The sequence below is a fragment of the Oncorhynchus tshawytscha genome, linkage group LG01 (genome assembly GCF_018296145.1).
Source record: "Oncorhynchus tshawytscha isolate Ot180627B linkage group LG01, Otsh_v2.0, whole genome shotgun sequence".
Classification (NCBI taxonomy): Eukaryota; Metazoa; Chordata; class Actinopteri; order Salmoniformes; family Salmonidae; genus Oncorhynchus; species Oncorhynchus tshawytscha.
In genome coordinates this window covers 1,058,259-1,202,437 of record NC_056429.1, presented here as the reverse complement: position 1 = coordinate 1,202,437, position 144,179 = coordinate 1,058,259, and the positions used below count along the sequence as shown (strand labels likewise).

Below are 144,179 nucleotides of genomic sequence, written 5' to 3'. Positions count from 1 at the left end.
TACTGTGTTTAACACCAGTCAGTAAGGGTGGTGTGATACTGTGTCTAACACCAGTCAGTAAGGGTGGAGTGGTACTGTGTTTAACACCAGTCAGTAAGGGTGGTGTGGTACTGTGATTAACACCAGTCAGTAAGGGCGGTGTGGTACTGCGTCTAACACCAGTCAGTAAGGGTGGTGTGGTACTGTGTCTAACACCAGTCAGTAAGGGTGGTGTGGTACTGTGTCTAACACCAGTCAGTAAAGGTGGTGTGGTACTGTGTCTAACACCAGTCAGTAAGGGTGGTGTGGTACTGTGTCTAACACCAGTCAGTAAGGGTGGTGTGGTACTGTGTCTAACACCAGTCAGTAAGGGTGGTGTGGTACTGTGTCTAACACCAGTCAGTAAGGGTGGTGTGGTACTGTGTCTAACACCAGTCAGTAAGGGTGGTGTGGTACTGTGTTTAACACCAGTCAGTAAGGGTGGTGTGGTACTGTGTTTAACACCAGTCAGTAAGGGTGGTGTGGTACTGTGTCTAACACCAGTCAGTAAGGGTGGTGTGGTACTGTGTTTAACACCAGTCAGTAAGGGTGGTGTGGTACTGTGTTTAACACCAGTCAGTAAGGGTGGTGTGGTACTGTGTTTAACACCAGTCAGTAAGGGCGGTGTGGTACTGTGTTTAACACCAGTCAGTAAGGGCGGTGTGGTACTGTGTTTAACACCAGTCAGTAAGGGCGGTGTGGTACTGTGTCTAACACCAGTCAGTAAAGGTGGTGTGGTACTGTGTCTAACACCAGTCAGTAAGGGTGGTGTGGACTGCGTCTAACACCAGTCAGTAAGGGTGGTGTGGTACTGTGTCTAACACCAGTCAGTAAGGGTGGTGTGGTACTGTGTCTAACACCAGTCAGTAAAGGTGGTGTGGTACTGTGTCTAACACCAGTCAGTAAGGGTGGTGTGGTACTGTGTTTAACACCAGTCAGTAAGGGCGGTGTGGTACTGTGTTTAACACCAGTCAGTAAGGGCGGTGTGGTACTGTGTTTAACACCAGTCAGTAAGGGTGGTGTGGTACTGTGTTTAACACCAGTCAGTAAGGGCGGTGTGGTACTGTGTTTAACACCAGTCAGTAAGGGTGGTGTGGTACTGTGTTTAACACCAGTCAGTAAGGGTGGTGTGGTACTGTGTTTAACACCAGTCAGTAAGGGTGGTGTGGTACTGTGTTTAACACCAGTCAGTAAGGGCGGTGTGGTACTGTGTTTAACACCAGTCAGTAAGGGTGGTGTGGTACTGTGTTTAACACCAGTCAGTAAGGGTGGTGTGGTACTGTGTTTAACACCAGTCAGTAAGGGTGGTGTGGTACTGTGTTTAACACCAGTCAGTAAGGGCGGTGTGGTACTGTGTTTAACACCAGTCAGTAAGGGTGGTGTGGTACTGTGTTTAACACCAGTCAGTAAGGGCGGTGTGGTACTGTGTTTAACACCAGTCAGTAAGGGTGGTGTGGTACTGTGTTTAACACCAGTCAGTAAGGGTGGTGTGGTACTGTGTCTAACACCAGTCAGTAAGGGTGGTGTGGTACTGTGATTAACACCAGTCAGTAAGGGTGGTGTGGTACTGTGTTTAACACCAGTCAGTAAGGGTGGTGTGGTACTGTGTTTAACACCAGTCAGTAAGGGTGGTGTGGTACTGTGTTTAACACCAGTCAGTAAGGGCGGTGTGGTACTGCGTCTAACACCAGTCAGTAAGGGCGGTGTGGTACTGTGTTTAACACCAGTCAGTAAGGGTGGTGTGGTACTGCGTCTAACACCAGTCAGTAAAGGTGGTGTGGTACTGTGTCTGACACCAGTCAGTAAGGGTGGTGTGGTACTGTGTCTAACACCAGTCAGTAAGGGTGGTGTGATACTGTGTCTAACACCAGTCAGTAAAGGTGGTGTGGTACTGTGTCTAACACCAGTCAGTAAGGGTGGTGTGGTACTGTGTCTAACACCAGTCAGTAAGGGTGGTGTGGTACTGTGATTAACACCAGTCAGTAAGGGCGGTGTGGTACTGTGTTTAACACCAGTCAGTAAGGGTGGTGTGGTACTGTGATTAACACCAGTCAGTAAAGGTGGTGTGGTACTGTGTTTAACACCAGTCAGTAAGGGTGGTGTGGATGTGTGGTCTGTTTTACACCAGTCCAAAGGCCTAATGCTTGAAGTGATTCCTATGATTCAAATTATTTGGGGGATATTAGTTCATTCGGCTGACTTAGTACCCTAGTTATGATTGGTTAAGTCTAATATTACAAATATAGTGATCACACCCTTAATATCCATTTTCTCCTAAAATGACATACCCAAATCTAACTGCCTGTAGCTCAGGACCTGAAATAACAACCCAAATCTAACTGCCTGTAGCTCAGGACCTGAAATAACAACCCAAATCTAACTGCCTGTAGCTCAGGACCTGAAATAACAACCCAAATCTAACTGCCTGTAGCTCAGGACCTGAAATAACAACCCAAATCTAACTGCCTGTAGCTCAGGACCTGAAATAACAACCCAAATCTAACTGCCTGTAGCTCAGGACCTGAAATAACAACCCAAATCTAACTGCCTGTAGCTCAGGACCCAAATCTAACTGCCTGTAGCTCAGGACCTGAAATAACAACCCAAATCTAACTGCCTGTAGCTCAGGACCCAAATCTAACTGCCTGTAGCTCAGGACCTGAAATAACAACCCAAATCTAACTGCCTGTAGCTCAGGACCTGAAATAACAACCCAAATCTAACTGCCTGTAGCTCAGGACCTGAAATAACAACCCAAATCTAACTGCCTGTAGCTCAGGACCTGAAATAACAACCCAAATCTAACTGCCTGTAGCTCAGGACCTGAAATAACAACCCAAATCTAACTGCCTGTAGCTCAGGACCTGAAATAACAACCCAAATCTAACTGCCTGTAGCTCAGGACCTGAAATAACAACCCAAATCTAACTGCCTGTAGCTCAGGACCTGAAATAACAACCCAAATCTAACTGCCTGTAGCTCAGGACCTGAAATAACAACCCAAATCTAACTGCCTGTAGCTCAGGACCTGAAATAACAACCCAAATCTAACTGCCTGTAGCTCAGGACCTGAAATAACAACCCAAATCTAACTGCCTGTAGCTCAGGACCCAAATCTAACTGCCTGTAGCTCAGGACCTGAAATAACAACCCAAATCTAACTGCCTGTAGCTCAGGACCTGAAATAACAACCCAAATCTAACTGCCTGTAGCTCAGGACCTGAAATAACAACCCAAATCTAACTGCCTGTAGCTCAGGACCTGAAATAACAACCCAAATCTAACTGCCTAACTGCCCTCCGCAAGGCTATCAAACAAGCTAAGCGCCAGTACAGAGACAAAGTAGAATCTCAATTCAACGGCTCAGACACAAGAGGTATGTGGCAGGGTCTACAGTCAATCACGGACTACAGGAAGAAACCCAGCCCAGTCACGGACCAGGATGTCTTGCTCCCAGGCAGACTAAATAACTTTTTTGCCCGCTTTGAGGACAATACAGTGCCACTGACACGGCCTGCAACGGAAACATGCGGTCTCTCCTTCACTGCAGCCGAAGTGAGTAAGACATTTAAACGTGTTAACCCTCGCAAGGCTGCAGGCCCAGACGGCATCCCCAGCCGCGCCCTCAGAGCATGCGCAGACCAGCTGGCCGGTGTGTTTACGGACATATTCAATCAATCCCTATACCAGTCTGCTGTTCCCACATGCTTCAAGAGGGCCACCATTGTTCCTGTTCCCAAGAAAGCTAAGGTAACTGAGCTAAACGACTACCGCCCCGTAGCACTCACATCCGTCATCATGAAGTGCTTTGAGAGACTAGTCAAGGACCATATCACCTCCACCCTACCTGACACCCTTGACCCACTCCAATTTGCTTACCGCCCAAATAGGTCCACAGACGATGCAATCTCAACCACACTGCACACTGCCCTAACCCATCTGGACAAGAGGAATACCTATGTGAGAATGCTGTTCATCGACTACAGCTCGGCATTCAACACCATAGTACCCTCCAGACTCGTCATCAAGCTCGAGACCCTGGGTCTCGACCCCGCCCTGTGCAACTGGGTACTGGACTTCCTGACGGGCCGCCCCCAGGTGGTGAGGGTAGGCAACAACATCTCCTCCCCGCTGATCCTCAACACTGGGGCCCCACAAGGGTGCGTTCTGAGCCCTCTCCTGTACTCCCTGTTCACCCACGACTGCGTGGCCATGCACGCCTCCAACTCAATCATCAAGTTTGCGGACGACACAACAGTGGTAGGCTTGATTACCAACAACGACGAGACGGCCTACAGGGAGGAGGTGAGGGCCCTCGGAGTGTGGTGTCAGGAAAATAACCTCACACTCAACGTCAACAAAACTAAGGAGATGATTGTGGACTTCAGGAAACAGCAGAGGGAACACCCCCATCCACATCGATGGAACAGTAGTGGAGAGGGTAGCAAGTTTTAAGTTCCTCGGCATACACATCACAGACAAACTGAATTGGTCCACTCACACAGACAGCATCGTGAGGAAGGCGCAGCAGCGCCTCTTCAACCTCAGGAGGCTGAAGAAATTTGGCTTGTCACCAAAAGCACTCACAAACTTCTACAGATGCACAATCGAGAGCATCCTGGCGGGCTGTATCACCGCCTGGTATGGCAACTGCACCGCCCTCAACCGTAAGGCTCTCCAGAGGGTAGTGAGGTCTGCACAACGCATCACCGGGGGCAAACTACCTGCCCTCCAGGACACCTACACCACCCGATGCTACAGGAAGGCCATAAAGATCATCAAGGACATCAACCACCCGAGCCACTGCCTGTTCACCCCGCTGCCATCCAGAAGGCGAGGTCAGTACAGGTGCATCAAAGCTGGGACCGAGAGACTGAAAAACAGCTTCTATCTCAAGGCCATCAGACTGTTAAACAGCCACCACTAACATTGAGTGGCTACTGCCAACACACTGTCAATGACACTGACTCTACTCCAGCCACTTTAATCATGGGAATTGATGGGAAATGATGTAAATATATCACTAGCCACTTTAAACAATGCTACCTTATATAATGTTACTTACCCTACATTGTTCATCTCATATGCATACGTTGATACTGTACTCTATATCATCGACTGCATCCTTATGTAATACATGTATCACTAGCCACTTTAACTATGCCACTTGGTTTACATACTTATCTCATATGTATATACTGTACTCGATATCATCTACTGTATCTTGCCTATGCTGCTCTGTACCATCACTCATTCATATATCCTTATGTACATATTCTTTATCCCCTTACACTGTGTATGACAGTAGTTTTTTTTGGAATTGTTAGTTAGATTACTTGCTCGTTATTACTGCATTGTCGGAACTAGAAGCACAAGCATTTCGCTACACTCGCATTAACATCTGCTAACCATGTGTATGTGACAAATAAAATTTGATTTGATTTGATTTGATTTGCCTGTAGCTCAGGACCCAAATCTAACTGCCTGTAGCTCAGGACCCAAATCTAACTGCCTGTAGCTCAGGACCCAAAAATCTAACTGCCTGTAGCTCAGGACCTGAAATAACAACCCAAATCTAACTGCCTGTAGCTCAGGACCCAAATCTAACTGCCTGTAGCTCAGGACCTGAAATAACAACCCAAATCTAACTGCCTGTAGCTCAGGACCCAAAAATCTAACTGCCTGTAGCTCAGGACCTGAAATAACAACCCAAATCTAACTGCCTGTAGCTCAGGACCTGAAATAACAACCCAAATCTAACTGCCTGTAGCTCAGGACCTGAAATAACAACCCAAATCTAACTGCCTGTAGCTCAGGACCTGAAATAACAACCAAATCTAACTGCCTGTAGCTCAGGACCTGAAATAACAACCCAAATCTAACTGCCTGTAGCTCAGGACCTGAAATAACAACCCAAATCTAACTGCCTGTAGCTCAGGACCTGAAATAACAACCCAAATCTAACTGCCTGTAGCTCAGGACCTGAAATAACATGTAGCTCCCAAATCTAACTGCCTGTAGCTCAGGACCTGAAATAACTGCCTGTAGCTCAGGACCCAAATCTAACTGCCTGTAGCTCAGGACCCAAATCTAACTGCCTGTAGCTCAGGACCTGAAATAACAACCCAAATCTAACTGCCTGTAGCTCAGGACCTGAAATAACAACCCAAATCTAACTGCCTGTAGCTCAGGACCTGAAATAACAACCCAAATCTAACTGCCTGTAGCTCAGGACCCAAATCTAACTGCCTGTAGCTCAGGACCTGAAATAAGGATATGGATATTCTTGATACCATTTGAAAGGAAACACTTTGAAGTTTGTGGAAATATGAAATTAATGTAGGAGAATAACACATTAGATCTGGTAAAAGATAATACAAAGATCAAAACGTCTCTTTTTTTTCATCCTCTTTGAAATGCAAGAGAAAGGCCGTAGTGATTTAGATGTTGGCCACTAGATGGCAGCAGTGTGTGCAAAGTTTCAGATTGATCCAGTGAAGCATGACAATGCTGGGCAATATTTTGTATCAAGTTTGCTTGCCAAATGTGCTGAATTGGTCAATTGATACATTTTCAAGTACATAACTATAGAGAACATACAAAATGATATGGTAATACAAAATGTAAGTTTACACAGTCCCAGGAATGTCATACATTATGGATCATTAGCTTATACACTAACCTTCCCAGAACTAGATGGCCGGGAGGGGTGGGTGTGGAGCCAGACACAGCAGGGGTTCAAACTGTAGAACACAGTTTCTACATTTGAATATAAAAATAGATTTTATCAAACAAAACTATGCTACATTTTGTCTCCGAGACCCTCAGGATGACAAATCAGAGCCAGATTACTGAATGTAAGTACATTATTGACCTTCAGAGGTGAATGTATTAAACCAGTTGCCGTGACACATTGTTTGTTGTTGTGCACTCTCCTCAAACAACTGCATGGTATTCTTTCACTGTAATAGCTACTGTAAATTGGACAGTGCAGTTAGATGAACAAGAACTGAAGCTTTCTGCACATACAAGACTTCACAATAGCGCAGCCAACTGTCCCAGTATAGGGACACCCGTAGAGTCACAGCTAGAAACGGGGATGTCCTTTCGAGCATTTCTGGAAAGGTACATTTGTACAGTTTGAATTCATAGCTGACTTTGAAAATGTTGGATGGAAAACACCTTGAAGTTTGTAGAAATGTTCAAATTATGTATGAGACTGTAACACAGTTGATATGGTAGGAGAAAATTCCAAAGAAAAACCAGCCAGAATTGATTTTTTTTCTGAGCCCATGCTCTTACAATGGAAAGCTATGGGTCATATGCAATTCCTGCGGCTTCCACTAGGTGGCAACAGGTTTCAGGCTGGTTTATTCCCAAACAAGGAAGAATTGTGAGTTTTAGTGAGTCAGAGTTGTAAATCAGTCTGTGCGTGCAACGAAGAAAACACGCACCTGCTAATTTTACTTTCCGATTGAACATTAAATATTATAGTTTAATTACATTTTAAAGTACCTCAGGATTAAATAGAAATGTATATGGAGTTATATGGAGTTTATATATAGAGAATATATAAGGAGTTATATATGGAGTTTATATATGGAGTTTATATATGGAGAATATATAAGGAGTTATATATGGAGTTTATATATGGAGTATATATATGGAGTTTATATATGGAGTTTATATATGGAGTATATATATGGAGTTTATATATGGAGTTTATATATGGAGTTTATATATGGAGTTTATATATGGAGTTTATATATGGAGTTTATATATGGAGTTTATATATGGAGTTTATATATGGAGTTTATATATGGAGTTTATATATGGAGTTTATATATGGAGTATACATACGGAGTATATATATTGGGAATATATATGGAGTTTATATATGGAGTATACGAAGTATATATATGGAGTTTTTATATGGAGTTTATATATGGAGTTTATATTTGGGGTTTATATTTGAGGTTTATATATGGGGTTTATACATGGATTTTATATTTGGGGTTTATATTTGGGGTTTATATATGGGGTTTATATTTGGGGTTTATATATGGGGTTTATACATGGGGTTAATATTTGGGGTTTATATATGGAGTTTATATATGGAGTATATGGAGTTTATATATGGAGTTTATATATGGAGTATATGGAGTTTATATATGGAGTTTATATATGGAGTATATGGAGTTTGTATATGGAGTTTATATATGGAGTATATGGAGTTTATATATGGAGTATATGGAGTTTATATATGGAGTTTATATATGGAGTATATGGAGTATACATACGGAGTATATATATTGGGAATATATATGGAGTTTATATATGGAGTATACGAAGTATATATATGGAGTTTTTATATGGAGTTTATATATGGAGTTTATATTTGGGGTTTATATTTGAGGTTTATATATGGGGTTTATACATGGATTTTATATTTGGGGTTTATATCTGGGGTTTATATATGGGGTTTATACATGGGGTTAATATTTGGGGTTTATATTTGGGGTTTATATATGGAGTGTATATACGGAGTATATGGAGTTTATACATGGAGTTTATATATGGAGTATATGGAGTTTATATATGGAGTTTATATATGGAGTTTATATACGGAGTATATGGAGTTTATATATGGAGTTCATATAGTATATACAGTATATCACAAAAGTGAGTACACCCCTCACATTTTTGTAAATATTTGAGTATATCTTTTCATGTGACAACACTAAAGAAATGACACTTTACTACAATGTAAAGTAGTGAGTGTGCAGCTTGTATAACAGTGTAAATTTGCTGTCCCCTCAAAATAACTCAACACACAGCCATTAATGTCTAAACCGCTGGCAACAAAAGTGAGTACACCCCTAAGGGAGAATGTCCAAATTGGGCCTAAAGTGTCAATATTTTGTGTGGCCACCATCATTTTCCAGCACTGCCTTTACCCTCTTGGGCATGGAGTTCACCAGAGCTTCAACAATTCTTCCATGTATAAATATTTGTAAAATATAAGATTCAACCACATGAAAACTGAACAAGTTCCACAGGCATATGACTAACAGCAATGGAATGAGGTGTCCCTGAACAAGGGGGGAGTTCAAAATCAAATGTAACAGTCAATGCAGCTGGTGGCCACAGAAGATATTAAGTACTGCAGTGCATCTCCTCCTCATGGACTGCACCAGATTTGCCAGTTCTTGCTGTGAGCTGTTACCCCACTCTTCCACCAAGGCACCTGCAAGTTCCTGGACATTTCTGGGGGGAATGGCACTAGCTCTCACCCTCCGATCCAACCGGTCCCAGATGTGCTCAATGGGATTGAGATCCGGGCTCTTCGCTGGCCATGGCAGAACACTGACATTCCTGTCTTGCAGGAAATCACACACAGAACGAGCAGTATGGCTGGTGGCATTTTCATGCTGGAGGGTCATGTCAGGATGAGCCTGAGGGAAGGGTACCACATGAGGGAGGAGGATGTCTTCCCTGTAACGCACAGAGTTGAGATTGCCTGCAATGACAACAAGCTCAGTCCGATGATGCTGATTCACACCACCCCAGACCATGACGGACCCTCCACCTCCAAATCGATCCTGCTCCAGAGTACAGGCCTCGTGTAACGCTTATTCCTTCGATGATAAACGCGAATCCGACCATCGACCCCTGGTGAGACAAAACCGTGACTCGTTAGTGAAGAGCACTTTTTGCCAGTCCTGTCTGGCCCAGCGACAGTGGGTTTGTGCCCATAGGCGACGTTGTTGCCGGTGATGTCAGGTGAGGACCTGCCTTACAACAGGTCTACAACCCCCCCGTCCAGCCTCTCTCAGCCTATTGCGGACAGTCTGAGCAGTGATGGAGGGAATGTGCGTTCCTGGTGTAACTCGGGCAGTTGTTGCTGCCATCCTGTACCTGTCCTGCCGTTGCGATGTACCGATCCTGTGCAGGTGTTGTTACATGTGGTCTGCCACTGCGAGGACAATCAGCTGTCCATCCTGTCTCCCTGTAGCGCTGTCTTACGCTTCGAACACACCGACTGCGTCATGCATCCCTGCTGCGTAACATTATACACAGCTGGGCAGCTATACTGATGCAGGTACCTTTTACACAGCTGGTATACTGATGCAGGTACCTTTTACACAGCTGGTATACTGATGCAGGTATCTTTTACACAGCAGCTATACTGATGCAGGTACCTTTTACACAGCTGGTATACTGATGCAGGTACCTTTTACACAGCTAGGCAGCTATACTGATGCAGGTACCTTTTACACAGCTGCTATACTGATGCAGGTACTTTTTACACAGCTAGGCAGCTATACTGATGCAGGTACCTTTTACACAGCTAGGCTGCTATACTGATGCAGGTACCTTATACACAGCTGGGCTGCTATACTGATGCAGGTACCTTTTACTGAGCTAAACGACTACCGCCCCGTAGCACTCACTTCCGTCATTATGAAGTGCTTTGAGAGACTAGTCAAGGACCATATCACCTCCACCCTACCTGACACCCTAGACCCACTCCAATTTGTTTACCGCCCAAATAGGTCCACAGACGATGCAATCTCAACCACACTGCACACTGCCCTAACCCATCTGGACAAGAGGAATACCTATGTGAGAATGCTGTTCATCGACTACAGCTCGGCATTTAACACCATAGTGCCCTCCAAGCTCGTCATCAAGCTCGAGACCCTGGGTCTCGACCCCGCCCTGTGCAACCGGGTACTGGACTTCCTGACGGGCCGCCCCCAAGTGGTGAGGGTAGGCAACAACATCTCCACCCCGCTGATCCTCAACACTGGGGCCCCACAAGGGTGCGTTCTGAGCCCTCTCCTGTACTCCCTGTTCACCCACGACTGCGTGGCCACGCACGCCTCCAACTCAATCGTCAAGTTTGCGGACGACACAACAGTGGTAGGCTTGATTACCAACAACGACGAGACGGCCTACAGGGAGGAGGTGAGGGCCCTCGGAGTGTGGTATCAGGAAAATAACCTCACACTCAACGTCAACAAAACTAAGGAGATGATTGTGGACTTCAGGAAACAGCAGAGGGAACACCCCCTATCCACATCGATGGAACAGTAGTGGAGAGGGTAGCAAGTTTTAAGTTCCTCGGCATACACATCAAAGACAAACTGAATTGGTCCACTCACACAGACAGCATCGTGAAGAAGGCGCAGCAGCGCCTCTTCAACCTCAGGAGGCTGAAGAAATTCGGCTTGTCACCAAAAGCACTCACAAACTTCTACAGATGCACAATCGAGAGCATCCTGGCGGGCTGTATCACCGCCTGGTACGGCAACTGCTCCGCCCACAACCGTAAGGCTCTCCAGAGGGTAGTGAGGTCTGCACAACACATCACTGGGGGCAAACTACCCGCCCTCCAGGACACCTACACCACCCGATGTTACAGGAAGGCCATAAAGATCATCAAGGACAACAACCACCCGAGCCACTGCCTGTTCACCCCGCTGTCATCCAGAAGGCGAGGTCAGTACAGGTGCATCAAAGCTGGGACCGAGAGACTGAAAAACAGCTTCTATCTCAAGGCCATCAGACTGTTAAACAGCCACCACTAACATTGAGTGGCTGCTGCCAACACACTGACTCAACTCCAGACACTTTAATAATGGGAATTGATGGGAAATTATGTAAATATATCACTAGCCACTTTAAACAATGCTACCTAATATAATGTTACATACCCTACATTATTCATCTCATATGTATACGTATATACAGTACTCTATATCATCTACTGCATCCTCAAGTAATACATGTATCACTAGCCACTTTAACTATGCCACTTGGTTTACATACTCATCTCATATGTATATACTGTACTCAATACCATCTACTGTAACTTGCCTATGCCGCTCTGTACCATCACTCATTCATATATCTTTATGTACATATTCTTTATCCCCTTACACTTGTGTATATAAGACAGTAGTTTTGGAATTGTTAGCTAGATTACTTGTTGGTTATTACTGCATTGTCGGAACTAGAAGCACAAGCATTTCGCTACACTCGCATTAACATCTGCTAACCATGTGTATGTGACAAATAAAATTTGATTTGATTTGATTTTACACAGCTGGGCTGCTATACTGATGCAGGTACCTTTTACACAGCTGGGCTGCTATACTGATGCAGGTACCTTTTACACAGCTAGGCTGCTATACTGATGCAGGTATCTTTTACACAGCAGCTATACTGATGCAGGTACCTTTTACACAGCTGGTATACTGATGCAGGTACCTTTTACACAGCTGGTATACTGATGCAGGTACCTTTTACACAGCTGGGCTGCTGTACTGATGCAGGTACCTTTTACACAGCTGGTATACTGATGCAGGTATCTTTTACACAGCAGCTATACTGATGCAGGTACCTTTTACACAGCAGCTATACTGATGCAGGTACCTTTTACACAGCTGGGCTATACTGATGCAGGTACCTTTTACACAGCTGCTATACTGATGCAGGTACCTTATACACAGCTGGGCTGCTATACTGATGCAGGTACCTTTTACACAGCTGGTATACTGATGCAGGTACCTTTTACACAGCTAGGCAGCTATACTGATGCAGGTACCTTTTACACTGCTGGGCTGCTATACTGATGCAGGTATCTTTTACACAGCAGCTATACTGATGCAGGTACCTTTTACACAGCTGCTATACTGATGCAGGTACCTTTTACACAGCTGCTATACTGATGCAGGTACCTTTTACACAGCTGCTATACTGATGCAGGTACCTTTTACACAGCTGCTATACTGATGCAGGTACCTTTTACACAGCTAGGCAGCTATGCTGATGCAGGTACCTTTTACAGATGGTCACATGCGGTTGAACACACACCTCAAGACCGTGTCTTTTTGACACAACTGCTGACAGCTACAGGGACATAAACACAAAAAAATGCTGCTTGGAGACAAGGGTCCACAATAGTAGGATTGCCAGGTCAGTTTGGCAGTGAGCTTGTGCTAGATGTGGCTAGTTAGCGTTAGCTAGCTAGCTAACCTAGCCAATGAGGTGTGTGTGTGTGAAATAAATAGTAATATAAATGATGCTAGTTACTACCCCTGATAACTTTACCAAATAATCATGTGTGAAAGAGTGTGAGTGTGTATACTAGATAATTAGTAATAGAAATGATAGATACTACTGTACCCCTGATAATTTGGTCAGACCATGTGTGTGTCTGTGTGTACAGTAGGTAACATGTCCATTATAGCTATCTAATAACTATAGTTATGCTAGGTAATGGTTTGGCTTATCATGTTCATGTCTATGTAGAAGAAGACTGTAGGAGGAAGTGGAGAGGACTCAGGGACAGGTATCAGAGAGAGAAGGGCAGAGAAAGAGAAGAAGAGGTCTGGGTCAGCAGCTTCAGGTCAACAGCTTCAGTCCAGAAGCCTTGGAGCTTCTACCACATTCTTTCTGTTCTGGATCCATTGTTGCCTAGGGCAACGAGTGGCAATTTTACAGCCAGACCCTCTACTAGGTCATCCACAAATGTTGTTGCCACCGGTGCATCAAGACCCTCAACGTCACCTACAAGTGCGACCATCGCCTCCACCGGCGCAGAGAGACCCTCTACAATCTACTACATCAGTCATAGGTATGACCTCCACCGGTGCAGAGAGACCCTCTACAACGTCTACATCATCCATAGGTATGACCTCCACCGGTGCAGAGAGACCCTCTACAACGTCTACATCATCCATAGGTATGACCTCCACCGGTGCAGAGAGACCCTCTACAACGTCTACATCATCCATAGGTATGACCTCCACCGGTGCAGAGAGACCCTCTACAACGTCTACATCATCCATAGGTATGACCTCCACCGGTGCAGAGACCCTCTACAACGTCTACATCATCCATAGGTATGACCTCCACCGGAGCAGATATACCCTCTACAACGTCTACATCATCCATAGGTATGACCTCCACCGGTGCAGAGAGACCCTCTACAACGTCTACATCATCCATAGGTATGACCTCCACCAGAGCAGATATACCCTCTACAACGTCTACATCATCCATAGGTATGACCTCCACCGGTGCAGAGAGACCCTCTACAACGTCTACATCATCCATAGGTATGACCTCCACCGGTGCAGAGAGACCCTCTACAACGTCTACATCATCCATAGGTATGACCTCCACCGGTGCAGAGAGACCCTCTACAACGTCTACATCATCCATAGGTATGACCTCCACCGGAGCATCTTTTGTTCTGAAATACAAATTCCATGAGTAAACAGCAAGTATTACCAACTTTACCACACTGTTCCTATATTTATGCCACTAACTACACTATACAAGCAGTATTTAGTTAACATAAATCTCACCTTTTATGGTGTCATATTATGTTAAGCTTGTATGTGTTGTATTTCTCTTCCCTTCCAGCGATGGCATTTAGCCGACCAGCTCACAGGAAGGACAGGAAGAGGAGAGGAGGTGTCGGGGCCGACCAGCTCACAGGAAGGACAGGAAGAGGAGAGGAGGTGTCGGGGCCGACCAGCTCACAGGAAGGAAGAGGAGAGGAGGTGTCGGGGCCGACCAGCTCACAGGAAGGACAGGAAGAGGAGAGGAGGTGTCAGGGCCGACCAGCTCACAGGAAGGACAGGAAGAGGAGAGGAGGTGTCAGGGCCGACCAGCTCACAGGAAGGACAGGAAGAGGAGAGGAGGTGTCGGGGCCGACCAGCTCACAGGAAGGAAGAGGAGAGGAGGTGTCGGGGCCGACCAGCTCACAGGAAGGACAGGAAGAGGAGAGGAGGTGTCGGGGCCGACCAGCTCACAGGAAGGACAGGAAGAGGAGAGGAGGTGTCAGGGCCGACCAGCTCACAGGAAGGACAGGAAGAGGAGAGGAGGTGTCGGGGCCGACCAGCTCACAGGAAGGACAGGAAGAGGAGAGGAGGTGTCGGGGCCGACCAGCTCACAGGAAGGACAGGAAGAGGAGAGGAGGTGTGGGGCCGACCAGCTCACAGGAAGGACAGGAAGAGGAGAGGAGGTGTCGGGGCCGACCAGCTCACAGGAAGGAAGAGGAGAGGAGGTGTCGGGGCCGACCAGCTCACAGGAAGGACAGGAAGAGGAGAGGAGGTGTCAGGGCCGACCAGCTCACAGGAAGGACAGGAAGAGGAGAGGAGGTGTCAGGGCCGACCAGCTCACAGGAAGGACAGGAAGAGGAGAGGAGGTGTCGGGGCCGACCAGCTCACAGGAAGGAAGAGGAGAGGAGGTGTCGGGGCCGACCAGCTCACAGGAAGGACAGGAAGAGGAGAGGAGGTGTCGGGGCCGACCAGCTCACAGGAAGGACAGGAAGAGGAGAGGAGGTGTCGGGGCCGACCAGCTCACAGGAAGGACAGGAAGAGGAGAGGAGGTGTCGGGGCCGACCAGCTCACAGGAAGGACAGGAAGAGGAGAGGAGGTGTCGGGGCCGACCAGCTCACAGGAAGGACAGGAAGAGGAGAGGAGGTGTCAGGGCCGACCAGCTCACAGGAAGGACAGGAAGAGGAGAGGAGGTGTCGGGGCCGACCAGCTCACAGGAAGGACAGGAAGAGGAGAGGAGGTGTCGGGGCCGACCAGCTCACAGGAAGGAAGAGGAGAGGAGGTGTCGGGGCCGACCAGCTCACAGGAAGGACAGGAAGAGGAGAGGAGTTGTCGGGGCCGACCAGCTCACAGGAAGGAAGAGGAGAGGAGGTGTCGGGGCCGACCAGCTCACAGGAAGGACAGGAAGAGGAGAGGAGGTGTCGGGGCCGACCAGCTCACAGGAAGGAAGAGGAGAGGAGGTGTCAGGGCCGACCAGCTCACAGGAAGGACAGGAAGAGGAGAGGAGGTGTCGGGGCCGACCAGCTCACAGGAAGGACAGGAAGAGGAGAGGAGGTGTCGGGGCCGACCAGCTCACAGGAAGGACAGGAAGAGGAGAGGAGGTGTCGGGGCCGACCAGCTCACAGGAAGGAAGAGGAGAGGAGGTGTCGGGGCCGACCAGCTCACAGGAAGGACAGGAAGAGGAGAGGAGGTGTCAGGGCCGACCAGCTCACAGGAAGGACAGGAAGAGGAGAGGAGGTGTCAGGGCCGACCAGCTCACAGGAAGGAAGAGGAGAGGAGGTGTCGGGGCCGACCAGCTCACAGGAAGGAAGAGGAGAGGAGGTGTCGGGGCCGACCAGCTCACAGGAAGGACAGGAAGAGGAGAGGAGGTGTCGGGGCCGACCAGCTCACAGGAAGGACAGGAAGAGGAGAGGAGGTGTCAGGGCCGACCAGCTCACAGGAAGGACAGGAAGAGGAGAGGAGGTGTCGGGGCCGACCAGCTCACAGGAAGGACAGGAAGAGGAGAGGAGGTGTCGGGGCCGACCAGCTCACAGGAAGGACAGGAAGAGGAGAGGAGGTGTCGGGGCCGACCAGCTCACAGGAAGGACAGGAAGAGGAGAGGAGGTGTCGGGGCCGACCAGCTCACAGGAAGGAAGAGGAGAGGAGGTGTCGGGGCCGACCAGCTCACAGGAAGGACAGGAAGAGGAGAGGAGGTGTCAGGGCCGACCAGCTCACAGGAAGGACAGGAAGAGGAGAGGAGGTGTCAGGGCCGACCAGCTCACAGGAAGGACAGGAAGAGGAGAGGAGGTGTCGGGGCCGACCAGCTCACAGGAAGGAAGAGGAGAGGAGGTGTCGGGGCCGACCAGCTCACAGGAAGGACAGGAAGAGGAGAGGAGGTGTCGGGGCCGACCAGCTCACAGGAAGGACAGGAAGAGGAGAGGAGGTGTCGGGGCCGACCAGCTCACAGGAAGGACAGGAAGAGGAGAGGAGGTGTCGGGGCCGACCAGCTCACAGGAAGGACAGGAAGAGGAGAGGAGGTGTCGGGGCCGACCAGCTCACAGGAAGGACAGGAAGAGGAGAGGAGGTGTCAGGGCCGACCAGCTCACAGGAAGGACAGGAAGAGGAGAGGAGGTGTCGGGCCGACCAGCTCACAGGAAGGACAGGAAGAGGAGAGGAGGTGTCGGGGCCGACCAGCTCACAGGAAGGAAGAGGAGAGGAGGTGTCGGGGCCGACCAGCTCACAGGAAGGACAGGAAGAGGAGAGGAGTTGTCGGGGCCGACCAGCTCACAGGAAGGAAGAGGAGAGGAGGTGTCGGGGCCGACCAGCTCACAGGAAGGACAGGAAGAGGAGAGGAGGTGTCGGGGCCGACCAGCTCACAGGAAGGAAGAGGAGAGGAGGTGTCAGGGCCGACCAGCTCACAGGAAGGACAGGAAGAGGAGAGGAGGTGTCGGGGCCGACCAGCTCACAGGAAGGACAGGAAGAGGAGAGGAGGTGTCAGGGCCGACCAGCTCACAGGAAGGACAGGAAGAGGAGAGGAGGTGTCGGGGCCGACCAGCTCACAGGAAGGAAGAGGAGAGGAGGTGTCGGGGCCGACCAGCTCACAGGAAGAGGAGAGGAGGTGTCGGGGCCGACCAGCTCACAGGAAGAGGAGAGGTGTCGGGGCCGACCAGCTCACAGGAAGAGGAGAGGAGGTGTCGGGGCCGACCAGCTCACAGGAAGGAAGAGGAGAGGAGTTGTCGGGGCCGACCAGCTCACAGGAAGGACAGGAAGAGGAGAGGAGGTGTCGGGGCCGACCAGCTCACAGGAAGGAAGAGGAGAGGAGGTGTCGGGGCCGACCAGCTCACAGGAAGGACAGGAAGAGGAGAGGAGGTGTCGGGGCCGACCAGCTCACAGGAAGGACAGGAAGAGGAGAGGAGGTGTCAGGGCCGACCAGCTCACAGGAAGGAAGAGGAGAGGAGGTGTCGGGGCCGACCAGCTCACAGGAAGGAAGAGGAGAGGAGGTGTCGGGGCCGACCAGCTCACAGGAAGGACAGGAAGAGGAGAGGAGTTGTCGGGGCCGACCAGCTCACAGGAAGGACAGGAAGAGGAGAGGAGGTGTCGGGGCCGACCAGCTCACAGGAAGAGGAGAGGAGTTGTCGGGGCCGACCAGCTCACAGGAAGGACAGGAAGAGGAGAGGAGGTGTCGGGGCCGACCAGCTCACAGGAAGGACGGGAAGAGGAGAGGAGGTGTCGGGGCCGACCAGCTCACAGGAAGGACAGGAAGAGGAGAGGAGGTGTCGGGGCCGACCAGCTCACAGGAAGGACAGGAAGAGGAGAGGAGGTGTCGGGGCCGACCAGCTCACAGGAAGGACAGGAAGAGGAGAGGAGGTGTCGGGGCCGACCAGCTCACAGGAAGGAAGAGGAGAGGAGGTGTCGGGGCCGACCAGCTCACAGGAAGGACAGGAAGAGGAGAGGAGTTGTCGGGGCCGACCAGCTCACAGGAAGGAAGAGGAGAGGAGGTGTCGGGGCCGACCAGCTCACAGGAAGGACAGGAAGAGGAGAGGAGGTGTCGGGGCCGACCAGCTCACAGGAAGGAAGAGGAGAGGAGGTGTCAGGGCCGACCAGCTCACAGGAAGGACAGGAAGAGGAGAGGAGGTGTCGGGGCCGACCAGCTCACAGGAAGGACAGGAAGAGGAGAGGAGGTGTCAGGGCCGACCAGCTCACAGGAAGGACAGGAAGAGGAGAGGAGGTGTCGGGGCCGACCAGCTCACAGGAAGGAAGAGGAGAGGAGGTGTCGGGGCCGACCAGCTCACAGGAAGAGGAGAGGAGGTGTCGGGGCCGACCAGCTCACAGGAAGAGGAGAGGAGGTGTCGGGGCCGACCAGCTCACAGGAAGAGGAGAGGAGGTGTCGGGGCCGACCAGCTCACAGGAAGGAAGAGGAGAGGAGTTGTCGGGGCCGACCAGCTCACAGGAAGGACAGGAAGAGGAGAGGAGGTGTCGGGGCCGACCAGCTCACAGGAAGGAAGAGGAGAGGAGGTGTCGGGGCCGACCAGCTCACAGGAAGGACAGGAAGAGGAGAGGAGGTGTCGGGGCCGACCAGCTCACAGGAAGGACAGGAAGAGGAGAGGAGGTGTCAGGGCCGACCAGCTCACAGGAAGGAAGAGGAGAGGAGGTGTCGGGGCCGACCAGCTCACAGGAAGGAAGAGGAGAGGAGGTGTCGGGGCCGACCAGCTCACAGGAAGGACAGGAAGAGGAGAGGAGTTGTCGGGGCCGACCAGCTCACAGGAAGGACAGGAAGAGGAGAGGAGGTGTCGGGGCCGACCAGCTCACAGGAAGAGGAGAGGAGTTGTCGGGGCCGACCAGCTCACAGGAAGGACAGGAAGAGGAGAGGAGGTGTCGGGGCCGACCAGCTCACAGGAAGGACAGGAAGAGGAGAGGAGGTGTCGGGGCCGACCAGCTCACAGGAAGGACAGGAAGAGGAGAGGAGGTGTCGGGGCCGACCAGCTCACAGGAAGGACAGGAAGAGGAGAGGAGGTGTCGGGGCCGACCAGCTCACAGGAAGGACAGGAAGAGGAGAGGAGGTGTCGGGGCCGACCAGCTCACAGGAAGGACAGGAAGAGGAGAGGAGGTGTCGGGGCCGACCAGCTCACAGGAAGGACAGGAAGAGGAGAGGAGGTGTCAGGGCCGACCAGCTCACAGGAAGGACAGGAAGAGGAGAGGAGGTGTCGGGGCGTTGTTTTGACCTCCCTCAGTGTACCTTTCTTTTCACACATGTCAGTTCCCGTATAAATTCAGTCAATTCAGAAAGTCATTTGTCCATAAAGTCTTAGGATAGCATTCATTATTAGTGTTACATAGATTTCTGAATTGACATAATGGAAACTCACACACCGGAGAATTCACAGACACTCTTGTTGGTCTCTTACGAGACTAAAGGTGAATATATTTATTTTATTTAAAAAACCACTTGAAAACCAGGGTGTTGAAACTCTTTGTGAAGTTCTGTTCCATCGACTGGACCAGGACGTTCAGGGGCCGTTTATTTGTTTAGCTGTGTTATGGCTACATATTATGTTCTTTTTTTAGACAGATTGTAACAGCTTTCTTCCTGGGAAGGAGAGGCGGACCAAAACGCAGAGTGGTTAGAGTTCATGTTATTTCAGTAAGGTAACTCACCATGAACAGAATACAGAACAATAAATGTGAAACCCCAAAACAGTCCTATCTGGTGCATAGACACAGGAAACAGGAAGAAGACAGGAAACAATCACCCACAAACCCTAACACAAAACCAGCTCCCTAAATATGGTTCCCAATCAGAGACAACGACTAACACCTGCCTCTGATTGAGAACCATATCAGGCCATACATAGAAACGGACAAACTAGACACACAACATAGAATGCCAACCCAGCTCACGTCCTGACCAACACTAAACAAGGAAAACACAACAGAACTATGGTCAGAACGTGACACAGACAGACAGACAGACCTCCTCCACTCCTCTCTGTCCCTCAGATCTCCAGTGCCCTGCTCTCTCTCTCTCTCTTTATGGCCATGTCTGAAGTTCCCCTACTACGTCTAGGCTTTATGAGTAGTCCCTTATCAGTCTGCAGTTGTGCCAAAGATACATGCTCTTGTTGTTCTCTTACAGGCTACACATTCTTCTTCTTTTCTTTTTTTACACGCACAATAATATTTTAACAACTTTACAACACACATACCTCTCATGTTCTTTCCTGTACTTGAATACTTATTCAATTATAATGTTTTCATAGTCAAGTTGTTTATTAATATCTCATTTAGACTTAATCTGCTTATTTCTTCCCTACACCTTTTGCTGATCTAAAACGAGATGAAATTAAAACACACATTCTCTTCCTAATTCGTGTTTTCTCTCCACCTGTATTTTGTCAGGCCAGTGAACCAGGTGGTAAACTGTACTATCTGTATGGACCCTGGGTTACCTAGGTTACCCTTTCCCTTTGTTATCATACTAACTGTCCTATAACCTTAATTAGTGCTCCCGCTCACCTGGTGTACCATGCCAGGTGTGTATAATACTGGCGTTAATGGGAGAGGGAAAGGGTTAAGGTGTGGTCTTTACTCCCAAATATCACTTAAATATAGCTTCCAAATGAATAGAGACGATGATACATGAAGTAATCTGGGGGGAAAAATTCAATTTTATGGACAACGGTGGATGGTTCTTAAAATAACCTTTTGTGTTATGGGGGCTCTTAAAAGAGCTGTTTCACTCCACGGCATACTGCCATGGGACTCCACCTGCTGGCGATGAGAAGTAGGTGGTCAGCTTCTCCATCACCTGGAGTGCCTGTCTAGGGGCGTTGTTGGCACCTGCCCTGGTGACATCAGGAAGGTGACCATTTGGCGTGCCCTTTGCCATCCGGGGCGGCTCCTGGAATGACCTGCGCAGGTAGTTGTGGAGAACGCATGTGGCCTTCACGCAGGCATCGACATTTGAGGGGCTGAGACCAAGCACTTTCCGATACATTCTCCACCGGGCTGCCAGAATCCCAAAGGCGCATTCAACAACTAACCCTGGACAGTAGTTTGTTATAGATCCATACAACAACTAACCCTGGACAGTAGTTTGTTATAGATCCATTCAACAACTAACCCTGGACAGTAGTTTGTTATAGATCCACTCAACAACTAACCCTGGACAGTAGTTTGTTATAGATCCACTCAACAACTAACCCTGGACAGTGGTTTGATATAGATCCACTCAACAACTAACCCTGGACAGTGGTTTGATATAGATCCACTCAACAACTGACCCTGGACAGTGGTTTGATAGAGATCCAGGCTTTGGCAGCTGGCGTCCAGCGTAGGGCCTCAAACTGCTTTTGGAGGGAAATTATATTATAGGCTCTCACAATTAATTTGTGGATGTAATCGAATAAATAATATTCTTGGCAAATAAATGACAAAAAAAATGTATTGAAATTGTGCAGTTATATATATACAGTGCCTTGCGAAAGTATTCGGCCCCCTTGAACTTTGCGACCTTTTGCCACATTTCAGGCTTCAAACATAAAGATATAGAACTGTATTTTTTTGTGAAGAATCAACAACAAGTGGGACACAATCATGAAGTGGAACGACATTTATTGGAGATTTCAAACTTTTTTAACAAATCAAAAACTGAAAAATTGGGCGTGCAAAATTATTCAGCCCCCTTAAGTTAATACTTTGTAGCGCCACCCTTTGCTGCGATTACAGCTGTATGTCGCTTGGGGTATGTCTCTATCAGTTTTGCACATCGAGAGACTGAAATTTTTTCCCATTCCTCCTTACAAAACAGCTCGAGCTCAGTGAGGTTGGATGGAGAGCATTTGTGAACAGCAGTTTTCAGTTCTTTCCACAGATTCTCGATTGGATTCATGTCTGGACTTTAACTTGGCCATTCTAACACCTGGATATGTTTATTTTTGAACCATTCCATTGTAGATTTTGCTTTATGTTTTGGATCATTGTCTTGTTGGAAGACAAATCTCCGTCCCAGTCTCAGGTCTTTTGCAGACTCCATCAGGTTTTCTTCCAGAATGGTCCTGTATTTGGCTCCATCCATCTTCCCATCAATTTTAACCATCTTCCCTGTCCCTGCTGAAGAAAAGCAGGCCCAAACCATGATGCTGCCACCACTATGTTTGACAGTGGGGATGGTGTGTTCAGGGTGATGACCTGTGTTGCTTTTACGCCATACAATAACATTTTGCATTGTTGCCAAAAAGTTCAATTTTGGTTTCATCTGACCAGAGCACCTTCTTCCACATGTTTGGTGTGTCTCCCAGGTGGCTTGTGGCAAACTTTAAACGACACATTTTATGGATATATTTAAGAAATGGCTTTCTTCTTGCCACTCTTCCATAAAGGCCAGATTTGTGCAATATACAACTGATTGTTGTCCTATGGACAGAGTCTCCCACCTCAGCTGTAGATCTCTGCAGTTCATCCAGAGTGATCATGGACCTCTTGGCTGCATCTCTGATCAGTCTTCTCCTTGTATGAGCTGAAAGTTTAGAGGGACGGCCAGGTCTTGGTAGATTTGCAGTGGTCTGATACTCCTTCCATTTCAATATTATTGCTTGCACAGTGCTCCTTGGGATGTTTAAAGCTTGGGAAATCTTTTTGTATCCAAATCCGGCTTTAAACTTCTTCGCAACAGTATCTCGGACCTGCCTGGTGTGTTCCTTGTTCTTCATGATGCTCTCTGCGCTTTTAATGGACCTCTGAGACTATCACAGTGCAGGTGCATTTATACGGAGACTTGATTACACACAGGTGGATTGTATTTATCATCATTAGTCATTTAGGTCAACATTGGATCATTCAGAGATCCTCACTGAACTTCTGGAGAGAGTTTGCTGCACTGAAAGTAAAGGGGCTGAATAATTTTGCACGCCCAATTTTTCAGTTTTTGATTTGTTAAAAAGTTTGAAATATCCAATAAATGTCGTTCCACTTCATGATTGTGTCCCACTTGTTGTTGATTCTTCACAAAAATACAGTTTTATATCTTTATGTTTGAAGCCTGAAATGTGGCAAAAGGTCGCAAAGTTCAAGGGGGCGAATACTTTCACAAGGCACTGTATATATATATATATGTATAAATATAAATGAAATTATGCAGACAATTACATTGATAGAAGCCACAATCTATCTGCGACATTAAAACTGATCTTCCTCCTGAAGAAAAATAAGCAAAACAACAAACATACACAGTCGGTTTTCTACTTTTGCAAAACATTTCTACACGCAAAGGGCGGTTGTAATATTTATATCCTGGTCCTTGGTCAAGTGGGAGTTGACTCCCTGTAAAAAGAATGCTGATATTGTTTGTGTTTCCACTGATTGTATGGTTTCAATGAGCCAATTAAGAGTCCTTACCATAGTCCTCCCCTAGGAACCAAGAAGTCCTTCAGCTGAAAGAGAACAACAGGAAACCACAACATTCAGGTCCACAATGACACGCCTCGGGTTCCAAGGATTTGATGTTGACAAAAGTAACACAGCCACTCTGAAACAACCTCCACCCAACCTTTGGAACAATGTTACCTTCACTCAACTCCCAACTCTTTTTTGGGGGTTCGAGGCCTCTCTGATGCCCTCTGATGCAGCCCCACCCAGGATATATCAGTGCTGCCTGCTAAACTGGGGGCTTAGTGTTCACACCCAAACTCTGGACACCCAAGGAGTTCAAGGGGCCTTATATATATATATATATATATATATATGTATTATATTATATATTATAACGCCTCAGCCCTTTCACATCCCCTACGCTGCTGCTATCAGAGGTCGTGTGTGTGTGTGTGTGTGTGTGTGTGTGTGTGTGTGTGTAGTGCTGATGGTAGGGGAATGTGGGGTTATTCAAACAGTAAAACAGCTGCTGTTGAGGAAAACACTGCTGTGGCTGCAGAACAGAATCTACCAACGAGGGTATGAGTGAGAGTATTGTACTGTTAACAACAAGAGGCTAGAATCAGCAAGTCAGAGCTGGTTTGTTTGGCTAGAGTCATTACACAGGACAACATGAGGAGACTCGAGACTCTCTTCAATCCGGATAGCTGAAGTGTTACAAATTTGCGAGAAGGTAGAAGTGTGAAGGTAATTTCGGATTGAGTCGACATATACGCAGAGTTCAACGCAATCCCAGGACTGATGTAATTAGGAGTCATGGCAACCATAGCACTTCCATCCCCCCTTAGCTAAAGACTGTTCTGACTCAGCTGTAGAATTAGGCCAACTAGACGTGTTGTGTAACCATCCGTTGTCTCCGGGGTAATTCTGTAGCCTCCTGGCCAGGGCCGTTTGATTCCAGCCTTGGGTACTGTGTTGTCAGCTCTGGCTTAATTCCATGATCTTTATTAAAGTGACCTGGGGTTAGGACAGACTGCATACTCTGCTGACGGACCGGCGGCTACATGCACCTCAGACTGCGTGGGAAAGGAGGGATTGGAACCGTTTATAACAGCATGGTAATCTGAACACACACACACACAGACACACACGCACACACACACACACACACACACACACACACACACACACAGACGCACACACACACACAAACACACAGACGCACACACACACACAGACGCACACACACACACACACACACAAACACCCACACACAGACGCACACGCACTCACACACACGCACACACGCACACACACGCACACACAGACGCACACAACCAGAAGTGAAACTCACACACTTCATTCAGATACTAAATGTACACATCAACATCAGTGAAATAAGCATGTATTTCTTAGCTAATGGTGAGAAACCCCAAAACGTACAAGTCATTCCAAAATGTTTCTATGGACCATCCTCTTGGGAAAAGGGCTAACCGAATGAAGGAACAAAACAACTGAAACCAAACTCGAAACAAAGAAAGTAAACCAAAGGTCAGCAGACCAGTGAAGGAGTCTGTCTGATTCAGTCCCCTTGTTGTTGTGACCTGCGTGATTACATGGATGAGTTCTACTGTATTCCTGTGAGACGTTGACTATGGAGGGTTTAAAGTGAGACATGTTGACTATGGAGGGTTTAAAGTGAGATATGTTGACTATGGAGGGTTTAAAGTGAGACATGTTGACTATGGAGGGTTTAAAGTGAGACATGTTGACTATGGAGGGTTTAAAGTGAGACATGTTGACTATGGAGGGTTTAAAGTGAGATATGTTGACTATGGAGGGTTTAAAGTGAGACATGTTGACTATGGAGGGTTTAAAGTGAGACATGTTGACTATGGAGGGTTTAAAGTGAGATATGTTGACTCCAGTGGAGGACTATGGAGGGTTTAAAGTGAGACATGTTGACTCCAGTGGAGGACTATGGAGGGTTTAAAGTGAGATATGTTGACTCCAGTGGAGGACTATGGAGGGTTTAAAGTGACACAAGTGATTAAATGACACAGAAAATAATTGCTCCCAAATCAGACATTGCTCTGTCATTAAAACATGACAGTAATCTACAAGATGAACTCTCTGTTGAAAACTGTACTTTGTTATTCATAATATCCAACTTTAGGTTTATAAGACCTTTCCTTCTTCCGGAGGCCCTGCCTCCTGCAATGCTGTGATGTTCTCACATCTGAGATATTGCCTCACATCCTGGTCACAAACAGGAGCTATTCTGAAACCAATTGAATCACTCAAACAAACAAACACTGAATATTTATGATAATAAACCAAACAGTTACCACCATTGTCATTTACAAACATAATTTATTTAGTCTGGATAGCTTTAAGCAGTATGTAGATGCAAGCCTTGTCTTTAAGATCCTGCATGGTCTCCACCCCTATGTCGGCATATCATGCTCAATGAAAGCAACTCTCGGAGAACAAGGGCAGAAACTAGAGGGGAAAACGTTGTCCCTTTTCAACACAGAAACAATCGGCCAATCTGTTAGAGCTACAATATGCTGGAATGCAATTCCCATGGAATTGAGAAGCTGCACGGATTATTGTGAACATGGCTAAAATCTATCCACACCTGTACACGAGTTATCTGGGGTTCTTCATATGACGACAGTTGATGATGGTGTTGTTGTTGTGATTAGAATGATGTATTGTATATTATTGGATGTAATGTATTGGTATTTTGTATTGTTTTAGTGAGTATTTGTATTGTGACTGTGTAATTGTCTTTACCTGTCCTGGTGCTAATTAGCTATTGGCTAACCCCGGTACATTTACATGGATATTGCATTATTGTAATATAGATGTTGATTAATGTGCATTGTCCCCTATAAATAAATAAAACAAACAATATACTGTTTGATATAATGACAGGCTAACTACAAATACCTAGGTGTCTGGTTAGACTGTAAACTCTCCTTCCAGACTCACATTAAGCATCTCCAATCCAAAATGAAACCTAGAATTAGCTTCCTATTTCGCAAACAAAGCATCCTTCACTCATGCTGCCAAACACACCCTCGTAAAACGGACTATCGAACCGATTCTTGACTTCGGCAATGTCATTTACAAAATAGCCTCCAACACTCTACTCAGCAAATTGGATGCAGTCTATCACAGTGCCATCTGTTTTGTCACCAAAGCCCCATATAATATCCACCACTGCGACCTGCTCTCGTTGGCTGGCCCTCGTTTCATATTCGTCGCCAAACCCACTGGCTCCAGGTCATCTATAAGTCTTTGCAAGGTAAAGCCCCACCTTATCTCAGCTCACTGGTCACCATAACAACACCCACACGTAGGCACACACTCCAGCAGGTGTATCTCACTGGTCACCATAACAACACACACACGTAGGCACACGCTCCAGCAGGTATATCTCACTGGTCTTCCCCAAAGCCAACTCCTCTTTGGTCGCCTCTCCTTCCAGTTCTCTGCTGCCAATGACTGGAACGAATTGCAAAAATCACTGAAGCTGGAGACTCATATCTCCCTCACTAACTTTAAGCACCAGCTGTCAGGGCAGCTTCCAGATCATTGCACCTGTACATAGCCCATCTGTAAATAGCCCATCCAACTACCTCATCCCCATACTGTTATTTATTTATTTATACATATTTTTATCTTGCTCCTTTGCACCCCAGTATCTCTACTTGCACAGTCATCTTCTGCACATCTGTCACTCCAGTGTTTAATTGCTAAAATGTAATTATTTCATCACTAAGGCCTATTCATTGCCTTTCCTCCCTAATCTTACTACATTTGCACACACTGTATATAGACTTTTCTATTGTGTTATTGACTGTACATTTGTTTATTCCATGTGTAACTCTGTTGTTTGTGTTGCACTGCTTTGCTTTATCTTGGCCAGGTCACAGTTGTAAATGAGAACTTGTTAAATAAAGGTGAAATAAATATTTTTTTAATAAATAAAAAATGCTGTTGCTCACTAGTCTAATCAAGTCTGTATGGTGCCTGAGGAGGATGGCCCTCCCCTTTCCTCCTCTAAGGAGCCCCACTGATACAGATCCACGTGTCCTTATTCAGTCCTACTCCATCCGTGTGGTGCCAAAAACATGATTTACCACCAGCACTTGGGTGGTTGTGTGTCTATGTGTATGTGTGTGCACCCTTCTGGGAGTGTGTTCAGCCTCATAACTCAATGATACAGGGAGGAAAAGGGGGGGCGGGGTAGAAGAGGAGGAGGAGGAGGAAGGGGAGGAGGAGGAGGAGGAAGGGGAGGAGGGGGAGGAGGTGGAAGGGGAGGGGGAGGAGGAGGAAGGGGAGGAGTAGGTGGAAGGGGAGGAGGAGGAGGAGAAGGAGGAAGGGGAGGAGGGGGAGGAGAGGTGGAAGTGGAGGGGGAGGAAGAGGAGGAGAAGGAGGAGGAAGGGGAGGAGGTGGAAGAAGGGGAGGAGGTGGAAGAAGGGGAGGAGGGGGAGGAGGAGGAGGTGGAAGGGGAGGGGAGGAGGAGGAAGGGGAGGAGGAGGTCGAAGGGGAGGGGGAGGAGGAGGAAGGGGAGGAGGAGGAAGGGGAGGTAGGGGAGGAGGAGGAGGAAGGGGAAGGAGGGGGAGGAGGAGGAGGAGGAGGAGGAAGGGGAGGAGGAGGGAGAGGAGTAGGAGGAGGAGGAGGAGGGGGGGAGGAAGGGGAGGAGGAGGAAGGGGAGGAGGAGGAGGACGAGGGGAGGAAGGGGAAGAGGAGGAAGGGGAGGAGGATGAGGAGGAGGAGGGGGAGGAAGGGGAGGGGAGGAAGGGGAAGAGGAGGAAGGGGAGGAGGATGAAGAGGAGGAGGAGGGGGGGAGGAAGGGGAGGAGGAGGAGGGGAGGAAGGGGAGGAGGAGGAGGGGAGGAAGGGGAGGAGGAGGAAGGGGAGGAGGACACTGTTAAGTGTTGATGTTGTGTCCAGTCCAGGAGGAGTTGGGACAGAAGAGTCTTTCAGGGAAAGGGTGTTAACTATTCTCTGATGTTTCACCCCTAGAGAACACCCCACCCTTTCCTCTGAAAATATCTCAACTGTTATCAGAGGGTGTGTCTGGATCTGGGCCAAGCTGTTGCATGTCACGTCCCAGGAGACCTCAAATTAACTGGTGGAGCTAAGCAGTGCTGCAGGTCATTGCCAAGTCTCTTTGGGTACAAAAGGCCAGGGCTTCACCAAACACATGGCGGCAATGACAGAGAGAGAGAAAGAGAAAAAGAGAGAGAAAGAGAAAGAAAGAAAGAGAGAGAGAAAGAAAGAAAGGAGAGAGAAAGAGAGAGAAAGAGAGAGAGAGAGAGAGAGAGAAAGAGAAAGAGAGAAAGAGAGATGGGAGTCTGTATGACAGAGTCAGTACCTGCTGGACCTTGCTAATTCAATGGGAGTCTGTATGACAGAGCCTCTTTAGCCTGTTTACCCCAAGTGACTAAGAATCTAATTGTCCTTAACTGCTCTTATCCTGAGCCTTCTGCCCTGGATCAGCAATCATGTGGTTATTTTTGGAGGGATTTCCTTCTACGCAACAGAATTCCTTCCACCAAGAGTCCTGCTGCTATCTAACATAGTGGTAAAGAAAGTGCTCTGGCTCCTGCCCAGACTGATTTGGATCCTACACAACAGGTCCCTGTTCAATCAGTACCAAACGGAAGGAAACTGACTGAAACATGGAGGGTTTTTAAATGTTTTGTTACGGTGTGCCCTAATGAACATGACCCAGGTTAAACGTTCTCCCATAACAACCCCCGACCTCTTATAACTGTATAAGGGGGTGGGTGTTATGGGAGAACGGTTGGAAAGTATTCAGACCCCTTGACTTTTTCCCTTTTTGTTTTTACATTACAGCCTTATTCTAAAATCTATTCAATTGTTATTTTTTTACTCAGCAGTCTACACACAATACCCCATAATGACATCACAATACCCCATAATGACATCACAAAGCCCCCTAATGACATCACAAAACCCCATAATGACCAAACAAAAACAGGTTTTTAGAAATGTCTGCAAAAAAAAAAAAAAAAACTAAAACATCACATTTACATAAGTATTCACACACTTTACTCAGTACTATGTTGAAGCACCTTTGGCAGCGATTACAGCCTTGAGTCTTCTTGGGTATGATGCTACAAGCTTGGTACACCTGTATTTGGGGAGTTTCTCCCATTCTTCTCTGCAGATCCTCTCAAGCTCTGTCAGGTTGGATGGGGAGCGTCGCTGCATAGCTATTTTCAGGTCTCTCCAGAGATGTTTCATCGGGTTCAAGTCCAGGCTCTGGCTGGACCACTAAAGAACATTCAGAGACTTGTCCAGAAACCACTCCTGCGTCGTCTTGGCTGTGTTATTACGGTTGTTGTCCTGTTGGAAGCTTCGCCCCAGTCTGAAGTCCTGAGCTTGGAGGGTCCACCATAGTACCCTCCAAGCTCGTCATCAAGCTCGAGACCCTGGGTCTCGACCCCGCCCTGTGCAACTGGGTACTGGTCTTCCTGACGGGCCGCCCCCAGGTGGTGAGGGTAGGCAACAACATCTCCTCCACGCTGATCCTCAACACTGGGGCCCCACAAGGGTGCGTTCTGAGCCCTCTCCTGTACTCCCTGTTCACCCACGACTGCGTGGCCACGCACGCCTCCAACTCAATCATTAAGTTTGCGGACGACACAACAGTGGTAGGCTTGATTACCAACAATGACGAGACGGCCTACAGGGAGGAGGTGAGGGCCCTCGGAGTGTGGTGTCAGGAAAATAACCTCACACTCAACGTCAACAAAACTAAGGAGATGATTGTGGACTTCAGGAAACAGCAGAGGGAACACCCCCCCATCCACATCGATGGAACACTAGTGGAGAGGGTAGCAAGTTTTAAGTTCCTCGGCATACACATCACAGACAAACTGAAATGGTCCACTCACACAGACAGCATCGTGAAGAAGGCGCAGCAGCGCCTCTTCAACCTCAGGAGGCTGAAGAAATTCGGCTTGTCACCAAAAGCACTCACAAACTTCTACAGATGCACAATCGAGAGCATCCTGGCGGGCTGTATCACCGCCTGGTACGGCAACTGCACCGCCCTCAACCGTAAGGCTTTCCAGAGGGTAGTGAGGTCTGCACAACGCATCACCGGGGGCAAACTACCTGCCCTCCAGGACACCTACACCACCCGATGCTACAGGAAGGCCATAAAGATCATCAAGGACATCAACCACCCGAGCCACTGCCTGTTCACCCCGCTGTCATCCAGAAGGCGAGGTCAGTACAGGTGCATCAAAGCTGGAACCGAGAGACTGAAAAACAGCTTCTATCTCAAGGCCATCAGACTGTTAAACAGCCACCACTAACATTGAGTGGCTGCTGCCAACACACTGTCAATGACACTGACTCAACTCCAGCCACTTTAATAATGGGAATTGATGGGAAATGATGTAAATATATCACTAGCCACTTTAAACAATGCTACCTTATATAATGTTACTTACCCTACATTATTCATCTCATATGCATACGTATATACTGTACTCTATATCATCGACTGCATCCTTATGTAATACATGTATCACTAGCCACTTTAACTATGCCACTTTGTTTACATACTTATCTCATATGTATATACTGTACTCGATATCATCTACTGTATCTAGCCTATGCTGCTCTGTACCATCACTCATTCATATATCCTTATGTACATATTCTTTATCCCCTTACACTGTGTATAAGACAGTAGTTTTTTGGAATTGTTAGTTCGATTACTTGTTTGTTATTACTGCATTGTCAGAACTAGAAGCACAAGCATTTCGCTACACTCGCATTAACATCTGCTAACCATGTGTATGTGACAAATAAAATTTGATTTGATTTGAGCGCTCTGGAACAGGTTTCCATTAAGGATGTGCGTTGCTCTGTTCATCTTTCCCACCATCCGGACTAGTCTCCCTGCCGCTGAAAAACATTCCCACATCATGATGATGCCACCACCATGCGTCAGCGTAGGCATGGTGCCAGGTTTCCTCCAGACGTGATTGTTTCAAGTTCAATACCGTTTCTCATGGTCTGAGAGTCCTTTAGGTTCCTTTTTGGCAAACTCCAAGTGGGTTATCATGTGTATTTTACTGAGGAGTGGCTTCCATCTGACCTCTCTACCATAAAGGTCTGATTGGTGAAGTGCTGCAGAGATGGTTGTCCTTCTGGAAGGTTCTCTCTGGAGCTCTGTCATCGGGTTCTTGGTCACCTCCCTGATCAAGGCCATTCTCCCCTAATTGCTCAGTTTGGCCAGGTGGCCAGCTCTAGAAAGAGTCCTGGTGGTTCCAAACTTCTTTCATTTAAGAATGATGGAGGCCACTGTGTTCTTGGGGACCTTCAATGCTGCAGAAATGTTTTGGTAACCTTCCCCAGATCTGTGCCTCGACTCAATACTGTCTCGGGGCTCTAGGGACAACTCCTTCGACCTCATGGCTTGGTTTTTGCTCTGACATGTACTGTCAACTGTGGAACCTTATATAGACAGTTGTGTGTCTTTCCAAATCAAGTCCAATCAATTTAATTTTCCACAGGTGGACTCCAATCAAGTTGTAGAAACATCTCAAGGATGATCAATGGAAACAGGATGCGCCTGAGCTCAGTTTCGAGTCCCATAACAAAGGCTCTGAATACTGATGTAAATAAGGTATTTCAGATTTTTAATACATTAGCTAAACATTTTTAGAAACCTGTTTTTGCTTTGTAATTATGGGGTATTGTGATGTCATTATGGGGTATTGTGATGTCATTATGGGGTGTTGTGTGTAGATTCAGGAGTTTTTTAATATATATGTTTTAATCATTTTAGAATAAGGCTGTAACGTAACAAAATGTGGAAAAAGTCAAGGGGTCTGAATAGTTTCTGAATGCACCGTGGATCCATTATAGAGTGCAGATGTACAGTGTCATATCATGATGAAGTCCATAGTGGACATGATTTTATTGCAGAAGTTGCACGATAATGTCCAAAGCTGCAAAGGTCACGAACCATCCCGCCTGCATTGCCATAGCTGCTGTTGCTCCATTGTTCTTAGAGTCCTCTATGTTAGTACTGATGGTTCCCACCGGTCTAGCAGGCCTGCTGATTATGCTTGGGTTGTGGTTACTCAGCAGCTGTGTAGCTCGGACCACCCTCACAACCCTGGTATAGTCTCTCTCCTTGGAGACACACTGGTAGTTCCCATAGTGCTCTGTCTGCATGGAGGGGATGAGATGGAGACAGCTGGCCTGCAGTCGCAGACAGGGGCGTGTCGTGCCCAGGTGTTCCCAGGTGTAGTGGGCGTGGTAGGAGTCTATGGGACAGGACAGGTAGAAGGGGACGTTCAGGGGCACAGAGTGGACCGATGCACTGAGGGCGTTCAGGGACGAGGAGGGCTGGGTGTCACGTCTGGTCCTGTTGCTGGTGGGCTTCTTTGGTTCTGGAGAAAGAGTCGGAGAAATGTATTTAACAAGGCATGGGAATGAAAATCTAGCCTATTCATTCAATACATTCCAAATCAAAGTGGTCCAGGCATCAGATTGACTCATTTGATTGATTGAATGATTGATTGTATTATTATCAGTGTGTGAGATGTCGATGTACAGTGTACCTTCTGATATTTTAACTCCTGCTGTTTTAAGGCACACATTAGTTTGTCCTCCATCAATATTTTGAATGCCTCCCCTATGGAAAGAAAAACAACAACATTTTAATCACAACGTTCAGTTCACTAAGACAACCACTGAGACTATATCAGTTTAGATACAGTAGACAGCAATGCTAGGTATATAAAGAAGAACCAAAAGTGGTCCTGCCAGTTACTTTAAAAGGCTCTTTGGGGTGTAGGCGGGTTACTGTAAAAGGCTCTTTGGGGTGTAGGCCGGTTACTGTAAAAGGCTCTTTGGGGTCTAGGCCAGTTACTGTGAAATCCTCTTTGGGGTGTAGGCCGGTATCTGTAAAAGGCTCTTTGGGGTCTAGGCCGGTATCTGTAAAAGGCTCTTTGGGGTCTAGGCCGGTTACTGTAAAAGGCTCTTTGGGGTCTAGGCCGATGACTGTGAAACTATTTTTGGGGTCTAGCCCGGTTACTGTAAAAGACTCGTTCGGGTCTAGGCCAGTTACTGCAAAAGGCTCATTGGGGTCTAGCCCAGTTACTGTAAAATCATTTTTGGGGTCTAAGCCAATTACTGTAAAAGGCTCTTTGGGGTCTAGGCCAGTTACTGTAAAAGGCTTGTTAGGGTCTAGGCTGGTTACTGTAAAAGGCTCTTTGGGGTCTAGGCCAGATATTGTAAAAGGCTCTTTTGGGTCTAGGCCAGTTACTGTAAAAGGTTCTTTGGGGTCTAGGTCAGTTAGTGCAAAGGGCTCGTTGGGCTCTAGGCCAGTTATTGCAAAAGGCTCATTGGGCTCTAGGCCAGTTACTGTAAAAGGCTCTTTGGGCTCTAGGCCAGTTACTGTAAAAGGCTTGTTGGGGTCTAGGCCAGTTACTGTAAAAGGCTTGTTGGGGTCTAGGCCGGTTACTGTAAAAGGCTTGTTGGGGTCTAGGCCAGTTACTGTAAAAGGCTCGTTGGGGTCTAGGCCAGTTACTGTAAAAGGCTCTTTGGGGTCTAGGCCGGTTACTATAAAAGGCTCTTTGGGGTCTAGGTCAGTTACTATAAAAGGCTCTTTGGGGTCAAGGTCAGTTACTGTAAAAGGCTCTTTGGGGTCTAGGTCAGTTCTGTAAAAGGCTCTTTGGGGTCTAGGTCAGTTCTGTAAAAGGCTCTTTGGGGTCTAGTTCAGTTACTGTAAAAGGCTCTTTGGGGTGTAGGCCAGTTACTGTAAAAGGCTCTTTGGGGTCTAGGTCAGTTACTGTAAAAGGCTTGTTAGGATATAGGTCAGTTACTGTAAAAGGCTCTTTGGGGTCTAGGTCAGTTCTGTAAAAGGCTCTTTGGGGTCTAGGTCAGTTCTGTAAAAGGCTCTTTGGGGTCTAGGTCAGTTACTGTAAAAGGCTCTTTGGGGTCTAGGTCAGTTACTGTAAAAGGCTTGTTAGGGTATAGGTCAGTTACTGTAAAAGGCTCATTGGGGTCTAGGTCAGTTCTGTAAAAGGCTCTTTGGGGTCTAGGTCAGTTACTGTAAAAGGCTCTTTTTTATTCTTTTTTTTTTTTACTTCACCTTTATTTAACCAGGTAGGCTAGTTGAGAACAAGTTCCCTTTATTTAACCAGGGAGGCTAGTTGAGAACAAGTTCACTTTATTTAACCAGGGAGGCTAGTTGAGAACAAGTTCCCTTTATTTAACCAGGGAGGCTAGTTGAGAACAAGTTCCCTTTATTTAACCAGGGAGGCTAGTTGAGAACAAGTTCCCTTTATTTAACCAGGTAGGCTAGTTGAGAACAAGTTCCCTTTATTTAACCAGGGAGGCTAGTTGAGAACAAGTTCCCTTTATTTAACCAGGTAAGCTAGTTGAGAACAAGTTCCCTTTATTTAACCAGGTAGGCTAGTTGAGAACAAGTTCCCTTTATTTAACCAGGTAGGCTAGTTGAGAACAAGTTCCCTTTATTTAACCAGGTAGGCTAGTTGAGAACAAGTTCCCTTTATTTAACCAGGTAGGCTAGTTGAGAACAAGTTCCCTTTATTTAACCAGGTAGGCTAGTTGAGAACAAGTTCCCTTTATTTAACCAGGTAGGCTAGTTGAGAACAAGTTCCCTTTATTTAACCAGGTAGGCTAGTTGAGAACAAGTTCTCTTTATTTAACCAGGTAGGCTAGTTGAGAACAAGTTCTCTTTATTTAACCAGGTAGGCTAGTTGAGAACAAGTTCCCTTTATTTAACCAGGTAGGCTAGTTGAGAACAAGTTCCCTTTATTTAACCAGGTAGGCTAGTTGAGAACAAGTTCCCTTTATTTAACCAGGTAGGCTAGTTGAGAACAAGTTCCCTTTATTTAACCAGGTAGGCTAGTTGAGAACAAGTTCCCTTTATTTAACCAGGTAGGCTAGTTGAGAAGAAGTTCCCTTTATTTAACCAGGTAAGCTAGTTGAGAACAAGTTCCCTTTATTTAACCAGGTAAGCTAGTTGAGAACAAGTTCCCTTTATTTAACCAGGTAGGCTAGTTGAGAACAAGTTCCCTTTATTTAACCAGGTAAGCTAGTTGAGAACAAGTTCCCTTTATTTAAATAGGTAGGCTAGTTGAGAACAAGTTCCCTTCATTTAACCAGGTAGGCTAGTTGAGAACAAGTTCCCTTTATTTAACCAGGTAGGCTAGTTGAGAACAAGTTCCCTTCATCTAACCAGGTAGGCTAGTTGAGAACAAGTTCTCATTTACAACGGCGACCTGGCCAAGATAAAGCAAAGCAGTTCGACACATACAACAACACAGAGTTACACATGGAATAAACAAACATACAGTCAATAATACAGTAGAAAGTCTATATACAGTGTGTGCAAATGAGGTAAGATAAGGGAGGTAAGGCAATAAATAGGCCATGGTGGCGAAGTAATTACAATTGGGGTTGACCAGTGAGATATACCTGCTGAAGCGTGTGCTACGGGTGGGTGTTGCTATGGTGACCAGTGAGCTGAGATAAGGCGGGGCTTTACCTAGCAGAGACTTGTAGAATACCTAGAGCCAGTGGGTTTGGCGAATAAATTATGAAGCGAGGGCCAGCCAACGAGAGCATACAGGTCGCAGTGGTGGGTAGTATATGGGGCTTTGGTGACAAAACGGATGGCACTGTGATAGACTGCATCCAATTTGCTGAGTAGAGTGTTGGAAGCTATTTTGTAAATGACATCGCCTTAGTCGAGGATCGGTAGGATGGTCAGTTTTACGAGGGTATGTTTGGCAGCATGAGTGAAGGAGGCTTTGTCATTCATTCTTCTTTCTTTGTCATTCATTCTTTGGCCTGGGAATGTAAAAGGCTCTTTGCGGTCTAAGCCGGTTAATGTAAAAGCACTTTGTGAAAACTGCTTCTGTAAAAAGGGCTTATAAATCCACTTGATTGAAAGACACAGCTTATGGGACAGCCATGCTTGGTCAATTGAGGAGGAGCCAAAGAGGAAACATTAGACTTACGGGATGGTGGGTTTGCACCCAGCCTCTGTCCAGGCGCAGTACGGGTCTCTGGCCAGAACACACACATGACAGGATCCGTTATAGTCCTGACACCTCTGGAGGTCCAGAATGGAGATCTGCTCTGACAAACCCACCACCAGTTTCCTCTGCACATAGACAGAAACATGCTAGTTAATACTAAAACATCCCATCACATATATTTCACATTTGAACAATATCTATCTTAATACCATCAGAGTCTAAGCCCTGTCTTTATTGGGGTTACTGCTATTAGCTTAAACAAACGCTTTCCACAGAGGGGTCATACTAGCGTATAGCCCAAACTGTTTAGATGCCACAGACAGAAGTTGGCAGATCGGCGTTACCGATTTCAGACGAGTCTCCTGACACTTGGGGAGATCGTAAAGTAAAATGGAGAACACCATCGTGAGAGTGTTATCTTTCCAGGGGTCAGTTTGTAGGCTTAAATGTTCAGACGCTACAGACGATATTGTGAGAAGACCCATTTTTGGGATGTCTCATGGTCTGACAAACACAGCTCTGTGACCTTTCACCTCCCGAGTGGCGCAGCAGTCTAAGGAACTGCATCTCAGCGCTATAGGCGTCAGTACAGACCCTGGTTCGATCCTGGGCTGTATCACAACCGGCCGTGATCAGGAGTCCCATAGGGCGGCGGACAATTTGCCCAGTGCTGTGGGAATGTTTTTCAGTGGCAGGGACTGGGAGACTAGTCAGGATTGAGTCAGGATTGAGGGAAAGATGAACAGAGCAAAGTACAGAGAGATCCTTGATGAAAACCTGCTCCAGAGCACTCAGGACCTCAGACTGGGGCGAAGGTTCAACTTCAAACAGGACAATGACCCTAAGCAAACAGCCAAGAAAACGCAGGAGTGGCTTCAGGACAAGTCACTGAATGTCCTTGAGTGGCCCAGCCAGAGCCCAGACTTGGAGAGTCTGGCTGTGTGCTTAGGGTCTCTGGAGAGACCTGAAAATAGCTGTGCAGCGACACTCCCCATCCAACCTGACAGAGCTTGAGAGGATCTGCAGAAAAGAATGGTAGAAACTCCCCAAATACAGGTGTGCCAAGCTCGTAGCGTCATTCCCAAGAAGACTCGAGGCTGTAATCGCTGCCAAAAGTGCTTCAACAAAGTACTGAGTAAAGGGTCTGAATACTTATGTAAATGTGATATTTCCGTTTTTTATTTTTAATACATTTGCAAACATTTCTAAAAAACAGTTTTGCTTGGTCATTATGAGGTATTGCGTGTAGATTGATGAAGAAAAACATGGAGGAAGTGAAGGGGTCTGAATACTTTCAGAATGCACAGTAACCTGATCACATAAACACCACTCTTCTGAATACCACCCTTCTAGTCATATCCAAAATAACTTGATCACAGTACATTTTAGCAATTTATCAGACACTCTTACCCAGAGTGAATTACAGGAGCTATTAAGGTTAATAGAGTACATACATTGACAGATTTTTCACCTATTCTTCTCTGGGATTCGAACCAGCAACCATTCGTTACTGTCCCAACGCTCTTAACGACTAGGCTACCTGCCACCCCTGCCGGTACCTTTCTAGAGTCCAGTTTCATGGATCTGATGACATCAGAGTGGTTGGAGAGATGAGTCTCTGAGATGATGAAAGGTTTGAAACGATCATTTAAGATCTTATGGATCATTCCAGTGTCTGGGGAAGGAGATACAGAAAGTTAAACACTCATTTACAAGTTGAAATAGGCCTGATTGCAGTGCACAGTCATTCATTTACAAGTTGAAATAGGCCTGTTTGCAGAGGCCTGGCAGTAAGTAAGAAGCCTTCCAAGAGCCTTGGCTTGCTCGAGCTGGAAGACACTGAGAAACAGCTTCTATCTCCAGTCCATTAGACTGAATCAGTCACCACTAGCCAGTCTCTATCCAGTACCCTGTCCTGAACCTTAGCCACTGTCACTAGCCAGCCTCTGTCCAGTACCCTGCCCTGAACCTTAGCCATTGTCACTAGCCAGTCTCTGCCCAGTACCCTGCCCTGAACCTTAGCCACTGTCACTAGCCAGCCTCTGTCCAGTACCCTGCCCTGAACCTTAGCCATTGTCACTAGCCAGCCTCTGACCAGTACCCTGCCCTGAACCTTAGCCACTGTTATTAGCCAGCCTCTGTCCAGTACCCTGCCCTGAACCTTAGTCACTGTCACTAGCCAGCCTCTGTCCAGTACCCTGTCCTGAACCTTAGCCACTGTCACTAGCCAGCCTCTGCCCAGACTCTGTCCTGAACCTTAGCCACTGTTACTAGCAAGCCTCTTTCCAGTACCCTGCCCTGAACCTTAGCCACTGTTACTAGCCGGCTACCACCTGGTACTCTACCCTGAACCTTAGTCACTGTCACTAGCCGGCTACCACCCGGTACTCTACCCTGAACCTTAGTCACTGTCACTAGCCGGCTACCACCCGGTACTCTACCCTGAACCTTAGTCACTGTCACTAGCCGGCTACCACCCGGTACTCTACCCTGAACCTTAGTCACTGTCACTAGCCGGCTACCACCCGGTACTCTACCCAGCACCCTAGAGAATGTTGCCCTACGTACATAGAATCATTGAACAAAGATCACTGTAATAATGTTTACATACTGTTTTACCCACGTTATAGGTATATACTGTATTCTAGTCATGGCTCATCCTACTGCCCTGGTTTACTGCCCTGGTATTAATTATCTGGTATTAATGCCCTGGTATTACTGCCCTGGTATTATTATCTGGTATTACTGCCCTGGTATTACTGCCCTGGTATTAATTATCTGGTATTACTGCCCTGGTATTACTGCCCTGGTATTAATGCCCTGGTATTACTGCCCTGGTATTATTATCTGGTATTACTGCCCTGGTATTATTATCTGGCATTAATGCCCTGGTATTACTATCTGGTATTAATACCCTGGTAGTATTATCTGGTATTACTGCCCTGGTATTAATGCCCTGGTATTACTGCCCTGGTATTATTATCTGGTATTACTGCCCTGGTATTATTATCTGGTATTACTGCCCTGGTATTATTATCTGGTATTAATGCCCTGGTATTATTATCTGGTATTAATGCCCTGGTATTATTATCTGGTATTACTGCCCTGGTATTATTATCTGGTATTACTACCCTGGTATTATTAGCTGGTATTACTGCCCTGGTATTATTATCTGGTATTAATGCCCTGGTATTATTATCTGGTATTAACTATCTGGTATTACTGCCCTGGTATTATTATCTGGTATTAATGCCCTGGTATTATTATCTGGTATTAACTATCTGGTATTACTGCCCTGGTAGTATTATCTGATATTAACTATCTGGTATTACTGCCCTGGTAGTATTATCTGGTATTAATTATCTGGTATTACTGCCCTGGTATTACTGCCCTGGTATTATTATCTGGTATTAATTATCTGGTATTACTGCCCTGGTAGTATTATCTGGTATTAATTATCTGGTATTACTGCCCTGGTATTATTATCTGGTATTAATGCCCTGGTATTATTATCTGGTATTACCGCCCTGGTATTACTGCCCTGGTATTAATGCCCTGGTATTACTGCCCTGGTATTATTATCTGGTATTAATGCCCTGGTATTACTGCCCTGGTATTAATTATCTGGTATTACTGCCCTGGTATTATTATCTGGTATTACTGCCCTGGTATTATTATCTGGTATTACTGCCCTGGTATTATTATCTGGTATTACTGCCCTGGTATTATTATCTGGTATTACTGCCCTGGTATTAATGCCCTGGTATTACTGCCCTGGTATTATTATCTGGTATTACTGCCCTGGTATTATTATCTGGTATTAACTATCTGGTATTACTGCCCTGGTAGTATTATCTGGTATTAATTATCTGGTATTACTGCCCTGGTATTATTATCTGGTATTACTGCCCTGGTATTATTATCTGGTATTACTGCCCTGGTATTAATGCCCTGGTATTACTGCCCTGGTATTATTATCTGGTATTACTGCCCTGGTATTATTATCTGATATTAACTATCTGGTATTACTGCCCTGGTAGTATTATCTACTGGTATTACTGCCCTGGTATTAATCTATCTGGTATTACTGCCCTGGTATTAATGCCCTGGTATTACCCTGGTATTAATTATCTGGTATTACTGCCCTGGTATTAATGCCCTGGTATTAATTATCTGGTATTACTGCCCTGGTATTACTACCCTGGTATTAATTATCTGGTATTACTGCCCTGGTATTACTGCCCTGGTATTACTGCCCTGGTATTAATGCCCTGGTATTAATGCCCTGGTATTACTGTCCTGGTATTACTACCCTGGTATTAATTATCTGGTATTAATACCCTGGCATTACTGCCCTGGTATTACTAACCTGGTATTAATTATCTGGTATTAATGCCCTGGTATTACTGCCCTGGTATTACTAACCTGGTATTAATTATCTGGTATTAATGCCCTGGTATTACTGCCCTGGTATTACTAACCTGGTATTAATTATCTGGTATTAATGCCCTGGTATTACTACTCTGGTATTACTGTACAAGCATTACGCTGCACCTGCGATGATATCTCAAATTCTGTGTACATGACCAATAAACTTTGATTTGATAGTGTTTACTCATGGTGTTTACTCATGGTGTTTATTCATAGTGTTTATTCATAGTGTTTATTCATAGTGTTTATTCATAGTGTTTATTCATAGTGTTTATTCATGGGGTTTATTCATGGGGTTTATTCATAGTGTTTATTCATAGTGTTTATTCATAGGGTTTTTCTTCATGGGGTTTCTGTAGCATCAGACAGCTAGTCTTTCGCGGGGCCTGGCCTAACAGCTGGCATTACTAACCTGGTATTAATTATCTGGCCTAACAGCTGGTATTACTAACCTGGTATTAATTATCTGGCCTAACAGCTGGTATTACTAACCTGGTATTAATTATCTGGCCTAACAGCTGGTATTACTAACCTGGTATTAATTATCTGGCCTAACAGCTGGTATTACTAACCTGGTATTAATTATCTGGCCTAACAGCTGGTATTACTAACCTGGTATTAATTATCTGGCCTAACAGCTGGTATTACTAACCTGGTATTAATTATCTGGCCTAACAGCTGGTATTACTAACCTGGTATTAATTATCTGGCCTAACAGCTGGTATTACTAACCTGGTATTAATTATCTGGCCTAACAGGCTGTTAAAGCCGTTGCCGTTGTGTACTTGAGACTCTGAATAACACGTGACTGTGATAAAGACATCATTATACTGATAACAACCATGATGAACAATGGTCACGCTGTGTCTTCATTTCATCATGCTGTTGTTAGAAGAATATTCCAGCACGGCAGGAAATGCAAACGTTTTGCGTATTCAAGGTTTAAAAGGCTTCTAAAGTTTCTAATTTCCACTTTAAAACTTCAGAAGATTTTACAAAAACAATGTATCAACCTCTACCCAAAATAATTCATGAATTATAATCCACACAACAATTCACATTTCCTGTTGCTGCAGGATTATTTTCCTGCTTTGTGAATCTGGCTCAAATTAAGATCCCACATCCGTAGGTCAGCAACAGCACCGAGAGTAGAAAAGGGGTGGATGTTCAACTTGGTGGTATTAAATTTCAACCCAGAGAGTCTATTTCCAGACATGGAGCCCAGACATCACCTACCAGTTGCTAGCAGCAGGACGTTGTGCGTGGTGTAGTCTGCAGCTTGTACTCGGTCCACAACTATCTTGGTGTAGTTATAGTTAGAGATGTAGAATGGGGTGTAGGGCTGGATGGGATGAATCCAGTCTGTCATCTCTGGGTGATCCTTTATCACGTTCACCGTAGCCAACGGCAGGTCTTTACTGTCAGAGACACACTGAGGAGATAAGCAGGAGAAAAGATCTTTACCCAGATAAGCACCCCATTCGATACAAGCCTTTGCCAAATAAGTGAATAAAATCGGAATTTCGCAGGCAAATAATATGAGACATTCATGTCGCTTATCCCAGGACTAAATCTTGCATAGTTTGATCAGATGCATGTTATGTAGTCTGTCCACCAAAGATTACGGAGACATGGGCTGCTGACATGAATATTCCAGCACAACTTCCTATGTTGTGTGGAGTTGGTGTTTACGTTTCTCAATAGGTCACAGGAAATCACTTATAAGTCCAAATAAGGGCATAAAACCTGCTTTTGTTTATACTCCTATAAGTCATTTAACATTTCTTAAAAACACATGTATAAATGTTAACACTCTTACATGTTAAACCATGTATATAAATATGTCTTATGGCATAGATACAAGAAGAAAAAGTCACGTGCTTCCTGGTAAAGGGAGTCAGGAAGCACAGCCGGCCTTAGTCAGACTGTTTTTTGTTTTGTTGTAGCCTATACAACACGTCTTAGTCACATCAGGAACTTAGACAAAACAATACAATATATTGATGCATCCCAAAAGGAAGAGCATGAGGACAGGGTCAGGGTCAGGGTCAGGGTCAGGGACAGGGTCAGGGTCAGGGTCAGGGACAGGGACAGGGTCAGGGACAGGGTCAGGGTCAGGGTCAGGGACAGGGTCAGGGACAGGGTCAGGGTCAGGGTCAGGGTCAGGGACAGGGTCAGGGTCAGGGACAGGGTCAGGGTCAGGGACAGGGTCAGGGACAGGGTCAGGGACTTCAGGGTCAGGGTCAGGGACAGGGTCAGGGACAGGGTCAGGGTCAGGGTCAGGGTCAGGGACAGGGTCAGGGTCAGGGTCAGGGACAGGGTCAGGGTCAGGGACAGGGTCAGGGACAGGGTCAGGGACAGGGTCAGGGTCAGGGACAGGGTCAGGGTCAGGGTCAGGGTCAGGGACAGGGTCAGGGACAGGGTCAGGGTCAGGGTCAGGGTCAGGGACATGGGACAGGGTCAGGGTCAGGGACAGGGTCAGGGTCAGGGTCAGGGTCAGGGTCAGGGACAGGGTCAGGGTCAGGGTCAGGGTCAGGGTCAGGGACAGGGTCAGGGTCAGGGACAGGGTCAGGGTCAGGGACAGGGTCAGGGTCAGGGTCAGGGACAGGGTCAGGGTCAGGGACAGGGTCAGGGTCAGGGACAGGGTCAGGGTCAGGGTCAGGGTCAGGGACAGGGTCAGGGTCAGGGACAGGGTCAGGGACAGGGTCAGGGGGTCAGGGTCAGGGTCAGGGACAGGGTCAGGGTCAGGGACAGGGTCAGGGTCAGGGACAGGGGACAGGGTCAGGGTCAGGGTCAGGGACAGGGTCAGGGTCAGGGTCAGGGTCAGGGTCAGGGACAGGGTCAGGGACAGGGACAGGGTCAGGGTCAGGGACAGGGTCAGGGTCAGGGACAGGGTCAGGGTCAGGGTCAGGGACAGGGTCAGGGACAGGGTCAGGGTCAGGGTCAGGGACAGGGTCAGGGTCAGGGTCAGGGTCAGGGACAGGGTCAGGGTCAGGGTCAGGGACAGGGTCAGGGTCAGGGACAGGGTCAGGGTCAGGGACAGGGACAGGGTCAGGGTCAGGGTCAGGGACAGGGTCAGGGTCAGGGACAGGGTCAGGGTCAGGGACAGGGTCAGGGTCAGGGTCAGGGACAGGGTCAGGGACAGGGTCAGGGTCAGGGTCAGGGTCAGGGACAGGGTCAGGGACAGGGTCAGGGTCAGGGTCAGGGTCAGGGTCAGGGTCAGGGACAGGGTCAGGGTCAGGGACAGGGTCAGGGTCAGGGTCAGGGTCAGGGACAGGGTCAGGGTCAGGGACAGGGTCAGGGACAGGGTCAGGGTCAGGGTCAGGGTCAGGGTCAGGGTCAGGGACAGGGTCAGGGTCAGGGACAGGGTCAGGGTCAGGGTCAGGGTCAGGGTCAGGGTCAGGGTGGAGGAAAAACAGATTGAGGAAGTTGTTCAGACAATAAACCACCGAACAGAAACCTGACTACACACATACACCTGCAGGGTCTCAGTAGTGGTAGAAATCACATGTTGGTCACATACACGTATTTAGCAGATGTTATTGCGGGTGTAGTGAAATGCTTGTGTTCCTAGCTCCAACAGTATAGTAGTATCTAACAATTCACCACAACACACACATATCTCAAAGTATAAGAATGGAATTAAGAAATATATATTAGGACCAGCAATGTAGGAGTGGCATTGACTAAAATACTGTAGAATAGAAAACAGTACATACAGTGCCTTGCGAAAGTATTCGGCCCCCTTGAACTTTGCGACCTTTTGCCACATTTCAGGCTTCAAACATAAAGATATAAAACTGTATTTTTTTGTGAAGAATCAACAACAAGTGGGACACAATCATGAAGTGGAACGACATTTATTGGATATTTCAAACTTTTTTAACAAATCAAAAACTGAAAAATTGGGCATGCAAAATTATTCAGCCCCCTTAAGTTAATACTTTGTAGCGCCACCTTTTGCTGTGATTACAGCTGTTAAGTCGCTTGGGGTATGTCTCTATCAGTTTTGCACATTTTTTCCCATTCCTCCTTGCAAAACAGCTCGAGCTCAGTGAGGTTGGATGGAGAGCATTTGTGAACAGCAGTTTTCAGTTCTTTCCACAGATTCTCGATTGGATTCAGATCTGGACTTTGACTTGGCCATTCTAACACCTGGATATGTTTATTTTTGAACCATTCCATTGTAGATTTTGCTTTATGTTTTGGATCATTGTCTTGTTGGAAGACAAATCTCCGTCCCAGGCTCAGGTCTTTTGCAGACTCCATCAGGTTTTCTTCCAGAATGGTCCTGTATTTGGCTCCATCCATCTTCCCATCAATTTTAACCATCTTCCCTGTCCCTGCTGAAGAAAAGCAGGCCCAAACCATGATGCTGCCACCACCATGTTTGATAGTGGGGATGGTGTGTTCAGGGTGATGAGCTGTGTTGCTTTTACACCAAACATAACGTTTTGCATGGTTGCCAAAAAGTTCAATTTTGGTTTCATCTGACCAGAGTACCTTCTTCCACATGTTTGGTGTGTCTCCCAGGTGGCTTGTGGCAAACTTTAAACGACACTTTTTGTCTTTAAGAAATGGCTTTCTTCTTGCCACTCTTCCATAAAGGCCAGATTTGTGCAATATACGACTGATTGTTGTCCTATGGACAGAGTCTCCCACCTCAGCTGTAGATCTCTGCAGTTCATCCAGAGTGATCATGGGCCTCTTGGCTGCATCTCTGATCAGTCTTATCCTTGTATGAGCTGAAAGTTTAGAGGGACGGCCAGGTCTTGGTAGATTTGCAGTGGTCTGATACTCCTTCCATTTCAATATTATCGCTTGCACAGTGCTCCTTGGGATGTTTAAAGCTTGGGAAATCTTTTTGTATCCAAATCCGGCTTTAAACTTCTTCACAACAGTATCTCGGACCTGCCTGGTGTGTTCCTTGATCTTCATAATGCTCTCTGCGCTTTTAACGGACCTCTGAGACTATCACAGTGCAGGTGCATTTATACGGAGACTTGATTACACACAGGTTGATTGTATTTATCATCATTAGTCATTTAGGTCAACATTGGATCATTCAGAGATCCTCACTGAACTTCTGGAGAGAGTTTGCTGCACTGAAAGTAAAGGGGCTGAATAATTCTGCACGCCCAATTTTTCAGTTTTTGATTTGTTAAAAAAGTTTGAAATATCCAATAAATGTTGTTCCACTTCATGATTGTGTCCCACTTGTTGTTGATTCTTCACAAAAAAATACAGTTTTATATCTTTATGTTTGAAGCCTGAAATGTGGCAAAAGGTCGCAAAGTTCAAGGGGGCCGAATACTTTCGCAAGGCACTGTACATATGAAATGAGTAAAGCAGGATGTAAACATTATTAAAGTGACCAGTGTTCCGTTATTAAAGTGACCAGTGTTCCATTATTAAAGTGACCAGTGTTCCATTATTAAAGTGACTAGTGTTCCGTTATTAAAGTGACTAGTGTTCCGTTATTAAAGTGACTAGTGTTCCATTATTGAAGTGACTAGTGTTCCATTATTAAAGTGACCAGTGTTCCGTTATTAAAGTGACCAGTGTTCCATTATTAAAGTGACCAGTGTTCCATTATTAAAGTGACCAGTGTTCCATTATTGAAGTGACCAGTGTTCCATTATTAAAGTGACCAGTGTTCCATTATTAAAGGGACCAGTGTTCCGTTATTAAAGTGACTAGTGTTCCATTATTAAAGTGACTAGTGTTCCATTATTAAAGTGACCAGTGTTCCATTATTAAAGTGACCAGTGTTCCATTATTAAAGTGACCAGTGTTTTGTTATTAAAGTGACTAGTGTTCCATTATTAAAGTGACTAGTGTTCCGTTATTAAAGGGACCAGTGTTCCATTATTAAAGGGACCAGTGTTCCATTATTAAAGGGACCAGTGTTCCGTTATTAAAGTGACTAGTGTTCCATTATTAAAGTGACCAGTGTTCCATTATTAAAGTGACTAGTGTTCCATTATTAAAGTGACCAGTGATTCCATGTCTATGTATATAGGGCAGCAGCCTCTAAGGTGCAGGGTTGAGTAACCGGGTGGTAGCCGGCTAGTGATGGCTATTTAACAGTCTGATGGCCTTGAGATAGAAGCTATTTTTCAGTCTCTCGGTCCCAGCTTTGATGCACCTGTAATGACCTCGCCTTCTGGATGATAGCGGGGTGAACAGGCAGGGGCTCGGGTGGTTGTTGTCCTTGATGATCTGTTTGGCCTTCCTGTGACATCGGGTGGTTGTTGTCCTTGATGATCTGTATGGCCTTCCTGTGACATCGGGTGGTTGTTGTCCTTGATGATCTGTATGGCCTTCCTGTGACATCGGGTGGTTGTTGTCCTTGATGATCTGTATGGCCTTCCTGTGACATCGGGTGGTTGTTGTCCTTGATGATCTGTTTGGCCTTCCTGTGACATCGGGTGGTTGTTGTCCTTGATGATCTGTTTGGCCTTCCTGTGACATCGGGTGGTTGTTGTCCTTGATGATCTGTATGGCCTTCCTGTGACATCGGGTGCTGTACAGTCGTGTCCAAAAGTTTTGAAATGACACAAATATTAATTTCCACAAAGGTTCCTGCTTCAGTGTCTTTAGATAATTTTGTCTGATGTTACAATGGAATACTGAAGTGTAATTATAAGCATTTCATAAGTGTCAAAGGCTTTTATTGACAATTACATGAAGTTGATGCAAAGAGTCAATATTTTCAGTGTTGACCCTTCTTTTTCAAGACCTCTGCAATCCGCCCTGGCATGCTGTCAATTAACTTCTGGGCCACATCCTGACTGATGGCAGCCCATTCTTGCATAATCAATGCTTGGAGTTTGTCAGAATTTGTGGGGTTTTGTTTGTCCACCCGCCTCTTGAGGAATGAAGTTAATCCCATTGAAGTTCTCAATGGGATTAAGGTCTGGGGAGTTTACTGGCTATGGTCCCTAATTATTGATGTTTTGTTCTCCGAGCCACTTAGTTATCACTTTTGCCTTATGGCAAGGTGCTCCATCATGCTGGAAAAGGCATTGTTCGTCGCCAAACTGTTCCTGGATGGTTGGGAGAAGTTGCTTTCGGAGGATTTGTTGGTACCATTCTTTATTCATGGCTGTGTTCTTAGGCAAAATTGTGAGTGAGCCCACTCCCTTGGCTGAGCAGCAACCCCACACATGAATGGTCTCAGGATGCTTTACTGTTGGCATGAGACAGGACTGATGGTAGCGTTCACCTTGTCTTCTCCGGACAAGCTTTTTTCCGGATGCCCCAAACAATCGGAAAGGGGATTCATCAGCGAAAATGACTTTACCCCAGTCCTGAGCAGTCCAATCCCTGTACCTTTTGCAGAATATCAGTCTGTCCCTGATGTTTTTCCTGGAGAGAAGTGGCTTCTTTGCTGCCATCCTCCAAAAGTCTTCGCCTCACTGTGCGTGCAGATGCACTCACAACTGCCTGCTGCCATTCCTGAGCAAGCTCTGTACTGGTGGTGCCCCGATCCCGCAGCTGAATCAACTTTAGGAGACATTCCTGGCGCTTGCTGGACGTTCTTGGGCGCCATGAAGCCTTCTTCACAACAATTGAACCACTCTCCTTGAAGTTCTTGATGATCCGATAAATGGTTGATTTAGGTGCAATATTACTGGCAGCAATATCCTCCATCCTAGCTGGAGGGGTGCTCTCATCTTATCTACCAACATAGACAGGGCTCTAACTCCTTTAGCTCCACAATGAAATAGGGTGCAGGCCAGGCAGCAGGCTGTTAGCCAGCCTGCTAGCATAGTGGAGTCTGCCACTAGCACAGTCAGTGTAGTCAGCTCAGCTATCACCATTGAGACCGTGTCTGTGCCTCGACCTAGGTTGGTCAAAACTAAACATGGCGGTGTTCGCCTTAGCAATCTCACTAGGATAAAGACCACCTCCATTCCTGTCATTATTGAAAGAGATCATGATACATCACATCTCAAAATAGGGCTACTTAATGTTAGATCCCTTACTTCAAAGGCAATTATAGTCAATGAACTAATCACTGACCATAATCTTGATGTGATTGGCCTGACTGAAACATGGCTTAAGCCTGATGAATTTACTGTGTTAAATGAGGCCTCACCTCCTGGCTACACTAGTGAACACATCCCCCGTGCATCCCGCAAAGGCGGAGGTGTTGCTAACATTTATGATAGCAAATTTCAATTTACAAAAAAGAAGAAGACGTTTTTGTCTTTTGAGCTTCTAGTCATGAAATCTATGCAGCCTACTCAATCCCTTTTTATAGCTACTGTTTACAGGCCTCCTGGGCCATATACAGCGTTCCTGACTGAGTTCCCTGAATTCCTATCGGACCTTGTAGTCATAGCAGATAATATTCTAATCTTTGGTGACTTTAATATTCACATGGAAAAGTCCACAGACCCACTCCAAAAGGCTTTCGGAGCCATCATCGACTCAGTGGGTTTTGTCCAACATGTCTCTGGACCCACTCACTGTCACAGTCATACGCTGGACCTAGTTTTGTCCCATGGAATAAAAGTTGTGGATCTTAATGTTTTTCCTCATAATCATGGACTATCGGACCACTATTTTATTACGTTTGCAATTGCAACAAATAATCTGCTCAGACCCCAACCAAGGAACATCAAAAGTCGTGCTATAAATTCACAGACAACACAAAGATTCCTTGATGTCCTTCCAGATTCCCTCTTGTCTACCCAAGGACGCCAGAGGACAAAAATCAGTTAACCACCTAACCGAGGAACTCAATTTAACCTTGCGCAATACCCTAGATGCAGTTGCACCCCTAAAAACTAAAAACATTTCTCATAAGAAACTAGCTCCCTGGTACACAGAAAATACCCGAGCTCTGAAGCAAGCTTCCAGAAAATTGGAACGGAAATGGCGCCACACCAAACTGGAAGTCTTCCGACTAGCTTGGAAAGACAGTACCGTGCAGTACCGTAGAGCCCTTACTGCTGCTCGATCATCCTATTTTTCTAACTTAATTGAGGAAAATAAGAACAATCCGAAATTCCTTTTTGATACTGTCGCAAAGCTAACTAAAAAGCAGCATTCCCCAAGAGAGGATGACTTTCACTTTAGCAGTGATAAATTCATGAACTTCTTTGAGGAAAAGATTATGATTATTAGAAAGCAAATTACGGACTCCTCTTTAAATCTGCGTATTCCTTCAAAGCTCAGTTGTCCTGAGTCTGCACAACTCTCCCAGGACCTAGGATCAAGAGAGACGCTCAAGTGTTTTAGTACTATATCTCTTGACACAATGATGAAAATAATCATGGCCTCTAAACCTTCAAGCTGCATACAAATCAAATCAAATTTTATTTGTCACATACACATGGTTAGCAGATGTTAATGCGAGTGTAGCGAAATGCTTGTGCTTCTAGTTCCGACAATGCAGTAGTAACGAACAAGTAATCTAACTAACAATTCCAAAAAAACTACTGTCTTATACACAGTGTAAGGGGATAAGGAATATGTACATAAGGATATATGAATGAGTGATGGTACAGAGCAGCATAGGCAAGATACAGTAGATGATATCGAGTACAGTATATACATATGAGATGAGTATGTAAACCAAGTGGCATAGTTAAAGTGGCTAGTGATACATGTATTACATAAGGATGCAGTCGATGATATAGAGTACAGTATCTACGTATGCATATGAGATGAATAATGTAGGGTAAGTAACATTATATAAGGTAGCATTGTTTAAAGTGGCTAGTGATATATTTACATCATTTCCCATCAATTCCCATTATTAAAGTGGCTGGAGTAGAGTAAGTGTCATTGACAGTGTGTTGGCAGTAGCCACTCAATGTTAGTGGTGGCTGTTTAACAGTCTGATGGCCTTGAGATAGAAGCTGTTTTTCAGTCTCTCGGTCCCCGCTTTGATGCACCTGTACTGACCTCGCCTTCTGGATGACAGCGGGGTGAACAGGCAGTGGCTCGGGTGGATGATGTCCTACTGGACCCTATTCCAACTAAACTACTGAAAGAGCTGCTTCCTGTGCTTGGCCCTCCTATGTTGAACATAATAAACGTCTCTCTATCCACCGGATGTGTACCAAACTCACTAAAAGTGGCAGTAATAAAGCCTCTCTTGAAAAAGCCAAACCTTGACCCAGAAAATATAAAAAACTATAGGCCTATATCGAATCTTCCATTCCTCTCAAAATTTTTAGAAAAGGCTGTTGCGCAACAACTTACTGCCTTCCTGAAGACAAACAATGTATACGAAATGCTTCAGTCTGGTTTTAGACCCCATCGTAGCACTGAGACGGCACTTGTGAAGGTGGTAAATGACATTTTAATAATGGCATCGGACCGAGGCTCTGCATCTGTCCTCGTGCTCCTAGACCTTAGTGCTGCTTTTGATACCATCGATCACCACATTCTTTTGGAGAGATTGGAAACCCAAATTGGTCTACACGGACAAGTTCTGGCCAGGTTTAGATCTTATCTGTCGGAAAGATATCAGTTTGTCTCTATGAATGGTTTGTCCTCTGACAAATCAACTGTAAATTTCGGTGTTCCTCAAGGTTCCGTTTTGGGACCACTATTGTTTTCACTATATATTTTACCTCTTGGGGATGTTATTCGAAAACATAATGTTAACTTTCACTGCTATGCGGATGACACACAGCTGTACATTTCAATGAAACAAGGTGAAGCCCCAAAATTGCCCTTGCTAGAAGCATGTGTTTCAGACATAAGGAAGTGGATGGCTGCAAACTTTCTACTTTTAAACTCGGACAAAACAGAGATGCTTGTTCTAGGTCCCAAGAAACAAAGAGATCTTCTGTTGAATCTGACAATTAATCTTAATGGTTGTACAGTCGTCTCAAATAAAACTGTGAAGGACCTCGGCGTTACTCTGGACCCTGATCTCTCTTTTGAAGAACATATCAAGACCATTTCAAGGACAGCTTTTTTCCATCTACGTAACATTGCAAAAATCAGAAACTTTCTGTCCAAAAATGATGCAGAAAAATTAATCCACGCTTTTGTCACTTCTAGGTTAGACTACTGCAATGCTCTACTTTCCGGCCACCCGGATAAAGCACTAAATAAACTTCAGTTAGTACTAAATACGGCTGCTCGAATTCTGACTAGAACCAAAGAATTTGATCATATTACTCCAGTGCTAGCCTCTCTACACTGGCTTCCTGTCAAAGCAAGGGCTGATTTCAAGGTTTTACTGCTAACCTACAAAGCATTACATGGGCTTGCTCCTACCTATCTCTCTGATTTGGTCCTGCCGTACATACCTACACGTACGCTACGGTCACAAGACGCAGGCCTCCTAATTGTCCCTAGAATTTCTAAGCAAACAGCTGGAGGCAGGGCTTTCTCCTATAGAGCTCCATTTTTATGGAACGGTCTGCCTACCCATGTCAGAGACGCAAACTCGGTCTCAACCTTTAAGTCCTTACTGAAGATCTCTTCAGTGGGTCATATGATTGAGTGTAGTCTGGCCCAGGAGTGGGAAGGTGAACGGAAAGGCTCTGGAGCAACGAACCGCCCTTGCTGTCTCTGCCTGGCCGGTTCCCCTCTTCCCACTGAGATTCTCTGCCTCTAACCCTATTACAGGGGCTGAGTCACTGGCTTACTGGGGCTCTCTCTTGCCGTCCCTGGAAGGGGTGCGTCACCTGAGTGGGTTGATTCACTGATGTGGTCATCCTGTCTGGGATGGCGCCCCCTTGGGTTGTGCCATGGCGGAGTTCTTTGTGGGCTATACTCAGCCTTGTCTCAGGATGGTAAGTTGGTGGTTGAAGATATCCCTCTAGTGGTGTGGGGGCTGTGCTTTGGCAAAGTGGGTGGGGTTATATCCTTCCTGTTTGGCCCTGTCTGGGGTGTCCTCGGATGGGGCCACAGTGTCTCCTGACCCCTCCTGTCTCAGCCTCCAGTATTTATGCTGCAGTAGTTAATGTGTCGGGGGGCTAGGGTCCGTTTGTTATATCTGGAGTACCTCTCCTGTCCTATTCGGTGTCCTGTGTGAATCTAAGTGTGCGTTCTCTAATTCTCTCTTTCTCTCTCTCTCTCTCTCTCTCTCTCTCTCTCTCTCGGAGGACCTGAGCCCTAGGACCATGCCCCAGGACTACCTGACATGATGACTCCTTGCTGTCCCCAGTCCACCTGGCCGTGCTGCTGCTCCAGTTTCAACTGTTCTGCCTTATTATTATACGACCATGCTGGTCATTTATGAACATTTGAACATCTTGGCCATGTTCTGTTATAATCTCCACCCGGCACAGCCAGAAGAGGACTGGCCACCCCTTAGCCATGTTCTATTGGCCACTTACCACACCCACTTTGGCCATATTGCTTAATTATACAATGTCCCATATTATATTCAACAATAGTGGTGGCATGTATGGTAATCTCTCTTCTTATTTTTTTTAAGTAAATTTATGGATCTGAATGAATTTAAAAACACCACTTCCAGCACCATAACTATTTATCCTAAAATATGTTTCACTGAGGGAAGAATGAAAATTGGTTGATTCCATGCCAGCATGGCCCGAAAACATTTTTGGTATCACAGATTGTTCTGGGAATTGTCACATAAAAACAAAACAAAAAACATAATTAACTTAATCTCACATAATTGACTTTTTACTGGTAACCATGTTAGTGTGAAGTCTGGTAAACCATTTATATTTACAGCTAGCAGATCCCATTTCCTGGTGGGGGAGAGAGAAAGAGACTAGTGAGGTGGGGGAGAGGGGAAGAGAGTGGTGAGGTGGGGGGAGGGGAAGATAGTGGGGGTGGGGGAGAGGGGAAGAGAGTGGTGAGGTGGGGGAGAGGGGAAGAGACTAGTGGGGGGGGAGAGGGGAAGAGAGTGGTGAGGTGGGGGAGAGAGATAGGAAGGGGAAGAGTGGTGAGGTGGGGGAGAGAGGAAGAGAGAGGGGAAGAGCGGGGGTGGGGGAGAGGGGAAGAGACTGGTGAGGTGGGGGAGAGGGGAAGGGGGTGAAGAGAGTGGGGGAGGGGAAGATAGTGGGGTGGGGGAGAGGGGAAGAGACTGGTGAGGTGGGGGAGAGGGGAAGGGGGTGAAGAGGGGAGTGGGTGAGAGGGGAAGAGACTGGTGAGGTGGGGGAGAGGGAAAGAGAGTGGTGAGGTGGGGGAGAGGGAAGAGAGCGGGGGAGGGGAAGAGACTGGGGGTGGGGGAGAGGGGAAGAGACTGGTGAGGTGGGGGAGAGGGGAAGAGAGTGGGGGAGAGGGGAAGGGGAGGTGGGGGAGGGGAAGAGAGAGAGGGGAAGAGACTGGGGAGAGGGGAAGAGAGTGGTGAGGGGGGGAGAGGGGAAGAGAGTGGTGAGGTGGGGGAGGGGGGGGGGGAAGAGAGTGGTGAGGTGGGGGAGAGGGGAAGAGAGTGGTGAGGTGCTGCTCCAGTTTCAACTGTTCTGCCTTATTATTATTCGACCATGCTGGTCATTTATGAACATTTGAACATCTTGGCCATGTTCTGTTATAATCTCCACCCGGCACAGCCAGAAGATGACTGGCCACCCCACATATGCTCTCTCTAATTCTCTCTTTCTTTCTCTCTCTCGGAGGACCTGAGCCCTAGGACCATGCCCCAGGACTACCTGACATGATGACTCCTTGCTGTCCCCAGTCCACCTGGCCGTGCTGCTGCTCCAGTTTCAACTGTTCTGCCTTATTATTATTTGACCATGCTGGTCATTTATGAACATTTGAACATCTTGGCCATGTTCTGTTATAATCTCCACCCGGCACAGCCAGAAGAGGACTGGCCACCCCTCTGGTTCCTCTCTAGGTTTCTTCCTAGGTTTTGGCCTTTCTAGGGAGTTTTTCCTAGCCACCGTGCTTCTACACCTGCATTGCTTGCTGTTTGGGGTTTTAGGCTGGGTTTCTGTACAGCACTTTGAGATATCAGCTGATGTACGAAGGGCTATATAAATAAATTTGATTTGATTTGATCCTTGCCTGTGAAGCCCTTTTTGTGCAAAGCAATGATGACGGCACGAGTTTCCTTGCAGGTAACCATGGTTGACAGAGGAAGAACACTGATTCCAAGCACCCCCCTCCTTTTGAGGCTTCCAGTCTGTTATTCGAACTCAATCAGCATGACAGTTTGATCTCCAGCAGCCTTGTCCTCGTCAACACTCACACCTGTGTTAACGAGAGAATCACTGACATGTCAGCTGGTCCTTTTGTAGCAAGGCTGAAATGCAGTGGAAATGTTTTTGGGGGATTCAGTTCATTTGCATGGCAAAGAGGGACTTAGCAATTAATTGCAATTCATCTGATCACTCTTCATAACATTCTGGAGTATATACAAATTGCCATTATACAAATTGAGGCAGCAGACTTTGGGAAAAATAATATTTGTGTCATTCTCAAAACTTTTGGCTATGACTGTATGTGTCCTCGAGGGCAGGTAGTTTGCACCCAGTGTTGTGTTGGGCAGACTGCACCACCCTCTGGAGAGCCCTGCGGTTGCGGGTGGTGCAGTTGCCGTTGCAAGCGGTGATACAGCCAGATAGGATGCTCTCAATTGTGCATCTGTAAAAGTTTGTGAGGGTTTAAGGTGCCAAACCAAATTTCAGGTGCTATTGCACCTTCTTCCCCACACTGTCTGTGTGGGTGGACTATTTCATTTTGTCAGTGATGTGTACGCCGAGGAACTTGAAGCTTTCCACCATCTCCACTACTGTCCCATCGATGTGGATAGGGGGATGCACCCTCTGCTGTTTCCTGAAGTCCACGATCATCTCCTTTGTTTTGTTGACGTTAAGTGCGAGGTTATTTTTCTGGCACTACACTCCGAGAGCCCTCACCTCCTCCCTGTAGGCTGTCTCGTCATTGTTTGGCAAGCCTACTACTGTTGTGTCGTCTGCAAATGTTGGAGACGACACACCCATTGAGTTGGAGGTGTGCAAGGCCACTCAGTCATGGGTGAACAGGGAGTACAGGAGAGGGCTGAGCACACACCCCTGTGGGGCCCCAGTGTTGAGAATCAGCGAAGTGGAGGTGTTGTTTTCTACCTTCACCAACTGGGGGTGGCCTGTCAGGAAGTCCAGGACCCAGTTGCACAGGGCGGGGTTCAGACCCAGGTCCTCAAGCTTAATGATGAGCTTGGAAGGTACTATAGTGTTGAATGCTGAGATATGGTCAATGAACAGCATTCTTACATAGGTATTCCTCTTGTCCAGATGGGATAGGCCAGTGTGCAGTGAGACGGTGATTGCATTGTCTGTGGATCTATTGGGGTGGTAATCAAATTGAAGTGGGTGTAGGGTGTCAGGTAAGGTAGAGGTAATATGATCCTTGACTAGTCTCTCAAAGCACTTCCTGATGACAGAAGTGAGGGGTGATAGTGATAGCCATTTAGTTCAGTTATCTTTGCCTTCTTGGGAACAGGAACAATGGTGGCCATCTTGAAGCATGTGGGGACATCAGACTTGGATAGGGAGAGATTGAATATGTCCGTAAACACACCGGCCAGCTGGTCTGCGCATGCTCTGAGGATGCGGCTTGGGATGCCGTCTGGGCCGGCAGCCTTGTGAGGGTTAACACGCTTAAATGTCTTACTCACGTCTGCCACAGAGAAGGCGAGCCTACATTCCTTGGTAAGGAGCCGCGTAGGTGGCACTGTGTTATCCTCAAAGCGGGCGAAGAAAATGTTTAGCTTATCCGGAAGCAAGACATCGGTGTCCGTGACGTAGCTGGTTGGTTTTCTTTTGGTAGTCCGTGATTGTCTGTAGACCCTGCCACATATGTCTCGTGTCTGAGCCGTTATTAAAGTGCGACTTTGTCTCTATTCTGACATTTTGCCTGTTTGATTGCCTTGCGGAGGGAAAAACTACACTGTTTGTATTCAACCATATTCCCAGTCACCTTGTCATGGTGGTTCGCGCTTTCAGTTGCGAATGCTGCCATCTATCCACAGTTTCTGGTAGGTTTTAATAGTCACAGTGGGTACAGCATCACCTATACACTTCCGGATAAACTCACTTATCGGTGTATTTGTCAATAATAAAGAAGCTACCCAGAATATATATATATATATATCCCAGTCCGTGTGATCAAAACAATCTTGAAGCTTGGATTTCGATTGGTCAGACCAGTGTTGGATAGTCATTAGGACGGGTCCTTCTTGTTTGAGTTTCTGCCTATAGGAAGGGAGGATCAAAATGGAGTCGTGGTCAGATTTGCTATTCTGGGTAGCTTCAGAGAATATTATTGACGAATACACCGATAAGTGAGTTTATCCGGAAGTGTATAGGTGATGTTGTACCCACTGTGACTATTAAAACCTACCAGAAACTGTGGATAGAGTAGCAGTGTTCTAATGTTTTACCAGAGCGAGTACTACAGTCAAGGTGTTGGTAGGACTCTAATGTTTTAACAGAGCGAGTACTACAGTCAAGGTGTTGGTAGAACTTAGGTAGCGTTTTCCTCATATTAGCTTTCTTGAAATCCCCAGCTACTATAAATGCGGCCTCAGGATATGTGGTTGCTTTAATGCTGTTGTCAGGCACAATCTACTCAACAGGCGCAGCACATACAGGCAACTATGAGTCACACAGTTGAAGATATTATGTGTCATGACTGTAGCAGCCACAGCCCCAGCCCCAGCCCCAGCCCCAGCCCCAGCCCCAGCCCCAGCCACAGCCCCAGCCCCAGCCCCAGCTATTGAAAGACATGTGGAAACTGTAGAGCTCCATGGTTCCATGCTTTAGTCAGCTGTACAGGCCAGGGGGTCCAGCTTTAGGTTGTGTCCCAAATGCCATCCTATTCCCTATGTAGTGCACTACCTTTGACCAGGGCTATGGAAAGTAGTGCGCAATATAGGGAATAGGGTGGAATAGGGTGCCATTTGGGACACATCCCATGTTTCCCTTTGTCTGTGGAATACTGATGTTCCTATAAGGCGCACAGAGACACATTTTCCCCCTATTCCCCCTGGAATAATGAGTCTCAAATTTTCCTTTATTTTCAGTCACTTGTTAGTTATGGTCCACATGACACTGGCTGAAATATGTCTGATTCTTTAAGTTAAGAAGACAACAGACTCCTTTGTTAACGAGAGCAGAGATGTACATGCAGCTGCAGAATAGAACATATGTCTATTGTCCTGGAAGATGTAAAATAGTCAGAATTCCTTACTGTTCCAGGTCTTGGGTTGGGAATGTCCTTACTGTATCCCCTGAAGGGAGAGTTCTGGAATATCCTGTCGATCTCTTCCATGGAGTAGACACAGACAGCTGTGCCATTCCTATTGGTGGAGAGAACAGGTTAGACTCAGGTTAGATTGTTCATCTTCATCTTCAAATCAAATCCAATTTTATTAATCACATGTGCCGAATACAACAGGTGTAGTAGACCTTACAGTGAAATGCTGAATACAACAGGTGTAGTAGACCTTACAGTGAAATGCTGAATACAACAGGTGTAGTAGACCTTACAGTGAAATGCTGAATACAACAGGTGTAGTAGACCTTACAGTGAAATGCTGAATACAACAGGTGTAGTAGACCGTACAGTGAAATGCTGAATACAACAGGTGTAGTAGACCTTACAGTGAAATGCTGAATACAACAGGTGTAGTAGACCTTACAGTGAAATGCTGAATACAACAGGTGTAGTAGACCTTACAGTGAAATGCTGAATACAACAGGTGTAGTAGACCTTACAGTGAAATGCTGAATACAACAGGTGTAGTAGACCTTACAGTGGAATGCTGAATACAACAGGTGTAGTAGACCTCACAGTGGAATGCTTACTTACGAACCCCTAACCTACAATGCAGTTTAAAAAAAATACAGATAAGAATAAGAAATAAAAGTAACAAGTACTTAAAGAGCAGCAGTAAAATAACAACAGCGAGACTATATACAGGGGGGTACTGGTACAGAGTCAATGTGGAGGCTATATACAGGGTGTACTGGTACAGAGTCAATGTGGAGGCTATATACAGGGGGTACCGGTACAGAGTCAATGTGGAGGCTATATACAGGGGGGTACCAGTACAGAGTCAATGTGTGCCGGGGCACCGGTTAGTTGAGGTAATATGTACATGTAGGTAGAGTTACTATATAAGTGACTATGTATAGATATACAATAACAGAGAGTAGCAGCGGTGTAAAAGGGGGGGGCAATGCAAATAGTCTGGTTAGCCATTTGATTAGATGTTCTGGAGTCTTATGGCTTGGGGGTAGAAGCTGTTTAGAATCTTCTTGACCATCTTAAGGAGTCTCTTGGTCCTAGATTTTGTGCACCGGTACTGCTTGCCACGCGGTAGCGGAGAGAACAGTCTATGACTGGGGTGGCTGGAGTCTGACAATTTTTAGGGCCTTCCTCTGACACCGCCTGGGATAGAGGTCCCGGATGAAAATAAAAATTTGATTTGATTTGGGATGGCAGGAAGCTTGGCCCCAGTGATGTACTGGGCCGTACTCACTACCCTCTGAAGTGCCTTGAGGTCGGAGGACGAGCAGTGGCCATACAAGGCAGTGATGCAACCCGTCAGGATCCTCTCGGTGGTGCAGCTGTAGAACATTGAGGATCTGAGGACCCATGTCAAATCTTTTCAGTCTCCTGATGGGGAATATGTTTTGCTGTGCCCTCTTCACGACTGTCTTGGTGTGCTTGGACCATGTTAGTTTGTTGGTGATGTGGACACCAAGGAACTTGGAGCTCTCAACCTGCTCTACTACAGCCCCGTTGATGAGAATGGGGGCGTGCTCGGTCCTCTTTTTCCTGTAGTTCACAATCATCTCCTTTGTTTTGATCACATTGAGGGAGATGTTGTTGTCTTGGCACCACACGACCAGGTCTCTGACCTCCTCCCTATAGGCATCATTGTCGGTGATCAGGTCTCCCACTGTACCCCCCAATTGCGCTCCCTCCAATTTCACTGGAAGTTGTCGACAGGTGTTCTGCTGGCCCTAAGAAGTTCAGAACACGGTTATCTTCCTCAGGAAGAACCATTGTTTAACAGAACTGGTTCTTTTTCTCAGGAAGCACAGTGGATCTGGGCCGATTCCGGCTTAGAGTCAAGGCACTCGGCTGAGAGTCAGACTCGGTCGACGTCATGTGGTCTGAGTCTGGGCCGCCTTCAGCAGTATTACTTATGGCTAGGATGTGGGGATTGAGCTTGGGCAGATTCCGGTGAGAGTTATCTGGCCCAAATATATTTATTGGGGCTCAGGACGATTCCGATGAGAGTTATTAAAATTAACATTTCATTATTTATTTATTTTGCCATTTTTTCTTCATTGTTTCTGTGAACAAAAAATACAATGAACATTTAAATGAAATTCTTTAAGAGTCCTGTGTAGTATTTTAGTATTTTGATACATTGTGCAAGACAGTTGGATACGCATTAAAACCTCTGTGGATGGAGCCTCCAGAGTGGCGCAGCGGTCTAAGACACTGCATCACAATGCAAACTGCGTTGCTACAGATGCTGGTTCGAAACCCGTGCCGGCCGCGACCGGGAGACCTATGAGATGATGAACAATTGGCCCAGGGTCATCCGAATTGGGGGAGGGATTGGCTGTCTGGGTTGTCCTTGTCGTGCTGTAGTGACTCCTGTGGCGGGCCAGGAGCATGCACTCTCACACGGTATAATTTGTATCTATAAAATGTGTAATATTTAAAATGACTAAATCGGGTAATTTTGTGTACATTTACTTAAATTTGCACCGGGCCGCTTCTGGGGGGATGCCGGCAAAGTCACCTGAATTCTAGTTGAAGGAAACATCCCGATGTACTTGGGGCGATTCTGGGCAGTCATTCATTTTGATTCTGGGCCGATTCAATCAGTTCCGGCCCACAGGAAGAGGGCCGCTTCCGGGCCGATTCCTCATTGCTAGCTGGGTTGTTTAACAGAACGTGGTTATCTTCCTCATGAAGAACCTTTGTTTAACAGAATACGGTTATCTTCCTCGGTGTAACAAGTGTTGAATTTGATGTTGTATAACTATTGCAAAACATTTTTATAGTTCCCAAGCCTGATATTAGTGTACATTCCTTTTGTTGCTGTAAGTGCCTTTTTTAATGTTGCACACTTCCTTCTCCTTCTGCATTCCCTCTCATAAACATCCTGCCCCCCCTTCCTTCTCCTTCTGCATTCCCTCTCATAAACATCCATATCTATACATTTCAGTAATTTATTTACTTTTATATGTTGACTGCTAGCTAGTTACTGTACTTTTATATGTTGACTGCTAGCTAGTTACTGTACTTTTATATGTTGACTGCTAGCTAGTTACTGTACTTTTATATGTTGACTGCTAGCTAGTTACTGTACTTTTATTTGTTGACTGCTAGCTAGTTACTGTATTTTTATATGTTGACCGCTAGCAAGTTACTGTATTTTTCCTTGTTGACTGCTAGATAGTTACTGTATTTTTATATGTTGACTGCTAGCTAGTTACTGTACTTTTATATGTTGACTGCTAGCTAGTTACTGTACTTTTATATGTTGACTGCTAGCTAGTTACTGTACTTTTATATGTTGACTGCTAGCTAGTTACTGTACTTTTATATGTTGACTGCTAGCTAGTTACTGTACTTTTATATGTTGACTGCTAGCTAGTTACTGTACTTTTATTTGTTGACTGCTAGCTAGTTACTGTATTTTTATATGTTGACCGCTAGCAAGTTACTGTATTTTTCCTTGTTGACTGCTAGATAGTTACTGTATTTTTATATGTTGACTGCTAGCTAGTTACTGTATTTTTATATGTTGACTGCCAGCTAGTTACTGTATTTTTATATGTTGACTGCTAGCTAGTTACTGTACTTTTATATGTTGACTGCTAGCAAGTTACTGTACTTGTATATGTTGACTGCTAGCTAGTTACTGTACTTTTCTATGTTGACTGCTAGCTAGTTACTGTACTTTTATATGTTGACTGCTAGCTAGTTACTGTACTTTTACATGTTGACTGCTAGCTAGTTACTGTATTTTTATATGTTGACTGTTAGCTAGTTACTGTACTTTTATATGTTGACTGCTAGCTAGTTACTGTACTTTTATATGTTGACTGCTAGCTAGTTACTGTATTTTTATATGTTGACTGCTAGCTAGTTACTGTACTTTTATATGTTGACTGCTAGCTAGTTACTGTACTTTTATATGTTGACTGCAAGCTAGTTACTGTACTTTTATATGTTGACTGCTAGCAAGTTACTGTACTTGTATAAGTTGACTGCTAGCTAGTTACTGTACTTTTCTATGTTGACTGCTAGCTAGTTACTGTACTTTTACATGTTGACTGCTAGCTAGTTACTGTACTTTTACATGTTGACTGCTAGCTAGTTACTGTACTTTTATATGTTGACTGCTAGCTAGTTACTGTACTTTTACATGTTGACTGCTAGCTAGTTACTGTACTTTTATATGTTGACTGCCAGCTAGTTACTGTATTTTTATATGTTGACTGCTAGCTAGTTACTGTACTTTTCTCTGTACATGGCGTCATTGAGCTGGCATGGCTATTAATGTCCCTTTTCATTGTTCATTTTGCAGAGCTGGTGTATAAAAAGGCAGCACAGCATTTGTTTCTGGAGTTGTTCCCTGTCACGATCAGAAAATAAAACCTAGTTAGACCAACCCAGATCCTCTGGTCATCTGTTCTCGGATCAAAAACAGAACACAGAGGCAATCTACACCGGTCACATCAGGAAGAACCTTTGTTTAACAAAACACTGTTATCTTTGTGTTCTGTTAAAATAGCATTTACTGATGTCAATGGGAGACCTGCTCGAATATCTGAGGTAAGCGTGCAGATCTCAAGTCAGAATACCGCTCCAGTGACATTTAGTTAGGAATTTGGGGCATTGGGAGAATGCATATGTACAGGAGCTGCTGGGAGATAACAGAGGCAGGATCATTTTCTCACCAGCTGCTAGTGAACAGAGCATAGACTTGTGAGTCCCTCCATTCCTCCGCGTGGAGCACGTAGACATCTTGGAGCCGGTTAAAGTAGAGCGACTCGTTGGGAATCCCACACACCAGCCGAGCCTTCAGGAACGACGTCCACATGTTCTGCAAGAACCGCTTAGAACCGCCTTCATCCACCTGTAGAATGACATCACCACCATAATCAACATTATCATCATCACCATAATTCTCACCACGATCACCATCATCATTACCACCATCATCATTACCACCATCATCATAACCAACATTATCCTCACCCTCATCATTATCACCATCATCTTCACCATCATCCTCATCACCATCATCCTCACCACCATCATCATCACCATCATCATCATCACCATCATCCTCATCACCCTCACCACCATCATCATCACCATCATCCTCATCACCATCATCTTCACCACCATCATCCTCATCACCATCATCATCCTCACCACCATCATCCTCATCACCATCATCTTCACCACCATCATCATCCTCATCACCATCATCCTCATCACCATCATCCTCACCACCATCATCCTCATCACCATCATCTTCACCACCATCATCCTCACCACCATCATCATCATCACCATCATCCTCCCCACCATCATCTTCACCATCATCCTCATCACCATCGTCACCACTATCATCTTCACCATCATCCTCACCGCCATCATCCTCACCGCCATCATCATTATGCAGCTGCACAATGATGACATCATCACCATCCTCCTCACCACCATCATCCTCACCACCATCATCCTCATTATGCAGCTGCAGAATGATGACATCATCAGAATAAACTTCCTTCATACACCTGCACAATGATGACATCATTGGAACTAAGACACTGAAAAAGAACCAAGCCAAACAAAGGTCTTCATGTCAATGCTTTTCCACAACTGTGACCCCTTTAATCGGACCAGTAACATACATGGAACCGAGATAGATGTCTCACAGTGGAAGTTGAGTCTTTGAAGGCCGACTAGTGTTCATCTGCACAGACGGTTCTGTTCCTGGTTATCCAAACAATAACATACTGTAGATAGAATGTTAGTGGCCTTCAAGATTCACAGGTGGTATGGTTAGCCTACATTACAGTATGTACAGTAACGTGTCTTCTCCAACAAATAGCTGGGCTGCTAGAAGGGAGGGCCTTGTACTGCAGTAGAATAAACAGACAAGGTGCTGTTACAGCTGTTCTCGGGAATGACTGGAATCTGTGGGATACGAGGGGAGTGTTGGTCCAGATAGATCCAGACAGAACTGTGGTTCAGAACTTGATGAAAAACACTTGTAATCTATCCGGGAGTCAGATCAGTAAAAACACTTGTAATCTATCCTGGAATCAGATCAGTAAAATCACTTTTAATCTATCCTGGAAACAGATCAGTAAAAACACTTGTAATCTATCCTGGAATCAGATCAGTAAAATCACTTTTAATCTATCCTGGAATCAGATCAGTAAAAACACTTGTAATCTATCCGGGAGTCAGATCAGTAAAAACACTTGTAATCTATCCTGGAATCAGATCAGTAAAATCACTTTTAATCTATCCTGGAATCAGATCAGTAAAAACACTTTTAATCTATCCTTGAATCAGATCAGTAAAAACACTTGTTATCTATCCGGGAGTCAGATCAGTTTGTGCTGTATAACCATCTCCTGTGGTAGATGTCATGCCCAACTATGCACGCGTTAAACCAGGATATTTGCATCACAACATTGAAGTGTAAGAGGTCTCCAAATGTTTTAAATGGACTGGATCATTATATATAACACTTGGGTCCTGTTTCAGTAACAATGATATTAGACCTTCTTGTTGCGTGTCTGATAATCTACCATTTATATAGGAGTGGTCAAAACATGACAATAATGGTCCTCTGAGTATATCAAAACAAGTTTGGTAAACCTCCACTGGTATGCCATCCAGCCCTGGAGTTTGGTAAACCTCCACTGGTATGCCATCCAGCCCTGGAGTTTGGTAAACCTCCACTGGTATGCCATCCAGCCCTGGAGTTTGGTAAGCCTCCACTGGTATGCCATCCAGCCCTGGAGTTTGGTAAGCCTCCACTGGTATGCCATCCAGCCCTGGAGTTTGGTAAACCTCCACTGGTATGCCATCCAGCCCTGGAGTTTGGTATACCTCCACTGGTATGCCATCCAGCCCTGGAGTTTGGTAAACCTCCACTGGTATGCCATCCAGCCCTGGAGTTTGGTATACCTCCACTGGTATGCCATCCAGCCCTGGAGTTTGGTATACCTCCACTGGTATGCCATCCAGCCCTGGAGTTTGGTAAACCTCCACTGGTATGCCATCCAGCCCTGGAGTTTGGTAAACCTCCACTGGTATGCCATCCAGCCCTGGAGTTTGGTATACCTCCACTGGTATGCCATCCAGCCCTGGAGTTTGGTAAACCTCCACTGGTATGCCATCCAGCCCTGGAGTTTGGTAAACCTCCACTGGTATGCCATCCAGCCCTGGAGTTTGGTAAGCCTCCACTGGTATGCCATCCAGCCCTGGAGTTTGGTAAGCCTCCACTGGTATGCCATCCAGCCCTGGAGTTTGGTAAACCTCCACTGGTATGCCATCCAGCCCTGGAGTTTGGTATACCTCCACTGGTATGTCATCTAGCCCTGGAGTTTACCCAGCCTTAAAGGCTTTCATTGCATCAAGAAATTCCTTCTCTGTAATTTGGCCTTTACGTGAGTCCATACAATTAGCTCCGGTTAGTGGAGATGGAGGAGACTGAAACGAGAATATATTCTTAAAGTACTTTATTTCCTCTTTCAAAACATCATTCGGTGAATCATGTGAGACTCCATCATTTGTAACTAGTTTTAATACATTTTTTAGCAGCATTTCTATATTGAAGATTGAAAAAGAATCTGGTGCATTTTCCCCCATATTCCATCCAGTTCACTTTATTTTTATAATCTATTACACTTGATCTTTCTTGAATAAGTTTCTCCATTTCTTTGTGTTTTTCCTCTAACTTATTCTGTGCCTCTATGGTACCGTTTTTATTGCTATCTAACTGTACTGTTAGTCCTTCAATTTCCTTTGTTAATATGGACTCTTTTGATCTAATTTGCTTTTGTTTTATAGATGAGTACTGAATTGCATGGCCTCTAAAGGCACACTTAAAAGGTGTCCCATACAATACTGGGATCTGCTGTAGCTATGTTATGTCTGAAAAAGTCAGTTATAAATTCTTCTGTCCTAGTTAAAAACAATTTATCATCTAGTAGGCTTTGATTAAATTTCCAATATCCTCGCCCACGTGGAAATTCTGTAAGAGTCATATATATGCCAATTATGTGATGATCCGACCACATTCTGTTCCTTATCAACACTTTTTAAACTTTTGGTGCCAGAGAGAATGGTATGAGAAAGTAGTCAAGAGGACTAGCTTGATTAAGACGACTAACTTGATTAAGCCTCCGCCATGTATATCTCACTAGGTCAGGGTATTTAAGTCTCCATATATCCACTAATTCCAATATATCCATGACATTCATGATTTCCTTAAGTGCCTGAGGGTGATAGTTTGTAGTGTGATTTCCTTTCCGGTCCATAGAGGTATTTAAGACCGTATTAAAATCTCCCCCTCTCTGAATGTCTGAGTGTGACCCCCTCTCCATGGGTTACTGCAGCTAGTGTTGCCAGCACTGCCACTGCCTGGGTGGGGCCCCCCCTCCCCATGGGTTACTGCAGCTAGTGTTGCCTGCACTGCCACTGCCTGGGTGGCCCCCTCCCCATGGGTTACTGCAGCTAGTGTTGCCAGCACTGCCACTGCCTGGGTGCCCCCCCCTCCCCATGGGTTACTGCAGCTAGTGTTGCCTGCACTGCCACTGCCTGGGTGGAGGCACCCCACAGGAATCCCCACCGGCTAGGTACAAGGTCATCAAGGTTCTCATTAGCACTCTCATTTGAGAGTGTCCTTGTATAGTATGCTCTCCCTTTAGGGGGCTTTGGCTTAGCAGGACCAACCCTGCCAAGCAGGCTCAGAATCTTGAGTGGGCAGTGCTGCCATCAGGTTCTTGGTCACCTCCCTGACCAAGGCCCTTCTCATCAGATTGCTCAGTTTGGCAGGGCAGTGATCTCTTGGAAGAGTCTTGGTTCTTTAAAACTTCTTCCATTTAAGATGGAGGCCACTGTGTTCTTCGGGACCTTCAATGCTGTAGAAATGTTTTAGTACCCTTCCCCAGATCTGTGCCTCGAAACAATCCTGTCTCGGAGCTCTGTGGACAATTCCTTTGACCTCAAGGTTTGGTTTTTGCTCTGACATGCACTGCCAACTGTGGGACCTTATATAGACAGTTGTGTGCCTTTCCAAATCATGTCCAATCAATTGAATTTACCACAAGTGGACTCCAATCAAGTTGTAGAAACATCAAGGATGATCAATGGAAACAGGATGCACCTGAGCTCAATTTCGAGTCTCATTGCGAAGGGTCTGAATGCTTATGTAAATAACGTATTTCTGTTCCTTATTTTTAATAAATGTGTAAAACATTCCAAAAACCTGTTTTTGCTATGTGAATATGGGGAATTGTCTGTAGATTGCTGAGGATTTTTATTTACTTAATCAATTTTAGAATAAGGCTGTAACGTAACAAAATGTGGAAAAATTCAAGGGGTCTGAACACTTTCCGAAGGCACTGTACATAGACACATTGGCATTACTGAAAGCCAGTGGCATGTCGTTAGTAAAGATTGAAGAAAGTAAGGGGCCTAGACAGCTGCCCTGGGGAATTCCTGATTATACCTGGATTCTGTTGGAGAGGCTTCCATTAAAGAACACCCTCTGTGTTCTGTTAGGCAGGTAACTCTTTATCCACAATATAGCAGGGGGTGTAAAGCCATAACACAAACGTTTTTCCAGCAACAGACTATGATCGATAATGTCAATAGCCACACTGATGTTTAACAAATCAGTCCCCACAATCTTTTTTTTATCACTTTCTCTCAGCCAATGATCAGTCATTTGTGTAAGTGCTGTGTTTGTTGAATGTACTTCCTTATAATCGTGCTGGAATTCTGTTGTCAATTTGTTTACTGTAAAATAGCATTGTATATGGTCAAACACCATTTTTTCCAGAAGTTTACTAAGGGTTGGTAACAGGCTGATTGGTCGACTATTTGAGCCAGTAACGGGGGTTTTACTATTCTTAGGTAGCGGAATGGCTTTAGCTTCCCTCCAGGCCTGAGGGCACACACTCTCTCGTAGGCTTATATTGAAAATATGGCAGATAGGAGTGGCAATATCATCCGCTATTATCCTCAGTAATTTTCTATCCAACGTGTCATTTGAAGGGCTGTCCACATACTTTTGTATATCTAGTGTACCATAGGTACGGTCTCATTTTGTCATGACTAGTGGAGGCATTAACCCAGGATAGTAGGTAGGTCATACACGCTGAAGTTTAGTAACCACTAGACTTCTGAACTGGGTCTGAACTGTGTCTGAACTGGGTCTGAACTGGGTCTGAACTGAATGGAAAACACTGCTAATATACATCTAATCCCACGATCAGGAGTTGGCTACAGATCTGGGATCCGAGGTGTTAAAGGTTAAACCCACTGGGTACAGACGTCAGTTCAACGTCTAGTTTTGATTTACATTTGTGAATTCAACGTGAAATCAACAACAACAAAAATTCACATCCAATCGGTTTTCCACATTGATTCAACATCATCCCATTGAATTCTTTGGGTTGAAATGAAACAATGAAACAACAGCCCAGTCTAGATCAGCAACCACTGAACTGCATCTGAGCTGGATGAAAAACACTTCATCTGGTCTCTTATGGTCGGTGTCACGTTATAGGAGACGGAAGTCTCAAGTTCTCATAACCTGTGAGTATCAATGACCCTGGTAACATTTTCCATCTCCTCTCCTTCCCCGTTTCAGAGACACAGGCCAAACGCTGTAATAATAGATGTCCTACCGTTTACTAGTCACATGCTATCTTAAAGGTAGAAACAAAAATACATACTATAGACGGATGGAGAAAAATATCAAACTGAAAACAATATGGACGTCATTCTCAGACTAACTCAGTGAGTTCACCGGTTAAACTTCCTTCCTGCTGACACTTGGTTTTTATCTAATACAAGATCACAGGAAACATTACGCACCATGAGAAAACCACTGTTAGCCTTCTGACATCAATGTAATACATCAAGTAGCTGGCCAGTCAGTAGCAGTGTGTACTCAATATTTGGGTCCCACTTGAAATGGCATGCAGGTTATGAAGGCTTCATAAAGCCTTCATAAACGTGTTACAAATCAGCTATTACTGTATGTCCTGCTCTATAAAGGCTTCATAAATGTGGCATAACTGTGTGATATAGATATACCAATGTCAAATGTGACATAACCCATTACGTCAAATATGACATAAACCTGTGCTTTATAAAGGGTGGCATAAGCAACGTTTAATGAAGGCCTTGTAAATTATATTAAATTGAGGGTTCACAAAGCATTCGTAACCCTGTCATGCATCTAGGTAGAGCATTTCAACACCAGGATAGTGGGTTCAATTCCAAAGGACCACACATACGTAAAAATGTGCTCACACATGACTGTAAGTCGCTTGGCTCAAAGTATCTGCTAAATTGGTTTCTGTAAATTGTATATATTATATTATATATATTATATTATATTATATTATATTATATTACTGTAAAAAAAATAATATCTAGGATGGTCCAGCTTCTTTCCCTCTTTGCATTGTCAATATTGGACCTGACCTCAACTTTACCCAACATGCTGTGCTGCAGGACTCTACAGTGGTCATGCACAACAAAAAAAGTTGGCATTTTAAAATCAGTTTGAATTGTTTTGCCATGTAAATAGCCCTTTTCAGTAGAGCTCAAAGCAGGCCATTCCATGAGCGCAGCATTTATTTTTCAACACGAATCAATGAGCCCAAATCCGTCCTCCGTGACAACAAAATCATAAACAACAGAGTAGGGCTGGCTAATAAGTCCATAGTTTTGGGGTCATGCTCAGGTAAAACAATTTGGATAATTTCCAAGTCCTATTCTAGAAGATTCTTGAAGATCATTTAATCATATTGTTATATGTAGTAGAAAGCGATGTGTTAGAAGAAGCCTACATAACCAACCCATAAAGTAAACTTTAACATCCATATATGGCCAGCTATGTAAACTTTACCATGGATTTATCCTGCAATAGATGTGGTTCAATTGGTAACATGCATTGTTGTCTACTTCTAATGCCTCTTAAGGGGGCAAGTAATCTAAAAGTAACTGAATGTAATCAGATTACATTACTGAGTTTGGGTAAACCAAAAGTTACGTTACTGATTACAAGTTTGGACAGGTAACTAACAGATTACATTTAGGAAGTAACCTGCCCAACCCTGGCTGTTAGTGAGAATTACTCTGGGGTTAATACATGTGTGTTTACATCATTAAGCCTTTATGAATGTGTTATGAATGACCAGAGGGTTCTGAATTTAAATTAAGTAGAGCATCATGCGATAGTCTTTATAGATGTGTTATTAATGACCGAAGGGTTCTGACTTTAAATTAAGTCATTTATAGATCTTATGAATGACCGAAGGTGTTCTCACTTAATGACCATCATGTGAAGTCTTTATAGATGTGTTATTAATGACCGAAGGGTTCTGACTTTAAATTAAGTAGAGCAACATGCGATAGTCTTTATAGATCTTATGAATGACCAAAGGTGTCTCACCCCAAACTAAGTATTACAGGACACGACATAAAGTGTCAATTAAAAGGTTATTAACGTTCTGATGATTTATGAAGGTTCTCTGATGATCCACAGTTTACTGTTGGGTGTGTGTGTGTATTTAAATGGGCTGAAGGACCTGTGTGTGTGTGTGTGTGTGTGTGTGTGTGTGTGTGTGTGTGTGTGTGTGTGTATTTAAATGGGACAAAGGACCTGTGTGTACCTGTGTGTGTGTGTGTGTGTGTGTGTGTGTGTGTGTGTGTGTGTGTGTGTATTTAAATGGGACAAGGACCTGTGTGTGTGTGTGTGTGTGTGTGTGTGTGTGTGTGTGTGTGTGTGTGTGTGTGTGTGTGTGTGTGTGTGTGTGTGTGTGTGTGCGTTTGTGTGTCAGAACCAAGTTCAACCTGAGAATACCTCACCGGGTGTTCCTCTTCTGGTCCCATGGGGACCAGCACAACATGTCACCCTTTATAAAGCACATGTTTATATCATATTCCACATAGTGAGTTGACGCATTTGACATTAGTGATTATGTCACACGGTTATGCCACATTTATGAACCCTTTATAAAGCCTGACATACGGTTATAGATGCTTTGTAACACATTTATGTAGTGCTTATGAAGGCATTATGAAGCCTTTATAAACTGAACGGGAGCGGGACCAGTATTTGGTTGTGGATGCCAATCACTGATTGCTGTTTGCTCATCTCATACAGAAGCAACCCTGTTGACTAACGACAGAAAAACACGGTTTGCCTAATCTCCCGTGTCAGATTGTTTCCAAAATATGACATGTATTGAGGAACCATGTGTGCAAGACTGAAAACCAAGGCTACTGTTTTCCTATCTCAAACAGCACAGCCCTGCTGACGACATGATAGACAAGCTTTGCCTTCAGGTTTTCAATTTCTTCTGTCAATAAAATAACTTAACAAAGAACAGTATTTGAGTCTGGAACAGCATTGTTTTCTTCCAACTATCTTGACCTTCTAAGGCAACATATCTCTTAGCACAGGGTAGAGACTAGACTCTTGGCAGGGTAGAGGAGTTTTGAATCTATCTGATGAGGAGACAGCTAGCAATCTTTGTCTCGTCACAGTCCACAAGTCCAGAACAGACTATGGGAGGCGTACAGTACTACATAGAGCCATGACTACATGGAACTCTATTCCACAGTACTACATAGAGCCATGACTACATGGAACTCTATTCCACAGTACTACATAGAGCCATGACTACATGGAACTCTATTCCACAGTACTACATAGAGCCGTGACTACATGGAACTCTATTCCACAGTACTACATAGAGCCATGACTACATGGAACTCTATTCCACAGTACTACATAGAGCCATGACTACATGGAAATCTATTCCACATCAGGTAACTGATGCAGCAGTAGAATCAGATTTAAAAACAGATAAAAATACACCTCATGGAACAGCAGGGACTGTGAAGAGACACACACAGGTACAGACACATGTACACACAAACACGATAACACACACACTATACATACACACACACAAGGATTTTGAACTGTCAATATGTGGTAGTAGAGTAGGGGCCTGAGGACAAAAATGTAATGTGTTGTGGATGTATTGTAATATATTCAGACTGTCTCTATCCCACTATCTTACCTTACAGACTTGTGCTACTCTAGAGATCCAGGGATCAGCTTCAGGGCTGCTGTCAGAGTTCTTCTCCCTGAAGAAGATATATATCTTCTCCTTGTCCGGCTCCTCCCTACGTCTCACCCAGCAGGTGGAGATGAACGTGGGCTCTGGGAGGACAGGGAATATCAACCAATTAACCCATTCTTCTATAAAACACTCCAGTTATCATTTACAGTGTTCCACTACCTATCTAATGATTGCACAATAATTTTTGCCAACAAAATTAACGAGAAACAAACATGTCGCATCTCATCAACAGAACACATGGGTGTATCAGTTCATCAACAGAACACATGGGTGTATCAGTTTATCAACAGAACACATGGGTGTATCAGTTTATCAACAGAACACATGGGTGTATCAGTTCATCAACAGAACACATGGGTGTATCAGTTCATCAACAGAACACATGGGTGTATCAGTTCATCAACAGAACACATGGGTGTATCAGTTTATCAACAGAACACATGGGTGTATCAGTTCATCAACAGAACACATGGGTGTATCAGTTTATCAACAGAACACATGGGTGTATCAGTTCATCAACAGAACACATGGGTGTATCAGTTCATCAACAGAACACATGGGTGTATCAGTTCATCAACAGAACACATGGGTGTATCAGTTTATCAACAGAACACATGGGTGTATCAGTTCATCAACAGAACACATGGGTGTATCAGTTCATCAACAGAACACATGGGTGTATCAGTTTATCAACAGAACACATGGGTGTATCAGTTCATCAACAGAACACATGGGTGTATCAGTTTATCAACAGAACACATGGGTGTATCAGTTTATCAACAGAACACATGGGTGTATCAGTTCATCAATCAGAACACATGGGTGTATCAGTTCATCAACAGAACACATGGGTGTATCAGTTCATCAACAGAACACATGGGTGTATCAGTTCATCAACAGAACACATGGGTGTATCAGTTCATCAACAGAACACATGGGTGTATCAGTTTAACAGAACACATGGGTGTATCAGTTTATCAACAGAACACATGGGTGTATCAGTTTATCAACAGAACACATGGGTGTATCAGTTTATCAACAGAACACATGGGTGTATCAGTTCATCAACAGAACACATGGGTGTATCAGTTCATCAACAGAACACATGGGTGTATCAGTTCATCAACAGAACACATGGGTGTATCAGTTCATCAACAGAACACATTGTATCAACAGAACACATGGGTGTATCAGTTTATCAACAGAACACATGGGTGTATCAGTTTATCAACAGAACACATGGGTGTATCAGTTTATCAACAGAACACATGGGTGTATCAGTTCATCAACAGAACACATGGGTGTATCAGTTCATCAACAGAACACATGGGTGTATCAGTTCATCAACAGAACACATGGGTGTATCAGTTCATCAACAGAACACATGGGTGTATCAGTTCATCAACAGAACACATGGGTGTATCAGTTCATCAACAGAACACATGGGTGTATCAGTTTATCAACAGAACACATGGGTGTATCAGTTCATCAACAGAACACATGGGTGTATCAGTTCATCAACAGAACACATGGGTGTATCAACAGAACACATGGGTGTATCAGTTCATCAACAGAACACATGGGTGTATCAGTTTATCAACAGAACACATGGGTGTATCAGTTCATCAACAGAACACATGGGTGTATCAGTTCATCAACAGAACACATGGGTGTATCACATCAACAGAACACATGGGTGTATCAGTTCATCAACAGAACACATGGGTGTATCAGTTTATCAACAGAACACATGGGTGTATCAGTTCATCAACAGAACACATGGGTGTATCAGTTTATCAACAGAACACATGGGTGTATCAGTTCATCAACAGAACACATGGGTGTATCAGTTCATCAACAGAACACATGGGTGTATCAGTTCATCAACAGAACACATGGGTGTATCAGTTCATCAACAGAACACATGGGTGTATCAGTTCATCAACAGAACACATGGGTGTATCAGTTCATCAACAGAACACATGGGTGTATCAACAGAACACATGGGTGTATCAGTTCATCAACAGAACACATGGGTGTATCAACAGAACACATGGGTGTATCAGTTTATCAACAGAACACATGGGTGTATCAACAGAACACATGGGTGTATCAGTTCATCAACAGAACACATGGGTGTATCAGTGAAACAACAGAACACATGGGTGTATCAACAGAACACATGGGTGTATCAACAGAACACATGGGTGTATCAGTGAAACAACAGAAAGTACTAACACAGAGGAACCCTGAGAGAGTTCCATCCAAACTACAGTGACCCCTCTTCCATGATTAACAGCCACAGAGCCAAGTCTGCCGCCTTAAATCATGACGTAGCTAGTAGCCTTGGCTTGGCAGCTATGCTGATACGCGGAAGAGTAGACGGAAAGATAAGGATTTCACTAATGAAGCTGTACTGTGATTGCTGATGCCAGACTGAGAATGAGACAGCGTCCCAAAAGCCACCCTTCCTCCTACACAGTACTTTTGACCAGGGCTCTAGTCTAAAAAAGTGAACCATATTCAGAATAAGGTGCCATTTGATCGGCTATGAAAAGCCACCTGACATTTACTCCTGAGGTGCTGAACTGCTGCACCCTCGACAACTACTGGTATTATTATTATCTGACCCTGCTGGTCATCTATGAACATTTGAACAACTTGAAGAACGATCTGGCCTTAATGGCCATGTTCTGTTATGTTAATCTTAAACTTATAATCTCTACCTGGCACAGCCAGAAGAGGACTGGCCACCCCTCAGAGCTTGGTTCCTCTCTAGGTTTCTTCCTAGGTTCCTGCCTTCATAGGGAGTTTTTCCTAGCCACCGTGCTTCTACATCTGCATTGCTTGCTGTTTGGGGTTTTAGGCTGGGTTTCTGTATAAGCACTTTGTGATATCTGCTGATCTAAAAAGGGCTTTGAAAAATATTTGATTTGGGGTGCACCTAGAGTCTAAACTAAGTGCCAGGTCAGGCAAAGTTTCCTTCATGTTGACATCATCACATTAAAAAATGATCTATTAATACATCATCAAATGTATACATTAACACATTGGTGCATTATCACAAACTTCTTTGGGATCGGTGTCCCGTCCACGGGGCAGTTGAGCTAACGTAGGCTAATGCGATTAGCATGAGGTTGTTATTAACAAGAACATTTCCCAGGACATAGACATATCTGATATTAGCAGAAAGCTTCAATTCTTGTTAATCTAACTGCACTGTCCAATTTACAGTAGCTATTACAGTGAAAGAATACCATGCTATTGTTTGAGGAGAGTGCACAGTTTTGAACAAGTTATTAATAAACAAATTAGGCACATTTGGGCAGTCTTGATACAGCTTTTCTAACAGAAATGCAATGGTTCATTGGATCAGTCTAAAACTTTGCACATACACTGCAAAATAAAAATTGTAGCTGGGCTGGAAAAATACATTATGGCATTTCTCTTGCATTTCAAAGATGATGGTACGGAAACAATACAAAATAATGGTTGTTTTTTCCGTTGCATTATCTTTTACCAGATCTATTGTGTTATATTCTCCAACATTCCTTTCACATTTTCACAAACCTCAAAGTGTTTCCCTTGAAATGGTACCAAGAATATGCAAATCCTTGCTTCAGGGCCTGAGTTACAGGCAGTTAGATTATCTACATTATCACATCAATACATTATATATAAATACAACATCACAGTTATACATTATCACATCAACACATTATATATTAATACATCACATTGATACATTATCAAATCAATACATGATATATTACTACATCATCACATGAATACATTATCACCTCAATACATTATATATTAAAACATTACCACATTAATACATCACATCAATACATTATTACATCAACACATTATATATTAATACACCATCACATTAATAAAGTATCACATCAATACATTATATAGTTATACATCATCACATTAATACATTATCACATTAATACATGCTATATTAACATATTATCGTCACATGAATACATTATCACATCACTGCATGATATATTAATACATCATCATGTTAATACATTATCACATTAATGAATGATATTATCACAGTATATAGTAATACATCACATTAATACATTATCCCATTAATACATGATACATTAAATATTAATACACCGTCACATTAATACATTAAATATTAATACACCGTCACATTAATACATTATCACATCAATACATTAAATATTAATACACCGTCACATCAATACAGTATCACATCAATACATTATGTAGCATCACATCAATACATTATACAGTAACACATTATCACATTATCACATCAATACATTAAATATTAATACACCGTCACATCAATACAGTATCACATCAATACATTATGTAGCATCACATCAATACATTATACAGTAACACATTATCACATTAATACATTATCACATTATCACATCAATACATTACATATTAATACACCATCACATTAATACAGTATCACATTAATACATTATCACATGAATACAATATATATTAATACATTATCACCTCAATACATTATATAGTACACTATTATGACATTAATACATTATCACCTCAATAAATGATATAGTACAATATTATCACATTAATACATTATCACATCAATATATTAAATATTAATACACCGTCACATTAATACAGTATCACATCAATACATTATACAGTAACACATTGTCACATTAATACATTATCACATTAACACATTATCACATCAATTAATTACATATTAATACACCATCACATTAATACAGTATCACATTAATAAAGTATGCAGGGTAGCCTAGTGGTTAGAGCGTTGGACTAGTAACCGGAAAAGTCGTTCTGCCCCTGAACAGGCAGTGAACCCACTGTTCCTAGGCCGTCATTGAAAATAAGAATTTGTTCTTAACTGACTTGCCTAGTTAAATAAAGGTAAAATAAATAATACTAATAAAATACATGATATATTCATTCATTATCTCTCTTTACATACCGGTCACCCACTTGTCATACATCCATACATTGGTTCTGCTGCCAGCTTTCCTTCTGAACTGTAATGAGCTCCCATCACTGTATAAAGGAGCTGCAGCATATAGGTCCCCCTCTAAAAGAACAGACCCACGTTACAACAAGGAAGCAAAGACATTCAATAATTCATTGCATCCTGGTAAAAAATAGACACATTTTATAAGGTATTTCTACTGGATTTGATTAGGTATGATCTTATGTCACACACAGAGACACACACAGACACACACAGACACACAGAGAGACACACAGAGGCTCACAGACACACACAGACACACACAGAGAGACACACAGAGACATTCAATAATTCGTTGCATTTTTGTGAAAACGTACGTATTCAACGCCAAGGGATCTGATTGACCAACCTTTGGACTACATGACCAAAGGTATGTGGACACCTGCTCGTCAAACATCTCATTCCAATTCAAAATCATGGGCATTAATGTGGAGTTGGTCCCTCCGTTTGCTGCTATAACAGCCTCCACTCTTCTGGGAAGGCTGTCCACTAGATGTTGGAACATTGCTGCTATAACAGCCTCCACTCTTCTGGGAAGGCTTTCCACTAGATGTTGGAACATTGCTGCTATAACAGCCTCCACTCTTCTGGGAAGGCTTTCCACTAGATGTTGGAACATTGCTGCTATAACAGCCTCCACTCTTCTGGGAAGGCTGTCCACTAGATGTTGGAACATTGTTGAGGGGACTTGCTTTTATTCAGCCACAACGCCATTAGTGAGGTCGGTGCACTGATGTTTGGCGGTTTGGCCTGGCTCGCAGTCAGCATTTCAATTCATCCCAAAGGTGTTTGATGTGGTTGAGGTCAGGGCTCTGTGTAGGCAAGTCCACACTGATCTCGACAAACCATTTCTGTATGGACCTCGCTTTGTGCACGGGGGCATTGTTATACTGAAACAGGAAAGGGACTTCCCCAAACTGTTGCCACAAAGTGGGAAGTACAGAATTGTCTACAAGGTCATTGTATGCTGTAGATTTCCCTTCACTGGAACTAAGGGGCCCGAACCATGAAAAACAGCTGCAGACCATTATTCCTCCACCAAACTTTATAGTTGGCACTATGCATTGGGACAGGTAGCGTACTCCTGGCATCCGCCAAACCCAGATTCATCCGTTGGACTGCCAGATGGTGAAGTGTGATTCATTACTCCAGAGAACGCATTTCCACTGCTCCAGAGTCCAATGGTGGCGAGCTTTACACCACTCCAGCATTGCACATGGTGATCTTAGGCTTGTGTTCGGCTGCTCGGCCATGGAAACCCATTTCATGAAGCTCCAGACTAACAATTATTGTGCTGACGTTGCTTCCAGAGGCAGTTTGGAACTCTGTAGTTGCAACTGAGGACAGACGATCTTTACACACTACGGGCTTCAGCACCCATGGGTCCCGTTCTGTGAGCTTGTGTGGTCTACCACTTCGCAGCTGAGCCATTGTTGCTCCTAGACGTTTTCACTTCACAATAACAGCACTTACAGTTGACAGGGGGGCAGCTCCAGCAGGGCAGAAATGTGATGAAATGACTTGTTGGAAAAGTGGGATCCTATGACGGTGCCACGTTGAAAGTCACTGAGCTCTTCAGTAAGGCCATTCTACTGCCAATGTTTACCTATGGAGATTGCATGGCTGTGTGCTGGATTTTATAAACCTGTCAACAACGGGTGTGGCTGAAATAGCTAAATCCACTCATTTGAAGAGGTGTCCACATACTTTTGTATATATAGTGTGTTATCTGCCACTGAACCACTGAACGTTAAGTTTGTACTGTAGGGAAGACAACAGTCGACAGCTATGTGCTCAACATACCTACAGTGAGGGAGAGTGCATTCTGGGAGTAAACGTAAGGAGAGAGTCCAGTGCCTTCGTAACTCTCCACAATCTCAAGTGTGTGATTGGGCATCTGAGAATACTGTGGCATAAACACAGGAAAAACACTCATCAACACAGGAACCAAAGATCACAGTGGGCGACTCACAAATGGCACCCTATTCCCTATGTAGTGGACCTAGTGTTGGACTAGTAGCCAGCAGGTAGCCTAGTGGTTAGAGTGTTGGACTAGTAACCAGCAGGTAGCCTAGTGGTTAGAGTGTTGGGCTAGTAGCCAGCAGGTAGCCTAGTGGTTAGAGTGTTGGAGTAGTAGCCAGTAGGTAGCCTAGTGGTTAGAGTGTTGGACTAGTAGCCAGTAGGTAGCCTAGTGGTTAGAGTGTTGGACTAGTAGCCAGCAGGTAGCCTAGTGGTTAAGAGTGTTGGACTAGTAGCCAGCAGGTAGCCTAGTGGTTAGAGTGTTGGACTAGTAACCAGCAGGTAGCCTAGTGGTTAGAGTGTTGGAGTAGTAGCCAGCAGGTAGCCTAGTGGTTAGAGTGTTGGACTAGTAGCCAGCAGGTAGCCTAGTGGTTAGAGTGTTGGACTAGTAACCAGCAGGTAGCCTAGTGGTTAGAGTGTTGGACTAGTAACCAGCAGGTAGCCTAGTGGTTAGAGTGTTGGACTAGTAGCCAGCAGGTAGCCTAGTGGTTAGAGTGTTGGACTAGTAGCCAGCAGGTAGCCTAGTGGTTAGAGTGTTGGACTAGTAGCCAGCAGGTAGCCTAGTGGTTAGAGTGTTGGACTAGTAGCCAGCAGGTAGCCTAGTGGTTAGAGTGTTGGAGTAGTAGCCAGCAGGTAGCCTAGTGGTTAGAGTGTTGGACTAGTAGCCAGCAGGTAGCCTAGTGGTTAGAGTGTTGGACTAGTAGCCAGCAGGTAGCCTAGTGGTTAGAGTGTTGGGTCAGTAACCAGCAGGTAGCCTAGTGGTTAGAGTGTAGGGCCAGTAACTGAAAGGTTGCTGCATCAAACCCCCGAGCTGACAGGGTAAAAATATTTCGTTCTGCCCCTGAACAAGGCAGTTAACCCACTGTTCCCTGGTAGGCCTGAACAGGCAGTTAACCCACTGTTCCTAGTCCGTCATTGTAAATAAGAACTTGTTCTTAACTGACTTGCCTAGTTATTAAATAAAGGTTACATTTAAAATGTTATTTTTATTTTTATAATTTTGACCAGGGCTCATAGGGAATAGGGGGCCATTTGGGACATGAAAACATATGATGGAACCAATCAAATCATACTTTATGTCACATGTGCCGAATACAACAAGTGTAGGCTTTACCGTGAAACGATGAATACAACAAGTGTAGACTTTACCGTGAAACGATGAATACAACAAGTGTAGACTTTACCGTGAAACGATGAATACAACAAGTGTAGACTTTACCGTGAAACGATGAATACAACAAGTGTAGACAAGTGTACAACAAGTGTAGACTTTACCGTGAAACGATGAATACAACAAGTGTAGACTTTACCGTGAAACGATGAATACAACAAGTGTAGACTTTACAACAAGTGAAACGATGAATACAACAAGTGTAGACTTTACCGTGAAACGATGAATACAACAAGTGTAGACTTTACCGTGAAACGATGAATACAACAAGTGTAGACTTTACCGTGAAACGATGAATACAACAAGTGTAGGCTTTAAACCAACAAGTGTAGACTTTACCGAAACGATGAATACAACAAGTGTAGACTTTACCGTGAAACGATGAATACAACAAGTGTAGACTTTACCGTGAAACGATGAATACAACAAGTGTAGACTTTACCGTGAAACGATGAATACAACAAGTGTAGACTTTACCGTGAAACGATGAATACAACAAGTGTAGACTTTACCGTGAAACGATGAATACAACAAGTGTAGACTTTACCGTGAAATACGATGAATACAACAAGTGTAGACTTTACCGTGAAACGATGAATACAACAAGTGTAGACTTTACCGTGAAATACGATTTACCGAATACAACAAGTGTAGACTTTACCGTGAAACGATGAATACAACAAGTGTAGACTTTACCGTGAAACGATGAATACAACAAGTGTAGACTTTACCGTGAAACGATGAATACAACAAGTGTAGACTTTACCGTGAAACGATGAATACAACAAGTGTAGACTTTACCGTGAAACGATGAATACAACTTTACCGTGAAGTGTAGACTTTACCGTGAAACGTGTATTTACCGTGAATACAACAAGTGTAGACTTTACCGTGAAACGATGAATACAACAAGTGTAGACTTTACCGTGAAACGATGAATACAACAAGTGTAGACTTTACCGTGAAACGATGAATACAACAAGTGTAGACTTTACCGTGAAACGATGAATACAACAAGTGTAGACTTTACCGTGAAACGATGAATACAACAAGTGTAGACTTTACCGTGAAACGATGAATACAACAAGTGTAGACTTTACCGTGAAACGATGAATACAACAAGTGTAGACTTTACCGTGAAACGATGAATACAACAAGTGTAGACTTTACCGTGAAACGATGAATACAACAAGTGTAGACTTTACCGTGAAACGATGAATACAACAAGTGTAGACTTTACCGTGAAACGATGAATACAACAAGTGTAGACTTTACCGTGAAACGATGAATACAACAAGTGTAGACTTTACCGTGAAACGATGAATACAACAAGTGAAATGCTTACAAGGCCTTAACCAACAGTGCAGTTCAAGAAGAGTTAAGAAAATATTTACCAAGTAGGCTAAGGTAAATAATTATCATAAATGACATAGCAATCAATCATCACCATGCTGGGTGGACGACCTATGAACTATAGTGAGAAAGACCTGCTCGGTGGCCGACCTGTGAACTATAGTGAGAAAGTCCTGCTGGGTGGACGACCTATGAACTATAGTGAGAAAGCCCTGCTCGGTGGCCGACCTGTGAACTATAGTGAGAAAGCCGTATATGTCTCCCCACAGGAGACAGAGTTCAATCCCGGTCTCTAACCTTCCTACTACTCAGTTTCTACAACTGTCTAAGAAATCATAAAATAAACAAATCCTCACCAGCTTCCAGCACTGGGGCTTGTTCCCATTGGTCCCACAGACAAACAGACTGTCCTGAAACTTCTGGATAACAGTGATGACATTCTTACATGGACCCTGGGAAAGGGTTAGAATCAGAACATTAGAATCAGAACGTTAGAATCAGAATGTTAGAATCAGAACGTTAGAGCTAATTGTTTATAAAAGCGTGTGTTGTGTATAGTGTCAAACATTAAACAAAAAAAGTTTGTAATCACAGTATATCGCTACAAAAAAAATTCTAAAGCAACCGTTGAAGGTCACCATTGTTAACAACACCATTGAGAAAATCGACTCTCTTACTGCATGAGTTCAACCTGATCAACAACTAAATAGAAAGTAGGACTTTAAGCTTTGGGAAACAGCTGAACAGTAAAGTTGGCAGGCTGTAAGTGACCCTAGAAAACAGAGACGAGTTTAAGAGAGATTGAAAGAAAAGCCAAAGAAATCCAAGATAACTTAGACTTGGATATAGCGCACCTAGCATCGAGGATAGACAATATGGAAGCCAAAACTACCAGTGCAAACCCAAACCCATTCACTAAATTAAACCCTGAAGTGTCCATCATCACAGCAGGCCAACCATTCAAACAAGGAGAGGATGTGATGGAGAGAGCGGGGTACTTCTGACAGAGGGATCCCGATGCAGGACGTAGTAGCAGCAGAGTGGATGTGGACCTAGTAGCAGCAGAGTGGATGTAGACCTAGTAGCAGCAGAGTGGATGTAGACCTAGTAGCAGCAGAGTGGATGTAGACCTAATAGCTGCAGAGTGGATGTGAGACCTAGTAGCAGCAGAGTGGATGTAGACCTAGTAGCAGCAGAGTGGATGTAGACCTAGTAGCAGCAGAGTGGATGTAGACCTAGTAGCAGCAGAGTGGATGTAGACCTAGTAGCTGCAGAGTGGATGTAGACCTAGTAGCAGCAGAGTGGATGTAGACCTAGTAGCAGCAGAGTGGATGTAGACCTAGTAGCAGCAGAGTGGATGTAGACCTAGTAGCAGCAGAGTGGATGTGGACCTAGTAGCAGCAGAGTGGATGTAGACCTAGTAGCAGCAGAGTGGATGTGGACCTAGTAGCTGCAGAGTGGATGTGAGACCTAGTAGCTGCAGAGTGGATGTGGACCTAGTAGCAGCAGAGTGGATGTAGACCTAGTAGCAGCAGAGTGGATGTGGACCTAGTAGCTGCAGAGTGGATGTGAGACCTAGTAGCTGCAGAGTGGATGTGAGACCTAGTAGCAGCAGAGTGGATGTGGACCTAGTAGCAGCAGGTGTTACCGTTATCAGATGTTACCGTTATCAGGTGTTACCGTTAGCAGATGTTACCGTTATCAGATGTTACCGTTATCAAGTCTGTTATCAGGTCCGTTATCAGGTGTTACCGTTATCGGGTGTTACCGTTATTAGGTGTTACCGTTATCAGGTGTTACCGTTATCAGGTCCGTTATCAGATGTTACCGTTATCAGGTGTTACCATTATCAGGTGTTACCGTTATCAGGTGTTACCGTTATCAGGTGTTACCGTTATCAGGTGTTACCGGTATCAGATGTTACCGTTATCAGGTCCGTTATCAGGTGTTACTGTTATCAGGTGTTACCGTTATCAAGTCTGTTATCGGGTCCGTTATCAGGTGTTACCGTTATTAGGTGTTACCGTTATCAGGTGTTACCATTATCAGGTGTTACCATTATCAGGTGTTACCGTTATCGGGTGTTACCGTTATCGGGTGTTACCGTTATCAGGTGTTACCGTTATTAGGTGTTACCGTTATCAGGTGTTACCGTTATCAGGTGTTGCCGTTATCAGGTGTAACCGTTATCAGATGTTACCGTTATCAGGTGTTACCGTTATCAGGTGTTACCGTTATCAGGTGTTACCATTATCAGGTGTTACCGTTATTGGGTGTTACCGTTATCGGGTGTTACCGTTATCAGGTGTTACCGTTATCAGGAGTTACCGTTATCAGGAGTTACCGTTATCAGGAGTTACCATTATCAGGTCCGTTATCAGGTGTTACCGTTATCAAATCTTACCATTATCAGATGTTACCGTAATCAGGTGTTACCGTTATCAGATGTTACCGTAATCAGGTGTTACCGTTATCAGATGTTACCGTAATCAGGTGTTACCGTTATCAGATGTTACCGTTATCAAGTCCGTTATCAGGTGTTACCGGTATCAGGTCCGTTATCAGGTGTTACCGTTATCAAATCTTACCATTATCAGATGTTACCGTAATCAGGTGTTACCGTTATCAGATGTTACCGTAATCAGGTGTTACCGTTATCAGATGTTACCATTATTAGGTGTTACCGTTATCAGGTGTTACCGTTATCAGGTCCGTTATCAGGTGCTACCGTTATCAGCTCCGTTATTAGGTGTTACCGTTATCAGGTGTTACCGTTATCAGGTGTTGCCATTATTAGGTGTTACCGTTATCTGGTGTTACCGTTATCAGGTGTTACCGTTATCAGGTGTTACCATTATCAGGTGTTACCGTTATCAAGTCTGTTATCAGGTCCGTTATTAGGTGTTACCGTTATCAGGTGTTACCATTATCAGGTGTTACCGTTATCAGGTGTTACCGTTATCAGGTGTTACCGTTATCAGGTCCGTTATCAGAACCGTTATCAGATGTTACCGTTATCAGATGTTACCGTTATTAGGTCCGTTATCAGATGTTACCGTTATCAGGTCCGTTATCAGATGTTACCGTTATCAGGTCCGTTACAGTATGTTGCGTAACATCATCATTCGTACCGAGGCAGAGCATATCATAAACCCCAATTAAATTGTTGTACAAAATGGGCACATAAATAGCCTAAATAGCCTAAAAATGGGCACATAAATAGCCTTCTAATAATGAGTTAATTTCCTTCCCTTTAGTTGAGCTGACACCCTGTTCCGTGGAGAAACAGCAGTGCCAGGATCTTGGACCAGCAGCAAAAACAGCTGACAGGCCAAGCAACGCCCCAGAACTGACATGAACCAAGCTCATATTGATGTTTTGGAACTGGGGAGAGAGAAAAATCTACCGCAGATTGAGGTCCTGATTTTACAAAAAGAGCTACAGTAAATTCAGAAACAGGAACTCCTTCAGGGAAACAAATGACCAATGTGTAAAGAATGCTGATCTTTCTATTTATTAAAACAATTATTTATTAAAACAATGCTTTCCCTAGCAGTTTGGTGTCCTCCAGTCTTGTCCCCACTCTTGTGTTCTGGTTCTTTCAGTTCCACCCTGTATGGTACTGAGGTAAATACATTTGAATATAGATAGCCTAATTAGGAATTGCACGTGTCAATGACAGCATTCCCATTGGCATCAGCAGCATGGCCATCTTCTCCATTCTCCCCAGGTAGGTCCTCCTCAGTCTCCTCAGCCAGGTCCTTCTCAGCCTCCTCAGGTAGGTCCTCCTCCACCTCAGGTAAGTATTTCTCAGTCTCCTCAGGTAGGTCCTCCTCAGCCTCCTCAGGTAGGCCCTCCTCAGTCTCCTCAGGTACGTCCTCCTCAGTCTCCTCAGGTAGGTCCTCTTCAGTCTCCTCAGGTAGGTCCTCCTCAGTCTCCTCAGGTAGGTCCTCCTCAGTCTCCTCAGGTAGGTCCTCCTCAGTCTCCTCAGGTACGTCCTCCTCAGTCTCCTCAGGTCTCCTCAGATCCTCCTCCTCAGGTCCCTCCTCAGGTAGGTCCTCCTCAGTCTCCTCAGCCAGGTCCTCCTCCTCCTCAGGTAGGTCCTCCTCAGTCTCCTCCTCAGCCAGCCAGGTCCTCCTCAGTCTCCTCAGGTAGGTCCTCCTCAGTCTCCTCAGGTCCTCCTCAGGTCCTCCTCAGTCTCCTCAGGTAGGTCCTCTTCAGTCTCCTCAGGTCGCCCTCCTCAGCCTCCTCAGCCTCCTCGGGTAGGTCCTCCTCAGCCTCCTCGGGTAGCCTCCTCGGGTAGGTCCTCCTCAGTCTCCTCGGGTAGGTCCTCCTCAGCCTCCTCGGGTAGGTCCTCCTCAGGGGTAGGCCTCCTCCTCCTCGGGTAGGCCCTCCTCAGTCTCCTCAGGTAGGCCCTCCTCAGTCTCCTCAGGTAGGCCCTCCTCAGTCTCCTCAGGTAGGCCCTCCTCAGTCTCCTCAGGTAGGCCCTCCTCCCTCCTCAGCCTCCTCAGCCTCCTCGGGTAGGTCCTCCTCAGCCTCCTCGGGTAGGTCCTCCTCAGTCTCCTCAGGTAGGCCCTCCTCAGTCTCCTCAGGTAGGCCCTCCTCAGTCTCCTCAGGTACGTCCTCCTCAGTCTCCTCAGGTACGTCCTCCTCAGTCTCCTCAGGTAGGTCCTCCTCAGTCTCCTCAGGTAGGTCCTCCTCAGTCTCCTCAGGTAGGCCCTCCTCAGGTAGGTCCTCCTCAGTCTCCTCAGGTAGGTCCTCCTCAGTCTCCTCAGGTAGGTCCTCCTCAGTCTCCTCAGGTAGGTCCTCCTCAGTCTCCTCGGGTAGGTCCTCCTCAGTCTCCTCGGGTAGGTCCTCTTCAGTCTCCTCAGGTAGGTCTTCTTCAGTCTCCTCAGGTAGGTCTTCTTCAGTCTCCTCAGGTAGGTCCTCCTCAGGTAGATCGTCTCCTTGTCTCTTGCCAAAGTTATACAGAACTGCAACTGCAGTAATGATTGTCAGTGTAGTGTCCATCTTCGTGCAGAGCCTTCAGGCAGGGGGATCTTTTGTTCCACACTCCAAAAACTCTCTATGAGAGCTCTTGTCAGGATATGAGAGGTGTTGTATTCTCACTCTTCAGGTGTCTGGGGCTTTAAAAGGGGAGTCATAAGGTACCCACGACAGGCATATCCATTGTCACCTAGTAGGGGGCCTTCATATGCTCCCCTTTCCAGCATTGCACACAGTTGACTATTGTCAAAGATTCTGCTGTCATGGCTGGATCCTGGCCATTTAGCTAGGATGTTGGTGAGCTGACCTTTGACATCACAGACAGCCTGCACGTTGATGGAGCAGTAGGATGTTGGTGAGCTGGCCTTTGACATCACAGACAGCCTGCACGTTGATGGAGCAGTAATCTTTCTGATTAAAGAATAGTTCTCCATTCTCATCACCAAGGTTGGGAATAGGAATGTGTGTCCAGTCTATTGCCCCTAGTACACCTGGGAATCTAGCTCTCCTTTAAAATCCAGCTGCTGTTTCCTCTGTAGGACTGAACCTGATGTACTGATTCTTCAGACCGGCAATAGCAATGGACACTCCGACTACAATCCTGCAGACGGTTGACTTGTGAAGTCCAAAAAGGCCCCCATCCGCTATCCGGTTACATAGAGCCGTAGGGCCACCAGGAGCTGCAGTAGTGGGGGTACAGCCACGATCCTATCCCTCCCATACTTCATGGTTGGTCTTTCTTTCCAGTTGCATTACAGAGTCCTTGGAGAAGCAGTATCTCCTTGACAACTCATCGTTATCATGAAACTCAATAGGAGTCAACCGGTCTCTAATTATTCTCTGAGGAACTCTGTCGTTTTGGTCCCTCCACGGTAGATATGCTGCCCATTTTATCTGTTTATACCACCTCAAATGGCAGTTTAGAATTAATCTCCAATCTACGTTAATATTTAAAACATTTTGTATTGAGCAACAGGCTTAGAATTTATCTAGGTTTAAAGTGAAAACTAAATTTAGATTAGAGGAAGGATTTCATTTAACTAGGATTAGTTGGTGTAACAAGATTAATAGATAAAACCTTGATTTAAACCAGTTTAAGAGGTTATCCATGTTGGTGCAACTCACCCACAATGTGGGCTGGGCATCATGCAGGCGCATGACATTAGAATAAAATCAATCAATCAATCATATTAATATGGACAGATACCATTCAAACATTACCATATTAAAAACACACAACAGTCAGGTGCATTGCATCAGCACACTTTGCTTCTACACCTGCATTGCTTGCTGTTTGGGATTGTAGGCTGGGTTTCTGTACAGCACTTTGAGATATCAGCTGATGTACGAAGGGCTAAATAAATACATTTGATTTGATTTGATAGTAATGTTGAAGGGTAAATTAGATCGAAGGTTATATATTATTCAGACAGCCGGGGGGAAATGGAACCATATCTATTCTCAGTTTTGATTAAAATGAGTTGTGTGTGTATTTCCATGCTATGCTGAGTGCTGATCCTCTGACCCTGAGGAAGTCTCTAAATACTTCTAGTAGACATTAATATGAATCAGGGTGTTGTCAACTTTCAATAAAAACCTGTCAGTTAATATAGTTTTATATAGAATTGACATTGTTGAGAATACAAATATTCCAAAACATGCATCCCGTTTGCAACAAGGCACTCAAGTTATACTGCAAAAAATGTGGCAAAGCAATTCACTTTTTTGTCCTGAATACAAAGTGTTATGTTTGGGGGGAATCCATACAACACATTACTGAGTACCACACTCCATATTTTCAAACATAGCCGTGGCTGCATCATGTTAAGGGTATGCTTGTAGTTGTTAAGGACTGGGAAGTTTTTCAGGATAAAAAAAATTATAGAATGGAGCTAAGTACAGGCAAAATCCAAGAGGACAACCTGGTTCAGTCCGATTTCCACCAGACAATGAGAGTAGAATTCACCTTTCAGCAGGAACACAAGGCTAAATCTACACTGGAGTTGCTTACCAAGATGACAGTGAATGTTCCTGCATGCCCGAGTTTCAAAACTTGAAAATCTATGGCAAGACCTGAAAAGTGTTGTCTAGCAATGATCAACAACCAATTTGACTGAGCTTGAAGAATTTTGAAAATAATCATGGGCAAATATTGTACAATCCAATCTTAGAGACTTACCCAGAAAGACTCACAGCTGTAATTACTCTTAGAGACGTACCCAGAAAGACTCACAGCTGTAATCACTCTTAGAGACTTACCCAGAAAGACTCACAGCTGTAATCGCTGCCAAAGGTGTTTCTACAATGTATCGACTCAGGGGTGTGAACACTTATTTTTTAAAAAGTGATATTTCTGTATTTCATATATTTTTTTTAAATTTCACTTTGTCCAATATCAGGTATAGTGTGTATAGTGTATATAGTGTATAGTGTATAGTGTATAGTGTATAGTGTGTATAGTGTATATAGTGTATAGTGTGTATAGTGTATAGTGTGTATAGTGTATAGTGTGTATAGTGTGTATAGTGTATAGTGTGTATAGTGTGTATAGTGTATAGTGTGTATAGTGTATATAGTGTGTATAGTGTGTATAGTGTGTATAGTGTGTATAGTTTGTATAGTGTGTATAGTGTATAGTGTGTATAGTGTATAGTGTGTATAGTGTATAGTGTGTATATAGTGTATAGTGTATATAGTGTATAGTGTGTATAGTGTATAGTGTGTATAGTGTATAGTGTGTATAGTGTGTATAGTGTATATAGTGTATAGTGTGTATAGTGTATATAGTGTATATAGTGTGTATAGTGTGTATAGTGTATATAGTGTATAGTGTGTATAGTGTATATAGTGTATATAGTGTGTATAGTGTGTATATAGTGTGTATAGTGTATATAGTGTATAGTGTGTATAGTGTGTATAGTGTATAGTGTGTATAGTGTATATAGTGTGTATAGTGTATAGTGTGTATAGTGTATAGTGTGTATAGTGTATAGTGTGTATAGTGTATAGTGTGTATAGTGTATATAGTGTGTATAGTGTATATATTGTGTATAGTGTATATAGTGTGTATAGTGTGTATAGTGTATAGTGTGTATAGTGTGTATAGTGTGTATAGTGTATAGTGTGTATAGTGTGTATAGTGTATATAGTGTGTATAGTGTGTATAGTGTGTATAGTGTATAGTGTATAGTGTATAGTGTGTATAGTGTGTATAGTGTGTATAGTGTATATAGTGTATAGTGTGTATAGTGTATAGTGTGTATAGTGTGTATAGTGTATAGTGTGTATAGTGTGTATAGTGTGTATAGTGTGTATAGTGTGTATAGTGTGTATAGTGTGTATAGTGTATAGTGTGTATAGTGTGTATAGTGTATAGTGTGTATAGTGTGTATAGTGTATAGTGTGTATAGTGTGTATAGTGTGTATAGTGTGTAGTGTGTATAGTGTGTATAGTGTGTATAGTGTGTATAGTGTAGTATAGTGTGTATAGTGTGTGTAGTGTATAGTGTGTATAGTGTAGTATATAGTGTATAGTGTGTATAGTGTGTATAGTGTGTATAGTGTATAGTGTGTATGTATATAGTGTATAGTGTGTATAGTGTGTATAGTGTAGTGTATAGTGTATAGTATAGTGTATAGTGTATAGTGTGTAGTGTATATAGTATAGTGTGTATAGTGTGTATAGTGTATAGTGTATAGTGTGTATAGTGTGTATAGTGTGTATAGTGTATAGTGTATAGTGTGTATAGTGTGTATAGTGTGTATAGTGTATAGTGTGTATAGTGTATAGTGTGTATAGTGTGTATAGTGTATATAGTGTATAGTGTGTAGTGTGTATAGTGTGTATAGTGTGTATAGTGTGTATAGTGTATAGTGTATAGTGTGTATAGTGTGTATAGTGTGTATAGTGTGTATAGTGTGTATAGTGTATATAGTGTGTATATGGGTCAGAAGAAAACATCGAATAAGTCAACAGGTATACGTTCTGAAGGCACTGTATGTGGATTTACTCACCTCTCCACAGGTCTGTCCAGCTGCCGTGCCGAGTGAGAACAACTGCAGAACAAAAGAAGTGATTGAGAAAACATTCCCCTGTTTTACCTTCCCTGCCTCAGAGCTGTATAAGGCTCTGCTTTGGCTGAATCAGGAGCTTTTCATACTGTAAACCAACATATATCCAGGTTATTGCTTAACTCAAGAGGAATGCATGACTTTCATCTCAATATCCTGATTTTAAGAGCCAACTAACTTGGCCATCAGCGTAAATATTTGAGATACACAGTATATACACAGTACACAGATACACAGTATTTTCAGCTTGAAAGTAGACATTCCTCCTACCATTGTTAATATAACTAAATGTGCTTATGTCTCTGCATGGCTGGCTCTTTGGGGTTGTAGGCTGGGTATCTGTAAAGCACTTACAACTGCTGATGGGGGGGGAGGAAAGGCTTTATAAAATACATTTGAGTGAAATTGGTTTGAAACTGAAACCTACCTATCTGATGACAGACTTATCCTGAAAATGTAATAATAACAATAATAGCTTTGAGATGTCTACTGTTGATAGGTATGTAGCCCGCTGTGGCATTGACGTTATAATTTAATGTCTGGCTTTTGTAGCAAACCTAATGGCTATTATAAATCTCAAAGGGCCAGACATCGTTGCAAAGGTCAAAGACGTCCAGCCCTGTGAGACTAACCCAACAAACAAGTACCATGTTCTAGAAAGGAGAATATGACATTCAACATACTGTATGATACGAATTATTAAACGAAGGGCACTGCATATAAAATGAGCATGGTTTTTTATTTTTATATTTAACCTTTATTTAACTAGGCAAGTCAGTTAAGTTATTGCCTTTACCACCCTACTCTTCTACATTGGAACACACTGTACATATATATTTTTCTATTGTATTATTGACTGTATGTTTGTTTTACTCCATGTGTAACTCTGTGTTGTTGTTTGTGTCGGACTGCTTTGCTTTATCTTGGCCAGGTCGCAATTGTAAATGAGAACTTGTTCTCAACTGGCCGACCTGGTTAAATAAAGGTGAAATAAACATGTTTTTAAAAGACGAGCGACCCAGGGATGTGTGTGTGTGTGGGGGGGGGCCTTTAACAGAATGTGACTGGCAGAACTGGTGTTGTATGTGGAGGATGAGGGCTCTAGTAGATATCTCAAATAGGGGGGGGGTAATTGTGATCTTGGGAGGGAAGGAAAGGGAACAGTGCCTGTGTGTACAAACCTCTAAGATTCGATTGTACTCCACATCAATCTGAAAGACAAAGTCTGTGCCTCCAACGTACAGCTCATCACCATCTTCTGGTTGGAAGAAGACTGTGTGGTTCTGAGGAAGGTTATATTCCAGCCGGTCTTCTATCCTCTCTGGAGGAAGGAATAGAAAATAATCTGTATGGAGCTGAATGGTGGTACGGCCATAGAAAGAATGAGCTGCATTAGCTATTATTTACAATTATTAATTATATTTCTCTGGCTACAAGTAGAAGGTTTCAGAAAACAAAATGAGGACAAAGCAAGAATGTACATTTGTAGAAATGAAAGGGAACAGAACTGTTTTCATAATATTTGTGGGTAGATGTCAATACAGTAGTTCCACAGACAACTGTAATGCTGTTTTTACGTCCGTGTGGCACTATTCATTGACACACATATGATGGAAAGCATCATGTTGGTGTAATTTTCTAGTGTCATTCTACAGAGTCAAGTAGCATCGGTATTCGTTTCACATGCTATTGAAGTCATCGTGTAGACCTTACACAGTCATTCCATGCAGTGTGACATTCTGTTGAATTATCTTATTAGGTTAAGCTAATTATTTTCCATTTAGGGTTAAGCTAATTAATTTCCATTTAGGGAAGGGCTAATTCTTTACATTTAGGGTTAGGCTAATTCTTTACATTTAGGGAAGGGCTAATTCTTTACATTTGGGGAAGGGCTAATTCTTTACATTTAGGGAAGGGCTAATTCTTTACATTTAGGGAAGGGCTAATTCTTTACATTTAGGGAAGAGCTAATTCTTTACATTTAGGGAAGGGCTAATTCTTTACATTTAGGGAAGGGCTAATTCTTTACATTTAGGGTTAGGCTAATTCTTTACATTTAGGGTTAGGCTAATTCTTTACATTTAGGGAAGGGCTAATTCTTTACATTTAGGGAAGGGCTAATTCTTTACATTTAGGGAAGGGCTAATTCTTTACATTTAGGGAAGGGCTAATTCTTTACATTTAGGGTTAGGCTAATTCTTTACATTTAGGGTTAGGCTAATTCTTTACATTTAGGGAAGGGCTAATTCTTTACATTTAGGGAAGGGCTAATTCTTTACATTTAGGGAAGGGCTAATTCTTTACATTTAGGGAAGAGCTAATTCTTTACATTTAGGGAAGGGCTAATTCTTTACATTTAGGGTTAGGCGAATTCTTTACATTTAGGGAAGGGCTAATTCTTTACATTTAGGGAAGGGCTAATTCTTTACATTTAGGGAAGGGCTAATTCTTTACATTTAGGGAAGGGCTAATTCTTTACATTTAGGGAAGAGCTAATTCTTTCTTTGAATGAAACGGACCATAGAATGACGTAAGGTTAACGTCCTCATGTGGCGTTCTTGTAATTTCAAGTCCCCAAGTACAATAAAGAAGCCCTGGGGTATATCATTCTGTTTCCCTGGGCTACATCATTCTGTTTCCCTGGGCTACATCATTCTGTTTCCCTGGGCTACATCATTCTGTTTCCCTGGGCTACATCATTCTGTTTCAACTGGTCTACATCATTCTGTTTCCCTGGGCTACATGATTCTGTTTCCCAGGGCTACATGATTCTGTTACTCTGGGCTACATCATTCTGTTTCCCTGGGCTACATCATTCTGTTTCCCTGGGCTACATCATTCTGTTTCCCTGGGCTACATCATTCTGTAGTCCTGGGCTACATCATTCTGTTTCCCTGGGCTACATGATTCTGTTTCCCTGGGCTACATCATTCTGTTTCCCTGGGCTACATCATTCTGTTTCCCTGGGCTACATCATTCTGTGTCCCTGGGCTACATCATTCTGTTCCCCATGGGCTACATCATTCTGTTTCCTGGGCTACATCATTCTGTTTCCCTGGGCTACATCATTCTGTTTCTCTGGGCTACATCATTCTGTTTCCTGGGCTACATCATTCTGTTTCCCTGGGCTACATCATTCTGTTTCCCTGGGCTACATGATTCTGTTTCCCTGGGCTACATCATTCTGTTTCCCTGGGCAACATCATTCTGTTTCCCTGGGCTACATCATTCTGTTTCCCTGGGCTACATCATTCTGTTTCCCTGGGCTACATCATTCTGTTTCCCTGGGCTACATCATTCTGTTTCCCTGGGCTACATCATTCTGTTTCAACTGGTCTACATCATTCTGTTTCCCTGGGCTACATCATTCTGTAGCCCTGAGCTATATCATTCTGTAGCCCTGAGCTAAATCATTCTGTAGCCCTGAGGTATATCATTCTGAATCCCTGAGCTATATCATTCTGTAGCGCTGAGCTATATCATTCTGTTTCCCTGGGCTACATCATTCTGTTTCCCTGGGCTACATCCTTCTGTTTCCCTGGGCTACATCATTCTGTTTCCCTGGGCTACATCTTTCTGTTTCCCTGGGCTACATCATTCTGTTTCCCTGGGCTACATCATTCTGTTTCCCTGGGCTACATGATTCTGTTTCCTGGGCTACATCATTCTGTTTCCCTGGGCTACATCATTCTGTTTCCCTGGGCTACATCATTCTGTTTCCCTGGGCTACATCATTCTGTTTCCCTGGGCTACATCATTCTGTTTCCCTGGGCTACATCATTCTGTTTCCCTGGGCTACATCATTCTGTTTCCCTGGGCTACATCATTCTGTTTCTCTGGGCTACATCATTATGTTTCCCTGGGCTACATCATTCTGTTTCCCTGGGCTACATCCTTCTGTTTCCCTGGGCTACATCATTCTGTTTCCCTGGGCTACATCATTCTGTTTCCCTGGGCTACATCATTCTGCAGCCCTGAGCTATATCATTCTGCAGCCCTGAGCTATATCATTCTGCAGCCCTAAGCTATATAATTCCGTAGACCTGAGCTATATCATTCTGCAGTCCTGAGCAACATCATTCCGTAGCCCAGAGCAACACCATTCTGCAGCCCTGAGCTATATCATTCCGTAGCCCTGAGCTATATCATTCCGTAGCCCTGAGCTATATCATTCCGTAGCCCTGAGCTATATCATTCTCTAGTCCTGAGCTATATCATTCTCTAGTCCTGAGCTATATCATTCTGTAGTCCTGAGCTATATCATTCTGTAGTCCTGGGCTACTTCATTCTGTTGCCCTGGTCTACTTCATTCTGTTGCCCTGAGCTATATCATTATGTAGCCGTGGCCTACTATCATTCTGTAGCCCTGAGCTACAGTATATCATTCTGTAACCCAGGGCACATCATTCTGTAGCCCTGAGCTAAATCGTTCTGTAGCCCTGAGCTATATCATTCTGTAGTGCTGAGATATATCATTCTGTAGTCCTGAGATATATCATTCTGTAGCTATATAATTCTGAATCCCTGAGCTATATCATTCTGTAGCCCTGAGCTATATCATTCTGTAGCCCTGAGCTATATCATTCTGTAGCTATATCATTCTGTAGCCCTGAGCTAAATCATTCTGTAGCCCTGAGCTATATCATTCTGTAGCCCTGAGCTATATAATTATGTAGCTATATCATTCTGAATCCCTGAGCTATATCATTCTGTAGCCCTGAGCTATATAATTATGTAGCTATATCATTCTGAATCCCTGAGCTATATCATTCTGTAGCCCTGAGCTATATAATTATGTAGCTATATCATTCTGTTTCCCTTAGCTACATCATTCTGTAGCCCTGAGCTAAATCATTCTGAATCCCTGAGCTATATCATTCTGTAGCGCTGAGCTACATCATTCTGTTTCCCTGGGCTACATCATTCTGTTTCCCTGGGCTACATCCTTCTGTTTCCCTGGGCTACATGATTCTGTTTCCCTGGGCTACATGATTCTGTTTCCCTGGGCTACATGATTCTGTTTCCCTGGGCTACATGATTCTGTTTCCCTGGGCTACATGATTCTGTTTCCCTGGGCTACATGATTCTGTTTCCCTGGGTTACATGATTCTGTTTCCCTGGGCTACATGATTCTGTTTCCCTGGGCTACATGATTCTGTTTCCCAGGGCTACATGATTCTGTTTCCCTGGGCTATATCATTCTGTTTCCCTGGGCTACGTCATTCTGTTTCCCTGGGCTACATCCTTCTGTTTCCCTGGGCTACATCATTCTGTTTCCCTGGGCTACATCATTCTGTTTCCCTGGGCTACATCATTCTGCAGCCCTGAGCTACATCATTCCGTAGCCCTGAGCTATATCATTCCGTAGCCCTGAGCTATATCATTCCGTAGCCCTGAGCTATATCATTCTGTAGTCCTGAGCTATATCATTCTCTAGTCCTGAGCTATATCATTCTCTAGTCCTGAGCTATATCATTCTGTAGTCCTGAGCTATATCATTCTGTAGTCCTGGGCTACTTCATTCTGTTGCCCTGAGCTATATCTTTATGTAGCCGTGGCCTACTATCATTCTGTAGCCCTGAGCTACAGTATATCATTCTGTAACCCAGGGCACATCATTCTGTAGCTATATCATTCTGTATCCCTGAGCTAAATCATTCTGTAGCCCTGAGCTATATCATTCTGTAGCCTTGAGCTATATCATTCTGTAGCTATATCATTCTGTAGCCCTGAGCTAAATCATTCTGTAGCCCTGAGCTATATCATTCTGTAGTCCTGAGCTATATCATTCTGTAGTCCTGAGCTATATCATTCTGTAGATTTTTCATTCTGAATCCCTGAGCTATATCATTCTGTAGTCCTGAGCTATATCATTCTGTAGCCCTGAGCAATATCATTCTGTAGCTATATCATTCTGTAGCCCTGAGCTAAATCATTCTGTAGCCCTGAGCTATATCATTCTGTAGCCCTGAGCTATATAATTATGTAGCTATGTCATTCTGAATCCCTGAGCTATATCATTCTGTAGTCCTGAGCAATATAATTATGTAGCTATATCATTCTGTTTCCCTTAGCTACATCATTCTGTAGCCCTGAGCTATATCATTCTGTAGCCCTGAGCTAAATCATTCTGTAGCCCGGAGGTATATCATTCTGAATCCCTGAGCTATATCATTCTGTAGCCCTGAGTTATATCATTCTGAATCCCTGAGCTATATCATTCTGTAGCCCTGAGCTATTTCATTCTGAATCCCTGAGCTATATCATTCTGTAGCCCTGAGTTATATCATTCTGAATCCCTGAGCTATATCATTCTGTAGCCCTGAGCTATATCATTCTGAATCCCTGAGCTATATCATTCTGTAGCCCTGAGCTATATAATTTCATTCTGAATCCCTGAGCTATATCATTCTGTAGCCCTGAGCTATATAATTTCATTCTGAATCCCTGAGCTATATCATTCTGTAGCCCTGAGCTATATCATTCTGTAGCCCTGAGCTATATCATTCTGTAGCCCTGAGCTATATCATTCTGAATCCCTGAGCTATATCATTCTGTAGCCCTGAGCTATCTCATTCTGTAGCCCTGAGCTATATCATTCTTTAGCTATATCATTCTGAATCCCTGAGCTATATCATTCTGTAGCCCTAAGCTATATCATTCTGTAGCTTTTTCATTCTGAATCCCTGAGCTATATCATTCTGTAGCCCTGAGCTAAATCATTCTGTAGCCCTGAGCTAAATCATTCTGTAGCCCTGAGCTATATCATTCTGTAGCCCTGAGCTATATCATTCTGTAGCCCTGAGCTATATCATTCTGAATCACTGAGCTATATCATTTTGAATCCCTGAAATAAATAATTCTGTTTAGTTCTAATGCTGTCTCTCTAGATGGTAGTTCTAATGCTGTCTCTCTAGGTGGTAGTTCTAATGCTGTCTCTCTAGGTGGTAGTTCTAATGCTGTCTCTCTGGGTGGTAGTTCTAATGCTGTCTCTCTAGGTGGTAGTTCTAATGCTGTCTCTCTAGGTGGTACTTCCGGCGCCGACAGAGATGGCCGCCTCGCTTCGCGTTCCTAGGAAACTATGCAGTTTTTTGTTTTTTTACGTTTTATTTCTTACATTAGTACCCCAGGTCATCTTAGGTTTCATTACATACAGTCGAGAAGAACTACTGAATATAAGATCAGTGTCAACTCACCATCAGTACGACCAAGAATATGATTTTCACGAAGCAGATCCTGTGTTCTGCCTTTCAACCAGGACAACGGAATGGATCCTATGCGGCGACCCAAAAAAACGACTCCGTAAAAGAGGGAAACGAGGCGGTCTTCTGGTCAGACTCCGGAGACGGGCACATCGTGCACCACTCCCTAGCATTCTTCTCGCCAATGTCCAGTCTCTTGACAACAAGGTTGATGAAATCCGAGCAAGGGTAGCATTCCAGAGGGACATCAGAGACTGTAACGTTCTTTGCTTCACGGAAACATGGCTCACTGGAGAGACGCTATCGGAGGCGGTGCAGCCAGCGGGTTTCTCCACGCATCGCGCCGACAGAAACAAACATCTTTCTGGTAAGAAGAGGGGCGGGGGCGTATTCCTTATGGCTAACGAGACATGGTGTGATGAAAGAAACATACAGGAACTCAAATCCTTCTGTTCACCTGATTTAGAATTCCTCACAATCAAATGTCGACCACATTATCTACCAAGAGAATTCTCTTTGATTATAATCACAGCCGTATATATTCCCCCAAGCAGACACATCTATGGCTCTGAACTAACTTTATTTGACTCTTTGCAAACTGGAATCCATTTATCCGGAGGCTGCATTCATTGTAGCTGGGGATTTTAACAAGGCTAATCTGAAAACAAGACTCCCTAAATTTTATCAGCATATCGATTGCGCAACCAGGGGTGGAAAAACCTTGGATCATTGTTACTCTAACTTCCGCGACGCATATAAGGCCCTGCCCCGCACTCCTTTCGGAAAAGCTGACCACGACTCCATTTTGTTGATCCCTGCCTACAGACAGAAACTAAAACAAGAGACTCCCACGCTGAGGTCTGTTCAACGCTGGTCTGACCAAGCTCATTCCACACTCCAAGACTGCTTCCATCACGTGGACTGGGATATGTTTCGTATTGCGTCAGATAACAACATTGACGAATACGCTGATTCGGTGTGCGAGTTCATTAGAACGTGCGTTGAAGATGTCGTTCCCATAGCAACGATTAAAACATTCCCTAACCAGAAACCGTGGATTGATGGCAGCATTCGCGTGAAACTGAAAACGCGAACCACTGCTTTTAATCAGGGCAAGGTGACTGGTAACATGACCGAATACAAACAGTGCAGCTATTCCCTCCGCAAGGCTATCAAACAAGCTAAGCGCCAGTACAGAGACAAAGTAGAATCTCAATTCAACGGCTCAGACACAAGAGGTATGTGGCAGGGTCTACAGTCAATCACGGACTACAAGAAGAAAACCAGCCCAGTCACGGACCAGGATGTCTTGCTCCCAGGCAGACTAAATAACTTTTTGCCCGCTTTGAGGACAATACAGTGCCACTGACACAGCCTGCAACGAAAACATGCGGACTCTCCTTCACTGCAGCCGAGGTGAGTAAGACATTTAAACGTGTTAACCCTCGCAAGGCTGCAGGCCCAGACGGCATCCCCAGCCGCGCCCTTAGAGCATGCGCAGACCAGCTGGCCGGTGTGTTTACGGACATATTCAATCAATCCCTATACCAGTCTGCTGTTCCCACATGCTTCAAGAGGGCCACCATTGTTCCTGTTCCCAAGAAAGCTAAGGTAACTGAGCTAAACAACTACCGCCCCGTAGCACTCACTTCCGTCATCATGAAGTGCTTTGAGAGACTAGTCAAGGACCATATCACCTCCACCCTACCTGACACCCTAGACCCACTCCAATTTGCTTAACGCCCAAATAGGTCCACAGACGATGCAATCTCAACCACACTGCACACTGCCCTAACCCATCTGGACAAGAGGAATACCTATGTGAGAATGCTGTTCATCGACTACAGCTCGGCATTCAACACCATAGTACCCTCCAAGCTCGTCATCAAGCTCGAGACCCTGGGTCTCGACCCCGCCCTGTGCAACTGGGTACTGGACTTCCTGACGGGCCGCCCCCAGGTGGTGAGGGTAGGCAACAACATCTCCACCCCGCTGATCCTCAACACTGGGGCCCCACAAGGGTGCGTTCTGAGCCCTCTCCTGTACCCCCTGTTCACCCACGACTGCGTGGCCACGCACGCCTCCAACTCAATCATCAAGTTTGCGGACGACACAACAGTGGTAGGCTTGATTACCAACAACGACGAGACGGCCTACAGGGAGGAGGTGAGGGCCCTCGGAGTGTGGTGTCAGGAAAACAACCTCACACTCAACGTCAACAAAACTAAGGAGATGATTGTGGACTTCAGGAAACAGCAGAGGGAACACCCCCTATCCACATCGATGGAACAGTAGTGGAGAGGGTAGCAAGTTTTAAGTTCCTCGGCATACACATCACAGACAAACTGAATTGGTCCACTCACACAGACAGCATCGTGAAGAAGGCGCAGCAGCGCCTCTTCAACCTCAGGAGGCTGAAGAAATTCAGCTTGTCACCAAAAGCACTCACAAACTTCTACAGATGCACAATCGAGAGCATCCTGGCGGGATGCATCACCGCCTGGTACGGCAACTGCTCCGCCCACAACCGTAAGGCTCTCCAGAGGGTAGTGAGGTCTGCACAACGCATCACCAGGGGCAAACTACCTGCCCTCCAGGACACCTACACCACACGATGTTACAGGAAGGCCATAAAGATCATCAAGGACAACAACCACCCGAGCCACTGCCTGTTCACCCCGCTATCATCCAGAAGGCGAGGTCAGTACAGGTGCATCAAAGCTGGGACCGAGAGACTGAAAAACAGCTTCTATCTCAAGGCCATCAGACTGTTAAACAGCCACCACTAACATTGAGTGGCTGCTGCCAACACACTGACACTGACTCAACTCCAGCCACTTTAATAATGGGAATTGATGAGAAATGATGTAAAATATATCACTAGCCACTTTAAACAATGCTACCTAATATAATGTTACATACCCTACATTATTCATCTCATATGCATACATATATACTGTACTCTATATCATCTACTACATCCTTATGTAATACATGTATCACTAGCCACTTTAACTATGCCACTTTGTTTACATACTCATCTCATATGTATATACTGTACTCGATACCATCTACCGTATCTTGCCTATGCTGCTCTGTACCATCACTCATTCATATATCTTTATGTACATATTCTTTATCCCCTTACACTGTGTATAAGACAGTAGTTTTGAAATTGTTAGTTAGATTACTTGTTGGTTATTACTGCATTGTCGGAACTAGAAGCACAAGCATTTCGCTACACTCGCATTAACATCTGCTAACCATGTGTATGTGACAAATAAAATTTGATTTGATTTGATTTTGATTGAGTTTTAATGCTGTCTCTCTAGATGGTAGTTCTAATGCTGTCTCTCTAGGTGGTAGTTCTAATGCTGTCTCTCTAGGTGGTAGTTCTAATGCTGTCTCTCTAGATGGTAGTTCTAATGCTGTCTCTCTAGGTGGTAGTTCTAATGCTGTCTCTCTAGGTGGTAGTTCTAATACTGTCTCTCTGGGTGGTAGTTCTAATGCTGTCTCTCTAGGTGGTAGTTCTAATGCTGTCTCTCTGGGTGGTAGTTCTAATGCTGTCTCTCTAGGTGGTAGTTCTAATGCTGTCTCTCTAGGTGGTAGTTCTAATACTGTCTCTCTGGGTGGTAGTTCTAATGCTGTCTCTCTAGGTGGTAGTTCTAATGCTGTCTCTCTAGGTGGTAGTTCTAATGCTGTCTCTCTAGATGGTAGTTCTAATGCTGTCTCTCTAGGTGGTAGTTCTAATGCTGTCTCTCTAGATGGTAGTTCTAATGCTGTCTCTCTAGGTGGTAGTTCTAATGCTGTCTCTCTAGGTGGTAGTTCTAATACTGTCTCTCTGGGTGGTAGTTCTAATGCTGTCTCTCTAGGTGGTAGTTCAATAACTTCAATAAGCATTTCTCAACGGCTGGCCATGCCTTCCGCCTGGCTACTCCAACCTCGGCCAACAGCTCTGCCCCCCCGGCAGCTCCTCGCCCAAGCCTCTCCAGGTTCTCCTTTACCCAAATCCAGATAGCAGATGTTCTGAAAGTGCTGCAAAACCTGGACCCGTACAAATCAGCTGGGCTTGACAATCTGGACCCCCTATTTCTGAAACTTTCCGCCGCCATTGTCGCAACCCCTATTACCAGCCTGTTCAACCTCTCTTTCATATCGTCTGAGATCCCCAAGGATTGAAAGCTGCCACAGTCATCCCCCTCTTCAAAGGGGGAGACACCCTGGACCCAAACTGTTACAGACCTATATCCATCCTGCCCTGCCTATCTAAGGTCTTCGAAAGCCAAGTCAACAAACAGGTCACTAACCATCTCGAATCCCACCGTACCTTCTCCGCTGTGCAATCTGGTTTCCGAGCCGGTCACGGGTGCACCTCAGCAACACTCAAGGTACTAAACGATATCATAACCGCCATCGATAAAAGACAGTACTGTGCAGCCGTCTTCATTGACCTTGCCAAGGCTTTCGACTCTGTCAATCACCATATTCTTATCGGCAGACTCAGGAGCCTCGGTTTTTCGGGTGACTGCCTTGCCTGGTTCACCAATTACTTTGCAGACAGAGTTCAGTGTGTCAAATCGGAGGGCATGCTGTCCGGTCCTCTGGCAGTCTCTATGGGGGTGCCACAGGGTTCAATTCTCGGGCCGACTCTTTTCTCTGTATATATCAATGATGTTGCTCTTGCTGCGGGCGATTCCCTGATCCACCTCTACGCAGACGACACCATTCTATATACTTTCGGCCCGTCATTGGACACTGTGCTATCTAACCTCCAAACAAGCTTCAATGCCATACAACACTCCTTCCGTGGCCTCCAACTGCTCTTAAACGCTAGTAAAACCAAATGCATGCTTTTCAACCGATCGCTGCCTGCACCCGCATGCCCGACTAGCATCACCACCCTGGATGGTTCCGACCTTGAATATGTGGACATCTATAAGTACCTAGGTGTCTGGCTAGACTGCAAACTCTCCTTCCAGACTCATATCAAACATCTCCAATCGAAAATCAAATCAAGAGTCGGCTTTCTATTCCGCAACAAAGCCTCCTTCACTCACGCCGCCAAGCTTACCCTAGTAAAACTGACTATCCTTCCGATCCTCGACTTCGGCGATGTCATCTACAAAATGGCTTCCAACACTCTACTCAGCAAACTGGATGCAGTCTATCACAGTGCCATCCGTTTTGTCACTAAAGCACCTTATACCACCCACAACTGCGACCTGTATGCTCTGGTCGGCTGGCCCTCGTTACATATTCGTCGCCAGGCCCACTGGCTCCAGGTAATCTACAAGTCCATGCTAGGTAAAGCTCCGCCTTATCTCAGTTCACTGGTCACGATGGCAACACCCATCCGTAGCACGCGCTCCAGCAGGTGTATCTCACTGATCATCCCTAAAGCCAACACCTCATTTGGCCGCCTTTCGTTCCAGTACTCTGCTGCCTGTGACTGGAACGAATTGCAAAAATCGCTGAAGTTGGAGACTTTTATCTCCCTCACCAACTTCAAACATCAGCTATCTGAGCAGCTAACCGATCGCTGCTGCTGTACATAGTCTATTGGTAAATAGCCCACCCATTTTCACCTACCTCATCCCCATACTGTTTTTATTTATTTACTTGCTCTTTTGCACACCAATATCTCTACCTGTACATGACCATCTGATCATTTATCACTCCAGTGTTAATCTGCAAAATTGTAATTATTCGCCTACCTCCTCATGCCTTTTGCACACATTGTATATAGACTCCCCCCTTTGTTTTCTACTGTGTTATTGACTTGTTAATTGTTTATTCCATGTGTAACTCTGTGTTGTCTGCTCACACTGCTATGCTTTATCTTGGCCAGGTCGCAGTTGCAAATGAGAACTTGTTCTCAACTGGCCTACCTGGTTAAATAAAGGTGAAATAAAAATTAAAAATTAAATAGTTCTAATGCTCTCTCTAGATGGTAGTTCTAATGCTGTCTCTCTAGGTGGTAGTTCTAATGCTCTCTCTCTAGGTGGTAGTTCTAATGCTGTCTCTCTAGGTGGTAGTTCTAATGCTGTCTCTCTAGGTGGTAGTTCTAATGCTGTCTCTCTAGGTGGTAGTTCTAATGCTGTCTCTCTAGGTGGTAGTTCTAATGCTGTCTCTCTAGGTGGTAGTTCTAATGCTGTCTCTCTAGGTGGTAGTTCTAATGCTCTCTCTCTAGATGGTAGTTCTAATGCTGTCTCTCTAGGTGGTAGTTCTCATGGTGTCTTTCTGCATTAAGTATCACCAGCACACAGACTAGACTCTTCAGAGTTCACGGACTGTTATGTGATACGGTTAGAAAAACATCCCTAACTCCTAAAAACAGGTTGGAGCACTAAAATACAGGTATATAGGCTTCATATTTACACTGACTGCACCAAACATTAGGAACCACCTTTAGTCAGGTCATGAACTATACAAGGTGTTGAAAACGTTCCACAGGGATACGGGCCCATGGGAAACTGTTGCGTGTGAAAAACCCAGCAGCATTGCAGTTCTTGACACACTCAAACCGGTTCGCCTAGCAACTACTACCATATCCAGTTGAAAGGAACTTAAATCTTTTGTCTTGCCCATTCAATCTCTGAATGGCACCTTTGCAGTAGGGTGGTAGTGTTGCTTTTGATACCATCGATTACCACATTCTTTTGGAGAGAATGGAAACCCAAATTGGTCTACACGGACAAGTTCTGGCCTGGTTTAGATCTTATCTGTCGGAAAGATATCTGTTTGTCTCTATGGATGGTTTGTCTTCTGACAAATCAACTGTAAGTTTCGGTGTTCCTCAAGGTTCTGTTTTTTTTTGTTTTCAGTATATATTTCACCTCTTGGTGATGTCATTCGGAAACATGTTAACGTTCACTGCTATGCAGATGACACACAGCTGTACGTTTCAATGAAACAAGGTGAAGCCCCAAAATTGCCCTCCCTGGAAGCCTGTGTTTCAGACATAAGGAAGTGGATGGTGGCAAATGTTGTACTTTTAAACTCGGACAAAACAGAGATGCTTGTTCTAGGTCCCAAGAAACAAAGAGATCTCTCTGTTGGATCTGACAATTAATCTTAATGGTTATACAGTCATCTCAAATAATACTGTGAAGGACCTCGGCGTTACTCTGGACCCTGATCTCTCTTTTGACGAACATATCAAGACTGTTTCAAGGACAGCTTTTTTCCATCTTCGTAACATTGCAAAAATCTGAAACTTTCTGTCCAAAAATGATGCTGAAAAATGTATCCATGCTTTTGTCACTTCTAGCTTAGACTACTGCAATGCTCTACTCTCCGGCTACCCGGATAAAGCACTAAATAAACTTCAGTTCGTGCTAAACATGGCTGCTAGAATCCTGACTAGAACCAAAAAATGTGATCATATTACTCCAGTGCTAGCCTCTCTACACTGGCTTCCTGTTAAGGCTAGAAGCTGATTTCAAGGTTTTACTGCTAACCTACAAAGCATTACATGGGCTTGCTCCTACCTATCTCTCTGATTTGGTCCTGCCAAGGGAATTCTCTTCGATTATAATCACAGCCGTATATATTCCCCCCCCAAGCAGACACATCGATGGCTCTGAACAAACTTTATTTGACTCTTTGAAAACTGGAATCCATTTATCCGGAGGCTGCATTCATTGTAGCTGGGGATTTTAACAAGGCTAATCTGAAAACAAGACTCCCTAAATTTTATCAGCATATCGATTGCGCAACCAGGGCTGGAAAAACCTTGGATCAATGCTATTCTAACTTCCGCGACGCATATAAGGCCCTGCCCCGCCCTCCTTTCGGAAAAGCTGACCACGACTCTATTATGTTGATCCCTGCCTACAGACAGAAACTAAAACAAGAAGCTCCCGCGCTGAGGTCTGTCCAACGTTGGTCCGACCAATCTGATTCCACACTCCAAGACTGCTTCCATCACGTGGACTGGGATATGTTTCGTATTGCGTCAGACAACAACATTGACGAATATGCTGATTCGGTGAGCGAGTTCATTAGAACGTGCGTTGAAGATGTCGTTCCCATAGCAACGATTAAAACATTCCCAAACCAGAAACCGTGGATTGATGGCAGCATTCGTGTGAAACTGAAAGCCTGAAACCACTGCTTTTAATCAGGGCAAGGTGACTGGTAACATGACCGAATACAAACAGTGTAACTATTCCTCCGCAAGGCAATCAAACAAGCTAAGCGTCAGTATAGAGACAAAGTAGAATCTCAATTCAACGGCTCAGACACAAGAGGTACGTGGCAGGGTCTACAGTCAATCACGGATTACAAAAAGAAAACCAGCCCAGTCACGGACCAGGATGTCTTGCTCCCAGGCAGACTAGATAACTATTTTGCCCACTTTGAGGACAATACAGTGCCACTGACACGGCCCGCAACTAAAACATGCGGACTCTCCTTCACTGCAGCCGACGTGAGGAAAACATTTAAACGTGTCAACCCTCGCAAGGCTGCAGGCCCAGACGGCATCCCCAGCCGCGCCCTCAGAGCATGCGCAGACCAGCTGGCTGGTGTGTTTACGGACATATTCAATCAATCCCTATCCCAGTGTGTTGTTCCCACATGCTTCAAGAGGGCCACCATTGTTCCTGTTCCCAAGAAAGCTAAAGCTAAGGTAACTGGGCTAAACGACTACCGCCCCGTAGCACTCATTTCCGTCATCATGAAGTGCTTTGAGAGACTAGTCAAGGACCATATCACCTCCACCCTACCTGACACCCTAGACCCACTCCAATTTGCTTACCGCCCAAATAGGTCCACAGGCGATGCAATCTCAACCACACTGCACACTGCCCTAACCCATCTGGACAAGAGGAATACCTATGTGAGAATGCTGTTCATCGACTACAGCTCTGCATTTAACACCATAGTGCCCTCCAAGCTCGTCATCAAGCTCGAGACCCTGGGTCTCGACCCCGCCCTGTGCAACTGGGTACTGGACTTCCTGACGGGCCGCCCCCAGGTGGTGAGGGTAGGCAACCATATTTCCACCCTGCTGATCCTCAACACTGGGGCCCCACAAGGGTTCGTTCTGAGCCCTCTCCTGTACTCCCTGTTCACCCACGACTGCGTGGCCACGCACGCCTCCAACTCAATCATCAAGTTTGCGGACGACACAACAGTGGTAGGCTTGATTACCAACAACGATGAGACGGCCTACAGGGAGGAGGTGAGGGCCCTCGGAGTGTGGTGTCAGGAAAATAACCTCACACTCAATGTCAACAAAACTAAGGAGATGATTGTGGACTTCAGGAAACAGCAGAGGGAACACCCCCCTATCCACATTGATGGAACAGTATTGGAGAGGGTAGTAAGTTTTAAGTTCCTCGGTGTACACATCACAGACCAACTGAATTGGTCCACCCACACAGACAGCATCGTGAAGAAGGCGCAGCAGCGCCTCTTCAACCTCAGGAGGCTTAAGAAATTCGGCTTGTCACCAAAAGCACTCACAAACTTCTACAGATGCACAATCGAGAGCATCCTGTTGGGCTGTATCACCGCCTGGTACGGCAACTGCTCCGCCCACAACCGTAAGGCTCTCCAGAGGGTAGTGAGGTCTGCACAACGCATCACCGGGGGCAAACTACCTGCCCTCCAGGACACCTACACCACCCGATGTCACAGGAAGGCCATAAAGATCATCAAGGACAACAACCACCCGAGCCACTGCCTGTTCACCCCGCTACCATCCAGAAGGCGAGGTCAGTACAGGTGCATCAAAGCTGGGACCGAGAGACTGAAAAACAGCTTCTATCTCAAGGCCATCAGACTGTTAAACAGCCACCACTAACATTGAGTGGCTGCTGCCAACACACTGACACTGACTCAACTCCAGCCACTTTAATAATGGGAATTGATGAGAAATGATGTAAAATATATCACTAGCCACTTTAAACAATGCTACCTAATATAATGTTTACATACCCTACATTATTCATCTCATATGTATATGTATATAGTGTACTCTATATCATCTACTGCATCTTTATGTAATACATGTATCACTAGCCACTTTAACTATGCCACTTTGTTTACATACTCATCTCATATGTATATACTGTACTCGATACCATCTACTGTATCTTGCCTATGCCGCTCTGTACCATCACTCACTCATATATCTTTATGTACATATTCTTTATCCCCTTACACTTGTGTTTATAAGGTAGTAGTTTTGAAATTGTTAGCTAGATTACTTGTTGGTTATTACTGCATTGTCGGAACTAGAAGCACAAGCATTTCGCTACACTCGCATTAACATCTGCTAACCATGTGTATGTGACAAATAAATTTAGATTTGATTTGATTTGACATACCTACACGTACGCTACGGTCACAAGACACAGGCCTCCTAATTGTCCCTAGAATTTCTAAGCAAACAGCTGGAGGCAGGGCTTTCTCTACCCATGTGAGAGACCCAGACTCGGTCTCAACCTTTAAGTCTTTATTGAAGACTCATCTCTTCAGTGGGTCATATGATTGAGTGTAGTCTGGCCCAGGAGTGGGAAGGTGAACGGAAAGGCTCTGGAGCAACGAACCGCCCTTGCTGTCTCTGCCTGGCCGGTTCCCCTCTTTCCACTGGGATTCTCTGCCGGGTTTCTTGTGGTTGGGGAGATCTTTGTAGGCTATACTCAGTAGTAAATTGGTGTTTTGAAGATATCCCTCTAGTGGTGTGGGGGCTGTGCTTTGGCAAAGTGGGTGGGGTTATATCCTGCTTGGTTGGCCCTGGTATCTTCGGATGGGGCCACAGTGTCTCCCAAACCCTCCTGTCTCAGCCTCCAGTATTTATGCTGCAGCAGTTTATGTGTCGGGGGGATAGGGTCAGTCTGTTATATCTGGAGTATTTATCCTGTCTTATCCGGTGTCCTGTGTGAATTTAAGTATGCTCTCTCTAATTCTCTCTTTCTCTCTCTCTCTCTCTCTGAGGACCTGAGCCCTAGGACCATGTCTCAGGACTACCTGGCCTGATGACTCCTTGCTGTCCCCAGTCTACCTGGTCGTGCTGCTGCTCCAGTTTCAACTGTTCTGCCAGCGGCTCATGGAATCCTGACCTGACCAACAGACAACTTTGCGAGACGTCCGATCTTTCGGATGTCTCCTGGTCTGACAAACGCCGCTCTGGTTCTGTCACCTTTCACTGCAGATGCGGAAGTGCGAGATCGGCGGATGTGGTGGATAGATCTCTCTCTCCATTTTAACCTGACAGATTATTTATGGGGATGTGGTGGATAGATCTCTCTCTCCATCTTAACCTGACAGATTATTAATGGGGATGTGGTGGATAGATCTCTCTCTCCATCTTAACCTAACAGATTATTAATGGGGATGTGGTGGATAGATCTCTCTCTCCATCTTAACCTGACAGATTATTAATGGGGATGTTTTTATTATGCTAATTAGATGTCCGCGGGGGGTGCGGACATCCACTCTAGAGGGGTAAAGTAGTCCTTAATCCTATCAGTCCCAAGACCCCAGCAAACAATCTGCTTTTCATTTTTCTGACTTTCATTTATTCATGTTCATAGCCCATCTATAAATAGCCCAAACAACTACCCTGTTCCCTTACTGTATTTATTTATTTTGCTCCTTTGCACCCCATTATTTCTACTTTGCACACTCATCTACTGTCAAATCTACCATTCCAGTGTTTTAATTGCTATATTGTATTTACTTCGCCACCATGGACAATTTATTGCTTTTACCTCCCTTATCTCACCTCATTTGCTCACATTGCATATAGACTTATTTTCCTACTGTATTATTGACTGTATGTTTGTTTATTCCATGTGTAACTCTGTGTTGTTGTATGTGTCGAACTGCTTTGCTTTATCTTAGCCAGGTCGCAATTGTAAATGAGAACTTGTTCTCAACTTGTCTCCTTCCAGTTCTCTGCTGCCAATGACTGGAACGAACTACAAAAATCTCTGAAACTGGAAACACTTATCTCCCTCACTAGCTTTAAGCACCAACTGTCAGAGCAGCTCACAGATTACTGCACCTGTACATAGCCCACCTATAATTTAGCCCAAACAACTACCTCTTTCCCTACTGTATTTCATTTATTTATTTATTTTGCTCCTTTGCACCCCATTATTTTTATTTCTACTTTGCACATTCTTCCATTGCAAATCTACCATTCCAGTGTTTTACTTGCTATATTGTATTTACTTTGCCACCATGGCCTTTTTTGCCTTTACCTCCCTTATCTCACCTCATTTGCTCACATCGTATATAAACTTGTTTATACTGTATTATTGACTGTATGTTTGTTTTACTCCATGTGTAACTCTGTGTCGTTGTATCTGTCGAACTGCTTTGCTTTATCTTGGCCAGGTCGCAATTGTAAATGAGAACTTGTTCTCAACTTGCCTACCTGGTTAAATAAAGGTGAAATAAATAAAAATAAAAATGTAAATTATAGACACTATGACCTGGGATCTCCTATGGTCTTCTATGTAGAAGAACCCTTTACAGTATTATAGACACTATGACCTGGGATCTCCTATGGTCTTCTATGTAGAAGAACCGCCTACCTTTTAACGACTCCTGTGTACTTTCTGGGTGTCATAGATCAGAACATGTTAAGTGTTTGTGAGTCTCAGCTTTCCATAGATAACTTTTAATAGTTTGTAGCTCAAACCATTCTGAATCTAAAGATGTTTTTATAAAACAAAATGTAAAAAAGACCTGGGCCAGTTAAGGATCTGCTCTTGTCTCACAAATACAGCTCTAGCTCAGCCCCAGTTAAGTTTTGTAGCTCAAACACATGATGTTTAAAAGGGGTTAGACACATTGGGTTGGGACTCATCTTGATCTGACTACCCTTCCTCCTAGACTTTGATTGTTGCTTTTATGATATGGTTCGATAAATATATATTTATTTTTTAAATTTATTTTTTAAATTTAATTAAAAATGTTTAGATTTTTTGCACTTTAGGATTATTATTATGTAATGAAAATCGTTTTACAACGGTAATACATTATTATTGTTATATTATTGACACTTTGAATCAGACATGATAGCCTTCGTTGCAAAATTGTTACAGTTAATGAACAGGTGCCGTGTGCAGCAGCAGTCATAGAATTACATGTACTTACCTTGTCTCAAGATGAGTCTTGGTATATCCCTCACACCTCGGGTAAATGGAAAATTAATCAAAACAAGAAAAACAAGCAAATTCATTTTTATGCTTTGATTTTGCGGTCAAACTACTCAGAAGAATTCATTGGTGTTGCCATGACGGCAATGCGTTGGAATCATGATGAACGTGGAAATGAATGCGTTGCTGTCCGTCTCCTCTGCGTTCATCGCAAGCACTGGGCAATAACACACATCCCCGAAGGTAGAGGGAGGGCGCTTTGTAACCCGCCTCCCTTCACTCCGGGTTCAACGTTTTTGTCCCATTTTAAATCTAACGTTACTGCTAAAATAAAAACACTTCTGAAATAACTACCCATTACATTACAAATGTAACGTTACTGCTAAAATAAAACACTTATAAATTAACTTCCATCACCTTACAAATCTAACGTTACTACTAAAATAAAAACACTTCTAAAATAACTACCCATCACATTACAAAAATAACGTTACTACTAAAATAACAAAAAAACGTATATTTATTTCTATCTTGGTTTTTAATTTCGATAAGGTGAGCCAATGTGCATATGTTGTTGCCTGCCGTGACTAGTCAGCTACAGCTGAGTGTTTGATAGATCCGTGTGGATAACAGCAAGTCAACAAATGAAACGCCAGATGGCTAAAAACAATCACACGATGACGCTGGCTAGCTGTTTGTTGCCAGGGAAACATAAACAAAGACCGTAGAGAGAAAGCGAGACACCCGACTCCCTCATTTTATTTGTTATAGTTGCGGGTGGGAAGAGACGATTGGATTAAATATCGCTGCTTGTTAATTAAAGCATGTTTTTGCAGTTTAAAGTTGATTGCATTCGGAATCAGACTGCCTCCCTGGTGTGACGAAGGTGTCTTGCTCTGTCAGACGGTGAAGTCGGTTCAAAACTAAAAAAAGTAACATTAATTGTGTAGTAATTAGTAGGATTCGGTGTTTTCCACGTGTGATTGCTTTTGATAACACTTTATCTGCTTTCCCAAATTCTTAGAATACTGTTTGATTTGTGAAGGGAGCTCCACCCTCCCCGCTTTGCCCCAATAACTGAACGTAAAATAACTCCCTCGATAAGTAGACCAGAGCCAACTGGAAGCCAGATATCATGGAGGAACAGAAAGCAGTCTCACATGAGAGAGGAAATGCCCACCGACACAGACAGGAAAATTGACCATTTTTGTTCAGTGGTAAACGGCCCGAGTAAACCATCTTATTTTTCCACCATCTTGGAATTAAAGTGTTCTTGCTGAAAACAGCACTTTGGCGAAAATTGTAAATTTAAGCTAGCTAGCTACACATTGAACCAGCATCTGGGCAGAGGAGACCATGCATATACTATGATTTTAACCATTTTATGCCGCGTTCAAAACAACTGGGAACCCGGAAATCTCAGACCTCGGTGCGTTCAAGACAACTGGGAACTCAGAAAAAAACTAGCTCAGGAAAATCGTTTTGAACTGTCAAACAACTCAGAATTCCAACTCGGGAACTCTGGCCTCTTTCTGGAGCTCAGACTTTCCGACCTGAAGATCATTGTTGTCATGATTTGACCTCGTATTTTTCTGAGTTCCCAGGTGTGTTGAACGCACCAATATGCCACGATTTTGCCATCTCAGACAAAGTCTCCACGTCGTGGGCAAATTCAGGTCGTACGTAAACGATTGTTGGAAGTCTTGGCTGGTTCAGTGAGACAAGGTCTAGGTCTGCTGGTTCAGTGTGACAGAGTCTAAGTCTGCTGATTAAGTACCACTACGTGCCTTCGTAGGTCCTGCCAGTGTCAGATATTTTGAGCCTTAATTGTGTCGTGTGCCTGAAAATGTACAATCAATTTACAAGAATCTGTCTTATATTTGTATCTAATCTATATATTGTGTGCATGTGCACTTTGTCAACAACAATACATACATGATTGAATGTTTTTATTTTCATTTTTTTTCCAGGTGGAGTGGTTTCAGTCCCATACTGTTGTTTATTCCAGGTGGAGTGGTTTCAATCAATTTACAAGTCCCATACTGTTTATTCCAGGTATTTTCAGTCCCATCTGTTTATTCCAGGTGGAGTGGTTTCAGTCCCATAATGTTTATTCCAGGTGGAGTGGTTTCAGTCCCATAATGTTGTTTATTCCAGGTGGAGTGGTTTCAGTCCCATAAAATTCCAGGTGGATGGTTTCAGTCCCATAATGTTTATTGAATGGTTTCAGTCCCATAATGTTGTTTATTCCAGGTGGAATGGTTTCAGTCCCATAATGTTTTTATTCCAGGTGGAATGGTTTCAGTCCCATAATGTTTTTATTCCAGGTGGAGTGGTTTCAGTCCCATAATGTTGTTTATTCCAGGTGGAGTGGTTTCAGTCCCATAATGTTTTTATTCCAGGTGGAGTGGTTTCAGTCCCATAATGTTTATTCCAGGTGGAATGGTTTCAGTCCCATAATGTTGTTTATTCCAGGTGGAGTGGTTTCAGTCCCATAATGTTTATTCCAGGTGGAGTGGTTTCAGTCCCATAATGTTTTTATTCCAGGTGGAGTGGTTTCAGTCCCATAATGTTTTTATTCCAGGTGGAGTGGTTTCAGTCCCATAATGTTGTTTATTCCAGGTGGAGTGGTTTCAGTCCCATAATGTTGTTTATTCCAGGTGGAGTGGTTTCAGTCCCATAATGTTGTTTATTCCAGGTGGAGTGGTTTCAGTCCCATAATGTTGTTTATTCCAGGTGGAGTGGTTTCAGTCCCATAATGTTGTTTATTCCAGGTGGAGTGGTTTCAGTCCCATAATGTTGTTTATTCCAGGTGGAATGGTTTCAGTCCCATAATGTTGTTGATTTCATTCCAGGTGGAGTGGTTTCAGTCCCATAATGTTGTTTATTCCAGGTGAGGTGGTTTCAGTCCCATAATGTTGTTTATTCCAGGTGGAGTGGTTTCAGTCCCATAATGTTGTTTATTCCAGGTGGAGTGGTTTCAGTCCCATAATGTTGTTTATTCCAGGTGGAATGGTTTCAGTCTCATAATGTTGTTTATTCCAGGTGGAGTGGTTTCAGTCCCATAATGTTGTTTATTCCAGGTGGAGTGGTTTCAGTCCCATAATGTTGTTTATTCCAGGTGGAGTGGTTTCAGTCCCATAATGTTGTTTATTCCAGGTGGAGTGGTTTCAGTCCCATAATGTTGTTTATTCCAGGTGGATTTCAGTCCCATAATGTTGTTTATTTCAGGTGGAGTGGTTTCAGTCCCATAATGTTGTTTATTCCAGGTGGAATGGTTTCAGTCCCATAATGTTGTTTATTCCAGGTGGAGTGGTTTCAGTCCCATAATGTTGTTTATTCCAGGTGGAATGGTTTCAGTCTCATAATGTTTTTATTCCAGGTGGAATGGTTTCAGTCTCATATTGTTGTTTATTCCAGGTGGAATGGTTTCAGTCTCATAATGTTGTTTATTCCAGGTGGAGTGGTTTCAGTCCCATAATGTTGTTTATTCCAGGTGGAGTGGTTTCAGTCCCATAATGTTGTTTATTCCAGGTGGAGTGGTTTTTGTTTTTATTTATTTTTTATTTCACCTTTATTTAACCAGGTAGGCTAGTTGAGAGCAAGTTCTCATTTGCAACTGCGACCTGGCCAAGATAAAGCATAGCAGTGTGAACAGACAACACAGAGTTACACATGGAGTAAACAATTAACAAGTCAATAACACAGTAGAAAAAAAGGGGAGTCTATATACATTGTGTGCAAAAGGCATGAGGAGGTAGGCCAATAATTACAATTTTGCAGATTAATAACACTGGAGTGATAAATGATCAGATGGTCATGTACAGGTAGAGATATTGGTGTGCAAAAGAGCAGAAAAGTAAATAAATAAAAACAGTATGGGGATGAGGTAGGTAAAAATGGGTGGGCTATTTACCGATAGACTATGTACAGCTGCAGCGACTTAACTGCTCAGACAGCAGATGTTTGAAGTTGGTGAGGGAGATAAGTCTCCAACTTCAGCGATTTTGCAATTCGTTCCAGTCACAGGCAGCAGAGAACTGGAACGAAAGGCGGCCAAATGAGGTGTTGGCTTTAGGGATGATCAGTGAGATACACCTGCTGGAGCGCGTGCTACGGATGGGTGTTGCCATCGTGACCAGTGAACTGAGATAAGGCGGAGCTTTACCTAGCATTGACTTGTAGATGACCTGGAGCCAGTGGGTCTGGCGACGAATATGTAGTGAGGGCCAGCCGACTAGAGCATACAAGTCGCAGTGGTGGGTGGTATAAGGTGCTTTAGTGACAAAACGGATGGCACTGTGATAAACTGCATCCAGTTTGCTGAGTAGAGTGTTGGAAGCAATTTTGTAGTTTCAGTCCCATAATGTTGTTTATTCCAGGTGGAGTGGTTTCAGTCCCATAATGTTGTTTATTCCAGACAGGAGTCTGTTATCAGGACACCCAGCTGTCTTGACCAATGACAGAATACTTGAGATAGACAAGATGGTGGCGTACATTTTTTTGGATTACTTCATGGAGCAAAAATAACAGAGCATTTTCTAAATTCAAACTGACCCCCTGCAACTGGACAATGACATTTTATGAGATTCCTGTTTCCTCTAATCGAGGATGACGACGGTATCGGCAAGTTTTGGTCGAAAATCTTCAGTGTTACACCAAACGGTACCTAACCGGTAACTCTCAGTATAATGGATACCACCTTCTTTGGGTTAAATCACATTATCTGGTGTTATAATCTATAGCTAAGTCTGTGAGGGGGTCTTGGGGGGAAAAAAAAGGAACTATGATTAAGTGAATGGGTCACACACTAAGTCAATCAAAAGTGCCAGATGGACATTGTGATGTGTAAGGAAGAATATTGTAAATGTTTAGTGAGTGGACCATGATCATTTGAACGTGTTTTTTGCATTATTAATATGCTGTTAATCTGATGATGTATTTCTCATGTCTCCATCTGTTTATGTATGTGCTTTAAAAATAATTACCATTTATGTTTTGTATATTTAAACATTTGTCTTTCTAAAACATTACAATTGACCCGATTTGATAACGTTGTGATGTGGAACTACAAGTCCCATCTGCCATTAGTCTAGTAATGCTGCTGGTCGACCAAGCATGTTCACTCTGTTGGGACTACAAGTCCCATCTGCCATTAGTCTAGTTTTTAGTAATGCTGCTGGTCGACCAAGCATGTTCACTCTGTTGGGACTACAAGTCCCATCTGCCATTAGTCTAGTTTAGTAATGCTGCTGGTCGACCAAGCATGTTCACTCTGTTGGGACTACAAGTCCCATCTGCCATTAGTCTAGTTTAGTAATGCTGCTGGTCGACCAAGCATGTTCACTCTGTTGGGACTACAAGTCCCATCTGCCATTAGTCTAGTTTAGTAATGCTGCTGGTCGACCAAGCATGTTCACTCTGTTGGGACTACAAGTCCCATCTGCCATTAGTCTAGTTTAGTAATGCTGCTGGTCGACCAAGCATGTTCACTCTGTTGGGACTACAAGTCCCATCTGCCATTAGTCTAGTTTAGTAATGCTGCTGGTCGACCAAGCATGTTCACTCTGTTGGGACTACAAGTCCCATCTGCCATTAGTCTAGTTTTTAGTAATGCTGCTGGTCGACCAAGCATGTTCACTCTGTTGGGACTACAAGTCCCATCTGCCATTAGTCTAGTTTTTAGTAATGCTGCTGGTCGACCAAGCATGTTCACTCTGTTGGGACTACAAGTCCCATCTGCCATTAGTCTAGTTTAGTAATGCTGCTGGTCGACCAAGCATGTTCACTCTGTTGGGACTACAAGTCCCATCTGCCATTAGTCTAGTTTAGTAATGCTGCTGGTCGACCAAGCATGTTCACTCTGTTGGGACTACAAGTCCCATCTGCCATTAGTCTAGTTTAGTAATGCTGCTGGTCGACCAAGCATGTTCACTCTGTTGGGACTACAAGTCCCATCTGCCATTAGTCTAGTTTAGTAATGCTGCTGGTCGACCAAGCATGTTCACTCTGTTGGGACTACAAGTCCCATCTGCCATTAGTCTAGTTTTTAGTAATGCTGCTGGTCGACCAAGCATGTTCACTCTGTTGGGACTACAAGTCCCATCTGCCATTAGTCTAGTTTTTAGTAATGCTGCTGGTCGACCAAGCATGTTCACTCTGTTAGGACTTGACGTGATTTCCCATCTGCCAGTTCTAGTTTAGTAATGCTGCTGGTAAACAAATATTCGTCATAAACATTGTTCATTGACTATAAACTGCCAAAGTCTAATTTATAATGCTAACTGGTCGACCAACATGTTCACTTGTTGGGATATTTGAAGTCCCATCTGCCATAGTCTAGTTTAGTAATGCTGCTGGTCGACGTTAGCATAACTTCACTCTGTTTGGACTACATCCATCTGCCGTCTAGCTTAGTCCATTCATGCAAGTCGACCAAGCATGTTCACTTTTGGTGTGTTGACGTGATTTGCCCTGCAAGTTCCCGTAAATTAGCGCCTGTTAAACAAATATTCGACATAAACATTGTTCATTGAAAAACTGTGAAATCTAATTTATAATTGTATAACAACGTTACAACAACAACATTGACTTTGGTTACAAGGTAAGATATTTGAAGTGCGTGTAGAGACTGATTCTAATTTAGTGACCGCAGAACGACGTTACATAACTTCTTGTTTGGTAACATCCATGTGCCAGCTAGCTCATGTCCATTCATGCAAGTTAGCAGTAACTTTTGTATATAGCTTTGCATGCAAGTTACCCGTAAATTAGTTATTGCCTGTTACAAATCGTAAGACATGTCAACACTGTTAATTGAAAAATGTGAAAGTTAGCTTCCAAGTTAGTTAGCTAACTAACGTTACATCACAGATACATTGACTTTGGTTACATAGTTGATCTGCCCATAGTGCGTGTAGAGACTGATTCCTGTCCTCTCTGGCCCCGTCTCTCTCGATCTGTTCCGTTTCCGTCTCTGCCCCTGTCTCTCTGTCCCGCTGTGTCTCCTTTCCCTCTCCTACCCCGGTCTCTCTCTCTGTCCCGCTGTGTCTCCTGTCCCTCTCCTACCCCTGTCTCTCTCTCTGTCCCGCTGTGTCTCCTGTCCCTCTCCTACCCCTGTCTCTCTCTCTGTCCCGCTGTGTCTCCTGTCCCTCTCCTACCCCTGTCTCTCTCTCTGTCCCGCTGTGTCTCCTGTCCCTCTCCTACCCCTGTCTCTCTCTCTGTCCCGCTGTGTCTCCTGTCCCTCTCCTACCCCTGTCTCTCTCTCTGTCCCGCTGTGTCTCCTGTCCCTCTCCTACCCCTGTCTCTCTCTCTGTCCCGCTGTGTCTCCTGTCCCTCTCCTACCCCTGTCTCTCTCTCTGTCCCGCTGTGTCTCCTGTCCCTCTCCTACCCCTGTCTCTCTCTCTGTCCCGCTGTGTCTCCTGTCCCTCTCCTACCCCTGTCTTCTCTCTGTCCCGCTGTGTCTCCTGTCCCTCTCCTACCCCTGTCTCTCTCTCTGTCCCGCTGTGTCTCCTGTCCCTCTCCTACCCCTGTCTCTCTCTCTGTCCCGCTGTGTCTCCTGTCCCTCTCCTACCCCTGTCTCTCTCTCTGTCCCGCTGTGTCTCCTGTCCCTCTCCTACCCCTGTCTCTCTCTCTGTCCCGCTGTGTCTCCTGTCCCTCTCCTACCCCTGTCTCTCTCTCTGTCCCGCTGTGTCTCCTGTCCCTCTCCTACCCCTGTCTCTCTCTCTGTCCCGCTGTGTCTCCTGTCCCTCTCCTACCCCTGTCTCTCTCTCTGTCCCGCTGTGTCTCCTGTCCCTCTCCTACCCCTGTCTCTCTCTCTGTCCCGCTGTGTCTCCTGTCCCTCTCCTACCCCTGTCTCTCTCTCTGTCCCGCTGTGTCTCCTGTCCCTCTCCTACCCCTGTCTCTCTCTCTGTCCCGCTGTGTCTCCTGTCCCTCTCCTACCCCTGTCTCTCTCTCTGTCCCGCTGTGTCTCCTGTCCCTCTCCTACCCCTGTCTCTCTCTATTTGTCTCTCTGTCTATCTCTTCTTCAGAACCACACCACCACCATGCCTGAGGGTCCAGAGTTACACTTGGCCAGTCTGTTTGTCAACAGGATGTGTGGGGCAGTGGTCTTCACCGGCCCAGTACAAAAATCAGAGGTCAGTAAGAATCCTGAGGTCTCTTTCTCCTGCCCGGCCTACACCATCATCGCCACCTCCAGAGGCAAGGAGGTCCGACTCACTCTAACCCCCCAGAAGAGCGACTCTGCCCAGGGGAGATGCAGGCGGTAGGTAACCGAGAAGTTAAGAGGCGGAATAGTCACCACAACGTTACTGTTTTTTTTGTGGTGGTGGACCAAAAATATGAAGTTACTTTGAAAGATGGAGAATTAAATACCATTCTATTATATTGTCAGGGGGAAGACAGGTCAGGTCAACCAGGTCCAGACCATGGACATCGTCTTCCGTTTCGGAATGTCTGGATTCTTCCGTTTCACCACGGAGGCGGAGCTTCCTAAACATTCCCACCTGCGGTTCTACACCAATGAGAAGCCCTGTAGGGTTCTGAGCTTTGTGGACACACGCCGCTTTGGCAGCTGGCAACCCAACGGGACCTGGCAACTCAACCGAGGGCCCTGTGTCATGTTTGAGTACCTGAGCTACAGGTAGCCATTGTTCAAACTCCAGAACCTAATAGAATATGAAATGGATCAGCATTACACAGTGGGGTTAGATACTATTAGAACAATAGGGATATAGTGCCAAACATCAACATTAAAACCGTCTTCTCTAAATCACCTCTTCTTGTTTGTTGTCTACAAATCCTCCCACCATCAGTTCAGATGGTAACCCAAGGTTTCAGGGTTCAGATGGTACATTTTGTAGTGGGTGTGACTATATGACCACTGTTCTACATTGCCGTACGTCATTTCTGTTCCAGGGAGAATGTCCTCTCCCACCTGTCCGACAGAGCGTTCGACCGGCCCATCTGTGAGGTTCTGTTGAACCAGAAGTACTTTAACGGCATTGGCAACTACCTGAGAGCTGAGATCCTCTTTAGGTGACCCACTGCCCCAACATCTATGTTAAGCCTGATTTAGACTATGAGATTGTTTTACTATTAGAACCATGTGTTGTCGGCTATTGTGAGTCAAAAACGAAACTACCAACACCATTGTTGTACAAGCACATTTTCCAGCTATGACATTTCTTTCCTTCCCTGATGAATTGAAATTCCCTAGAATTCTTTATTCTCATCTTGTGAGAAATAGACCTTCTTCTGATACAATGAGCGTTAATTGAGTTACTTTCTTCCATTCTTTTAGATTAAACATCCCTCCCTTTGTGAAGGCTCGGACGGTTCTGGAAGGACTTCAAACACATCTGTCTGACGAGGACCGGAAGTCAGTTGTTAAAGTGGAGGTCACAGACACAGAAGTCAAAGAGGAGGTCACCAACACCGAGTTCAAAGAGGAGGTCACCAACAGAGAAGTGAGAGGGCAGGCCAGGTTCACTGGCCATTGCATTACATTTAAGGGATTACAAAAACCGGTAACTGTAATCCGTTACCAGCAAAAATATTGTAATCAGATTAGATACTTTTGAAAAACTAGATGATTACTTTTAAATTCAGAAAGGATGTTTGCGAGAGAAAAAATACCTGACACTTCTCTGTTTTCTCAATGACATTCAAATCAGCATTGAAAAAAAGCACAAGTTTCACCAGAGCGAGTCTGACCACCAATCAGAGACCCCTATGATGTCAGAGACCCCTATGATGTCAGAGACCCCTATGATGACCCATCAAATGTGTTTGATGGATTGTGGGGAAAGAGCAGGAATAGACGTGTAGGCTGCAGTCCAAGCTATGTCTTCCGACTGCTGTCGGCATCCGAAGATGATCCAACTTCAATAAACGCTTGGAGGTAAAGGATGACAGCAGAGGTGTCGTCTACGGCGATACGGACATCACTTATTGATATCTACATCTATTGATGTGAATCACACTGCTGCTCTCTCTTAGCTATTTGCGCCCGACGGATTGTGGATGGCTGTTCATAAATCAAAATGTGTATTTGAACCCAATGATGGTTGAAATCAAGAAGTTTAACCTGCCTATCAACCAATCGCCAGCCACATGTGTAACAGCTTCATAGTGCAGATCCCAGCCTGTGGAATAAACGTGGGGCTTTTAATTCATTAATTCATGCTGATAAAATACATCAATACGCAATCTGTATTTGCTTCATCCATTTTTGGACTTTATAAATTGTAAATTATATATATTCATGTAAAGATATATTTGAATAGTGTTATTATATGTAGTAGAAAGTGATGAAGCCTACATAACCAACCCATAAAGTAAACTTTAACATCCATATATGGCCAGCTGTGTAAACTTTACCATGGATTTATCCTGCAATAGATGTGGTTCAATTGGTAACATGCATTGTTGTCTACTTCTAATGCCTCTTAAGGGGGCAAGTAATCTAAAAGTAACTGAATGTAATCAGATTACATTACTGAGTTTGGGTAAACCAAAAGTTACTTTACTGTACTGTATAGCTGATAGCATGCTGCAACGTGGTATAGCTGATAGCATGCTGCTACGCGGTATAGCTGATAGCATGCTGCTCCGCGGTATAGCTGATAGCATGCTGCTCCGTGGTTTAGCTGATAGCATGCTGCTCCGCGGTTTAGCTGATAGCATGCTGCTCCGCGGTATAGCTGATAGCATGCTGCTCCGCGGTTTAGCTGATAGCATGCTGCTCCGCGGTTTATGATAGCATGCTGCTCCGCGGTTTAGCTGATAGCATGCTGCTCGCGGTTTAGTTGATAGCATGCTGCTAGCGGTTTAGCTGATAGCATGCTGCTACGCGGTTTAGCTGATAGCATGCTGCTCCGCGGTTTAGCTGATAGCATGCTGCTACGCGGTTTAGCTGATAGCATGCTTCTCCGCGGTTTAGCTGATAGCATGCTTCTCCGCGGTTTAGCTGATCGCATGATGCTCCGCGGTTTAGCATGCTGCAATGCGGTATAGCTGATAGCATGATGCTCCGCAGTATAGCATGCTGCAATGCGGTATAGCTGATAGCATGCTGCAATGCGGTAAAGCTGATAGCATGCTGCTCCGCGGTTTAGCTGATAGCATGCTGCTACGCGGTTTAGCTGATAGCATGCTGCTACGCGGTTTAGCTGATAGCATGCTTCTCCGCTTTAGCTGATCGCATGATGCTTTTAGCTGATAGCATGCTGCTCCGCGGTTTAGCTGATAGCATGCTGCTCCGCGGTTTAGCTGATAGCATGCTGCTACGCGGTTTAGCTGATAGCATGCTGCTACGCGGTTTAGCTGATAGCATGCTGCTACGCGGTTTAGCTGATAGCATGCTGCTCCGTGGTTTAGCTGATAGCATGCTGCTCCGCGGTTTAGCTGATAGCATGCTGCTCCGCGGTATAGCTGATAGCATGCTGCTCCGCGGTTTAGCTGATAGCATGCTGCTACGCGGTTTAGCTGATAGCATGCTTCTCCGCGGTTTAGCTGATAGCATGCTTCTCCGCGGTTTAGCTGATAGCATGATGCTCCGCGGTTTAGCATGCTGCAATGCGGTATAGCTGATAGCATGATGCTCCGCAGTATAGCATGCTGCAATGCGGTATAGCTGATAGCATGCTGCAATGCGGTATAGCTGATAGCATGATGCAATGCGGTATAGCTGATAGCATGATGCTCCGCGGTTTAGCTGATAGCATGCTTCTCCGCGGTTTAGCTGATCGCATGATGCTCCGCGGTTTAGCTGATAGCATGATGCTCCGCGGTTTAGCTGATAGCATGATGCTCCGCAGTATAGCATGCTGCAATGCGGTATAGCTGATAGCATGCTGCTACGCGGTATAGCTGATAGCATGCTTCTCCGCGGTTTAGCTGATAGCATGCTGCTACGCGGTATAGCTGATAGCATGCTTCTCCGCGGTTTAGCTGATAGCATGATGCTCCGCAGTATAGCATGCTGCAATGCGGTATAGCTGATAGCATGATGCTCCGCGGTAGTCTTTCTGTTATTCATATATCCACTAACTACTGTTTCCTGTGTTGATCAGATCTCAGACAGAGCTGCTGTGAAGGAGGATGAGAGTGAGACACCAGACCTGCTCCGTCTCTGTCACACAGTACCTCTGGAGGTCATCAAGTTAGGTACAATAATATACTCACAGTTTTCCCACTATCAAGTTGTGTACAGTATGGCTCTGCTGTTGGGTGCAGTGTCACTGCTGACTGTGTTTAACTGAACTGGAACAATCTCTCATAAAAATGACCCTAATTGGCTTGTTAAACCTACCTATTACAAGTCTCAATTTCCTGACAGACACACAAGTCATTTTACGTGACCACCAACCATGTAACGTTATGAATCAACAGCTCTTGGACAAAGGAAAGAGATTGGTAATGTAATAGTCATAGTGACCTCAAGTTTACCGTCATTTTGTTTTTTTATTTCCTGTTCAGTTTCCTGTTTTTAAACCTAATTTACTGTAATTCAGTTTTTTTTGCTGCCATGGCATATTAACACATCATAATCCAAACATTTTTTTGGGGGGGGAAGAAGGTCCTTTTAAGAAGTCACCAGTGCTGACCGCCACGGCTAATAACATTTAGAGGAAACACTGGTGTTCCCTCTGCCTGATGACCTTTATTAGGTGGGAAAGCTCACGCTTCCTCGCTGTTTTTGTAGGTTGTTTAATGTTGGTTTGCGATATGAAATCTATTGTTGGAATACAATACAATTAAAGAACAAAGAAGGTCCTCACACTATTTAAAGCCCCCCAATTCACAGCTATGTTGACAACGTTTCAATCCGAAACGGATATTCGTCAGGTCAAACACACTGAGTGTTCACATTCCAAAATATACACATTCCACCTCACATGACCACACGGTGGGTTCAAAAACAATGTGTATCTCTAATAATTTGATATCAATGAGATAGGCAGGTGTAGTAGTTACAGACAATATATAAACTCAGCAAAAACGTCCCTTTTTTCAGGACCCTGTCTTTCAAAGATAATTAGTAAAAATCCAAATAGCTTCACATATCTTCATTGTAAAGGGTTTAAACACTGTTTACCATGCTTGTTCAATGAACCACAAACAATTAATGAACATGCACCTGTGGAACGGTCATTAAGACACTAACAGCTTACAGACGGTAGGCAATCAAGGTCACAGTTATGAAAACTTAGGACACTAAAGAGGCCTTTCTACTGACTCTGAAAAACACCAAAAGAAAGATGTCCAGGGTCCCTGCTCATCTGCATGAACGTGCTTTAGACATGTTGCAAGGAGGACTGCAGATGTGGCCAGGGCAATAAATTGCAATGTCCGTACTGTGAGACGCCTGCTACAGGGAGACAGGACGGACAGCTGATTGTCCTCGCAGTGGCAGACCACATGGAACAGCACCTGCACAGGATCGGTACATCGCACCTGCAGGACAGGTACAGGATGGTAACAACAACTGCCCGATTTATACCAGGAACGCACAATCCCTCCATCAGTGCTCAGACTGTCCGCAATAGGCTGAGAGAGGCTGGACTGAGGGCTTGTAGACCTGTTGTAAGGCCTCACCTGACATCACCGGCAAAAACGTGAGGGCTAGGGCCATTCCCCCCTATGGGCACAAACCCACCGTCACTGACGAATTGCGGTTTTGTCTCACCAGGGTCGATGGTCAGATTCGTGTTTATCGTCGAAGGAATGAGCGTTACACGAGGCCTGTACTCTGGGGCGGGATCGATTTGGAGGTGGAGGGTCCGTCATGGTCTGGGGTGGTGTGTCACAGCATCGTCGGACTGAGCCTGTTGTCTGGGAAGACATCCTCCTCTCTCATGTGCTACCCTTCCTGCCGGCTTATCCTGACATGACCCTCCAGCATAACAATGTTAGGCACATTGTTCTGTGTATGATTTCCTGCAAGACAGGAATGTCAGTGTTCTGCCATGGCCAGCGAAGAGCCCGGATCTCAATCCCATTGAGCACGTCTGGGACCTTAGATCGGCGGGTGAGGGCTAGGGCCATTCCCCCCAGAAATGTCCGGGAACTTGCAGGTGCCTTGGTGGACGAGTGGGGTAACATCTCACAGCAAGAACTGGCAAATCTGGTGCAGTCCATGAGGAGATGCACTGCAGTACTTAATGCAGCTGGTGGCCACACCAGATACTGACTGTTACTTTTGATTTTGACCCCCCCTTTGTTCAGGGACACATTATTCCATTTCTGATAGTCACATGTCTGTGGAACGTGTTCAGTTTCTCAATTTGTTGAATCTTATGTTCATACAAATATTTGCACATGTTAAGTTTGCTGAAAATAAATGGAGTTGACAATGAGAGGACGTTTCTTTTTTTGCTCAGTTTATTTACAAAATGACCAAGTAGGAATGTGACCACTTCACATCAATAAAGCTGTGAATTGGGAGCTTTAACAGTGAGGGCCTTGATCTATACTGGTATTCTTCATTAGCCCAGCACCTACAGTATGTTTTTAACAGTGAGGGCCTTGTTCTATACTGGTATTCTTCATTAGCCCAGCACCTACAGTATGTTTTTAACAGTGAGGGCCTTGTTCTATACTGGTATTCTTCATTAGCCCAGCACCTACAGTATGTTTTTAACAGTGAGGGCCTTGTTCTATACTGGTATTCTTCATTAGCCCAACACCTACAGTATGTTTTTAACAGTGAGGGCCTTGTTCTATACTGGTATTCTTCATTAGCCCAGCACCTACAGTATGTTTTTAACAGTGAGGGCCTTCTTGTTCTATACTGGTATTCTTCATTAGCCCAGCACCTATTATTTTTTTAAAGGATGTGCGTATGACCACAAACTTTTTTTATAGAATACAATGTTTCAGAGCCTTGCTCATTTCTATAGAACCATTCAGGCTATTCTTTTCTGGTTCTATTTCAGCACCTTCAGTATGTTTTTTAGGTGGTACAGTGAGGAATAAGCCTTGTTTTATACTGGTATTCTTTTATTAGCCCAGCAATAAGGCTATATTTTATTAGTTTTTAAGGCTATATTTTATTAGTGTGAGGGGCTTGTTTTATACTGGTATTTTTCAAAGGTTAGCCCAGCACCTACAGTATGTTTTTAACAGTTACGAGGAATAAGGCTTCTTTTTCTATACTGGTATATTTTCATGGTTAGCCCAGCAATAAGGCTATATTTTTTTTTAAAGGATAAGGCTATATTTTATTAGTGGTTACCACAGAGAATAAGGCTATTTTTATTAGAATAAGGCTATATTTTATTAAAGAGCCTTAAGGCTATATTTTATTCATATGTATTTTTATTAGGTGGTAATTAGAACCAGAGAATAAGGCTATATTTTATGGTTTCTGAGAATAAGGCTATATTTTATTAGTGGTTCCTTCCAGAGAATAAGGCTATATTTTTTTGGTTAGGAGAATAAGGCTATATTTTATTAGTGTTACGACCCAGAGAATAAGGCTATATTTTATTAGTGGTTACGACCCAGAGAATAAGCCTATATTTTATTATATTTTATTTTTATTAGTATTACGTAAGGCTATATTTTATTAGGAGAATAAGGTATATTTTATTAGGTTACGACCCAGAGAATAAGGACTATATTTTATTAAAGGTTCGACCCAGAGAATAAGGCTGTTTTATTCTATGTATTGTGTTATTAGGTGGTGAAGTTACTGTAGAGAATAAGGCTATATTTTATTAGTGGTTACGACCCAGAAATAAGGCTATATTTTATTAGTGGTTACGACCCAGAGAATAAGGCTATATTTTATTAGTGGTTACACCAGAGAATAAGGCTATATTTTATTAGTGGTTACGACCCAGAGAATAAGGCTATATTTTATTAGTGGTTACACCAGAGAATAAGGCTATATTTTATTAGTGGTTACGACCCAGAGAATAAGGCTATATTTTATTAGTACACCCAGAGAATAAGGCTATTTTATTAGTGGTTACGACCCAGAGAATAAGCCTATATTTTATTAATATGTATTATTAGGTGGTAAAGGTTACGACCCAGAGAAAATGGACTACACTGACTTTAAATCGTGGCTCCAGTGTTACTGTGTGGAGGGGATGAAGTCTGTAAGAGATCACAACGGCAGAACTATGTGGTTCAAGGTGAGCACACACACACACACACACACACACACACACACACACACACCCACACACACACACACACACACACACCCCTTTTAGACATGTAATGTGATTGTTTTGTCTGGTTTCAGGGAGATCCAGGTCCCATGGCTCCTAAAGGTGAGGCACTAGCAGAGCCTAAAACAGAAGAGAACCCTTCCACAATCCAACAGTCTCTTACTCTAGTTAGTGGTTAACAAGGCCAGTCCTAAGAAACTGACTGGCGGTTTAGAGGCATCAGTAATACCAGTTTAACTTGTTATGGCTGCAATCCCACTATTGGGATAAGTGTCATCAGCAACCACTGAATAGCATAGCGCTACATACATTAAATATTCATGAAATCACAAGTGCAATATAGGAAAACACAGCTTAGCCTTTTGTTAATCCACCTGTCGTGTCAGATTTTTAAATTATGCTTTACAGCGAAAGCAATCCAAGCGTTTAAGTTTATCGATCGCACAATAAAACATTAAGTACTATTAGTATCAGGTAGCTAGGTCACGAAAATCAGAAAAGCAATCAAATTAATCTTTTACCTTTGATGATCTTCGGATGTTTTCACTCACGAGACTCCCAGTTACACAACAAATGTTCCTTTTGTCCCATAAAGATTATTTTTATATCCAAAATACCTCCGTTTGTTTGTCGCGTTATGTTCAGAAATCCACAGGAAAGAGCGGTCACGACAACGCAGACGAAAATTCCAAATAGTTTCCATAATGTCCACAGAAACATGTCAAACGTTTTTTATAATCAATCCTCAGGTTGTTTAAAATATATAATCGATAATATATCAACTGCAAATGTCTTTCACAGTAGGAGAGGGAAAAGCAATACCTATCCAAACTCTGTTGCGCGAGCAAAACTCATGTGACCACTTGACGCAATGTTATTGTTCTGGCTCATTTTTCTAAATAAAAGCCTGAAACTTTGTCTGAAGACTGACGCCTTGAGGAAGCGATAGGAAAAGGAATCTGGTTCATATCCCTTTAAATCCAGCAAAGGGAGGCTATGGAACATGGAGTTTTCAAAATAGAAGCCACTTCCTGTTTTGATTTTCCTCAGGGTTTCGCCTGAAATATCAGTTCTGTTATACTCACAGACAATGTTTTGGAAACTTTAGAGTGTTTTCTATCCAATACTAATAATAATATGCATACATTAGCGACTGAGGAGCTGGCCGTTTACAATGGGCACCTTTTCATCCAAGCTACTCAATAATGCCCCTGCAGCCATAAAAAGTTAAATTGATTGGGTTGATCTCCTCTTCTCATCCGCTAGATGCCAAAACAAAGATGATAGTGAAGAAAGAGGATGACCATGATTATAAAGGGGGAAAAAAGGTGAGTTGGGATTGTTTCCCCAGCTACTTTAACTGTACAGTAAAAACATGAGCACGCCTCCCCTTCTCATCCCTCATCAGGTAAAGAAGGCCCGCTCTGAGAGCACGATGAAGCCAAAATACATCAAGGAAAAGGAAGTCCCTCAGAGACGGGCAGGAAGGAGGAAGTAAACATGACCTCAGCAGAAGAGCACCAGTACAGAGTGAGATGAGAAGCTTTTTGATAATTTGTCCTTCAACTTTGCCTGCATCATGTGATTTGTCATGATTTATGAATCCTCTGTGTTCCAGCCCCACAGATGTGGAGTGGGACCAGAAACCGTGCCAGACAGTAGAAGAATATTGTCCATTTTCACGCAGGAAACAAATAATATTTTTTGCTTTCAATCCAGAAGCTGCTAGGTAGAACAAGCAAGTAGCTGTAGGGACAGAGCTATTACTGAACGGGGCCATTTAAAATAAAACTGTCTATGGTATGTGTTCTATGCAAGAGAAATCCCCTTTTTGTACCATGTAATAAACAACGTTATCATTTTGGTCTGCTTGCTTTGAGTGCTGTGTGACGCAAAGGAATATTGAGAGCTGTTTTAAAATATATAAATCCTTCATTTATTGACTTATTTCAACAACATCCACAAAACTCAATTTGAAATATGAATGGAAAAAAATGCATGGGGTCCCATTTTAAATGACATGCAGCTTAAAGCCTTCATAAACACTACATTAAATGTTTTATCAGCTGTCGTGCTTTATAAAGGGTTCTTACACGTGGCATAACTAACACCTGTGCTCCATTAAGGATTTATAGCCTTTCATGCATTTGGTACAGCATTGCAACGGCAGGATATTGGGTTTAATTCCCGGGACCACCCATGCGTAAACATTTATTCATGCATGACTAAGTCGTTTTGGATAAAAAGCTTCTGCTAAAACATTTCTAAAAAGGCCCAACCTCTTTCCCTCTGGTGTACAGTCAACATTGGACCTGACCTCAACTTCCACCAAAATGCTGCAGGTTGACACTAAAGTGCAGTTATGCAGAATATGTTGGCCTTTTATTCTGCTCACTTCTGTTTTTTCCACAAATTCCATTTTCTTTGGATATGTATTCCATATACAGTGATTTGCATTGGGGGCATTGATATGACCTAGGAAATAACATTTAAAACCCTCAAAGATTGGACACTTTTTTTTTCTTCCATTTCCTCCTGAAATAACAACCCAAATCTAACTGCCTGTAGCTCAGGACCTGAAATAACAACCCAAATCTAACTGCCTGTAGCTCAGGACCCAAATCTAACTGCCTGTAGCTGAGGACCTACAATGACATACCCAAATCTAACTAGAGAGAATAAAGTAGACGGCTATAGTAAACGATTTTTTAAATATTTTTTTTTTAGGTATGATGGACAACTGGCGACTTGGATGCATTAGGGACTCTGAACGACATCGGAGGATGAAACAGACAGTATTCTGCCTTTTTGTATGAAAGGTTTTCCAAACACTCCAAGAACAGAGAATTTAAACGTCCCGGGAACCTCAACCCACTCGCTACACATTCCATGCCCCAACAACCAAAGCACAACTGTGGCCCAAGTGCAAAGGGCTACAGGGCTGAAAATGTACGGATTCAAGAACTGGCGCTCAATGTATGTACATGTTTATAATCCACAGTGTCAATATTGTTTCCCATAAAGTTAATAACCCCCTAAACCGAAATATGAAATGACCTTTAGGATCTCTTACCAACCTATTACTTTGTGGTTCTAATCTCCCTCTTTCAAAATCGCCACAGTGACCAAATCTCTAACATTCCTGATCCTTCCCATATATTTGAACCCTAAACCTCCCACAATAACTATTGTCTATTGTTAGTCTCAGTGACCTTACTGACAATATCCCCGTTTAAAACAGATGGAAATACATTGTTGGATACAGTTTTCATGTCTTTCATTATGCAGACATTTGTCTATTTGGTTTAGAGAACAAAGGCAGTGATTTCAAACAACAGGAGGGGATGTCAAGACATTTTGTCTACAACATGGTGTGGGGGGCACCGGGCGCTGATTAGAGATATCAATGTTTAACCCCGAGAACTAAATAGGAAACTAGGCTGAGAAACATTATTTAGATGGCTGTTTAATTGTTGTTGAAAGCTTGAAAGGGACACAATGCCAAGGGACCTCGTTTCTAACACACACACACACACACACATTCCTGCTTCATAGATAACAACCATAAGGACAATAAAACTGGGGGTGGGGGGCCATACTCTTTCAAAAGTTCAAACACATAACCCCCCCAGTTCAACCAGGTCCTTAGACATCAATCAGCATGACAACTTCAAAGGATACAATATAGATATAAAATAACACACCCTCTAACACGTGACCACAGGAACAGGATGGCCTGGCCGGAGGCCCATATTTGGACATGTACACGTCATCATGGACACAGGGTCATAAATCGAATGTGCCGTCTACTTTATTCTCTCTAACTGCCTGTAGCTCAGGACCCAAATCTAACTGCCTGTAGCTCAGGACCTGAAATAACAACCCAAATCTAACTGCCTGTAGCTCAGGACCTGAAATAAGGATATGGATATTCTTGATACCATTTGAAAGGAAACACTTTGAAGTTTGTGGAAATATGAAATTAATGTAGGAGAATAACACATTAGATCTGGTAAAAGATAATACAAAGAAAAAATCATGCTCCCCCCCAGTCTTTGAAATGCTAGAGGCCAATATTTGATTTAGGAATTAGGCGCAATTTAGATTTTGGCCACTAGATGGCAGCAGTGTATGTGCAACGTTTTAGACTGATCCAATGAACCATTGCATTACTGTTCAAATTGTTGTATCAAGTCTGCCCAAATATGCCTAATTGGTTTATTAATACATTTTCTAGTTCATAATTGTGCCACTCTCCTCAAACAACTGCATGGTATTCTTTCACTGTAGTAGCTCCTGTAAATTGGACAGTGCAGTTAGATTAACAAGAATTTAAGCTTCTTCGCCAAAATCAGATATGTCTATGTCCTGGGAAATGTTCTTGTTACTTACAACCTCATGCTAATCACGTTAGCTCAACCGTCGCAGGGGGGTGTCACCGAACCTGTAGAGGTTAATGCAAATGTCACTGAAATATGAACAAATTTGAATCATTGTAAATGTTTAGACTTTGGGAGTACTTTTTTAGTGTTGCTGACAAGACGCTGATCATGTGACAGGTTTACAAATCAAATGCCCACTTGTGCTTCCACTGGACCGCGAAAAACACGTTTACCTTTGTCATTTAGATTAGTTTGTTGTTAGATTACATACTGTAGCTACCTCAACCAATGTCTGTCATTTCACAACAATTGCTAGCTAGCAGGCTCAGTTAAACACACATCCACCTAGATACAGCCACGGCTCATAGTCACGTCATGAGATTTGTAAATGAAAGAGGAATATAATACTATGAATTTAAAGGAGTTTCCAATCTCCCCATTTAGAGTTTCTGGCACAGCACAGACCTTATCCAGATGGTGAGACAAAGGCATTTCCTCACAGACCTGCTAACTTTCTTTGTTGTTACTTTTAAGGTTGGAACCAACATGCAGCACCTCCAGCAGGAAGAGAGGCAAGAATAATGTGTCCATTAGCTCATGGACAATCTACTCTATTCACAGCCATGTCTAATGTTCAATGTAAGAGAGACGAGAACCATTCGTCTCCCAGCTCAGGGTCAATCTACACTATTCACAGCCCTGTGTAATGTTCAATGTAAGAGAGACGAGAACCATTCGTCTCCCAGCTCAGGGTCAATCTACACTATTCACAGCCCTGTGTAATGTTCTATATAGGAGAGGTAAGGGACCAGCTACACTATTCACAGCCCTGTGTAATGTTCTATATAGGAGAGGTAAGGGACCAGCTACACTATTCACAGCCCTGTGTAATGTTCTATATAGGAGAGGTAAGGGACCAGCTACACTATTCACAGCCCTGTGTAATGTTTAATGTAATTACATTGCTGGACTTCATGAAACGTAATGTTTTTGTATTGTTTTAAAAATGTACAAATTAAAGAAAATGTTTTTAGGTTTAAACATGTTAATGTTTATTTGTTTTAGCTGTTAGTGATAATTCCCTACATTTACACAATTAAGCCTGTATGAATGACCGAAGGGTTCTCACTTTAAATTAAGTAGAGCATCATGTGATAGTCTTTATAGATCTTATGAATGACCAAAGGTGTTCTCACCCCAAACTAAGTATTACAGGACACGACATAAAGTATCAATTAAAAGGTTATTAACGTTCTGATGATTTATGAAGGTTCTCTGATGATCCACAGTTTACTGTTGGGTGTGACAAATGAAAGGTATTTAAATGGGCTGAAGGACCTGTTTACACAATGTATGTGTGTGTGTGCCTGTAAGAATGAGGGTTCTCACTTTAAATTAAGTAGAGCATCATGTGTGTGTGTGTGTGTGTGTGTATTTAAATGGGCTGAAGGACCTGTGTGTGTGTGTGTGTGTGTGTGTTCTCATTTAAATGGGCTGAAGGACCTGTGTGTGTGTGTGTGTGTGTGTGATTTAAATGGGCTGAAGGACCTGTGTGTGTGTGTGTGTGTGTGTGTATTTAAATGGGTTGAAGGACCTGTGTGTGTGTGTGTGTGTGTGTGTATTTAAATGGGTTGAAGGACCTGTGTGTGTGTGTGTGTGTGTGTGTGTATTCAAATGGGTTGAAGGACCTGTGTGTGTGTGTGTGTGTGTGTATTCAAATGGGTTGAAGGACCTGTGTGTGTGTGTGTGTGTGTGTGTTTCAAATGGGTTGAAGGACCTGTGTGTGTGTGTGTGTGTGTGTGTGTGTGTGTGTGTGTGTGTGTGTGTGTATTCAAATGGGTTGAAGGACCTGTGTGTGTGTGTGTGTGTGTGTGTGTGTGTGTTTAAATGGGCTGAAGGAATGGGCTGAAGGACCTGTGTGTGTGTGTGTGTGTGTATTTAAATGGGCTGAAGGACCTGTGTGTGTGTGTGTGTGTGTGTGTGTGTGTGTGTGTGTGTGTGTGTGTATTTAAATGGGCTGAAGGACCTGTGTGTGTGTGGGTGTATTTAAATGGGCTGAAGGACCTGTGTGTGTGTGTGTGTGTGTGTGTGTGTATTTAAATGGGTTGAAGGACCTGTGTGTGTGTGTCACAACCAAGATGATTTGGAGTAGTTCAACCTGAGGGCTTTCATCAAGGTTAGGGCTTTCATCAAGGTTAGTGTTTCTTTAAGTTGGGGGCTTTCATCAAGGTTAGTGTTTCTATAGGTTGGGGGCTTTCATCAAGGTTCGTGTTTCTGTAGGTTGGGGGCTTTCATCAAGGTTAGTGTTTCTGTAGGTTGGGGGCTTTCATCAAGGTTAGTGTTGGTGTAGGTTGGGGCTTTCATCAAGGTTCGTGTTTCTGTAGGTTGGGGGCTTTCATCAAGGTTAGTGTTTCTATAGGTTAGGGGCTTTCATCAAGGTTAGTGTTTCTTTAAGTTGGGGGCTTTCATCAAGGTTAGTGTTTCTGTAGGTTGGGGCTTTCATCAAGGTTAGTGTTTCTGTAGGTTGGGGGCTTTCATCAAGGTTAGTGTTTCTATAGGTTAGGGGCTTTCATCAAGGTGTTTCTATAGGTTGGGGGCTTTCATCAAGGTGTTTTCTATAGGTTGGGGGCTTTCATCAAGGTTAGTGTTTCTGTAGGTTAGGGGCTTTCACCAAGGTGTTTCTATAGGTTAGGGGCTTTCATCAAGGTTAGTGTTTCTATAGGTTGGGGGCTTTCATCAAGGTTAGTGTTTCTGTAGGTTAGGGGCTTTCATCAAGGTTAGTGTTTCTATAGGTTGGGGGCTTTCATCAAGGTTAGTGTTTTGTAGGTTAGGGGCTTTCATCAAGGTTAGTGTTTCTGTAGGTTGGGGGCTTTCATCAAGGTTAGTGTTTCTGTAGGTTAGGGGCTTTCATCAAGGTTAGTGTTTCTATAGGTTGGGGGCTTTCATCAAGGTTAGTGTTTCTGTAGGTTGGGGGCTTTCATCAAGGTTAGTGTTTCTTTAAGTTGGGGGCTTTCATCAAGGTTAGTGTTTCTTTAAGTTGGGGGCTTTCATCAAGGTTAGTGTTTCTTTAAGTTGGGGGCTTTCATCGAGGTTAGTGTTTCTTTAAGTTGGGGGCTTTCATCAAGGTTAGTGTTTCTTTAAGTTGGGGCTTTCATCAAGGTTAGTGTTTCTTTAAGTTGGGGGCTTTCATCGAGGTTAGTGTTTCTGTAGGTTGGGGGCTTTCATCAAGGTTAGTGTTTCTTTAAGTTGGGGGCTTTCATCAAGGTTAGTGTTTCTTTAAGTTGGGGGCTTTCATCAAGGTTAGTGTTTCTTTAAGTTGGGGGCTTTCATCGAGGTTAGTGTTTCTTTAAGTTGGGGGCTTTCATCAAGGTTAGTGTTTCTGTAGGTTGGGGGCTTTCATCAAGGTTAGTGTTTCTGTAGGTTAGGGGCTTTCATCAAGGTTAGTGTTTCTTTAAGTTGGGGGCTTTCATCAAGGTTGGTGTTTCTGTAGGTTGGGGGCTTTCATCAAGGTTAGTGTTTCTGTAGGTTGGGGGCTTTCATCAAGGTTAGTGTTTCTATAGGTTGGGGGCTTTCATCAAGGTTAGTGTTTCTGTAGGTTGGGGGCTTTCATCAAGGTTAGTGTTTCTATAGGTTGGGGGCTTTCATCAAGGTTAGTGTTTCTGTAGGTTGGGGGCTTTCATCAAGGTGTTTCTGTAGGTTGGGGGCTTTCATCAAGGTGTTTCTGTAGGTTGGGGGCTTTCATCAAGGTGTTTCTGTAGGTTGGGGGCTTTCATCAAGGTGTTTCTGTAGGTTGGGGGCTTTCATCAAGGTGTTTCTGTAGGTTGGGGGCTTTCATGAAGGTGTTTCTATAGGTTGGGGGCTTTCATCAAGGTGTTTGTTGGTGTAGCGTCGTCTCCAGGTTATTGAACACACAGCACATATATCAGCCTGGGATATCAACCAATCAGAGTTCATCTTAGTGGGAGTGACCTTACTGAGTAAAGATCAACCAATCAGAGTTCATCTTAGTGGGAGTGACCTTACTGAGTAAAGATCAACCATTCAGAGTTCATCTTAGTGGGAGTGACCTTACTGAGTAAAGATCAACCAATCAGAGTTCATCTTAGTGGGAGTGACCTTACTGAGTAAAGATCAACCAATCAGAGTTCATCTTAGTGGGAGTGACCTTACTGAGTAAAGATCAACCATTCAGAGTTCATCTTAGTGGGAGTGACCTTACTGAGTAAAGATCAACCATTCAGAGTTCATCTTAGTGGGAGTGACCTTACTGAGTAAAGATCAACCATTCAGAGTTCATCTTAGTGGGAGTGACCTTACTGAGTAAAGATCAACCATTCAGAGTTCATCTTAGTGGGAGTGACCTTACTGAGTAAAGATCCACCAATCAGAGTTCATCTTAGTGGGAGTGACCTTACTGAGTAAAGATCAACCAATCAGAGTTCATCTTAGTGGGAGTGACCTTACTGAGTAAAGATCAACCAATCAGAGTTCATCTTAGTGGGAGTGACCGTATTTTTCATCATCACTACTAACAGTCAAAAAAGTTATTATAGCTAAAAACTTCCCATTTCCACAATGGATCTCTTTAAAATGAGAATTTAAACCTAACCTTGATGCGTTGGTGTACCAGACGTTCCACACTCATAACGTCACTTTAGAGAACAACAGGTCACCCTTTATAAAGCATGTTTTTATCATATTCCACAGTGGGCGATGACACATTTATGAAACCTTTTGAAAGCATGACATACAGTTATAGATGCTATATAACACATTTATGCAGTGCTTATGAAGGCATAATGAAGCCTTTATAAGCTGAACGTAATTTACAGGGAAAAATTACGTTCAGACCAGCACCCAAACCATTTTACTTCAGGTACAGTAGAAGGGACACAATCTGGAAAGGACTGAAGCTGATAGAGATTCCGGAGGCTGTGATTGGTGCAGGGCGAGAGGGATCCACTCGCTCCAGTAGATCACAGCTGAGGAGAGGACGAATGAGAAGAGGGTTCAGTGGTTGAAAACAGCAGCAGGGTGTAGAGACTTAGTTACACAAACATGAAGACGCCTCAGTGACGGAGAGGGGAGGTTTAGTACAACTGTCTAAAGCCCCTTCACAACCCTAACTGAAGGTACTGTAGAACTCACTGCCAAGCCTCTGTGATGGGGAAGCCTGCCGTGAGGTACACACTGACACTACTGCCATGTGACTCATAGAGCCGTACTACCAGACCATCCTTCCTGTCCTCCGCCTGTCGGGAGAGGAAAAAAAGGACCAGTGGAGTTGATTTCGCATTCAAATACATTGGAAATGTCATGATGGAAACCGTCAGGAAATACAACAATCAGCAATGAAACAAGCAATTCAATCCAAAAGTGGCTGAACATAAAGTACTACAGTAAAGCAGGCCCCATCTGTCATCATCAGCCATTCAGTCAGCTAGTCAGCATCGACACTAGTTGGTACCCTCCCAGGAAATGGCCCCTTGTCTAACCTCACCCCACCTACTATGACACAGCACATCATTTATTTACAGGCAGTGTTAGAAAAGAAGAAAGGGTTATTTCCTGTCAGGATACCCACCTGCTTGACGGTCTCCAGGATGACGGCTGCAGCGCTGACAGAGAAGGCGCTCCAGGCTACAATATGGGAGCCGGGGGCGTGGTCGATCAGCCTCAGAGGGTTGTTGAGGTTGTAGGCCCACTGGATGACTGACGCTTCCTGGAAGGTTCCTGTAGGGCAGCAGATAGCGGTTAGAGAGTTAGGCCAGTAACCGAAAGGTCGCTGGTTTGAATACCCAAGACGACAAGGTGAACAATCTGTCTGTGCCCTTGAGCAAGGCACTTAATGCTAATTTGCTCCAGGGTGCTGTACTATGACTGACCCTGTAAAACAACACCTATCATACTACTATGACTGACCCTGTAAAACAACACATTACACTGCACCTATTCAGTGTGTGACATATTGTTTATTATGTGGTTTGCAACAGCAGCCACATTTTAAATATTGTAAGAATGATTCCTGACTTACTAAAGGGGCTTGCGAAGCGAAGAGTCCCCACTTTAAATCTTCCACATACTTCCTATGAGGTGGAACTTGCAAAAATCTTACCGCTATTACTCTGCCCGCTTCTCGTCTCACACCGTTTACGCTAGAAACGTCATTCAAACTTTAAAATGTGCAGACTGGTCTGGAATTGTGTGCTTGCATACAACCCTTTGATACAATTGATACTTTTCCATTTCATTTGTCTTTCCATTTCATTTGTCTTTCCATTTCATTTGTCTTTCCATTTCATTTGTCTTTCCATTTCATTTGTCTTTCCATTTCATTTGTCTTTCCATTTCATTTGTCTTTCCATTTCATTTGTCTTTCCATTTCATTTGTCTTTCCATTTCATTTGTCTTTCCGTCCATCTTGCACTTTAACGGGACTTTCTAAAGCTCCCCCATTGTGACATCATGACTTCCAACATTCACTGTATAAACTATGTAACTTTTGACATAAATCAGCTATATGGACCACTTTCCCAACAAGTTAGAGAAAACCTTTGAGGTGTGACATATTGGTCTACATCCGAGATATTCAAATCTGGAATCGGAACAGAAATATCTTGTACAGAACGAACGATACAGCTGGTTTATTAACCTTATCAACTTTGCCTCAATTTATGCAAACTGACATTTTGACCACTGTTCCAACTAGGACAAAAAGTTAGTGTATGAAATTTTACTTTTACTTCTCTACTAATCAAATCTGAAATAAGAATAGAAATAGAATATCCCTGCAAGTGTTCATAGAGACCGTATTTTATCCTGTTAGCCATTTAGCAGTCTTATGGCTTGGGGATAGATGGCAGGGAGCTGGGCCCCAGTGATGTAGTGGGCTGTCCTCACCACCCTCTCATATAGAGGTCCTGGATGGCAGGAAGCTCGGCCCCAGTGATGTAGTGGGCTGTCCTCACCACCCTCTCATATAGAGGGTCCTGGATGGCAGGGAGCTGGGCCCCAGTGATGTAGTGGGCTGTCCTCACCACCCTCTCATATAGAGGGTCCTGGATGGCAGGGAGCTGGGCCCCAGTGATGTAGTGGGCTGTCCTCACCACCCTCTGATATAGAGGTCCTGGATGGCAGGGAGCTCGGCCCCAGTGATGTAGTGGGCTGTCCTCACCACCCTCTCATATAGAGGTCCTGGATGGCAGGGAGCTGGGCCCCAGTGATGTAGTGGGCTGTCCTCACCACCCTCTCATATAGAGGTCCTGGATGGCAGGGAGCTGGGCCCCAGTGATGTAGTGGGCTGTCCTCACCACCCTCTCATATAGAGGTCCTGGATGGCAGGGAGCTGGGCCCCAGTGATGTAGTGGGCTGTCTGCACCATCCTCTGTAGTGCCAACTACTGAACCACATAACTACTGACCAAAATCACACTACTGACCACAATCACTGACCACAAGCACATAACTACTGACCACAATCACACTACTGACCACAACCACACAACTACTGAACCACACTACTACTGACTAAAATCACACTACTGACCACAACCACAACTACTGAACCACACTACCACTGATCAAAATCACACTACTGACCACAATCACTGACCACAAGCACATAACTACTGACCACAATCACACTACTGACCACAACTACTGACCACAACCACACAACTACTGAACCATACTTCTACTGACCAAAATCACACTACTGACCACAATCACTGACCACAAGCACACTACTGACCACAACTACTGACCACAACCACATAACTACTGACCACAACTACTGACCACATAACTACTGACCAGAACCACATAACTACTGAACCACATACCTACTGACCACAAGCACACTACTGACCACAACTACTGACCACAACCACATAACTACTGACCACAACTACTGACCACATAACTACTGACCAGAACCACATAACTACTGAACCACATAACTACTGACCACAAGCACACTACTGACCACAACTACTGACCACAACCACACAACTACTGAACCACACTACTACTGACGACAACTACTGACCAAAATCACTGATCACAAATCAAATCAATTTTATTTATATAGCCCTTCTTACATCAGCTGATGTCTCAAAGTGCTGTACAGACACCCAGCCTAAAACCCCAAACAGCAAGCAATGCAGGTGTAGAAGCACGGTGGCTAGGAAAAACTCCCTAGAAAGGCCAAAACCTAGGAAGGAACCTAGAGAGGAACCAACTACTGACCAAAATCACTGATCACAACAACCACAATATCTGGCCATAACTTCTTACCACACCGACTGACCACAAATACTGACCACAACTCCTGACTACAAATACTGACTACAGCCACTGACCACAACCACAGACCATAACTACTGACCACAACCACAGACCATAACTACTGACCACAAATACTGAACACAACTCCTGACTACAACCACTGACCACAGCCACAGACCATAACTACTGACCACAACCACACCGACTGACCACAAATACTGAACACAACTCCTGACTACAACCACTGACCACAGCCACAGACCATAACTACTGACCACAACCACAACTACTGACCACAAATACTGAACACAACTCCTGACTACAACCACTTACCACAACCACAGACCATAACTACTGACCACAACCACAACTACTGACCACAAATACTGAACACAACTCCTGACTACAACCACTTACCACAACCACAGACCATAACTACTGACCACAACCACACCGACTGACCACAAATACTGAACACAACTCCTGACTACAACCACTTACCACAACCACAGACCATAACTACTGACCACAACCACAGACCATAACTACTGACCACAACCACAGACCATAACTACTGTCCACAACCACAGACCATAACTACTGTCCACAACCACAGACCATAACTACTGTCCACAACCACAACTCCTGACTACAACCACTGACCACAACCACAGACCATAACTACTGACCACAACCACAGACCATAACTACTGACCACAACCACAGACCATAACTACTGACCACAACTCCTGACTACAACCACTTACCACAGACCATAACTACTGTCCACAACCACAGACCATAACTACTGAACACAACTCCTGACTACAACCACTTACCACAACCACAGACCATAACTACTGTCCACAACCACAGACCATAACTACTGTCCACAACCACAGACCATAACTACTGTCCACAACCACAGACCATAACTACTGTCCACAACCACAGACCATAACTACTGACCACAACCACAACTACTGACCACAACCACAGACCATAACTACTGTCCACAACCACAGACCATAACTACTGACCACAACCACAACTACTGACCACAACCACAACTACTGACCACAACCACAACTACTGACCACAACCACAGACCATAACTACTGACCACAACCACAGACCATAACTACTGACCACAACCACAACTACTGACCACAACCACAGACCATAACTACTGACCACAACCACAGCTACTGACCAAACCACACACCTACTGACCACAACTCCTGACTACAGCCACTTACCACAACCACAGACCATAACTACTGACCACAACCACAGACCATAACTATTGACCACTGAACCACACACCTACTGACCACAACCAAACAAGCAGTGTTGCCAACTCCTCCGTAAGGAATGTAGCTATTGGCGGTCCTAAAAGTCGCTAAATGACATCATCGCATAATTGGCATGTAATGTGCATGTAATGGGAGAGAGGAATAACATCGTGGGAGAGACAAAAAGTGAGTAAAAAACACCCTAAATATTTTTAGAACAAATTAACATTCTTCTGTCCATTCTTCTTTTTTTAATGTCACAATTCCAACCCTCCTCTTTTCTCCAGGCTTGGGACCAACAAAAGTGACCCAAAAGAGACACTCTGGCAGAGTTACTTCGTTTTTTATTTTATTTTTTTGTTTTGTTTTTTTACATTTACATCCCTCCCTGTAAGCCAGGGCGGGATCAGCCAGCGGCTGCTTCCTGCATGCGTGATTCATTTGCAGTCTAGACGTGGAGGGGTGAACATCTCCTGCTCTGACTGCAGCTGGGAGGGACTGCTGCGCGAGGACTGGGCCGCCTGTGAGTGCTTTGGGACGGGGATGGGGCCCACGGCAGCACCTGCTGCTCGTTGAGAAGAGTAAGAACGATACGTGCTTTCATGTCAGAGTCTCCAATAACACCAGGAAAAGTCGCTAGATTTGTCGCTTTTTTGAAAATGTGTTGCTAGAGGGGCTTGAATACTCGCTAAACATAGCGACAAAGTCTCTAAGTTGGCAACACTACAAACAACTACTGACCACAACCACACAACTGACAACAGCTACTGACCACAACAACTACAGAACAAAACCACACAACTACTGATCACAACCACACAACTGACAACAGCTACTGACCACAACAACTACAGAACAAAACCACACAACTACTGATCACAACCACACAACTGACAACAGCTACTGACCCCAACTACAGAACAAAACCACACAACTCCTAACCACAACTACTGACCACAAGGCTATATGATAAATGATCCCACTGATGGTTTCACCAACAAAATGTTTTTTTTTGCCACTACATAAGTCAGCATGATATTTTAGTATATTGATGACAATAAATCAAATGAATTTGCTAAATAAATCATATTATTCAATAGTTTCAATACCATGTTAAGATAATGAAATGCATTCTGGGATTCATTGTGCAAATACTCTCCAAAGTTCTATCTGTCATCGTTTTATGCAACAGTTGAGCTAGCTATCAAGAGACAACGGCCGGGAAAAAGAGAGAGAGAGAAAGTCGAGAATATAAAATTACGGATTTAAAAAATCAGCAACGTATCAACACAAGAGTGGAGCCCTCACCACCCTCTCATATAGAGGTCTCATATAGAGGACAGAGCGACTGTCTGATGGGGAGAGTAGTTTTAGAGTCAACATCTTTAATGCAAACCTTGACATCGTTATCCACCAGCTAGCTGTCAAACACATTTAAAAGTCTGCGGGCAACATTGAGTCTGTTTGACTCCATCCATCCCACTACCCAACGCAGATGATGGTGCAGTCTATGAGAACGCCAGCCGGCTGGCTGAACATTACAGCAAAGATATATCAGCAAGCTTCCCTGGACAATTACTCTCTTTCAGGGCCTGTTTTAAGAAGGAAATAGCAAAGCACACTACAGTGAGAGACCTGGCCAAGATGCTCATTGTGGATTACAATTCAGTCCCTGCTACATTTGGGGAAGTGGTTACAGCGATGCTCCTTTTTATGAGCCAGTGCCGAGCACTCCTTTTCCAAACTGAAGATAATTCAAACCTGAGCAGCAGCTTGGGACAGGAGAGACTGAGTGGGTTGGCCATTCTGTCCATTGAAAACACCATGGATATGAATGCCATAGTCAACGACTTAGCAAGGCCCGTCGAATACCAATCAAATGAGTGAGTATCAAATCAAATCAAATGTATTTATATAGCCCTTCGTACATCAGCTGATATCTCAAAGTGCTGTACAGAAACCCAGCCTAAAACCCCAAACAGCAAGCAATGCAGGTGTAGAAGCACGGTGGCTAGGAAAAACTCCCTAGAAAGGCCAAAACCTAGGAAGAAACCTAGAGAGGAACCAGGCTATGTGGGGTGGCCAGTCCTCTTCTGGCTGTGCCGGGTGGAGATTATAACAGAACATGGCCAAGATGTTCAAATATTCATAGATGACCAAGCTTAAATTGTTACAGGGCAGGCTACCCAGACAGCCTATATAAATCAAGCTTTATTGAAATTAATTTATATTGCTTATCAATCTACGACTATGCTGGATCTGTCATAGGAAGCCATGTTCTGGTGCACGGCCAATGAGCCATTTCATTGTCATCGTAGCCAATACGTTTAACTAGGCTTTAAGAATAATAGTAAGCACATACACATCATATACTGTTAAAAGGCATGCTGCCATCTAAGCAATCAGTTTGAATGCTTCATTGATTTGCTGGTGTTTTTGCTACAGGGCCTCTGCAGGAGGCAGATCATTTGAA

The 144,179-nt window shown here is 44.3% G+C and overlaps 3 protein-coding genes across 3 annotated transcripts in view; 1 reads left to right on the top strand and 2 right to left on the bottom strand.

The window, feature by feature from the left end:
- Positions 1-32,515: 32,515 nt before the first annotated feature.
- On the bottom strand, positions 32,516-112,192 carry sema7a (semaphorin 7A). Its single transcript, XM_042327624.1, has 14 exons — positions 111,556-112,192; positions 92,416-92,555; positions 91,178-91,219; positions 82,534-82,629; positions 79,438-79,540; positions 77,584-77,694; positions 72,534-72,676; positions 63,129-63,307; positions 58,384-58,492; positions 42,472-42,667; positions 38,364-38,479; positions 36,784-36,929; positions 33,352-33,425; positions 32,516-33,180 (listed from the first exon to the last, which is right to left on the bottom strand). Exons 1-14 carry the CDS (start codon positions 111,638-111,640, stop codon positions 32,702-32,704), a joined length of 2,019 nt encoding a protein of 672 aa, XP_042183558.1. The 5' UTR covers positions 111,641-112,192; the 3' UTR covers positions 32,516-32,701.
- Positions 112,193-119,553: 7,361 nt separating this feature from the next.
- On the top strand, positions 119,554-129,608 carry neil1 (nei-like DNA glycosylase 1). Its single transcript, XM_042327171.1, has 10 exons — positions 119,554-119,823; positions 119,953-120,201; positions 120,477-120,596; positions 120,862-121,027; positions 123,635-123,728; positions 127,584-127,705; positions 127,819-127,846; positions 129,011-129,072; positions 129,153-129,274; positions 129,363-129,608. The coding sequence occupies exons 1-9, from the start codon at positions 119,603-119,605 to the stop codon at positions 129,240-129,242; spliced, it is 1,152 nt and encodes a 383-aa protein (XP_042183105.1). The 5' UTR covers positions 119,554-119,602; the 3' UTR covers positions 129,243-129,274; positions 129,363-129,608.
- Positions 129,609-135,976: 6,368 nt separating this feature from the next.
- Positions 135,977-144,179, bottom strand: part of man2c1 (mannosidase, alpha, class 2C, member 1) — a 43,606-nt gene continuing 35,403 nt past the window's right edge. Inside the window, exons 25-27 of the mRNA XM_042327597.1 lie at positions 137,711-137,859; positions 137,275-137,378; positions 135,977-137,108 (exon numbers count right to left, since the gene is read on the bottom strand). Of these exons, the coding sequence (XP_042183531.1) occupies positions 136,994-137,108; positions 137,275-137,378; positions 137,711-137,859 (368 nt within the window). The 3' untranslated portion in view covers positions 135,977-136,993. The remainder of the gene's footprint in view (positions 137,109-137,274; positions 137,379-137,710; positions 137,860-144,179) is intronic.

Coding starts and splice junctions, on each gene's coding strand:
- neil1 (XM_042327171.1), top strand. CDS start 119,603: ATGCCTGAGGGTCCAGAGTTACACTTGGCCAGTCTGTTTGTCAACAGG. Junction 120,597..120,861: donor AGAGCTGAGATCCTCTTTAG/GTGACCCACTGC, acceptor CCATTCTTTTAG/ATTAAACATCCCTCCCTTTG. Junction 127,706..127,818: donor GCAGAACTATGTGGTTCAAG/GTGAGCACACAC, acceptor GTCTGGTTTCAG/GGAGATCCAGGTCCCATGGC.
- sema7a (XM_042327624.1), bottom strand. CDS start 111,640: ATGAATTTGCTTGTTTTTCTTGTTTTGATTAATTTTCCATTTACCCGA. Junction 72,677..77,583: donor GTATGACAAGTGGGTGACCG/GTATGTAAAGAG, acceptor CTGTCCTCCCAG/AGCCCACGTTCATCTCCACC. Junction 33,181..33,351: donor AGGAGTTAAAATATCAGAAG/GTACACTGTACA, acceptor CTCTTTCTCCAG/AACCAAAGAAGCCCACCAGC.